The 101,409-nt window shown below is 31.9% G+C and overlaps 3 protein-coding genes across 39 annotated transcripts; all 3 read left to right on the plus strand.

Annotated features, from left to right (window-relative positions):
• Nucleotides 1-6,762: 6,762 nt before the first annotated feature.
• On the plus strand, nt 6,763-26,019 carry LOC148603863 (uncharacterized). 29 transcript variants are annotated; one of them, XM_088551669.1, is made up of 24 exons: nt 6,763-6,927; nt 7,785-8,019; nt 8,665-8,777; nt 11,002-11,181; nt 11,633-11,726; nt 12,427-12,554; nt 13,346-13,492; nt 13,951-14,010; nt 15,878-15,934; nt 16,472-16,528; nt 16,874-16,978; nt 17,331-17,387; nt 17,614-17,670; nt 18,208-18,264; nt 18,515-18,571; nt 18,920-18,976; nt 19,202-19,294; nt 20,858-20,914; nt 21,174-21,230; nt 21,648-21,704; nt 22,704-22,745; nt 23,314-23,367; nt 23,893-23,964; nt 24,536-26,019. In XM_088551669.1, exons 2-24 carry the CDS (start codon nt 7,865-7,867, stop codon nt 24,826-24,828), a joined length of 2,106 nt encoding a protein of 701 aa, XP_088407795.1. In that variant the 5' UTR covers nt 6,763-6,927; nt 7,785-7,864; the 3' UTR covers nt 24,829-26,019. The 29 variants fall into 29 exon arrangements, with proteins under 29 accessions (XP_088407795.1, XP_088407812.1, XP_088407792.1 ...); XM_088551686.1 differs by having other exon boundaries at nt 6,764-6,927; nt 7,785-7,878; XM_088551666.1 differs by lacking the exon at nt 6,763-6,927 and adding an exon at nt 6,964-7,086.
• Nucleotides 26,020-32,997: 6,978 nt separating this feature from the next.
• Nucleotides 32,998-50,686, plus strand: LOC148603864 (embryonic protein UVS.2-like). 2 transcript variants are annotated; one of them, XM_088551979.1, is made up of 8 exons: nt 32,998-33,143; nt 34,277-34,497; nt 40,735-40,847; nt 41,245-41,424; nt 48,196-48,289; nt 48,997-49,124; nt 49,669-49,815; nt 50,048-50,686. In XM_088551979.1, exons 2-8 carry the CDS (start codon nt 34,343-34,345, stop codon nt 50,158-50,160), a joined length of 930 nt encoding a protein of 309 aa, XP_088408105.1. In that variant the 5' UTR covers nt 32,998-33,143; nt 34,277-34,342; the 3' UTR covers nt 50,161-50,686. The 2 variants fall into 2 exon arrangements, with proteins under 2 accessions (XP_088408105.1, XP_088408106.1); XM_088551980.1 differs by lacking the exon at nt 50,048-50,686 and having other exon boundaries at nt 49,646-49,785.
• A 7,010-nt stretch (nt 50,687-57,696) lies between these two features.
• Nucleotides 57,697-94,692, plus strand: LOC148603865 (embryonic protein UVS.2-like). Of its 8 annotated transcripts, XM_088551352.1 has the most exons (10): nt 57,697-57,715; nt 63,658-63,743; nt 82,826-83,068; nt 85,123-85,235; nt 86,452-86,631; nt 87,635-87,725; nt 88,101-88,228; nt 91,973-92,119; nt 92,412-92,473; nt 94,319-94,532. In XM_088551352.1, the coding sequence occupies exons 3-9, from the start codon at nt 82,908-82,910 to the stop codon at nt 92,453-92,455; spliced, it is 864 nt and encodes a 287-aa protein (XP_088407478.1). In that variant the 5' UTR covers nt 57,697-57,715; nt 63,658-63,743; nt 82,826-82,907; the 3' UTR covers nt 92,456-92,473; nt 94,319-94,532. The 8 variants fall into 8 exon arrangements, with proteins under 8 accessions (XP_088407478.1, XP_088407471.1, XP_088407473.1 ...); XM_088551345.1 differs by lacking the exon at nt 92,412-92,473 and having other exon boundaries at nt 94,319-94,692; XM_088551347.1 differs by lacking the exons at nt 57,697-57,715; nt 92,412-92,473 and having other exon boundaries at nt 82,814-83,068; nt 94,319-94,692.
• Nucleotides 94,693-101,409: the final 6,717 nt, after the last annotated feature.

Consider the following 101,409-nt stretch of genomic DNA (forward strand, 5'->3'; position numbering starts at 1 on the left):
TGGACTCCAAAATACGACCATCCAAACAACCTCGTTACTACGTCATATTGGTATTAAGTTGTAACAGAGCTTAACAAACCTGTAAATTCCATCTTTAAGGCATTATATAATCATGTTTAATCTGTGATTGAGGTATAGCTGTCAGGCAATTTTTTCTTTGTGTAATGTATAGAAAACATGTATAAGTCAAATTGATGTTGAGCAATATGAACAAAAACTGTGCTGTGGCATTTGCTTTGGCGTAAAACATACTTGGCTTTGAAATTTATATCATTTAAAAAAAAATACTACAATGATGATGTTTTATTTTGTGATGACACATGCCGCGTTTATTGAATGGATTTTATGTTTAATATCGGACATTAGAGTGTTTCGAACTAACTGTATGGTTTAGAGGATCGATTGAGGTAACGCACAATGATTTGTTAATGTAGATAAAAATAATGTCAATTCTTTATCATGTTTATCACGTGTACAAATTTTGGACCAGAAATACGAGTTTCATTTTTCTTGAATTTGTTCTTTCTTTTAGTTGCTATGTAGGTGGTTTATTGCCCAATCGTTCCATGTTGTCCACCTTGTTTTAACCATACGGGATTTGAATATAGTTCTACGATTTCACTTGACATATTTTTATGATACCTAGTTGTAAGAAAGGTTGTTTATCCAGTAACACTTTTACAGCGTACCGATATAGGCGATATCTATATAACACTAATATATTTTTTCCAAATCTGCCCGCGTTTTTTTTCTTATGTTAATATCCATGTTCTTACAGCTTGGCTCTTGTCATCAATACATGACCAGTTAACAAATATTCCAACAGGGCGATATCACAACATACCGTACAACCTCGGGATGAAGATCGTATTCTATTTACTGGTGAACTTATTTCTACTGTGTTTATCACAAAGTAAAGTAAATAGACAATGCTCTGGTAGCCCTCAAACTATTAGTGTAGGATACAGCGCTGTAACGGTAACTCCGCCTGGTTATCCGTATGGATACGGAGCGTATGTATTTAAACAAAACTAACCCGTAGAACTGTCTTTGAATAAAATTTATATTGATAATAAAGAATGTCTGTTTCTTGATTTTAGTATCCATATTAATAATGGTATATTTCATACCAAAATTTCCGATTAAAGGGATTATTTTCCATTCCTCTTTGTCTATTCATTCTTAGGTGGTGACGGCCCCTTATAATCATCGTATTATGTTTACATATTACAAGTGGTTCGATTTGCTCGCATTTGTAGCAATGTTTCGGATTTTAACGATAGGAATCTTTATGTAACCGAGAAATTACTATATCAAGGTTTTCTACATCAAACTCGTAAAATCACTCACAAAAGTTTTCAACCGATACAAGGAACTCATTCTCAAATACAGAGTTACTTGTTAGGGGTTAATACGTGCGAGTATCTCTCACTCTGTACTTTACCGTAATATCTACACAAAGCGAGGAAAGGTCTATACTCACCCAATAAGTTGAATAGGTTCTTGGTAAGGGATATGGTTATAATAATGTTATCAAATTGTTAAGGATAGCATTTTCGATATTGATATTAAGTTGCTCTTTGGATCTTTATATAGAAATTGTGTCACTATATCTAAAAGCAGCTTTTGGCATGTCATGGGTTGTGTCCTTATTTTTCGACTTATGATGTATCGAGCTTCACAATCTAGCATGAGAGGAATTCGGATTGATGGGGTCATAATGTACTTTGTGTAGGTTTAAACTGGTCTGTATTTGACATGTTAGTTAATTGCTAGTAGTCCTGAGTTTGTACATTTGTGTAATTTATATTCAGTTTCTTTATTTCCGTTGTAACAAGGAACTCAGCCCTTTTTTAACTGATTTTTAGGTATGTTTAATTGTGTAATATTCTATTTATAAAGGAGGAGGGTTGTGATCACGCCAAAGTAATTTATCCCCGCCGCATTTTTTCGTTTGTCCGGTCAGGAACTTCTGACCACTGTATGTTTTGTTTCATTTTCACCTTTCGTTTATTTTTTTTACGTTACTTGAGTATATAGAGCACATCTTTCGCTGCACCTGTATATAATGATGTTTTCGGATTAGCCGCAGCCGGTGATGAGGGTTTCTTCGTTGTTCATTGAAGACCAATGGGTGGCCTTGGGTTGATATTTCCATCACAGTGGGGTTGATGTCTCTTTCACATATTGATCATACCTATTATCGTTAAAGTAAACTAAATGATTCCGTCATAATATTAATCAAGTACATAGCTTAGTAGACAGGACAACTCGCACAAGTGATTATAGAACTGTATAATACGATATATATATTTTTATGACCCGATATATGTGAGAATAGGAAATATTCCATATAAAATAAAAAATGATGACTTTTAATCTATACAAAATGAGAAACAAACTGCTGAACATTTTTATACAGTTTTCATGTCTACCTGATTAATGCCAACAAGTTGTAATAGTGTTCAAAGAAGAAAAAGATATATATATATATATATATATAAAAAGAAACAGGATACGCATGGTGTCTTATCATTGAAAACCAGTTATGGTTACATAAATGATTTGGAAATCTGTTTTTAATTTTAATTCTTAATTAAGTAACATTACCTGTGCCTGGTTAATATCAAACGATCTTTTGCCCTACCGGTGTACTTGGTGCATCGTCCTAGTCTAGTTATTTTATATTTTTTGTTGTGTGATTCTTTTTTTCCCTGTCTAGTCTTTACCCGTGGAATATATTGTATTGATTTCCATCGAATCGTGGTTCCCCTGATTACTCTTTCTATTTGGGGTCATTTATAAATAATGTATAACACTAATTGTTATTGTTGTAGTAACTGAAATTGTGTTTGGTTTGTTACATCTTCAATCAGTGGGAAGAGCATTCTATTCCGAGTTACTGATATAACTTTGAACTGTGCAGAGAATGCGATAAACGTCTACGATGGTATGCCAACAGTTTACTTGTATATCTTTAATGTATGCTAGACTTAATATCCTAAATAATTTAAATGTTTAAAAGTAAGTCATTTTGTACAACATACAAAACAGTTAGTTGTTATAAATTTTGAAATTAACACGAAGAAAAGTATACATATTTTATATATATTTGATAAAACAGACACTGTTAATATTTTGTTCATGTTTCGTTGGGGCCAATCCAAATCTGGAACCCAGATCCATTCCAATGAATGTGCATCCGGGTCATCAGCACTAGTGCTGGGATACCAGGTAACAAATTCTGGGAATGTTTATTCCATATTTACATCAGATGCTTCATCAGCAGCGACTAAGAAAGGCTTTAAAATGTACCTGATTTCTGCTGATGATTTCTGTAAGTATACATTCAAGTGTTGTTATTATACCTTTAGAACAGCTAACGCTTCATGAATAAACTGTTCCCAAGTTGGTTATGCAAGCATAACTTGGTAAAACTAGTTTGTTAGTTTTTGAAATTTGTCAATTCTTCGAATACACGAAATACACTTCGCTTATGTCAACATTGAATTAAACATCACATTGGTATCCGTTGTTCTTGATTAAGGTGACAATCGCCTTCTTTTGTTGGCAATTTATCATGTTTCCTTGGCTTTATGCTTGAAACTTAGTCTACAGTATACTTGTTCCAGTCTCTGACAAAATGTCATGTGGAAACAATCCATAGAGCATCTAGTTTTCAATTTCTTACAACTTCTGAAGAAAAACGCAACAGTAATATAACTTTCTTATGTTCAAGTCCGTAGATATGGAAATTTGTTATACATGGATAACGAAAGCTGACCCTGCGGCGTAGCCGAAGGGTGTACAGGGTAATAAAGTGGCAAAAAATGTTAAGACGGGCTACTAGCCTATTGGAATCTCAGTAATTTACTATTATGAATATGAAAACAGAATAACTGTCGAAATGTGTTCTGTCACAACGGTGAAGACAGGCGTTATTCTATGCATCGACTACGACACAGTAAAATTGATATTGGTATTTGAAATTTGCTTGTATTTCAGCATCACGACAGTTCCCATGTTTAAAGCAATGGAATATATGGCAATTATTTGTAAAACAATGAAAGGAAAACATATCTCTGGAATGATTGTAAGCACAGTTTTAACGACAAGTTTCTAGCTTTTATTTCTTTTAATGGCACTATATAAACAAGTGGCATACAGAAAACTAAAAAAAGTATAGAACAGGCCCATCACGGTAATAGGAAAAATAGACATTATGAATATCTTATGAACATGAAGATCAAATTAACAAATAATGTAAAACAAACTTAAGAACAAAATGAAATGCATTAATAACACTACTAATATTCGAAACAGGAGTCAATTGCTTAGTAAGACAACGATAAAAAGTTTAATAAACTTATATGACGATTACTAGATGACTGACATTGATTGCCATTCAATATAAATATCTGCAAATTCTTTCGTATATCAAAGAATCTAATCTGCAAACGTAGTTGTTTTATCTAAAACCAATTCAAATACATTACTACAAATAAAAATGATACAATGCACAAAGTGCTTGATAAAATCCTGTTTAAGCCTCATTTTCTGCTCTTGAACCTACGTTCTAAATGCAGATAAAAAGATAACTTTCTGTAATTTCTACTATATGTTTTTATATCAGTTATTGTTTGCAATACGTATTGAATGCGTGATTAAAGCATATTTTATAGTTTTATAGTTTAATAGTCATAGTTTTCCTTTCCTCGTTTGTCTACCCCGGACTTGACTTTTTATGAACAACTCGGCGGGTGTTTCTAGAACAGCAGAGGACGCTTACCCTACCGGTGCACCTGGTCCATGCTCCCAGTTTTAAGTGGAGTCCGAGTTACTCATTTGCTTTTGTTACTTTGTATGTATGATTTTAGTTACTTTATGTTCTTTGTTGTGTGTGTCTGTTTTCCATGAACAAATGAACAACTCGAACTTCCCCAACAACTGGGGGCATGAACTAGATGCACCGATAGGGCACTTGGGGTAGTAGTGTGTATAGGCGTCTATGATTAAAGTCACTTTGTTCTTTCCTGAGCTAAATCTTTTACATATTGATTTCTATATAAGATTTTTCAAAAGAAAACTTTTAAAAATCATAGTGTTATTACATAAGATTTTTCTCCATTAAACAGTTACAACTTATTATAGATGGCCACACACAATCTGATTAATTTAGACAGATTATGAACCTTGCTGTGACAGAAATAGACTGTAAATGATGATACAACTAGTTGCCTTGTCTTTTGTGAGTTATTCAATTTATAATTTACATTTGTCTTAATCAATGAAGTGTACAGTTTTAGCTATAATATGCTTAATGCATTCATCCATTCATTCATTCATTTGTTCATTTCGTGGCATCAATACATTATATAAAACAGGAAACAAATTTGGTGAACAGACAGATATTGGACAATAGAGCACGGCGTACACAATATATTGTTATATACATATCTTATGCAAGAGTAACCAATATACTAGCGAAATGCATTCGACACGTATATTCGTTGCAAACGCATTTGTGGTAGCTAGACGTGTAAGTGTGCGCTTTTGCCGTAAGTGATTTTATCATTTGAAAAATCATTGTGTAATTTGTTCAGGTGGAAAATAGCAACAAATAGCATATAAAGACGCTAACTGTCAAATGTTTTAATGTGCTTGTTGATTAACTTCCATTATAAGATGTGTAAATACTACGATATAACGGTGTAGTTTTTGGATGCAGAATTATTCCTATGTTTTACGTATGCTATTGAGTATTTTGAAAGAGCAACCAAATGTACAAGCTTGTAGAACCCAAAAATGGATTTTTTGTACATTAGGTATCTTTCCTTTGGTGATGAGTTTAATTTTGAAAATATTTGACAATTACTTACTGTAGAAGTGCTGAAGTGCAGTGCTATTTCAAGTGTTGATTATCTGGGTCAATGTTATTCAACTATGATTAGTCAAACTGTGGAGAATGATTGCTAAATAGTTAGTTTTTCAATGTATATTCTAAGGTAAAAAATTGTCGGCTTAAGAGGGTGTGTAAGACTGGTTTGCAATTGGTGGCCACAGTTTGCTTATAACAAACATCCATCCATAATTAGACATCACAAACTCATGTTTTCTTTGAATTGGTAGTTAATGAGATGGTAAGAATAAAATTTCATAGAAAGCTGTGAAAACTTGAAAAATAAAGGGAAAATAACTCTTTGATCTGTTCATTATCTACTTGATTGGTTAGGAAACATTAAAAATATATTTTGAGTCATGCAGTCCCGATACAGAAAATCACTGTTCATTCTAACATAAAAATAATCCGAAGGGTAATGAAGAGAACGAAGATTCTAGTGGAAATAAAAAAATGTGATCCAAGGATAAAGACAAGACAGGGTAAAAAGAGAAGAAACTCAACAAAGAACACGAAATATCCAAAATAACACGTACAAAAAAAAAAAAAAAAAATCCGTATGTTAAAAAAAACATTGAATTTTATACATTCTACCAGTATGGCTTGTCTTCTTTCAAACGTCTTCATTTTAGGTTGTATATTCTATCAGTTGTATAGAGGAAACAGATACTTAACAATGGCTTGTAAGTACCCCTTACACTACACTTAAGATTGTACAACATATAGCAATCAACGGACATACACTTTCCTTTTATTGCGACATAAAGTAAACAAATAAATTTAAAGCTTTATGTTTTGAATTCCCACCATATTTTATATCTGTTTACAATTGTCAAGTAAGGATAATTGAAAAAAAGTCTTCAATGTTCCATTTGTTATAACATGGATACTTGTCAATTGAATATAGCAAGTTGACAGTCGCTTTAAGTTGTGATTTGTTATTTTTGATATCAAACTGCTTAAGTCAATTCCACTTGAGTCATAACAATAGGTATACCTCACGATTTTGTAAAATAATTGAGTTGAAGGTGAGTGTAACAAAGATAAACAATTATGCAAGGAAACTGTTAACCAAACAGGAACACACGCGATAGTAAGTTCTTGTGTACGTAATTGATAAAGTTTTGTGGTTTTATGCATTTGTACGCGTAACAAATATTTAATGCTGATAATGGCGTGATTGAAAGGTAAGTCAATATTCAATGCGGATAATGGCATGATTGAAAGGTAAGTCCATTTAAAGTGTTGGAAAACTATATACTGTTTTATAAGTCAACTAATTATTTGTTTATTGAACAATTTAATTAGCGCCGGCCTTATTAAAAAAAAAAGTTTCCCATGACATAATATTTGAAAATACATATCTTTTTTTACATTAAAAGTTGTTATAAATGTGTAAACAAACTATAAATTGATTAACGAGCGAAAAAGAAGTGAAACACACTAAATGCAAAAACTGGATGGCACATGACAAATTTTGTTTTAACAAAACAAAAAATAAAATAAAAAAATCACACATTTCATATCAAAATCGCGTCATTTCTCATAATTGAATGTTGGTTTTTATTAACTACAACCATGCAAGAGAAATAAACTACATAAATACATTGAAATTCATTAATAAGAGGAAACTCTTTAATTTGACTACAACGTGGGTTGCTTTGTTAGAGAATTTTATCCATTGTCTATGTAAAACAAATGTTATACGATTTGAAAAAAAAAAATATGATGTATGAAATGGAAGTAAAAAATCAGTGGAATAACATTTGCCATATGTGACATCCATATCGTAGGATATGTCTGATCTTTGTATGGACAACCTCTTTAATGTATTGGCATCGCTTCCTGCTTTCATCTTGTTTTAAAGAAAATATTGTATTTTCAGATAAAGAAGAACATTGTTTTATTGATAACTGACTTGTTCCAATAATACTGACACAGAAGTATCATGCGCTTCACATTAAAATGGAAACACTGCGGCATGTATTGTTTTTTTTTGCAATAGTGTTTTCATTATTTAGTAAAACTTACTGCCAATGTCTAGGCAGTACTAAGACTCTAAGTGTAGGATACATAGCTATATCGGTATCCCCACCGGGATATCCCAATGGATATGCAACGTAAGTTCAAATATGCTGGAAAACGGAAACTAGACGATATACATTCACAATATAGGGAACTGAATGAAATAGATTGCATATACAAACTGAAGATAAAGAAAACAAAGCGCTGTCGTGATTCAGGGACAAATAATATCTTACACCTTACCAGAAAATGAATTTGTACCGATGTTGTCGACAATATATGTGCAAAATTTTATCCTGCGACCAAGATTTCTACTATACAATACAGGGTGTCGAATAACGAAGAGCGTTATTCCTCCACTACATAATATCGTCTTCTGGTTATCTTTTCAGTTGTGAGCAACCTCACAAACAAGAAACAGGTACCAAGTTTAAAAATGCCCTCGCCTACCCCCGCTCTCAAAAGATTGCAGAACAGAATTACATATTTTTCACAAATTTTTTTATGTTTAATGCAGGATAAATACAATACATGAACATTGCCGAAAATATCAATATATCTATTTTTACCCGCTTCCAAACTGTCAGATAAACTAGTGGAACCCTCCGATCTGACTGTTTTAATGATCGTCAAATAATTTTGATAATTTCCGGTAATATACATAGTGTTGTATATGTCTCAACAGAGAATCTATTGTAATCGTTTGTTCAAATATTTTTTTCATTTTATCTAATTTGTAGAAATCTACAATGCAGCTGGCTAGTATCAACTTCTTTCCCTGGTAAGAGTGTTCTGTTCAGGGTAATAGACATGGCATTAAACTGTGCCGGTGATGCTATTAATGTATACGATGGTAAGATAAGAGATTACTACTTTTAATCATATTGACTTTATTACCTTTATACATTATGTGTACAGCATTCCGACATTTATCATAGTTGTATAAATGATATTTTGTCGTGTAGTAAAACCTTTGTCCATGCTGATGGATCAAAGGTCTCCTAAGGTTTTCAGTTTCACATTAGTCAGATCTGTATGAACTGATTTTAATCACAGATGTTTTATCGACATTTGTAGTATTTTTTTAGAAAAAGACCTAAAAAACTACGATTTCATTCCTTCTTTTGCACTTCGTAGAACTATTCGGTGCGTGGTTTTGCTTCCTATTACGATATTTGCTTTGTATGGGGTTCTTGTATAAAATTTAATATTGGGTTAAGTTTTTCCTATGTATTTGTTTCTAATGCTGCTGATAGGCAAGTACTTCGTGAACAGCATAACAATATTTGCAATAGTGAAATGAGTAGTATAAGAATGTGGAAAACCATAAATCTCTGCTATTCTTTTTTGGTCTCTTTACCCAGGACGATGACTGTAATTTACCGTCTATATACTGGATTCCTAAACTCCACAGGAGTCCATACAAACAACGTTACATAGCTGGATCAGCAAAATGCCCCACCAAACTTCTTTCCAAACTTTTAACTTCTATACTCACAGCTGTCAAAGAGGGTCTGCAGTCCTACCACAACACTTGTTACTCCCGTAGTGGTATTAATTCAATGTGGATCATGAAAATTTCGAAAGATCTTTTGTAGTCAATCAGGTCAAGACTATTATTAGAATATAACAGTATTAAAACCTATAATTTTTCAACACTGTATACGTTTATTCCCCATACTCAGTTAAAATCCCGACTTAAAAATATTATACATCGTTGTTTTTTCCTAAAAAGATGGTACACCTAGATACAAATATAGAATTCTTTTTATAGATTCCTCATACTTTGTAAGAAATAAAGTCAAACCATCTTCCAAATATACAGATGTTAACAAATGCTGGAATTTTTAATCGATAACATATTTGTCCAGTGGACGTGTTTTTGAACAAACAATCGGCATTCCAATGGGAACAAATTGTGCTCCTCTACTTGCTGACCTTTTCCTTCACTCTTATGAGGTTGATGTTATAGCTGATCTGATCCGAAATAAAGAATATCGTTTAGCAAGATCTTTAAATCTCAGTTTCCGCTATATAGATGACATATTATTTTTGAACAATCCTAGTTTCGAGGATTTGATACATCGCATCAACTCAAAAGAACTGGCGATAAAGGATACTACAGACACTGTGAGGTCATCGTCATATCTTGACCTACACTTAGAAAGTGACGATAAAGGAAAACTATTGACCAAACTTTACGACAAACGTGATGACTTTTCATTCAGAATTGTCAACTTTCCTTTCATCTGTGGTAACATCCCTTCAGCCCCTGTGTATGTAGTGTTCATATCACAACTCATACGTTATGCCAGAGTTTGCCGAAACTACGCAGGCTTTTTGTATCACGCTAGAATTCTAACAAATGGGCATCTCGAACAGGGTTATGTATCGTTATGGTGTACCCATCTGCGCTATGAAAACTAATTTTTTCAACGCGTCATAATTTTCCTTTCCTCTTTCGATTACCCCGGACTTGAATTTTTATGAGCAACTCGGCGGATGTTTCTAGAAAAGGATGCTTACCCTACCGGTGCACCTGGTCCATGCTTCCAGTTTTTAGTGGAGTCCGAGTTGCTCATTTGCTTTTGTTACTTTGTATACATGATTTTAGTTACTTGTTCTTTGTTGCGTTTTTGTGTTTTCCAATCTTGTCTTTGTCTCTGGATTACATTCCTTTGACTACCGCTATAACCTGTGTTCCTTTGATTACTCTTCCTATTGATCGGTGAAGTAGTACCTAGTAGAAAGACTGCGTGTACATCATATGTGTTAGTTCTTGAAGGTGCGGTTAAGTCCACACAATGTCAATGAAAAGTAAAGCGTGTTAAATTGATGATCATTTGACCTAAGACAAACTGTTTTTGGCGGGTTCTGGTTAACTGGAGTAATATTAACATACATGAGTTGAGATGATTATTAATTTCATATCAAATGCCTGTAAAGTACTTGTTTCCTTAACTGTATGTATCAATCGAAGTATTGAGCTGTTGTAATAACAAAAGTATATTTCATGCACAATTCTTTGTTAGAATATTCATGACAAAATACATTCTTTAAAGTATATGTATTTTAAGGGACATCGACTAATGGTACGAAGATCCATACAAATGAATGTGCGTCTGGTGTTTCAGCAAGAACTTTGGGATACCAAGTAGCGGTAACCGGGAACATGTACTCTGTTTTCACTTCTGATGCCTCATCATCAGTGTCAGAAAAAGGATTTAAAATGTTCTTGATTTCTGGCGACGATTTCTGTAAGTTCGTTTTGTTTGGATGTTTCGCAACCCAAAATGTTTTCTTTGATGTTTTTCAAGTTCCCATAACAAACCGGCCATATTTTGCGTTGCAAAACACAAAGAGTTGCCTCCTTTTCTATCCGATTTATTTCTCTTAAAGTAAGAATTTTTTGACTTTTGGAGAGTTGTTTGCATCTATATATGACAGAATGGGTTCAATTCTAGTTTATTGAAATGTCACCGATTTTGTAAGCATTATTTTTTTAAAGGGAAATTAGATTTATGCAGGGCGGATTATATTTTATCAGCCCTCCCCTGAGCTCAACTGACCTCACTTTCATCAAACTGTTCAATACTTATAGAGATTGATATCGTCAATCTGGGAATAACAGTTCAGTTTCTTTTTAATCACACTCAATTAAAATTGTTTGAATATTGTACAGAACTAATGATTTTATACTAATTTTAGCTGGAACAGGATGTTCAGGTACTCCACAGAATTTAACGGCAAAAATAACGAAACAGTTTTTATCAAGTCCTGGTTTTCCATCATCCTATCAAATGTATGTACATATGTGGTTGTCATGAGGCTTTGATTAAGTACCTGCGTGTATTTAAATCAACGTAAATACCTTAGTTTTGGGAGTACTCGAATACTTAAATATGGAAAACCTATTTTGTTCGGTAGCAAGGTTATACAATTATTATTCAGTTTAAAACAGCGATTCTTAACACAATGATTAAATGCACTGCATTAGTATGTTTCAGTCAACAAATTGCAGAAACAAAAAAATGCATACTAGGGACAAAGTATACTTCCTGTTGACATAAAAGGCAATAGTAACCACTAAATCCACTCACTGGTATTTTCAAAGACCAGGGCCATTCTGTTTGTATTTATAATGTATTTAAACCGTTTTTCTTAAAATAGAAAGGCAAAAAATAAAACACTTGCACATATATACAGAGACACGTATAATCAAAAGTAATTACAAAAATAATTCAAAATATAATTCATGCCAACCCACTGTAGATTAGTGAAAAAAGATGAAGTCTCTTTGAATACAATGGGAGATCTATCATGAGTTGAAATATAGTAAAGAATAATCAAGGGAACCAAGGTTATATCGGTAATCAAAAGAATGTAATCCAGGGACAAAACTCAGGCATGGAAAGCAGACACACCCAACAAAGAACATGGAGTAACTGAAATCATACATACAAAATGTAAATATATAATGTCTATTTCTAATATTTTAATAGAAATAAGAACTGCGAGTGGATGATTGAAACAACAAACAGTAACACTAATGTATTTATAGAGATTAGGTTCCTGGATGTAGAATACGAAAAAACGTGTTCCTATGATTACCTTAAGATTCTAGAATCTGGTAGGTTGACATATATAATAAAGTTGGGCTTGATTTTTATGCAGCAGTTCAGTGCAAATTATTCACTTTGTGATCTGTAGGCATAAAGTGACCCTAATCCCATACATTTGTGTAGGAATGCATGACTTGTGAATTGGAATAATCACAAATTTTAATTTCAAAGTAAAATAAAACTTCCATTAAAAACTAAAGTACTAAACCCTAATATTCGATATAACAAATATATATATAACGATATAAAGAATGGATACATCGATGAGACGACAATCCCACCGAGATAAAAATGTCAGCTCAATGCCATCCATGGGCCTTCAATTAAAGACGAGGAAACTCTCACACCAAAGGGAAGGCCCCAAAACAACACTATTCATAGGTACAGAATTCAAGAACGTACAGAATTAAAAAAAAAAAACAAAACAAAATTGAATATCGATGGTTACAGGGTTCGTAGACATAAAACCAACAATTTATTCGAGTTAAGTGAATGTTGTATTTGTAGAAAAGAAAAGTTGAAAAAGCATTTTGTAGTGAGACTACATTACAGAAAATATACTACTGACAAAATGTCTCGAGTTTGTTTTAATAATCTAGTGTGGTCTAAGCACATTTTTCATGCTTTTTTTTATAATTCATAGAAATTCCTAAACTCGTATTAATCCACTGAATACTGCTGTTTCTAAAGCATTCTTTACGAATACTCTAGCCTTACTTTAAAACGTGTTTAAAATCATTGGACACGTCCTACACTTTACACCTTATGCTATTAATGTGTTTATCTAAAATGATTAAAGGAGCTGTAGTAGATACATTATGCAGAAACGACGACTTTGAACCGCGAGAAAATTATACAAGTACTGGGCAGTCTTTTTCAGTTAAGTTTTTTGCAGACGAATATACGACCTCAAAACGTGGATTCCTTTTGTCATATGTGCAAACAGGTGAGTTTTACAATACAAAATTATTTAACCAAAGGTTTTCAGGTCTCCCAAAAGGTTTTAAATCAAGGCATTAATGTTCAAACACATATTTATCTAAGAATGTGTTTTTGAAAAACAAATCACTGTGACTTGTAAGGGTGCTGATTGTTGAATAATAAATTAAAACAAATCGCTTTTTGAACTCTTTTATATGATTACTCATTTATGATGGTGAAAGGCTACTCCTTGAATATTTTATGTTTTAGTGATTTGTTTCTACCTGATAACACAATACAAAAGGCAAGTCAGCTAAATTATGAAGACAAAGTCGTGTTTCATAGTAATGTTCTGTTGAATAATTTGTTCACTTTAGTTTGCAATTCCCTGTTTTTAACATATCAATCAAGAAGAGAAATTTTCGTACCTACCATTAACTGGCACATAAAGTTGTCAACGTTTTTAACTAATCTGGTTTTCAGAAGCCCGTCCGAGTTTCATCGATGATGATGCTACGTACAAACATTACACAGGCACTGGAGGTATGGATTTTTAATCTGAATATTGTTGACATGGTTAATGAATTTTTATCAGTTCATAGTTCAGATATTAAGCAGATGCAAATTGAGAAAATTATGCTGTATTGTACAGACAAAGATGTAGATACTGTGAATAACTTTCAATATTGGGAAACGCTCGTTCTATTTTTTATATCATTTATTTAGATAAGAAATATAACTTTTTGTATCTGCATTATTAGTGTATTAACCCTATATCGTCTACCCTATATCTCATACCCAATATCACACCCTAGACCTTAATGGCATACCTTATATCGCATCCCTTCACAGACCATACTTGAAGTGTGGTTAAAAAGAGTAATCAAGGGAACCAATATGTGATATAATGAACATGACATGTTAATTAACAGACTTTTGAAAAATCAGATGAGGGGTAACTCATGCATGTCAAAAAGCCACCAAATTAACTTTTATTTCAGAAAGAGCAATAGACCCCATAATCGGTCTAAGTTTTTCATTTGGATGTTGCGCTATTGAGATAAAATTTATATAGTTTGTACATGCAATAAACACTTTGCAAGAGTTATTGATCTTGATTTGGTTTGATTTGGTTGATTTTAGTGGGAGATTGAAATACAGATCTAAATACAGAAAGGACTTTTGTCCTTATATATAGCAGAAGTAGAGTAAAAAGCATTGTTTTTCCTTGGGTTTTTCGACACCATGAATCACTTTACCAACGGCAGTGTCTGAATTTTTTTATGAACTGGTACTTAAAATCTGTATCACATGCTAAATCAACCGTCGACCTATATCATCTCGCGGGCCGGGGGCCTTTGCGATGATATAAGAGTCACGGGTTGATATAGCATGTGATACATATTTTAACGTAATTTTGATGTAATATTCAGTATGTATTTACATAACTCTGATTTTACATTATTTTCAGTTTCATTCACACACAATATATCAAAAAGTAATTTAAAATTTACTCCGACTGAAAATGTATAAACAATAATACCATTATTAGATCAGGAATATATGCATAACGTTAATAATACAATTTAGTTTTTAATTTGATATGAAATAATTTTGCTGTTTGCAATGCCATTATCTCCATTTAAAGTCTTTGAATTAATTGTAGAAGTCCAAATTACATCAGACATGAAAACTACAAATGACAAAATCATTCAGTTAACTGGTTATCCATTGTTGAGCAAAAAATAAAATATTTATTTAAAAAACATTCAAAAACTTCTTCAAAATGACCTTATAATTTATCCTGTAATTTAAACCCTTTTAAAAATACCGGCGATAAAATATCAAATCATCAACAAACGGACACTTCAGATACATCAAGATCCTCAACGTAAGAACTGGAATCAGACTCCCTCCATACATAATTAAACGGAAAAATAAAATACAATTAAATATAAAAAAAAGACTGAGGTTATCGAAAACATGATATAAAAACAAAAAGCATTGGTTATGTGAACGTATTTGCTTCGGAACTAAACGCTTGTTTTGCTTCTCCAATTGAATACATAATGTCTGAAGCACGTTATACACTACTACGTTTCAATACAAAATGTAAAATAGAAGAGGAATTTTCAAGTCCTCCTTATTTACCCTAACGACATTGGAACTTAAATTAAATATCCATGAAATGTTTTGTTTTCATCGTTTCAATCTACAACAGAAAAAGAAAGTACACATAAACATCCAGTTCCAAATACAAGTATGGCTATGTTTCTTCAAAACTATTTTTTTGTTATTTTTAAGAACTACATTAAGTGTAAACTACCACACTTATGTAATATGAGAGAGAGAGAGAGAGAGAGAGTACCACAAATGTTCAAATGCTTTACTTTAATTGATATATTTGTAGAAGTTGAATATACTACAGACACAGAAACTACCTATGTACAGTCAACTTTTAGCACAAGTATGTTTTCCATTAAATCCTTAACCATATTTTGATATATGCAATAAACAATGCCTTCTTCTGAATTGAATTATGTCAACTATACAATCTTATATAATCTCTTTTATAACTTCACAAATTGCCCGAAAGTTGAAGGTTGAGCAGATATGTTTTTGATAAGCATAGTCAATAAAGTAAGTAAAGTTAACATATGTTTTGTTTTGTTTACCATAAAATGCACGTATCAATACGAAAGGTCTAATAATTGAGATATTTTCAAGACCTTATTTACTTAAGTGGAAATAAACAGAATATCCTTCAAATGTTTCAAACGTGTCAAACTACACCAGACAGAGGAGAACTACAAATGAGCATACAGTTCCAACTACAAGTATGGGTATTTCGTCACGCAAGATTTTTATGTTATATTGACTTCATTACTTACTATCAAAATACATTTTTTATAACCTACCAGATACACACAAATAACACTTTAGCCAACGAAGAGATAGCACTAAACAAATGTCTCAATTTTTACTTTGAATCATATATTTGTAGAAGTTCAACATACTACAGACACAGAAACTACCCATGTACAGTCAACTTATAGCACAAGTATGTTTTCCATTAAATCTTTAACCATATTTTGACATAGGCAATAAACACAATGCATTCTTCTAAAGTGAATTATGTAAACTATACATTCTTATATAATCTCTTATATATAATATGTTTTTGATAACGTAATATATGTTTTCTTTTGTTTACTGTAAAATGTACATATCAATACGAAATTTCCAATAATTGAAATATTTTCAAGACCCTCCGCATTTTTAATTTTCTCAAGCGGAACTGGAGAACAAAATTGAAAAAAAATATTCTTAAAAATCATTTTTTTTATAATAAGTATTTTGTTATTGACAACATAATCTGTGAAAAAAAATAAATCTAATCTACCAGTTTCATATAAAATCACTTATGTAAACACACGCACAGAAGAAAAAGTAGAAGTTAGACATACTACAGAAACAGAAACTACGCATTTACAGTCAATTTTAATTACAAGTATGTTTTCCATTAAACTTTTTATCGTAATTTGACGTATGTTTTACTGCTAATTAGAGCGTTCTCCTAAAGTGAATTATGTAAACTTATACACTATACTGTATAATCTCTTTTATAACTATGCAAAGTACCTGGTAGTTACAGTTAGAACAAATATGTTTCTGATAAGCATGATCAATAAAAAAAATTGAAGTAAGTTTAAAAAATATGTTTGGTTTGGTTTACTGTAAAATGTACGTAACTATACGAAATTTCCAAAAAAAAAAAGAGACATTTCCAAAACCTCATTATTTTTTAATAATTAGCGGAGTTAGAAGGAAAATAAATACACATTTTTTAAATGTATTTTAAGCGCTTCAATCTACACCAGACAAAGAAACTACAACTGAACAGCCAGTTCCAACTATAGGTATGGCTATTTTTCCTCAAAATTCCTTTTGTTATTGACAATGTAATCTGTTATTAAAAATACTTTTGTAAACGTAGAGACAGAGAGCCAATTGGTGAAAAAATATCATTTAAATGCTCTTTTTCAGTGCTTCAATCTACACCAGACAGCCAATTGCATCTACAAGTTCCAAAGTTATTTTTATCTTCTTAACTTGGTTCTAAAATTTTGAAAAATATATTTGTAGAAATTCAGCATACTTCAGACATGGAAACTACACATGCGAAGTCAACTTATAGTACACGTATGTTTTGTATGAAATCTTTCAACACATTTTCACGTATGTTTTCATTAAATTCTGTTGTTTAACAGCTTGCATTATGACACGAGTTTTGCACATCATTGCAGACATTGTGGTGACCTGTAGAAATTTAATTGTTCGCTGATTGGCTTTTGGTAGATGACTATCTCATTAACAATCGTACCATATCTTCTATCTTTATATGTAAACAATTCAACCTCATTTGCCCTCCTTAAGTTCTAAAATCTGTAAGAATCAGGTAGAATATAAAAAAATAATACATCATGCCTAGAAAATAACACATTTAATTTCCGCATTAACGATTCATGAGTTCAGTGTGACAACTATAAAACTTCTGTAGTGACGTCTCTAATCTAGTAGCAATATAAAGTCTGCGTGGTTATGTAAGCTCTTGCATAACGTGTGGTGTGTGTCAATAACATGTATAAGGAGGTGCTAAAGAGATATTTCCACAGATGAAGGGAAAATTGACAATACTGGACAAAATTGAATAAATATCCTTTAAATTTATTTTTTCAGTGCTTCAAACTACACCAGACAAAGTAACTTCAAATGAAGATCCTACTCCAACTACAAGTATGGCTATTATTCTTCATACTAAGTATTGTGTTATTGACAAGATAATCTGTAAAAAAATAAATCTTATCTACCAGTTTCATATAAAATCACTTATGTAAACACACGCACAGAGAGAGAGAGAGAGAGAGAGAGAGAGAGAGAGAGAGAGAGAGAGAGAGAGAGAGAGAGAGAGAGAGAGAGTGTGTGAGAAAGAAAGAGTGCTCCAAAGACATTTCTCACTTTTCGATTTTCAAACATATATTTGTAGAAGTTAGACATACTACAGACACAGAAACTACGCATTTACAGTCAATTTTAATCACAAGTATGTTTTCCATTAAACTTTTTATCGTAATTTGACGTATGTTTTACTGCTAATTAGAGCGTTCTCCTAAAGTGAATTATGTAAACTTATACACTATACTGTATAATCTCTTTTATAACTATGCAAAGTACCTGGTAGTTACAGTTAGAACAAATATGTTTCTGATAAGCATGACCAATAAAAAAAATTGAAGTAAATTTAAAAAATATGTTTGGTTTGGTTTACTGTAAAATGTACGTAACTATACGAAATTTCCAAAAAAAAGAGACATTTCCAAAACCTCATTATTTTTAATAAATAGCGGAGTTAGAAGGAAAATAAATATACATTTTTTAAATGTATTTTAAGCGCCTCAATCTACACCAGACAAAGAAACTACAACTGAACAGCCAGTTCCAACTATAGGTATGGCTATTTTTCCTCAAAATTCCTTTTGTTATTGACAATGTAACCTGTTATTAAAAAATACTTTTGCAAACGTAGACAGAGAGCCAATTGGTGAAATAATATCATTTAAATGCTCTTTTTCAGTGCTTCAATCTACACCAGACAGCCAATTGCATCTACAAGTTCCAAAGTTATTTTTATCTTCTTAACTTGGTTCTAAAATTTTGAAACATATATTTGTAGAAATTCAGCATACTTCAGACATGGAAACTACACATGCGAAGTCAACTTATAGTACACGTATGTTTTGTATGAAATCTTTCAACACATTTTCACGTATGTTTTCATTAAATTCTGTTGTTTAACAGCTTGCATTATGACACGAGTTTTGCACATCATTGCAGACATTGTGGTGACCTGTAGAAATTTAATTGTTCGCTGATTGGCTTTTGGTAGATGACTATCTCATTAACAATTGTACCATATCTTCTATCTTTATATGTAAACAATTCAACCTCATCTGCCCTCCTTAAGTTCTAAAATCTGTAAGAATCAGGTAGAATATATGAAAAAATAATACATCATGCCTAGAAATAACACATGCAATATCTGCATAAACGATACATGTAACATTTTGAGTTAGAGATCAGGAAAAAAATGTTGTTCATAATGATGTACCCACTGCTTGCTACTTACAGGGAAAATCACTTATAAACCATACAAATTATCTGAAAGGTGGAGAAAGAAGAAATATAATAATTAAACCGAAAATATCAAGTGGAAAACCACTGGATGCTTTAGGGTATTGCAATCTGAACGTCAAGTAATCAAGGGAATAAATATTCTAGTGGAAATCATAAGAATGTATTCACGACAGGAAAAACAGACACACACAACAAAGAACATAAAATAACAAAATTATTCGCACAAAGCAAAAAAGTACTCGTGCACCACAAAAACAAAACAACATAACAAAAAACAAAAAAACAAACAAAAAAAAAAAAAAAAACGAGCAGCATTGAAAAATTGCACCGGTAGGGTAAGCGTCCTTTGCTTTTCCAAAAAAAAAAAACACCTGCTGAGTTGCTCATAAAATCTTTAGTCTGGGTAGACGAAAGAGAAAAGGACCATTATGACACCTTGAACAAATAGGTTCCTACAGTGCAATTCATTAATTCAGTGTGACAACCATAAAACTTCTGTAGTGACGAACCTAATCTAGTAGCAACATAAAGTTTGCGTGGTTAGTTAAGCTCTTGAATAACGTGTGATTTGTGTCCATAAGCAGGCACTAAAGAGATGTTTCCACAGATGAAGGGTAAATTGACAATACAAAATGGAAACAAAATACTTTGCGTTCATTGTATAATTTGTTCAGTAGTTTTACCATCGATCTCTAAGTGTAGGTCATGATATGAGGCTGATTTCACAGTGACAGTATAATCTTTTATCTTAATAATGTAGATATGGCGTACAAAATCCCAGAGACTAGATTGTTTAACGATAATACGTCATCCATGTAACGGGCATTGATATCATCTGGCTTAACGATATTTCTTCCTAGGTAGTCAAGGGAACCAATAATCTAGCATATATCAAAAAGATGCAATCCAAGGAAAAAACAAATAGGAAAAAATAATATATATCTAATAGTTTGAAATATGATTTAAATTATGAATCGTTTGTTAACATTGAATGATAGTAATAGTGTGTTTGTAGGAAACATTGGAATGTCTTCGGAATTACATGAAGTTAGATGTGCACCTCGACAGAGCATGAATGTTATTCAATACTTTTTTCTGTCTTTGACCCTTAAGTGTTCTGTTTTATGATTTGAGACTGGAATTTGTTTTACAGAAACGACAGAGTTGCCCTATTCAATTGATATTGCATTTTCAGATATTCAAACTACAACAGAAAAAGGAACTACGTATAGACAGGAAACATCAACCACAAGTAAGAATTAACTTGTTATGGAACTGCCTTACGAAAACAACCATAGTTAATGGGCATGTTTGTCAATACTGTCTCGATTGGTTTCTATATAAAACCGATTAATTAGATTTAGATTTGAACTCTTTTTTTAAAATTGAAAAGAAATGACAGCTTGTAAAGTAAAATGAAAATGACATTTTAGACTTACACAGAGTGTATTATTCACGTTTTCATTACTAATGATTATAAGATAATAAGATCATTAAAAATTGATTTTCAGTTGTACCCACTACCACAGAGAGACAAATAGCACACATAACGATGACATCATCAACAGGTTTGTTGTTTACATTTACTATTCGTATGAAATAATATATACCACTCTATTCTTCAAGATATTATTTTATCTGAAATAACAAAACATTTTGTCATACTCATATTAACCTAGTTATGAAACCAATGCAATGATATATATATATAGGATCGAATTAAATCGGTATTTCACAACATGGAATAAACTCGCTTAAATCACACTTAGAATATCTCCCTTTAAAACAGTTATCAAGTAAATTGCGCTTCCACTTAAATAATTTGTGAGGAATGTGCTGATCCAATTTCAATTTAAGTACCACAATCACAGGAGTATGGAAACATAAATATTACTGCTTTGAAAAAAAATAATGACCTCTTCCCGTTGTTTGAATTACAATTGAAAAATGTCCAACCAAATTTTATTTCGGAACATTTTTTTCAGCTGTTCAAACCACTACAGACACTAAATTTTCCTACGATTTTTCAGCTTCAAATATAAGTATGGTTGTTATGTTAATGATTTGGTATTACGTTCTCAAAAATATCCTAGTATAGAATGATGGTCCCATGTAAATAAGAATTTTCCTTTTAACTGAAGTCACCGATAGCGTAAAGCTAACTCTCGAACTTATTGTACCCTACCGGTGCATCTTGTCCATGCTCCCAGTTTTTAGTGGAGTTCGAGTTGCTCATTTACTTTTGTTACAACCTATGTATTAGTTTAGTTATTTTATGCTCTTTGTTGAGATTGTCTGTTTTCCATGTCTGGTCTTTGTCCCTGGATTACATTCTTTTGATTTCCACTAGACTCTTAATTTCCTGGATTACTCTTTCTTATGAACGTTATTTAAACCCCCACTTTTGTGAAGAAAAACCGCATATCAATAATCCAGGAAAAATACTAGACCGCGAAAACGGATAAAACACCGTTAAGACCACATATTACTTAAGGGCTTAAGGTAAGCACATAAAACACAAAATGAAATGAGCTAGGTTGGAGTATGGACTGGTTGTATAAATATGTTACGACACTATTGCTTTCTTATATACATCCATTGATTTGTTCATATAATGATTCATCCTAGTAAAAACAAAATAAAATTGAATACATCTTTTCAGATTGAGGAAACAGCAACACACTAACCGTACACTAAGTCATGATGTCAACCGTAAAACTTTTGTTGTTTCGGCAAGCACTGATGCATGAGCTGGGATATGAAAATTCCTAATTTAAAACGGATATTACAAATTCAATGAAAATATTTAATTGTGCAAACAGAAACAAAATGATTTGGTCGAACATAAAACACACCTAAATAAAGTTATAATTGTCAAGAGCATTGTTTTACATTTAAACATTAAAAATAAATTGCAAAAAGAAATAAAAAACAAAACAAATCTTAATCAAGACAAGTCATAAACGAGAAACACCAGCTTCAAACACAAACGACAACGGTTAATTCAGTATTTTATTTTTTTTGGAATTTTTATTTTTCAGAGTTTATGAGAGAAACTAGCGTACAATCAACAAATGGAACAGGTAGGTATATTTACTGCATAATCTACGTCGTACATTTTAAAAGTAAATACAGTCATACTATACTGGTTTTAACAATTCCAGCGAGAGATGCATGATATGGGATCTTATAATTGACCAAAACAAAGAAAACATCTTAAGTACTTCTCTGTCTAAGAATCAGGCAAGAATAATAACGCAGAAATTTTACTGCGAGAAAATATTCCGGCACTTTTTTCCATATAATCAGTCAAATAATATCTATGTCCCAAATCCTTCAGGATAAATTGAAAGAATTTTTTAATGTTTTCTTGATGTATTGAAAATATTTCAGTCACAAAAAACGCAATTGATATCAATGATGTGCCATCTAGTGCCTGATTCTTTCACAGAATGATACTTGAATAAATTTGATTGTGATAGTAAGAAAGATAACTCTGACTCAAAACGGAAGCAATTGTGAAATCCGACTGCATCAATATTGTGTTTAAACTTGCGTCGAGAAAATTGATACTATACCTAACAACTTGATGTATAATGTATAAGTAGGGGGTATGTAAAATTTTGAATGTAAACGTTTGATTTTCTATAGATTCCACAGCTCTAACTACCAAAGAAACATCACGTGAACATTCAACAGTATCATGTATGTGCTTAAAATGTATGACAAATATTACATATACACAATTAAAAATCAATTGCATACAACGATGCTAATATTCTAATATCCCGTAAAGTTGTATAATACAAATGTAACATGGGAGCACGCAATCAAAAACAGTATATAAACATTTTGCCGTCAATAACAGCATTACATACTGTCGCCATAAACAGTTTCTATATATATCAATTAGTATGACAGCATTACATACTGTCGCCATAGACATATTCTATATATCAATTAGTATGACAAAATGAAACTACAGTTTAGCTATAAGGGACACTTTGAACTATCAAGATGCTGCACGGATTCTATATGACATATTCCGAATATTGTATACTTGTTTTTGATAAAATAAAGGATAAGGCGACCATAACAGTACGTGTCCCCAGTTACACATCACAATACGCCGGTTAAATATTTATTCAAATGCTGTTATCATTTATACGGTGTTCTTCAGCTTATTTTTCATAGACAACCGTTGTACTTTATTACATAATTCTTTCACAGACGACAAATCAACATATGCAGAATCAGGAATATCACCAGGAGAGACTCGTGAGCAACCTGAGTTAAAGACAAGTATGGTCTTGCTGCTTATGTTTTGTTACTTTAGTGTCCATGATGTCCATGATTTCCCGCTTATTGGGACAAAATACAATAGCCATTCCATATCGGATAATATATGATACAAACATCACCTATATAATGGACACGTCTATATATTTCTTTTGAATCAATTATCTGTTATTTTTAACTTTTATAAAGATCGACTTAAAACTTATGTGGTATTTTCTAAGTTTTGAGTTGCTCCTTTACTTTAATTATGTATTTTTTTTGTTATTTTATGTTCGTTGTTGTGTGGATCTGTTATCCTTTTCTGGTTTTTGTCCCTGGAATATATTCCGTCATATCTGCTTGAATCTTGTTTCCCTTGATTACTCAAACTGGCTGATCAGTGATGATTAAAATACACTATGTAGTCAATAGATCAAAAACCAATTACAAATGAAAACAAAGAGCTAAAACATAAAACGCACAAAAAACAAATAATTGAATGTTTGTTTTCTAACTATATTTTTTTTCAGACGAGAACGAAACTATTAATGGTTTGATTTAGTGTATAACGCAATGGACATTCATATTTTTTCAGGTAGTTCATCTTCCTCCAAACAAACTATGGATACTACTGAGATATCAACATTGACTACAGTCGCTATTGGGATTGGAGTGGGCGTTGGTTTCATTGTTTTAATGATCTTGGTTGTTTATTATTTTCTAAGAAGATCGCGCAAAAACCTTAATTTACCAAAAGAGAAATATGCCGATGTTGTGGCAGAAACAAGTGACGTTCCTAACTCAGATCAACTGGCACCATTAAACCATGGGCCAATTTTTATAAACCTTGGTTTTAATAAATTAGTAGCGGAGTATGACCTTGACTGAAACCTTGCTATACATGTTTACTATTATTTGCATAACGATATATTTATACTACTACATGATTAGAGAACAAAACATTGAAAACACCAAAATTAGATTGTATTAGGTGCTGTTTTATGGAAAATATATATTTGCATATGACAAAGGGAATTTACCTTACTTTCTTGTTAAGTGGTAAATATGTAAAAATGAAAGTGAGACAACGTGAATTTTTTGTTGATAACATTTAAAAATCTCCGAATAGGTCAGAAAGTAAAATAAATATATTTCTTCAGGGAATAACAGACTCCATGTTTGAAATTTTTAAAGTAGTATTCGATTCACTGATACAAATGGTATTATTTATTGATATATTGATATATAAAATTTGATCTAAATACTAATGTCGCTATAAACTAAAATGTCAATGTAAGTACATATATTAATGAAGGTGATAATCTCCATTCTTTCTTTTTCCTGTAATTTATTTATACATTTTATTTTTGTGAACAAAAACTATACGTATTCTGTTTTCTAAGCTCTACATCTTTACCGAGTACATTTCTTTTTTTTTATTTCTATATTTCATATTTATTCCCCTCTTTGTGGGGTATATAATAATATAAGTGTTTGTCCTTCCTTCTTGTCATCCTTCTTACTTTCATTCCCTCCTACATTCGTTCCTTTACGAGGATGGGTACCATTATTATATCAGTTACTTTTCCTTCACCACTGATTGGAATTAGAAATAATTTGTGTTACTATTTTCATTGTGGATTTACATACAAATCAATTTTGAAGTTTCACGAAGCTTTACATAGACTTTCTCATTTATAAAAAATTGGTAATATGTTTGCCATCTATTTTCTGGTTCTCTTACAACCCTTCATGGAAAAAAATGATATTTTCATAGAATGTATTAAACATTCCCATTTTACACATTCTTTTTTACTATGATCAAAATTAGCAGTCGGAAGGTGCATGTATCAAATTGGAGATAGTGTGTTTCAAAATAGTTTGTTTTCTAGTTTTAAATACTATAATTTGTATTTATTCATTTTATTGTTTACATTCTAGCTTGAATTATTTTGTATCATTAAACTATGTCTTCATCAATTCTAATGGCATTACTTCACTGTTGTACTCTCAAATTGCTCTAATGGGTCTTAACTTCAAATGTTATTGCAACATAATAAAGAACATGAATTACTCAAATTTATTTATTCGTTCTCTAAGTCTTCTGTAAATTTCTTAGATTTAATAATTTATAAGGGTGAAAGATTTGAAGTAACCAACCTACTGGATACAAAATCCTAAATAAAGGAAACGGAATTGTTTCAATACCTGCATAGAAAAAGTGCACATCCAAGTGAACGCTTTAAAGGTTTCATTAAGGCTGAAATCTTACGACACTGAAGACTTGATAGTAGTCCCAGGTGCCTAACGCGCATACGAGCAGTTTAATTCAAAGCTGAAAGAGGTTACTCATCTCATAAAATTCAGCTTTACGCACGCGTGTGCTCTCAAACCTAAAACTAATGTAACAAATAAATATTAACATTTGTAACAATATACCATCCAACGTTTCACAATATTTCTTGTCAAACCTTGATAACACGCGTATATCATGAACAATTAAACTATACTTATTACTCCATACATTTTTTATCCGCTTAAGATAAATCATTATATGTATATACTTGTATATACCGCCTTTTTAAATATACATCTTTTACTTTATATATCTAATTACGAAACTATATATTGGCGGGGCGGCTGATGATCGGAAGCTAATACAAATCCGTGAAATATACTTGTTATATCATCTACACGTATTACAGTATACATTCAGTTTTACGAAACTAATATTGAAATACAATCATGAAGTTATTCATTAGTTATAAAAAATGTTACATATTTACACCACAGAACAAGAATAGGTATCCTAGAATTTAAATCAAACATGATATTTGAAATTATTCATAGATTACTTTCTGTCTCAATATCCTTTGGAATGCTCGAGGTACAAACTATACAAGAATATCAAGAGAATGCAGATTCTAGCGAAATTAAAAAGAATGTAATTAGGGGACGGACAAAGACCAGACATGCAAAACAAACAATCCCAACAAAAAAAACATAAAGTGACTAAACTAATACACACGAAGTAACACAAGTAATTGAGCAACTCGGACTCTACTAAAAAATGGGAGCATGGATCAGGTTTACCGGTAGGGTAAGCGTCGTCTTCTTTAATAGAAAAAAACCGAGTTGCTCATAAAAGGTCAAGTCCGGGGTGGACGAAAGAGGAAAGGAAAACTATGACACATTGAAAGAGTAATCAAGGGAACCAAGGTTACGGCAAGCTCTGCCATAGCGTATGAGTTGTAATATGAAAACTCATTACGCAGGTGCTGATGGGATGTTGTCAAAGATGAAAGGAAAGTTGACAATTCTGAATGAAAAGTCATCACGATTGTCATAAAGTTTAGTCTATAGTTTTCTCTACCACCGACCCCTAAGTGTAGGTCAAAATATGAATCTGACTTAACAATGTCTGTAATTTCATTTATGTCAAGTTCTTCGGGGTAGATGCGATGTATCAAATCCTCGAAACTAGGATTGTTTAACGATAATACGTCATATATATAGCGGAAACTGAGATTAAAGGATCTAGCTAAACGATATTCTTTCTTTCGTATCTTATCAGCTAGCTTCAGTTAGCTCCATAAAAGCGAAGGAACAGGTCAACAAGTAGTGGAGCACAATAATCTTGAATTGAGGGTCTCCAAAAGATCTTTCGATTTTTCAGGATCCGCATTGAATTAATACCACTACAGGAGTAATAAGTATTGTGGTAGGACTGCAAACCCGCTTTGACAGCTGTGAGTATAGAAGTTAAAAGTTTTGAAAGAGGTTTGGTAGTACATTTTGCAGATCTAGCTGTGAAACGTTGATTGTATGAATTCTTGTGGAGTTTTACAGTCTAGTACCTAGACGGTAAATCACAATGATCGTCCTTGGTAGAGAGACCAAGAGGATAGCGCAGATTTATGGTTTTCCACAATCTCTTCTAAGTATTGTGGCAGTATAGGTCTTATCACTGCCATTATTTTCTACGTCTACCTCTGATAATAAACATTGGGTGTAATACGTTTTGAAGACAAAAACAATATTGACATGAAGTGAAGAAAATAGCTGCACAAGTTTATATTAAAACATGTTTTTTTTCAATAATAAACTTTAATATATTTTTTCCTAACATCCTTATATTTTACACACTGTAGTATAAAGTAGTATTCATCCTGAATAGTTTGTTTTCAGTATTACAATATCTATATTGTCGATCTACATTATGAAATCTACCAGTTTCTATATTTAAACTATGTGCGGATATTCTGTGTCAGCATATATACAGTATATAGATATAGTTAACCAGACGGTCCAAATAAAGCTGCAAAACATTACATCCAAAAACATATCTTTACAATTGGAATTTTGGTGACTCTGTATCATGAACTTATTGATCGTTATGGTGTATCCATCTGCACCATGAAAACTGATTTATTCAACGGGTCATGGTTTTCCATTCCTCGTTTGCCTACCCCGGACTTGACTTTTTATGAGCAACTCGGCGGGTGTTTCTAGAAAAGCAGAGGACGCTTACCTCTTTATTTCACTTAAAAATATTATTAACTACAGCTCTTTGTTTAAATTCAGATAAAAATACATTTTTATGACTCCTTAATGTAACCACAAATCAATAAAACCATATTTATACAAAATTCCTCTAATATTGCATTACCAATTTAGCTTATCAGTAGGGTTTTTATCAGCCCTTTCATACATGTCTTCATACATGTTTTAAAGAGTCTGTGGTAACCAATATCCAAAATAATGGCAACAAGTCCGTACGAAGTAATAAATATAAATTATCCATGCATAATTGATTGTGGCCGGGAATCTGATATGTTGTAGAATGCTTTGAATTTATGTTTTCCGAGTTTCAACTTATATATAATAAATAATAAATCTACATATATTATGGATAAGACGCGCATTCCAGGCTGTGCATCCGTGCTTAAGAAACTGAAATAAAGCCAAGACGGATCCAGTGGTGTACTTTATTACATAAGCAGTCACCAGGATAGACTTATATTATGATGGGGATTCTATCAGATGTTATGTCGTCCAGTCTAGCTTACTTAAATTTAATGTTTAGTCCCAAGCATCTACAATATAAGTTGTACATTTAATCCATTCTGTAAATAGTTAATGCCTTTACAGACTGATTCATTCCAGTTTAAATGATTGTTGTCCATATGTGATAACATCTAATAACATGCCGAGGATACTAGTGCTTGGTTCTGACGTTTCGGCACTTATTGATTTGTGATAACAGCCGCAGATGTTTAGTTTGGTAATAAATGCTTTTATACGCTCCCAAAGGGAGCGTAAATGGCGGTATCCTCAACTAAAGGCATATTGATTTTATAAAAAAAAAAAATAAAACAAAAATTCATTGATCTATTCATCCGCATTTATGATTATAAATGATATATTTATCATGCACTTTAACATTGCTGGCTAGATATTAAAAAGCATTTCAAATCAATTCCATCTTCCTTAATGAAGTGATCGGTGCATGATGTTTAGTAAACATGAAGTATGCAGAAACTACCTCTTTTGTCAAGAGCGAGTTAATAATTTTCAATCTTTGATCTTTATCCATCAATGTTCAATTCAATTTATTTATTGAATAAAATATGTTTAAAACATCAAATCAGTGCTGATAAAAAATATTAAAGTTGTTTTTTATTAATGTTTCCTCGGGAGCGTTAAAAGGTTTCACCTTCATCATATTATATTCTTACTGTAACTTAGAGACAATATATTACGGCTGCTTATTAGCTTTCTTTGGAACCGTTATTTTTTGTTTATTTCATCTTCATTGTTGTATATGTCTATGGTTATCTGCTCCGTCTTAGCATTATCCCTTAAAAGGACGCATAAGAGTAAATTTAATGTTATGGATAAATTTGGTCGGATAAAGAGTCATTTTCATCGCCACTATATTTATTAACAAAGATACACGATGTATTCATAAATGGTCGCCATCCTTTCAATTAAAAAATCTCTTAGATTTAAACTGGCTTGTTTTAAAGGTTAAGATGACAAAAACACTCACTTTGTCCACTATTTGTCAACAATTTATTAGGTAACATTAATTGCACCACAAAAATATCACGAACAAAATTAAGTTTTTCCCCCGATTATGACGACCCTTCTCTGGAACTTTCATGCAATGCTTTATCATTACATGTGGTGACACGAAATACACAACTTGTGTGAAGTCCAATTTACCATTTAAAACAAATGTACAATGAAAAAGTCAATACTTGAAATTGTTTTGTTTTACAACATCGGCATTAGTGCAAATCTTTTCTATTAGATTCGAAGAACTGTAACATTGCTATAGCATAACATGATTGTAGTAACATTTGGGTTGCTCGTCTGCTTTTGATTCTTTGTATGTACTATGTTGGTTATTTTATTTTTGTTTTGTGTGTCTGTATCTATTATCCCTGTCTAATCGTTGATTTATATTCCCTGATTTGCGCTCGAATCTTTTATCTCTTGATTGTTTTTGGTTTTAGTTTACTTTTGAACTGTAAACTTCAAATGATTCTGAACAATAACGAAAACACCCTCGTAATCACGGTAACATCGCAGTTAAATTAATCCGTTCTTTGTATGATAGAATGAACTCAGTGTTTGCACTAGTAAATCATTCTTAAACTGTATTTTGTTTTTCATTGGGAGTTATTGTTTATGTACCACCATGATACAGATATCAAACAATATATTATAAGACTAGAAGTTATTTTTAGATACAAACTTTATATCACAGCACTTGAACCGATCCATGCAACACAAAAAGCGATCGGTCATATATCAGCAACCAGTTTCCGATCAGTCATCGATCCTCAAACCGATCAATTAAACGGGTGATCGCATTATGTGACAAAAGGGCGGTTAATATATTTTACGAATTTCATTGTTTTCTTTGTAAATTTAACACAAATTTACATTATGCATTAGATTTATACAACATGTTTTACATGTTTAGCATTTGTTTAATTTTCAACAGATCATTCGTCATTTTACATAATAAAACTGCGATCAGATCGGTCACCGGTCTTCGGTTATCGATCCGTCAAACTGTTGCGCGGATCGGTTCAAGGACTGTATATAACACAAATATATTTTATAGAAAAACCTTGTTATAGGTGTACTCTAATTTTTTGATGGTGCATATTAATGTACTTTAAAAGTAAGCACTGGGAAGCGTTGTGAACATTTCTGTTATTACATGTATCTTAATTTCCCTTGTATCTTCCCACTATACTAATGAAAAAATTAGTCATGTCCCGGAACTAACAAGAATTAACTTTCCTTATGGAGAAGATCAGTAAAAATTGTTTTTTTTTTATTTTAAAAAGAAATGGATATAGTTTAAAGATATCGGGAAATGAAATGCACGTATGTATTTATGTCCCCTGTTTAGCTCCGCTGGTGGTCAAGAACATAACCCGCGCTATCCGTATCGAACCATAGCTTTTCTAAGATGGGAAAAGCATTTATAATCTTCTAGAATAGAGACGGTTAGTTGTGTCAAAAGTCTTTGATGTGCATTTGTTTACGTCACAGGCTATATGTAAAATATTCCAGCCTTCCATGGTTGAAATTATATTGTTCCTGAAATGTACAAATAATAAAACTTGAAAAAGCTTGGAATAAAGGGTATTGCTGGAGCTGCTCGTGAGGATAAAATGAAATTTCAAGTATGATAAACTCACGGTGGTCGCTTTTATAGGCAATGCCTATTCCATAGCAAATATTACCAAATATACATATTTGATAAAACATGTAATTTCAAATACCATTCCACGTAAACTACATTTGGCTAAAATGATTAACCCATTACAAAAATGGTGACAAGTATAGACGTGTATGTGTACATGTATACAATTACATAAACTATACTTATTAATTATCTTAAAATTACCTCTTTATTTATATTCATGGCCTTAACTTGATTTAATATACACTACTACGATGTTAACATTGTATTTATACTTCTTGTTGTATCTTTATACACACATAGAAAGTAATGCAGTTTAAGAGTAATCAAAGGAAATAAGATAATAGGGGAAATAAAAATAACACAATCCAAACATTTCTTATTGTATAATACAAGTTACAAAAGGATCTCAAATATTAACATGATTATCATGGTGATAGGTTGGAGTAGGTCTAGAATTCTCTGCAGATGTTAATGTTTATATTCAATCGCCACACTTGTCATTTTTGGACACGAACTAGAATATCAATTGTGGCACTTAATCTAAATTGTAATTGTTGATTATTTAGTGTTTTAATATTCCAGTGTAAAATGTATCAGGTTCAAATCCTTTTAAAGATTGCCCAATAAGTATTTTACTTATATGCAAAGAACAGGAAGTAACAAGTATTTGATAAAGAGAATGAAAAGAAGACTTTGAAGATACGTTTCTATATTGTTATATCGGGAATACCTAATGTTAGAAACGTACATTACTTTGTTGAGAACTATCTGTATATTTTGTAAAAAAAGATATCTTACTACAACCAATACATATTAAGGAGTAATCAAGGGAACCAAGATTATAGCGGTAATCAAAAGAATGTAATCCAGGGACAAAGACCAGACATGGAAAACAGACATACACAACAAAGAACATAAAGTAACTAAAATCATACATACAAAGTAACAAAAGCAAATGAGCAACCCGGACTCCACTAAAACCTGGGAGCTTGGACCAGGTGCATCGGTAGGGTAAGCGTCCTCTGCTTTTCTAGAAACATCCGCTTTTGTTCTTTGTTGTGTATGTCAGTTTTCCATGTCTGGTCACACCGCAATGATCCACGAGTTCATGATTACGACCATGAAACTTCTATATTCATGATTTCAATCTTGTAGTAACATAGCCAAATAGTAATATCACAATATTTGGGTGTAACTTGGTTTACCACAACCCCTCGACCGCTGCAATATATTACAAGATTCAACTGTATTGCCAAATATACCTTTTAAATATTTACATGGCAAAAAAACTTCCTGTTTAAACTAAAAGAATATTTATTATTCGATATTGATCTTTTAAATTGTTATCTTACGTCTACATCTATCCCTACTCAACTTGTTGGTTTTTATATACGGTTTAGGTAACTATTTGTATATGCGATAAAGAATGACCAGGAAGTTACATGTGTGAAATAAAGACAGAGAAATATTGGTAAGTAGTCATTTTAGACGTACTTGTGGTTAGCTCCTTGTATCGCCTATAGTTTGAAAACGCTTTTATTGGTTGACTTATGGCACTATCCAAAATGAATCGAAGCTGCTGTTAAGATTTTAGTTTTCAATGTCCCATTATGTGGATATAATTTTTACATTGAAGAAGATTAAAAAAAAGAGAAAACTTCCATTGTATATATCTGGTATTGTATTAAGTATCATGGATTGAATGAGTCGAATATATCCCCTCTGAGCAATTGTTAAACGAGCCTGTGACAGGTCCTGTATTGTTATAAACCAGCATATAACATCCAGAAATTGTCATAGTTTATACAAAAATAACAAAGATAACAAATATTTCAAATAATTAAATTCAAATGTGAATTCAGAACATGATTGATACAAGTGGTAATTAATTGCTATAACTGGGGGGAGGGTGGGGGCATCACCTTTATATAGTATTATAGAAGTTCATATTCTACATTTAAATGTATTCGTTTTGTAAAATTTTGTTGCAATTTTTATAACATTATGCAACGAATATATCAAATATTCACACGTGGGAAAATCAGAGTATTCCTTCACGTAGGCTGTACTTTGTCGTTGTTATCACTCTTGTTGCTATATATCTCAAGCTAATTGTGAACATATCCATGTAAGGTTCAGCTGTATAAGATTGGTGATAGACTTCTTATCCTATACAATTGCACCGAGTGCTCTTCCTGTCCTTTTTAAAATTCAATAGTGCATTATTTTTAGTTTTATGATTTGTGTACTATTTTACAAATAAAAAATAAATAAATAAATAAAAAAATAACGTTATTGCTTTCTTCGCTACGTCTTTAATGTTTTAATAAATCGAACGACTGATTGTGTGCAATGTTGTTAATGAAGTTATATAATCTCATTACTTATGCAGCATACACATGTATTTGTTACAGTCCTGTTTGGTTTTCAATGTCAATATTAAGTTATCATTGCCCTTATTGTTCAGATGATTAATATCAAAATATGTAAATTGGCTTTTAAAGTTTAACATGACCAGGCATGAGATTGAACAATTCTGTCTGTAATTTGTTACTTTCTTCATTCTTCTAAATCATGTAACTGTGCAGTTTATTTTTCTTACAGATTATCTTCATTAGGATTTAAACAATAATGGGGAAACTGTACAAACATCCTTAAATTCAAGTGTCAATGGAAACTGTACAATGTTCACTACTGTATATACTACTTGTGTGTTCATTGTTTAGTAAGGTTAAGGGGCAATGTTCTGGTAGTGCTCAAAACCTAAATGTTGGGTACTCTGCTGTAACAATTACTCCACCTGGTTACCCAAATGGATACGTAGCGTGAGTATATATGTGACTAAAATAAATACATATTAATCCTGGTGAGTTATGTTAATGTTTTGCAACTGATCGGACCTATGGAATGGTGGATAATACTTCATTAACAAATGCTTAATTATGTTGCTTTTTTATATATTTTTTTCAATTTTCGTAAATTATTTTTTTAATTTGAAAAAAAAATGTTCCAAGAGAACGCGATTGTAAGAGGGGTATTGAAACTTGTATTTGTAAGTGGCAATCATTGTAATGACTCAGCTGACTTGATGTAAGGACTGAGATAAATAATTAGCAATCAAGTTACTAGTTCGTTTTGGCGACACATTGTGTGTAGAAGTTTAGAAACTGCGACACAGAACTTGTCAATTTGTACCAAGGTAATGCGACTTTCGAAAATACAAATCCCTTAATTCTTTAACATTCAATATATAAAGAAAACGGTAACGTTTTAATGCTTAAAATATTATATACCATCAAGTAAACCCAGATAATTTGCGATAACACAAATGTGAAATGTTTAGTTACATGTTCACGCTAAAACAGATGAAGTGTTTTACAGATATAAGACTTAATTGAAAGTTTTTTTAACTTGATAGACCAGCTTTAGTTATGATAATTATAACAGAAGTCCTTTCAAATTCTGTATTCATCTGTTTACAAATATAATAGTGCAGTGTTATCATGAAAACTAAGGTATCAAATTAGCGTTCTAGATCAGTTCTTCATATTATTATTTGAAATAGTTTGCTTCCATCCAAGTACAACAACCTCAGAAAAGGTTTTCATACTTCAAAATACTTGACATTAAACGGTTTAGTATCTTTGATATATCCCAAAATGTTAAAATTTCTAACAATGAACATAAAGCAGAAAATGCGCTACGTACATATATATTATGCTATAATTTTACATATTTCATCTAAAAATTCTAACAATTAAATTATATATCAAATAGTGCGTGATTCCAAGATTTTATCCAACTCCATTTATAAGGTTTTAACATATTTATTTATAGCTATCAACTTAAAACTTTACAATATTGTCCAAAAATGAACAAAAATATATGGATGATATTTTTTTCGGTTTTTATGGGTGTTTATTTATCCGAAAGGCAATTCCGGAGTTTATATATTTTTATAAATTTTCTGAAACTACCATTTCTTCGTTGTTTTACAGATTCCAAAAACATAATTGAGAAACATGCGTATAAACCGTCTTTTTCTAATCAAAAGCAACTGCAAAGCACACTGATCACCTAGGAAACACTTGAAAGGCATATGAATTTGGAAAACTAACGTCAAAATCCCATAATAAGTGAACATTATGTTTCTATCTGATAAAAAAATAGAACATATATTTTTTTCTGTATAAATGATAATGAAGTATCTCAAAATTTACCAGTTTCCGTCTGAAAGGACAACCTTTACCACATAGAGCTTTTTCGTTGGGCAAGAGTATATATCCAATTATATGTAATTTGACATATGATTTCTATGAAATGAATTTGTCATCCAATAAAACTCACAACCCACAACTCACTTGAATTAACATAAAATACAAAACCGAAATGAAATGTATAACAAGGATAGACGTTTATTACACACATATAAATATCTAAAGTATTGATTATCATTTCATTCCTTTCCGAGATCTACACGAAATTAAAAAAAGAACAATTAAAAATTAAAGGTCCATCTTTGTTTTGTAAGTTACTCTTACAATATGAAGAAATTATATATCATACATCTAGAACAATTATTTTAAGTATGTTATAGCAAAAGGTAAAATAAATAACGGCTGTATTAATATGCTGTTTATTAGTATTAGGAAGTCCTTAGCTACCAAATATGCTGATTTTTTTGACAACGTAAAATGTAACGCCAGGAAAGTTCTCTTCGTGCAAACTGGTACTTAAGGTGCATCTGTAGTGGAAGAGTAATCAAGGGAACCAAGGTTATAGCGGTAATCAAAAGAATGCAATCCAGGGACAAAGACCAGACATGGAAAACAGACATACACAACAAAGAACGTAAAATAACTAAAATCTTACATACAAAGTAACAAAAGTAAATGAGCAACTCGGACTCCACTAAAAACTAGGAGCATGGACCAGGTGCACCGGTAGGGTAAGCGTCCTCTGCTTTTCTAGAAAAACCCGCCGAATTATGATCCGTTGAATAAATCAGTTTTCATGGTGCTGATAGATACACCATAACGATCCACGAGTTCATGATGACGACCATAAAACTTCTGTAGTGATGACTTCAATGAAACTTATAAAAAAACACCAGTATTTTTCTACTTTATACCTAAGTTAGTCAGACTTTTTACGCACAATTACATAAACTATACTTATTAGTTATCTTAAATTTACCTCACAATATTCGACTGCCAAGAAATTCAGGATCAGGTCTTATGCTTATAGTTTACCATAATTATAGTATCAAGTGCCATATTTTGAGTATAAAAAATAGTGGTTAAACTACAATTTAAATTTAGTAATACATTTATGTGATCATAGGATGTTACTTCTTGTTTGGAGTGTCTTTTTATTACTTTATTTACTTTTTTATCTAATGACATTAAATGAAATACATTCATACAGCTAAGTGTATGGTCGAAATGACCTAAATATGGTGGAAATAGGCAAGTATAAAATTACCTCTAGAATCTATAGTTGGTCTCCGATTTCAATATAATGTTAAAAAAAATGACAAAATATGCATATTTAAAAATAAATCCTCTCTTTTAAGGTTGCACTATTCAGATTAAATTGAGCTGCACTGTTTCGTACACAAAGTTGACGCGGTTAATTTTAGTAAAAGATAAACATAATGGTGAAACTTGGTGAAAATATTGATTGTGGTAGTAGAGCATGTGTTCATTAATAGATGCGTTAATTGTGAAAATAAAGAGGGATAAAATGCATTATTTTAGTTATCCTGAAATAATCAGGGCCTTGCCGCAGTTCTCTGTACCAGATGGCTGTTTAAAAAAAGAACAAAAGCAAACTGTTGCACACACTTTCATAATTAAAGTCATGAACAAAATTGAGCAGAAAAAAAGTACACATATTTGTTTTTGTTATTTACAACATTACCATGCTCACTTTTCTCAAAGTGTCTGATATTTTAGAATGTGTTTATTAACAGTTAATTTTGAAAAAGCACTCAAAATTTGTCATTAAAAATTATATTTTATTCATCATGTAACCATGTGCATGAACAAAATATGAAAGAATCTCATTCATTTTCATGGATCTTAATAGCAGCGCGCTAAACCTCCCTCTTCTAATGCGACATGAATACACCAGTCGTGATTAAATAGCATTTACATGATATTGCGTCATGCAAATGAAATGATGACAAAAAAAATGTTGCTTTAAACATACATGTGGTATTTGTTTTAGTTGTTAGTATTTGCAAAACTTTTTTTTATGTTTGTTCGGCATGGTCAGTTTCCATTTCCAATGATTAGATGAGATTGGTGCGTTTTGACAAATTAAAATTTAATTTAAAATTAAAAGTTGAAATTTATCCAATGAAAATCACGTGGAATGTCCCATAAATCAAATTAAGTATTAAAGAAAACGTCTCAGAATGTGACGACTCTATTCACTACACTGCTCCATGGGATCAAATTGAAACAGGGAAGATTGCGTAAACTTATAGAAGGGTCTAAAAAATTCCCAACGACGTTAGAACTGTCAAATTTGCGAAGCAAATTTTTGGTCGTTCCCTCCGCGGGACTCGAACTCGTACCGCTGTGACATCTATGGGAACACCGCCTGCACTAAGTCCAGCGCCCTTCCCAAATTTGACAGTTCTAACATCGTTGGGAATTTTTCAGACCCTTATATATATATTTATATATACGTCTCAGAATGTGACGACTATATTCGCTACACTGCTCCATCGGATCAAATTGATACAGGAAAGATATATAAACGTACAGAAAAGTCTGAAAAATTCCCAACGATGTTAGAACTGTCAAATTTTTGATTCAAATGTTTGGTTGTTCCCTCCGCGGGACTCGAACTCGTACTGCTGTGACATCTATGGCAACACCGTACGAAGTCCAGCGCCATAGACCACTCGGCCAGCTGGGCTATATAAAAATATAGCTTTCGCTGACCGTGTCATTCCTCCTCGTAGGATTAATCTAGGGGTGTAACTTAGTACACGATGTATGGTAGTACGGGACAGTTCATTTTAGATGTTATTATGCAGGATAGAGGATCAAATTAATGATGCATGTCACAACAAATCAATATTATACAAACGTCTCAGAATGTGACGTCTTTATTCGCTACACTGCTCCATCGGATCAAATTGATATATCACGTAACAATATGAAATATGTAAGGACTAAGCTGTTAAGTTAGTCTTTTATCTAATATGTTTCATCAAAATTTGTCCTTTCAAAAACATAGGCCTTTTTGAAATCTTATTATTTATATATACCTCTGAAATAAGTTACATAGTCTTTTCGTAATTAACATGAAAACTAATGTTATTCTGGTAAATTCCTGGTGGGTTCTTTTTTTTTTGGAATTTGGATTAATGTGTTGTTGCATGCGCAGTGAGTGCACAGTAATACTTTATGCTGACGCTCATGACAAAACTACACGAAAAATACTATGAACTGTCATTTTGTATTGTCAACTTTCCTTTCATCTGTGGCAACATTCCTTTAGTATCTGCTTGAGAAGTTTTCATATCACAAGCATACCAGTTATGCCAGCGATTGCCCTTTATTTCCATTTTGTTTACTGTGCTCTACTTCTTACAATTAAGCAATGGAACATGATTATTTTGATAAAAGATTGAATTTATTACTACAGAAGTTTTATGGTCATCATGAACTCGTGGATCGTTACGGAATCATAATCAAAATAAGAATTTTATTGGTATAAAATCCTAACAACTGGATCGTCATTATGATATATATATATGTAATTTAGGGAATAGTACAATATTTAAAGTACATGTGAACATAAAAGTATAATAAATATTCTATTTACTGCTTGCCGCTATCCAAACGACACTAATACATAATTAGCTTCCATTGTATAGCAACAAAATAGGAGCACCTCTGTGATTGAATATAAGGGATAATTTCTCTAGAGTGTCAAGTCAACGGAGGAAGTGTGAAACATTTTCATTTATAAGTTAAAATTATTAAAAACAAATGCAAAAATATTTACTTTTGATTAATGACATTGATTGTTGCCAATTTCACATCTGCCAGTCTACATCACCCTGAAACCATTTACAATAATATATGTTATATCAAATTCATCTACAGTGAAAATATATATTGAAACTCACCTTGATTATTCATGTCATTAAAAGAAGGAACAATTGAACATGCATCACTGAAAAGTGAATCTGTTTAATTGGATAATTCTGAACAAACTATGAAAAAGTGAAACTCATCTTAAATATCTAATTTACATAAAGGACAGATTATATTTTCCAATCTTATTTTGTTTAACTGCCACTTTCTGTGACATGTTTACTGTTGGTTATTGTTATTCTTAATTTGGTATAAATGTTGATACTTTTTGGTCCAAATTATGAGATATTTGTTTTATTCTAAAATCAATTTTTTTTTTAAAAAGTTCTTACTTTATTACCGTATTCCGAGTTTATATCATTAGAGGTGGATTCCTGCCAAATATAAATCAGTTTTGATGTAAAAACCTTTAATAAACTGGTTTGGTTATTTCATGTTCTTTGTTGTGTTGGTTTTATTTCCCTGTCTGGTCTTTATCATTGAATTATTTTGTTTACATTTCTGCAGGAATGTTGGTTCCCTCGATTATACTATATTCATATTTTTCTGTAAAAATCTTATTAATTTTAAACAATTCATTGTGTTCCAAATATAGGCTGCTGTTACGACCAAAATCATGACAGTTAATATTTTTCTTTTAGCAGATCGGTACAAAGATAAGCATAACTAATATTCTATGTAAATGTTTGGTACACTTGTTTTTTTAATGTGGTGTTTAGTGTGGAGAGGTTACTCGATTTGTTTTCAAATAACCGTTTTGAAATATATCTCATATACTGTCCGGTTTGTAGGTTACTGAAAACAGTAGCTTATGATTTGCTTTTGCCAAGTATTTATTTTTATTACTTTGTGTGTTTTTTGCCGATCTACATGTACATCACAGTATGTGGCTTATATTCTATATCTCATTCAATGTATAAAAAATAATTGTTATAATTGCAGTAACTTAAATTGTACCTGGCTAGCGTTGACCTCAATAGTTGGAAAGGTTGTCCTATTCAGGGTCACTGACATGACATTAAACTGTGCTGGAGATGCTATCAACGTATACGATGGTAAGACGTGACCGCTTCACTTTCATATCCACTTTCCTATTGATGTTATTTCGAATGAAACTAAAATCGGTTTTCTCTAAATGCAGATAAAGCCCATCAATTGTTCGACATTCTGTACTTTAAGGTTTGTTGAAGACTAATACATTTTCATGTCATACAAATGACATTATCTTGACAAAATGTCTTGAGTTGAAGATAGATTAAAGTCATTAAATGCATCATATATTTGGTAAAAATCTTCTTCTGATATGAATTTGTTTTTCGAAAATACTAATTGTTCATATTTGTATAATAATATAGCGTTTGAGAACGGTTTTCAACTGCAAATAAAAAAAATATGGTAAACTAGTTTTCTGACCCGTGACACATTTATGTTTATATAAATTTGTTTCGAAAGGGACGTCAACTTCTGGCACCCAGATCCATACGAACCAATGTGCATCCGGATCAACAACGACATCGTTGGGATACCAGGAAGCAACTTCCGGTAATGTGTATTCCGTTTTTACATCAGACGCCTCATCATCACCGACTGAGAAAGGCTTTAAAATGTATTTGATTTCCACGGATGATTTCTGTAAGAATAATTTATTTTCTTTGTTTATTTGTGATAATATAAGAATGCTTTTGAGTCGAGATCTTGACCTACTTTTAGAAATCGATGGTAAAGGAAAACTATTGACCAAACTTTACGACAAACCTGATGACTTTTCATTCAGAATTGTCAACTTTCCTTTCATCTTTGGCAACATCCCTTTCGGCTCCTGCGTATGGAGTGTTCATATCACAACTCATATGTTACGCCAGAGCTTGCCGAAAGTACGCAGACTTTTTGTATCGCGCTAGAACTCTAACAAAAAGGCTTCTGGAACAGGGTTATGTTGCTACAAGATTAAAATCAACACTACAGAAGTTTTATGGTCGTTATCATGAACTGGTGGATCGTTATGGTGTATCCATCTGCACCATGAAAACTGATTTATTCAACGGGTCATAGTTTTCCTTCCCTCTTTTGATTACCGCTATAACCTTGGTTCCCTTGATTACTCGTTGAATCGAGTATGGGGAATAGAAGTGTACAGAGTTAAAAAATTACAGGTTTACTGTTATTATATTCTGATAATAATTGAATGGAGGGTCTCCAAGATCTTTCGAATTATTTTAGGATCCGCATTGAATTAATACCTCTACTGGAGTTACACGTGTTGTGATAAGACTGGAGACCCTTTTTGACAGCTATGAGTATAGACGGTAAGAGTTTTGAAAGGAATTTGGTGGTACATTTTGAAAGGAATTCTCCAGTATCACTGTCTATCATATCATCTATATATCGAATACCCTTATTGTATTAATGCTTGAACAAAACAGTGCTATTTTCTATTTTGATATACGGATTGAACCCTATATTCCCTTTTAACTTCAATTGAACTTTCTTGTGATTATCCTATTCTATGCCAATAACGAGTCTAAATAACAGGAGGAAACATTTAGGACAACGTCACCAAAACCACATCTACTGTAAAAAATGTTTTAAATAGAAATAATCTGAAAAAGAGGGCATACGAGACTTTCCATTTCTCTTTGGAATCTCTTTTCACTCAAAAGTTTCAGAGCAATCATCCGGTGTTCAAAATTTGATGCTTTCAGTCCTCCATCATTGACTGCTGAATGACTGTTTTTATTTTTGGAAGACCATTTGACCATAATAATTTCTGAATGATATTTTGAATCTTTGTCATGTAGAAGGATGGTACATATTCAGATTAAACAACATATATCAGATTCGATATAGCGAAAGATTTTAAGATGGTGACTTTACCAATTAGTGAAAGAGGTTACCCTGTTACGTTTTTAATATATTTTCCAATCTATCAATACAATTATCAAGGTTTTTACGGTCCACATTTGTGATGGTGTCAAAATACATACCAAGAGATTTAAAAGCATTTGTCTATCTAATTGGGAAAGAACCATCTTTATTCAATATGTCTCCAAATAGCCTGTGTTTAATAGATTGACTTTTAAACCTGAAATTTTAAGATATATTTTAGCAAACTCTACAACCTTAAAAAGAAATATTTCATGTCATCCACTAATTGTACAGTACCTAAACAGATTCATGCAACAAAAATTGCGATCGGTCATCGATCACCGATCAGTTTCCGGTCAGTCATCGATTCGTCAAACCGATTCATTTAACTGGTGATCGCATCACTTGACCACAGTGCGGTCAATGTATTTTAGGGTTTTTGTTGTTTTCTTTGTCAATTTTACACATATTTACATAATGTAATATATTTAAACACCAATTTATACTTTATTTAATTTTTTATTTTTATTTTCTTTTATTTGAAACAGATCTTACGTCATTTTACATAACAAAACTGCGATCAGATCGGTCACCAGTCATCGGTCATCGATCCGTCAACGTCTTAATCTCCAAACTTTATCCCGGATGTGTCTCATTTTTTTAAATGTTAATCGCCACAACAAATTAAAAAAAAATAGGCGAAAAATGACATAATTGCATTACACAACTGAAACCGTTGTTTACAACAGAGCTAGAAATGTCAGTGTATAGTACCCTTACCCATTTTTTTTCAAAAAGTGTCTCTAAAATTAAAGGCAGACAGGGGCTTTTGTATAAAATGCCATTCGATAGTGTCAAAAGCTCTTTCAAATTGTACTTGTAATATGAGACCTGGATTATATTGAGGATTTGTATACGATATAACGTCCGCAATTAGTCTCACATTCTTACTAATATATCTATTGGTAATATAACCCGTTTGTTCGGTATTGAGAATGCCAGGAATATGGGGTTTTATGCTCTCATCAATTGCTTTTGCAGGTATCTTAAGGCAACATTTGAAAGAAAGAGGGGACGCCAGTTCCTTAAAACTGTGCAATCTTTATCTTTTTTATATCAATGTCAAGATACCATATATTTGATCGATAGAAATTTCTAGGTAGAAAGTCCTGGTCTAAAGGAATATTCTAAGCTATCTATGATAAATTTACTGAATTTATAAAACTACACTGTTAGACCATGTGTGCCTGGATATTTATTATTATTTTTGACAGTTTTCAAAAGTTTCAAACATTTCGTTGTTGTTACGTTTTTCCGACATTTAGGCTTTTGTGACAACCAGAGTATACACATATTACTAAAGAAATCAGTCTGACATAAAGCTTTCTCTACATAGTTAGATTTGTATAATTTATAAAAGAAGTTTTCTTCTGCTAGAATTTCGTTTTTGGGTGGTTACATTATTGTCTCCAGTGATATATTTATTTTTACAATTGCGTTTTTCATGTGTTCGCTCTGTTTTTCGTAGCTATCATAATGTACATGAGATCGCAAAATTGACCCCCTTGTTCGTCTCTTCACTATGTCTTCTATCTCAACTGTGACTCTATCAATTTGTTCTAAGGTCAACTTCACGTCATATATTTATAAAAATCAGTCACAGTATGCTCTAGTTCTTCTATTTTTTTTACAATTTCTATTCATTATCGCGACTATTCTTGTTCTTTTTTAAAGAACTTTATTGTTGCACATTTAATTGTGTACCATTTCAAATTTGTATCATGAATATGTTCAAACTTAGCATTGCAGTCTGTAATAACTTTTTTAATAAATCTGACACAAAAGTTGTCTGTGACAAAGTTTGAATTAAACTCCCAATCGGGATATCAAGAGTTAAAATCAATACCAGTAAGTGTAAGGAGAATGAAGTTTACTGTGATCAGGTTTGATTGAGGGTTGGATCGAAACCTTATCTACATAAACAAGCTTGACTTCAGAGGCCAGCCAAAGGTCAAGACAACATTGAATTGTAAACTTCTTTTCATCTGGATAAGTATATCTCCGAACATCGCTAAGGCCGAATTGGTTAAGGAAATCAGGTAAGATATTAGCATATTTGTCTGGCAGATTGTTCAGAGGACCACCTTTTTTTGTCTAACTGTCAAAACTGTATAAAAGTCTCCCCCATGATCTTTTATCACTTAGTTTATTTAGCAATAGTACTAGATGTTTTTTTTCAAAACATTCTATCTGATCATTTACATAATGTTTAGTCAGTGTGTAAAAAAAAATAAATAAAAACAACGCCATCAACTTCTATTTTCATCACAAGGAATCATCACTTATTTTTTCTTCAAGATTATAGTCTCAATTACTATCAAGCAATACTGCAAAGCCTCTACTTTGCTTGTACCATGTCCAAAATAAAAATTCCTCCCCATTTTGATTTTTAGAAACCAAGCAAATGTTTGTATCTTGCGAACATTGTATATATACTACAATCTGTTCAACCAATTAAATATAGACTTCATAAACATTGTCTACTATACATGAGAAATATGTTGTCGTACCAGACGACAAAGCCCAAAACAACATTGTTTTTGTCTGCAAAAGTTTTACATCCAATGTTTATTATCAGAGGAAGACGTAGAAAATAATAGCAGTGATAAGACCTATACTGCTACCACTCACTCAAAAGAAGACATTGTGGAAAACCATAAATCTGTGCTATCCTCTTTTGGTATCTCTACCAAGGACGATGATTGTGATTTACCGTCTATGTACTGGATTCCTAACTCCACAAGAATCCATACAAACAAGGTTTCATAGCTGGATCTGAAAAACCAAACCTCTTTCAAAACTTTTAACTTCTATACTCACAACTGTCAAAAAGGGTCTGCAGTCCTACCACAACACTTGTTACTCCCGTAGTGGTATTAATTCAATGTGGATCCTGCAAAATTCGAAAGATCTTTTCGAGACAATCAGTTCAAGTCTATTATCTGAATATAATAGCATTAAAACCTATGATTTTTCAACACTGTATACTTCTATTCATCATACTTTGTGAAAAAGTAATTACAAATCATCTTCCAAATATACAGAGGAAGATGTTTTCAAAATGCTGGAATTTTTAATCGACAACATATTTGTCCAGTGTGGTGGACGTGTTTTTCAACAAAAGGTCGGCATTCCAATGGGAACAAATTGTGCTCCTTTACTTACAGACCTATTCCATCACTTTTATGAGGCTGACTTTATAGCTGATCTGATCCGAAAGAAAGAATATCGTTTAGCTAGATCCTTCAATCTCAGTTTCCGCTACATAGATGTCGTATTATCGTAAAACAATCCTAGTTTCGGGGTTTTGATACATTGCGTCAACTTCAAAGAACTTCAGGTACAGGATACTACACTTATCGTGAAGTCAACCTGATACCTTGACATACACTAAGAGATCCATAGTAAAGGAAAACTATTGATCAAACGTGATGACTTTTTCAGAATTCAGAATCGTCAACTTTCCTTTCATCTGTGGCAAAATCCCTTCAGCACCTGCCTAAGGAATTTACCATACAATTGTTATGTCAGAGCTTGCCGTAACTACGCATACATCTTAAATCGCCCTATACCTTTTACAATTAGGCTTCGGGAAAAGGGTAATATTGCCACAATATAAAAGTCATCACTACTGAAGTTTAAGGTCGTCATCATGAACTCGTGAATCGTTACGGTGTATCCATCTGCACACGAAAACTGATTTGTTTAACGTGTCATAGGTTTCCTTTCCTCTTTCGTCTACCGAGGACTTGACTTTTTCTGAGCAAATCGGCGGATGTTTCTCGAAAAGCAGAGGTTGCTTACCCTGCCGTTGCACCTAGTCCATGCTCCTAGTTTTTAGTGGATTTCGAGTTGTTCATTTACTATTCTTACTTTATATGTATTAGTTTAGTTACTTTGTAGTGTGTTTGTCTGTTTTCCATGTCTGGTCTTTGTCCCTGTATTATTTGCTTTTGATTTCCACAAGAATATTGGTTCCCTTAGTTACTCTTTCATATACATCTGTAAATGATAAATATCAAGTAAACATTACCTGTTTAGATGTTTGCATGATTGAAAGCAGTTATTTCAAAGTTGTGTGTATTCATGCAAAAAGATTTTGCCGTGAGAAAAAGGAAGATATTTTCAATGTTTTAATTGATGGACAAATAAGGGAGAAAATTTATAAATTGCCTTTCGAGTGCACGATCGGAAGTCGTCTTCAATTTATTTAGTACAAGGTATTGCATAATAACCGCGCAAGTATTTAATACAAAAGTTCGGAGAAATAGCCAAAAATAAGTGTAAAAATGTAATAAAATAGAAATTATTGAGCACAAATACTTTGAATGCGTAAAATTAAAAACTTGTTGGACACTTTTGAATAATTGAAAAATTGGTGGAGAAAACCTTAATTTATGTCTTTTCGTAACAAAATACTTCATCAATTGTATGCCTTTGAATTTTGCCTCTCAGAATATTTGTTTTCTTTCTTTTTTTTAAAATTTTCTTTACTTATAATCGAATATGTGTACCTTTCAAAAGATAAATTGAACCTTTTCAGAGAGAAATTTAATGTATTAATGAATAATCTATCTCAAGAGTGATTACTAGCATCTTAAACTGGTAACGAAATATAATAATAATGTTTGCACAGTTCTAAGACATGTTTTGCGCATCTATATTAATAAAATGTTATGACTTCCTATTATTGCTAAACATTGTATTAAAGCATGATTATATTTATTTATTATGAATAGTATTTCGTTATGATAATGCATTGTATAATACCGGCAAAAAATATAGTAAAACAAATATTTTGAAAAAACTTACTGTAAAAACTGGGGATTAAAACAGTAGTGTTTTTATCTTAGCAAAAAAAAAAAAAAAAAAAGAAAACAAAGGAAAAGAAAACAAACAAACAAAACAAAAATACCAAAACAAAAAAAAACCAAACAAACAAAACAAAAACAAAAAACCAAACAAAACAAATAATAAGGAAAAAAAACCACCAAAATCAGACACAAAATCAAACAGACAAAAAACAAAATAACAACATAAAACCAAAAAATATGACATTAACAAGATTGTTCTGTTTCACCACTATTTTTAACAATGTCGATAAAATTTGTTGGTAAACCTACACTTAGTAATCGACGGTAAAAAAACTATTGACCAAACTTTACGACACAAGTGAAACTTTCCTCTTTCGACTACCCGTGACTTGACTTTTTATGAGCAACTCGGCGGTTGTTTCACGCTTACCCTACCGGTGCACCTGGTTGCTCATTTGCTTTTGTTACCTTGTCTGTATGATTTTAGTTTCTTTATATTCTTTGTTGTGTATATCTATTTTCCATGTCTGGTCTTTGTCCCTGGATTACATTCTGTTGATTACCGCTATAATCTTGGTTCCCGTGATTACTATTTTAATAATCTGTTACTCTCTTAAAAGCGATTATATTGAAGAGGTGGATCAATTTATTGGTTTACTTTCAGCCGGAACCGGATGTTCAGGATCTGCTCAGTATTTGACAGCAACAGCGACGGAACAGTATTTATCTAGTCCAAATTTTCCATCGGCTTATACAATGTATGTGAATTAACAGATTCCTGATTTTGTCAGAATAAAGATGTTGCTTTCCGTGAACATTCACCCGTTATCAAAGTTGAACCCAACTTTTTCACTTTATTACATAGCCTTCAACACTTAAGAATCAAAAGTAGAAAAATAATACGCATACAATAAATAGAAACAAATGAGACAATTTTATGTTTTGACTTAGGCAGGTGACGATAAAACAACAAATGTCAGTTGATCATACATATACATTCATAATAATACACATTACTATTGTTTCGAATGATAGTGCTTAGAAATAACTTTTATTCGAAGCTCCTAGTTTTTAGGAGAGTCCGAGTGGCTTATTTATTTTATATGTATTATTGTGATTATTTTAAGTTGTGTGTGTCACTGTATAGTCTTTGTCCCTTTATTACATTTGTTTTGATTTCTATCCTCGATCTGAACTATACAATGTAAAGTAGTTTCTGATGTGTGTTCATAGTATTTAATCAACACACATTTTCTTTCATTTATGTAACGGTAGGTCTTTTCCTGTTCTTTTAATATAAAACATTAGGACGATTAAGATTTAAAATCAATTTTAAACATTTTTTGTGTAGCAAAATTTACGGTCACATTGGCAATCTGTTAAAATCAATGAATTATTTCACAAAAGTTGTCTTCTTGTCGTTTCTGTTTCAAGTGATTTATACTGAAAGTTTTAATTTTTTAAGAAACAAAAATTGCACATGGACAATAACAACCTCGAACAATACGGCTAATGTTTTCCTGCGGTTAAGATTCATGGATATAGAACATGCTTCAAATTGTACTTATGATTATTTAGAGATAGTGGAATCTGGTAGGTAGATGTATTTCAAAATTGCTATTTAGTACTTATACTTAAAACAATCACTTATATTTTCAGCAGGTTTCACTATGCATGTTATCATTGTGTTCCGTCTATTTCAAAAACATTTGTTGTAAGTTGGGTTTCTATCTGATAATTGTTCATTTGGAGAAATTGAAAAAAGGACAAATCGCTTGAAATATGAAATTGCCTTACAGAAAGTTAAGATACATTTGTATATTCTATGATAGAATGTCCTATTTAAATTTTTAAACTGACATGTATATCAGATAGTGCTGCTTTTCAATAAAGTAGCGTTTAATGTAGGCATATGGTATAAAATACAAATACACTGTTTCGTGTTGTTAACTGCCATAATATTTCGTGGAACATTAAACGTAACGAATAATTTATTACCCCTTGTGACAAACACAGCTCTTTTAATTCGGCAAATTAAAACAAAGAAACAATATAAGGAAGGAAGATTTTGCAAAGTGAAATTTATTTTGTTAATGTCCTTAATTTGCTTTCAGAATAAGTCGACGTTGTTTTGTAGGAACGACGTTTACCAAACTGTGCAGGGAAGACGACTGGGAACCGACGGAAACATTTAGAAGTACCGGTCAAACGCTCACATTGAGTTTTTTCGCAGACAACTTTACGCCGTCTAAACGAGGTTTCATGTTGTCCTATATTGGAGTTGGTAAGCTTCATGAATTATTTTCTGTAACTTCAAACTCGATAATTCCTTAAAACACATATTTTGATGTTTTCATAGCATGTTTTTTACAAGTTATCAATATCAAATCAAAATGTTTACATATAAGTCCCATTTAAGTCCCTGCCATTTATCATTACCATCCCAAACCATACAAAGGATGAATGTTCAACACCGAGTTTTACACATATATAATGTAAAATTACATCTTTTTCAGATCATCCATTACATCATCCAGCATATGACTCAGACGGAACATTGGAGAGATTTTCTCTTGTCTTACATGTAATCAGTTTAACTATTAGTATAACCGTATTAGTACAAAAGTAAGAAAAACTATGTTTTTGAAGAAGAAAAATGAAGTCAAAATGGAATTATGCGAAGAAAAATAATAAACGAAGTGCTTGTAATCTTTTCACATAAAAACCCTGAAATTTCAATTGACGAAATAAATTGCGTTTAAATTAATAGATAAAATATGCAATTACTAAATTGTACATGTAACATTGCTCTTCACAAATATTCACGTTTGTTGATACAGTAAAATGAGTCGAACCCGGAGTAAACTGATGACCTGTCCAAACCAGATTTTTTTAGAAGGACCGTCTTTCAAAATTCAATATATTTTGCACCTTTATAAACTGAACACCACCGTACTCAGTCCATTTTGGTTTAGCCACGCTTGCTGAATAATAAATAAAATTATAATTTCGAATTTAGCAGATGACGTTATATTGTCAAATTATTTTTAATTTCAACTGCTTCTGTGACAGAATCCATACGCTATTTGTAATCTAATATCTGGTATATAAACTTTTTATATTATTCTAATGTTTGAATAAAAATGGTCGGAGAATTTGCATTACTATTTCTATTATCTGAATATTCTTTCATATCATGTCAGCTCTCAGGATTATGTTCTTCGAACGGTACACATGACAACTTCCCGTTTATTTGAGTTTTCACAGCTAGCCAAAAAATTTGAAGAAAACCAATGTATGTGTTTTGGAAAACGATTGTCGACATTTCTTTCTAATTATTCAAAGTGCAATATCACAGTGTTGTATAGAGAGATATAAAGTAAAATATAATATAAAATTTATGCCAAGCAAACTTGTATAGAGAGCTATAAAGTATGATATTATATGAATATCCGAACGAACAGAGAGAAATAGTAATCAAGGGGAAAAAGAAATAAAAAGTTGCGTGATATTTATTACCCATTTTCTTTTCACGTCATATCTATAAAAAGAAATGGAAAGAATAATCAAGAGAACCAAGGTTATAGCGGTAATCAAAAGAATGCAATCCAGGGACAAAGAAAAAACATGGAAAAAAGATTTACACAGCAAAGAACATTAAATAACTAAAATCATACATGCAAAGTAACAAAAGTACATGAGCAACTTGGACTCCACTAAAAACTGGGAACATGGACCAGGTGCACCGGTAGGGTAAGCGTCCTCTGCTTTTCTAGAAACACCCGTCGAGTTGCTCATAAAAAATCAAGTCCGGGGTAGACAAACGAAGAAAGGAAAACTATGAACCGTTGAATAAATCAATTTTCATGGTGCAGATGGATACATCATAACAATCAACGAGTTCATGATGACGACCATAAAACTTCTTTAGTGATGACTTCAATTTTGTAGCTACATAACCCTGTCCCAGAAGCCTATTTGTTAGAGTTCTAGCGCGATACAAAAAGTCTACGTAGTTTTGGCAAGCCCTGGCATAAGGTGTGAGTTGTGATATGAACACTCCATACGCAGGTGCTGAAGGGATGTTGCCACGGATGAAAGGACAGTTGACAATTTTGTATGAAAAGTCATCACGTTTGTCGTAAAGTTTGCTCAATAATTTTCCCTTTTCCATCGCTTTCTAAGTGTAGGTCAAGATATTAGGCTGACTACAGTGCCTGTAGTATCCTTTATCTCAAGTTCTTTTGGGCAGATGTGATGTATCAAATCCCCGAAATTAGGATTAAGATGAGGAATATCTAACCAAGAACTATATATCTGTATCTAGGTCTACCATCGTTTTTGGAAAAAACAACGATCTACAGGTCGGGATTTTAACTGAGTATGGGGAATAGAAGTATACAGTGTTGAAAAATCATAGGTTTTAATGCTATTATATTCAGATAATAGACTTGAACTGATTGTCTCGAAAAGATCTTTCGAATTTTTCAGGATCCTTATTAAATTAATACCACTATGGGAGTAACACGTGTTGTGGTCGGACTGCAGACCATTTTTGACAGTTGTGAGTATAGAGGTTAAAAGTTTTAAAAGAGGTTTGGTGGAACATTTTGCAGATCCAGCTATGAAACCTTGTTTGCATGGATTCTTGTGGAGTTTAGGAATCCAGTACATAGACGGTAAATCACAATTATCGTCCTTGGTAGAGAGACCAAACGAGGATAGCAACATATTTTTGGTTTTCCACAATCTCTTCTTTGGAGAGAGTGGTAGCAGTATAGGTCTCATCACTGCTATAATTTTCTACGTCTACCTCTGATAATTGGCACTCATTGACCTACTTAAAACTGTCATTTGTTTCAAAATTAAGGACTTACGGTCTTTAACCACTCTGGCAGAGAATCATTTTTTTTCTCGTTTTATCCATTTTCTTGCGTAGTCCTCCAAGGCATCCATATGAAGTTATATAAATTAATGATAGCAAAAAATATAAAAATAACAGTTCAATCAAGGAAATAATCAAAGTACAAAAACAGACGAACGCTCGATTGTGCGTTTAGATGAACGCTACTACCATGCGTTTAAACGAACGCTTCTATCGTGCGTTTAAACGAACGCAAAACAATATGTTAACGCACGATAAACGATGCACGAACGCTAAAATGGGAAACGTGAACGTCTCAAGGAGTGTATACAAGTATAAAAAACATTTATAAAAATTAAATCTTTTCAAAATTGAACATTCATTATAATGGTACAGTATTTTTTTTATAACAAAGGTTTGTGACGGGACACGAGTCAAATCCATGTGATACGTGTGTTAATTGGAGACTTTGTTATACCTTGGTTTTCCAGAGTGACAATACACAGCATGATTACGCATAATGAAATACTTATATACATGTTTACTAGAATAAATTAAGCGGTTGTACATATTATTGCTCTATACTCTTAAAAGTCTTTCATTTAAACTAAGAATAAAAAAAAAAACTTCCGATTTTGATAAAGTATACAACTTGGGTTCAGAGTAGGTGTTTTTATTCTTTCATTATATAATTTTCGGATTTGCTGTTATACATGTAATTTTATACCACTTTATAGACAAAAGTATGGGGAACAAAACCATTGTCAGTTTAAATTAGTAGGTTATAGGAAGATGGGATTATTATGAGAATAATTACACTTCATTTAACAGAACACCAGCATATATGCTTTGCACGGAAAATAGTTTGAACTCAGTATGTACTACATAAACATGCAACGGTGTACTTTGTAACAGCATGTTAGTATAAACCTAACTGGTTTTGCAATTAATTGCTAATAGAAATAACATGCAGTTTGACCTCTAATATAGACCGACAACGGGAAGCGATTTTAAAATCAATTTTAAAAAAAAAGTAAAATTTTAAACGGTAACATACCCTACATTTTGAGTATAGCTTTATAAGTGTGCACGAATGAAAACCACATTTGAAGTCAGGAAATGTGCCTTCTTATATCAATGATCTTTACTTGGTGTTATACATGTACATGTATAAAAAATATCAAATCTTTTAAATATTTTCAAAATTAAACATCAAATAATTGCACAGTCTTTTTTTATAACAAAGGTGTGCGACTGGACATAAGTGTAAGCCAAACAAAAGTCGTGTTAATCGGGGAATTTATTAGGCCTTAGTTTTCGAAAGTGACATTACACAGCATAATCAGTTTAGGAAAATATATATACATGTATACTAGAATAAATGAAGCATTTGGACATGTTATTGCTTTTTATAATTGCAAGTCTTTCATTAAAACAGAGACAGACAATTATCTGATCATTTTAGTTTACAAGTAGGTGTTTTATGGTGGTTTTAGATTATTTCCTTATTTAACAGACCATTACAATATTCTATTCAAAACAAAAGAAAGTATGCATTAATATTTGTGGTTTTAGGTAGGAGTTTGATGTATGCCATATTGTCCAAAATTTACTGATTCGTGCACAAGTCACGTATTTTAATCAGCCTGACTGGGGTCGGCGCGTATTTTCACAGGGGTGCATACATCAGAAAATCCAGATTTGTAGCTCGCTTTTTATTTTGTTTAATATTAAAATATGACGCAATCCAGATAGATCAGCACTGAAATATAGAGAAGTCGAAATATTCCAGTCGAACAAAGAACATGTAAGATGTGATCAGTTGAGGACGAGATTCACTTCTTTTTTCATTGTCCAAAATAAACAGACAGATGAAACAAACCTTTTGATGATATTCGAGTGACTTTCCGTGATATATCTGGTCTAACTTGCACTGACAAATTTTTTGTGATCTTCTATCCAACAATAAGCTGTGCAAATTTGTGGCAAATGTTATCACAGACAGTTATCGCATAAGAACTGTAATCTCTTGATAATTTAAATATTTTTTTGTATTTAATTTTAAGTTCAAAACGTAACGCTCTTATTCAAGTTTGAATTTAAAGTCTCAGTTTTATAAAATGTATTTATAATTTCGATTTAATAGTGCATCATAAACGTATTTGGTTGGCTGACGTTTCATATCAAATAATGTGCTAGTAATATTTTTATATTCAGGTTGCATTTTAAAATTAACAGTCTTCTATATAGTTATAGACTTCTATATAAATCCGTTCATTAGTAATCATGTACATGAAAGTGTCATTAATTACAGGTTTGGCTAAACACTGCAAAGACCGGTCTTTAAAATGTTTTTGCAAGATAAAATAAAAACAATTAAAATTGAAATGTGAAAATGTATTTAATACACTAAATTCTTGTTTTTAAAAAAGTCATTCAAGTCTTCCCGGCACGTGTCGGCAATTACATTAGTACATGTAACAGACCGTAACCACGACTTTGGAGACTTTCCTTGATTAGCGATTTGTTGTTGTCCGACTTTGAAGTTCGGTTAAATGTTTAATTTTTGTTAAATGAAATTAAAACATAAAGAGGAGGGAAATATTAAAAAAAAATGATTTCAAAGGAAAATCATTCATCTTGACTTAAATTTTCGTCAATTTGGAAAGACATGAATTATAGCAATTGACGAAATGATTTTTATAGTTGTCTACTATCAAAACGCTTCATTTAACGAGCATGGATAGTGTGCAGATGGATAGAGAACAACTCTACCAGATTGAAAATCTTAACTCAAGGCCATCCATGGGTCTTCAATCCGCCGTACTGTTGGATCACAGGACAAGCCGCAACTACCTCATAAACAATGTCATTCATAGGTACATCGAAAAGTTGCCCCTATATATTTCAGTGACATAAAAGAGAAAACGAAACAACTCACACAGAGGCCAGACATTCCTAACTTTGGACAGGCGCCAAAACAAATTGCTTCTATACTTTTTGCGTCTTCAAACGTTCACAGCCCTTCCCCACTTTTATGACTTACGCCTATCAGTTTCGTTTATTCTAATTTTTTATATCGTTCATGTAGACACATTGGTTTTAACGTAAATTCTTAAAGATGTGTAATTGTATATTTAATAACATGCGCACTCAAGACTTGATATTGAAATACAACCACGGAATGGAAATTTTAGTTGACGAAGAAGTGTTAATTAGAGTAATTGAAAATATTGGAAAGATACCGTATAGTCTTAAGATGCACATGTGTATTTATGTCTCTGTCTGTATATAATGTGACCTTATTCTTGCAAGGAAGAAACCTGTAGCTATTTTCTGTCTATAAAAAAAGTTATTTTAAATGTATATGTAATATTTGAAAATATGTCTTTGACCAATAGACGATTATTGCGGGACAGTGCAATTCGCACGCCAAGGATTTAATCATTTTGCATAGCTACATTTAGCGTTGGGTTAAATGTATTACTCTTATTCTAATTAGTTAAGGTCTATCTAGATCTACATGTTTAAATATTTGAACACAATTTGATAATCACAATTAGTATCTTAAATAGATACTTGATAGAATCAGTTCTGGTAACTTAAAACTAAAACGCACTTATTTGTTTGGCAGGGTTCCTCGGAGAACACAAAAAGAAACTCAAATAAATAAAAAGTTACTTAAATCATTTAAATTTAAGTGAACAATGGGCTCAACACAAGATTATAATATTTAATTTCAATGATATTGTGACCTTTCTATTGCTGATCTGGTGATATGTTAAAACAGACCTGTAAGGCTTTATTATTGATAGAATGGACGGCTTCTTTTATCTTCGCACGGTGCGACAAAAACAAAACTGATGTGACTCCATAAATTTAGTTCGAAAAATAAAATGACTTTAAATAATTATGTGTTAAATAACTGCACGCGGAATATTTTAAAGATTATTCGGTATTACAATTAAATTACAATTAAGCAAAAACAAGCATAGACAAAATTAAAAACACAAACAAAAATAACTTTCCTTTCATCTGTGGTAATATCCCTTCAGCACCTGCGTATGGAGTGTTCATATCACAACTCATACTTTATGCCAGAGCTTGTCAAAACTACACAGACTTTTTGTATCGCGCTAGAACTCTAACAAATAGGCTTCTGGAACAGGGTTATGTTGCTACAAAATTGAACTCACCAGTACAGAAGTTTTATGGTCGTCATCATGAACTCGTGGATCGTTATGGTGTATCCATCTGCACCATAAAAACTGATTTATTCAACGGGTCATATTTTTCTTTCCTCGTTTGTCTACCTGGACTTGACTTTTTATGAGCAACTCGGTGGGTGTTTCTAGAAAAGGAGAGGACACTTACCCTACTGATGTATCAAATCCTCAAAATTAGGATTGTTGAAAGACAATACGTCATCTTTATAGCGGAAACTGAGGTTGAAGGATCTAGCAAACCGATATTCTTTCTTTCGAACCAGGTCAGCTATAAAAGCATCCTCAGAGGAGTGAAGGAATATCTAATATTTGAGTAAGAGTAGTTTAATTTGGAAGATTTGAAGCATAGAGTTATTCTTATAGGAATTAGACCGGTATTTTGCGTGTACTATTGTGATTTTAAAGGTATTATTAAACAGGTGCAACCGTGAGGAAGCGTTCCATTGTGATAATGACGAAATTCGTTTAAGCAATTTGTAAAAAAACAATAAAATTGTTAAAAATTCAATAAGAATAGAAATAAGACAAACAGAAAAAGGTGATTTCGCTCATCTCGTAAACAAGAATGCTTATCAAAAGAATTAATCATATTCTGGAGAAGAGAGATAAAACTGAGAAGTTAAAAGGCATTTATATACAATCGTATAATAACTTTTCCATTTGTGTGAAATAAAGTCTATTCAATACTTAAAACGAACATAAACAGAATTCTGAAATTTGTTTATGTTTTCACCAATTAGATATGAAATTGAAAACACCCATCAACACTATTATACTATTATATAACTTAAAACACAATAACCGTATAATTAGATAACGACTTCATTGTACAAAGATAAAAAGAAAGTTCTCAAATTATCATAATTAAGTAAGAAAATGAGTTTTTTAAACACTGTTAACACAATCAGGAACCCGTTCATACAAAATGTAATTCAAACCTTCTATTCACTCAGGTCATGGTGAATAACTGCGATTATTTCTTATACATTTTAAGTTTGAAATCGATATTATATATCTATAATTACCCTGTCATGATCTGTATTATTGAACTGAAATTTTGACATTTTAATTTGTTGTATGTTTTAGCTGAAATCGTAAGTCTTTCGTTCTTCTGTATTTCAAATTTGCTTTCCTTCGTTAGAATTCGGGTACATTGTCTTCTCAATTTTTACTACACTCTCTAAAGACCTATTTTGCATTTTAAGCATTTACATATAATTAATATTTGAGGACAAACAATATCAAGCAATAAGATTTATATCTTTCTATAATTATATAAATTTGGAGCCCCGTGCAGGTCCGGGTGTTAAAAGAATAGGCTTGCAGCCGCGCTAAGCTTGTCGTAAAAGGCGACTAAATAATGCCCAGAACACTAGCCGGGGGCTAGGGCGCTCTGCCCACAGAGCAACTGGGATGTGTGCCCCAGGTGGTGGAATGGGGTACCCCTGGCGTGTTACATGCTGGGGTTGTCAGGCTATAATACGGAAAACCTGACCGCAAACCATAGTGGTGCACCGTGTTGGGAAAAATGCCACGTTCCTCGCACGTTAAAGAATCCTACTGTGGTATTCTCTCGGAGTAGGAACCATAGGGCTCCGTCACAGGAGGCTAAATTGCACGACGCTACCCAACTCTCCCTATTTCTAGTGGCAATCAAAATTTGTCGACCCAATTGTCCTTGTGTCCCTTCCCTTTTTCATTTCATCATCATTTCATGTTCATTTTATCATCAATTCCATGTTCTTCGTCTGAATATAGCTGAAATATTGCTGCTCGGACGTTAAACCCCAACAAACAAACAAACAAAATACAGTTGGAAGTTATCAACGCCTTAATCTTGTTTGAAGTACACCAACTTCTGGTATCGAAATGTGTTAGTCTTATTTATTCCTAAACACGAAAATTATGAAAAATGTCTCTTCGTAAATTTGTCGTAGATGAATCAACGAGCAGTTTTCTTATTTGACAAATGTGGATTGTTTTGAACAAGTGTTTAAGTGTTTATTTTGAAAGATTGCAGTCAATATTCAAAATGGAAAAGTTTCATCTAATACATAAGGTGAATAAGGACAATTTAAAACTTTTAATTTTTAAAATGTTTTGTTATACTTATATTTAATAATAAATATATAATTAGATATCTTAAAATTGTAAATTATAAGAATCATAAAGTCCACAGAACGAATTCAACAAAGGTACTAAACTAAGAAAAACTAAATAATACAGTGCTATATAAATCACATTAATCATACATGCATTACATAAGGAATACATTTATGCTTAACTGCACGTGTTTTTTTTTTAAATTCATTCCGGATTACAATTCTACCGAAATAAATCTTTTCAGTATATATATTGTGATATTCATGGCAGAGTTTAACATTCCACAGACAAACTCATGGAATATTATACCTGCTGAAGACAATATTAATCAACAGAACTCTTTAGTATGTTTATGGGGTTCTATGCTTTTACTATGTTCATTGTCTATTTTTTCCATTATCTGGTCGTAATCCTTGGATTATGTTTTGGATTATTACCTTCGGAACCTGGTTTATGTAATTGCCTTCATTTCACATACACTCCAAATTTAAGAAGTGCTTGGTATGATGAATATCGTCATTCTATTTTAATAAATTATTTACAAATGTGGATGTCCACACATGTGAATGTCCTTATATGTTAATGTCCACACTTGTAAATATCTACACATGTAAATATCAATACATGTAAATGTCCACATCTCTGAATGTCCAAACATGCAAAGTCCGTACATGTAGATGCACATATGCATTTATTTTTTTCATATATATGATGTCCATACATGTGAATGTCCACACATGTAAATGCACATGCATTTAATTTTTCATATATATGAATGTCCATACATATGGTAGTTCCTACATGTAAATATCTATACATGTTAGTATAGATACATGTTAATATTGATTCATGTAAATATCGATACATGTACACAAATAAATGAATGAAGTGGTCGACAAGAAGACCAACCAACCTGACCTTAAAAGATATTCAGTTTTTGTTTTTAGTACAGATTAATTTTGTAGTAATTAAGGGAAACAAGATTCAAAAGAATTTAATCAAGAGACAAAGGCCAGACATGGGGAAAAGAAAAACACAACAAAAAGCAACCAGATAATACATAAAAAGTAACAAAAATAGATGAGCAACTCGGACTTCATTATGAAAACAAAAAGTTTAACGCGCTTTAAAACATGGTGTAGCCCTAAATTTTCACTAGATATGTAGCTGTTCCAAATATCTCGATTTTGTTATATGACATTATTCAAAGTGATAATTAAGTAATGTAATAAGGAAAATACAATGAGGATTTTTTTTTATCGGTAAAGGGTTTTGTCTTCAGGGAATCAGTAATTTTATAATGGAAATGGGCAATTGTAAATGTTGAATGGGAAGTGTTTACTATTCTGTTTCTCTTTAAAAGGCTGAGTTGCTCATAAAATATTACGAGGTTGTAAAAAGGGGAAACAAGACCATGACAAGGGGAAGAAATCACTTCTCATGGAGCAGATGAGTACACAATTTACAATCCAGGGACAAAGGCCCGATAGGGAAACAGACAAAACACAACAGAGAACATAAAATAACCAATATAATATGTACAAGAAACAAAAGTAAACTCCGACTCCACTAAAAACTGGGAGTATGGACCCAATGCAGTGGTAGAGTAAGAGACCTCTGCTTTTCCAGAAAAAAATCCATCGAGTCAAGTGCGCTGTAGTCGAAAGTAGAACGGAAAACTATGCCACGTTGACCAAATCGGTTCGCATGGGGTAGATTGAAAAAGTCTGTTTACACTATGTAAATAGTGAAACGTTTTTTTTAAATAAAGAATGCACGTACATAATGTATAAATGTTGCGCTGAAATTATTTTCGATTCCATTTAAAATTCATATAAATATGGTTGCATAAAAAGAAAGTAGCATTCTTTGCATTAGTTTGAAAGGACTATTTACAAGAATACATTTTCATTATTGTATATACATCGTCACTGATTGAATTTAGGGGAATAGCCTATTTTACATATATGACCAATTCTGATACTAACCATGATTAGTGTATCAAACTATAAAGTATTCAACTAGAAGTCAAGTGCGTACACTTTAAATATTTAAATTATTTGAACAGATATACCGAAATACAACTTATCTTTTTGTCTCTTTAACACATTCACCATATATAGAATGAAAATCTTCTTTTTGATATACATCAGTCGTATACCTTTATATCGTTTGGCTAGATCCTTCAATCTCAATTTACGCTATATAGATGACGTATTATCTTTAAACAATCCTAATTTCGGGGGTTTGATACATCGCATCTACCCAAAAGAACTTGAAATAAAGGATACTACAGACATTGTGAAGTCAGCCTCATATCTTGACCTACACTTAAAAATCGATGATAAAGGAAAACTATTGACCACACTTTACGACAAATGTGATTACTTTTCATTCAGAATTGTCAACTTTCCTTTCATCTGTGGCATCATTCCTTCGGCTCCTGCGTATGGAGTGTTCATATCACAACTCATAGTTTGTGCCAGAGCTTGCCGAAAGTACGCACACTTTTTGTATCGCGCTAGAACTCAAATAGGCTTCTGGAACAGGGTTATGTTGCTACAAAATTGAGGTCATCACTACAAAAGTTTTATGGTCGTCATCATGAACTCGTGGATCGTTATGATGTATCCATCAGCACCATGAAATTTGATTTATTCAACGGGTCACGGTTTACCTTTCCTCGTTTGTCTACCTGGACTTGACTTTTTATGAGCAACTCGGCGGGTGTTTCTATAAAAGCAGAGGACGCTTACCCTACCGGTGCACCTGGTCCATGCTCCAAGTTTTTAGTGGAGTCCGAGTTGCTCATTTACTTTTGTTACTTTGTATGTATGATTTTAGTTACTTTATGTTCTTTGTTGTGTATGTCTGTTTTCAATGTCTGGTCTTTATCCCTGAATTACATTCTTTTGATTACCGCTATAACCTTGGTTCCCTTCATTACTCTTTCTTATTTCCAAAATACATACAATAGAAAGTGACACATTCAATATGACCATGAAGATCTCGAAACACAAACATAAAAATCATTTCTTTCACAAGTAAAATGCAGAAAGGTTTATGAGTTCGCCATAAAAATTCAGACCTATCATATAGAATGAATTTTGTTTTTGTGAGTTCGAGGTTATTGTCTTGTAGTTCATTCATTCAAGACACAACAGCGAAATGGTTCCTTCAAAAGAAATAATCAACCACAGCAAGTGTTTTTATTCGTTATTAATTCAAGTTAGTATTTCCCTTTTTAGTTATTAAAAGCCTTTCCTCATACTATTTCCATTTTTTGCCATTTGTTCATTAGGATATTTTATTGTAATATGTTCATTTGGGCATTTTAATTGAAAGGTCAATGTCTGCCTTACCATAATAGAACATTTGATTTAAAGGGTCCACATTATGAACATAAAATGGCATTTATTGATAAATATTAAGTACCAGTCCGTATAAAATCCAGACACTGCCTATAGTAGAGGCGATTTTATGGCGTAAAAACAAAACGAACAAAAATGCTTGTTTGGTCTACGCATGCTATACTTTAAACTTATTGAGAAAACAATTATTCAAAATCATGCTGATTCTTTTTTGTAAGATTTATGTAAAAACCTAAGACCCTGCAGCTTTCGGTAACTACTTCTCTCCAAACTTTTGACTTCTGAACCATTTACACTACGTCGCCCCAGGATAAATCGAAATCTCGTTTGCAAGGGCTCAATCGTAAATCTTTTGCTTATTAAAAAAAAATGTTTTTCTTGGTTTCAATTGGCAAGAACTGTGTTCCTCTCCCGGCCTTGTTGTTTTCATTTTCGTACGAGACTGAATTTCGTAAGAATTGCGAAAAGAATAAAAACAAAATGAAGTTGCTAAATCCTTTTTCTTGACATACAAATGTGTTGATGGTGTATTGTTTATCAACAACTGTTTGTTTTGGTAAATGATTACCTTCAATCTCCTGCATAGAGGAGCAAGAACTGATTACTTTGATTTCATTGAACGCCATAAATATCTACGTAACAGAAATAGGTGTATGAAAAAATACGTCTCAAAAGGTCTGTTATCAAATTATAATTAAGATATCAGTCCTTGATTGAAAAATACTCAGGTTCATCTAAAATAATGAGTAAAGATTGTTTTTGTTTGTTTGTTTTTTTTTTTGTAAAATGTTTTTTTTTTGTGCTGAGGTAACCGTTGATTTACGCACTAAAATGCAAATTCTATTTAATCACCTATGGTATTTTCACGCCGCAATGGACAAACAGGTGGATAGCGCGCTATAAAAGCTAGCCTCAACACAATAAATTAAATAAACGTCTAAATATGTTTAACATCACCAGAAGATGGTTAAATTTAAATTGAAATATTTCGGATAACTGATATCCTTCCTCAGCATAAAACTCATAAAACTATATGAGCATAAAACTCACAAAACTTAACGAGCATAAAACTCACAAAGTTAAAGATCAAAACAGAAGCAGATTCGCGTACGCTGTGGGTGATTGTACCTTTATCAAAGGCTCACATAAGCAACTGATGAGGAGCCTGAATAAAAATAACAAAGATGGTATTTTTATCAAAGTTAAAATTAACTGTGGAAAACAATTTAATAAAATAAAAAGTCCAAATATAGTAGTACAGCGTATTGATGTATAGCATGTAGTGCTGTACCAGCCTTAGACCAAGACCTAAAAATGAATTATTTTTTCTCGTTACTTCCATCTGGAGAAGTTGTTTGCAATATATTATATTTAAGCTCTAAACACAGGAAAAAATGACCTTTTGCATTGCGTATTTAATTGCAATCTGTTTCTAAAATTCTAAAAAAAGACACATTGATTATATCAATTCTTCCTTGTTAACTGAAAAGTATTTCTATTTTTGATGCCATTATCTCCCTTTTAAATATATACTAACAAAATTTATCGATTTTAAATATTAGGCTCTCCGATAAGTACCTGAATTATTTGTGTGAAAGAAGGACATTACAGTTTCTTGTCTCAGTTAAAGACAAAGACAAAACTATTGGTACGTATTATTTTTATATTTATATAATTGTCATTCTTAAAGTTAGAAACAAAAAAAGGAGTTTGTTGTGAAAAGTCCATTCATTTTATTTACACGTATGGTACTATAATTTGACATAGAAAAAGGATTCATTTAAAGGATTGTCTTTTTGTCAATTATTGCTTATTACACATTTTTGTACCGTTTTGTGTCCTGAATGGATTATATTGGTTTGTTCTGTTAAGCTATGTCAAAACTGCACTAAGATTTTAAGTAGCACTCCGCCTAAGAATCATGCAAAATATGATTCATGGTTGGAAATCCTACATATTTTTATTTTTGATATATAGTTTAAATTCTTATAGTAAACAGAAATTGACATATGGTTTTTCATATAACCCATGCTTTAAGCAGATAAAAATTATGTAGAATGTACTGTGGAATACATAATTAAAGGAGATAACTATGTAAATACACTTAAATACAATAGAAACTGTTGAATTATTTATGTGGATAATCTCCTGAGAGCAGACAGATTGGAATGAATAATTATACATTTCATAATATTGACCCATACAACAACTTAATTACCAAAATACAAATATGTAGCCTTTTTTAGGTGTATCACATTTTGCAGAATTTGCATGATTTTGACAAAGACTGCTACTTAAAAATGTTAACTTAACTTTAAATTGTCGACGTTATCATTAAAACATACATAGAACGTTGCATGTCTTTGTTCCTATATAATTCATTTTATATAGATATTTGTTATCATTCATCAATTGATTGTAACCACTGTTAGCTAAATAAGGGTACCACAGGAAGGTTTATTATTATCTATCAATTATCTTTAACACTTAGTAGCGGTCATAACTGTCATTATTACATGATTATCTTTTAACGAAAACATAAATATTTTATTGATAAAAAAAACCTTCTTTTTTCTAACATCTTGATAAGAGTAAACATTTCTGTAACTCAAGTAAACAAAATTCTCCATATCGCAACATTTTTTTTGTATAATTGCCACTAATTATTTTGTACTCTGAAATATGAGTATATCTCATTAAAAATTGCAAATAGGAAAACTAGATGCATGTGTATGAAATCTTAATTTCTTTCATAAACTCTATTTCAGCATTGTTTTTCTGCTTTTTATTTCTTGCTAATTTCAACACCAACTATATCGTAAATAGAATACTGGAATTTTACATTATTACATTAAAACGTTCACTATCATGCAAGTCTTTTACAAGTAACATGAGACGTATCCCTATCGCTTATAGTACAGACCGAGGCAGAAAGAATAATACTTTCAAAAATTACTTTTTGAACCAGTAAAATTATCATCAACAGCATGTTATCCCAGCAGTTTTACTTGTACCCAGAATAGTTGTAATATTCATCAAATGAATGAATTTCAATAGTAAAATATCAGCAGAAAGATAAGGTACATCAAAGCCATATTGATTCTTATAGAATACATACTGTTTTCTTTTATCACATTGTTTAAAACCCCAAGATAACATGTGTATACCCTGTTTATGTATGTTTGAATATATATTATTTCGCATATATCTAAAAGAAATAACCCGATTGTATATAAAAGCCTTTTATTTCAATTTCTCAGTTGTATCTCTATTCTCCAGAATTGGATTTATTCTTTGAAAAGCTTTGTTGTTAAAATCGCCTATTTTGTTTGTGTCATTTCTATTTTTATTGACTTTTTGAAAAATTTGATTGCTTTTTTACAAATTACAAAAAAAAAAAAAAAAATCAAAAAAAAATCGTCATAGTAATAATGTTCACCTTGATACAAGCAATACCAATTTAGTTCCTATAATCGCACCTATACGTTCCAAACTCTTCTCAATTAAACTACTCTTACTCAAAGATTACATTATAATTGTCCATTTCAATGTATTGAGCTGTATCGTTTGTTGAAGTATGATGTGTCCACCTAGTGTCATGTTAAATATGAAATTAATACCTTCTATTTAATCAAAACTACTTCACCTTGTATAAACAACTCTTACAACACCGGTGTCAATCATTATAATACTTCATTTCGGTATATATTATCCATTGACGTCGGTTTAAGTAGTTTGTATAAGTCTGTGTTACCTCTTCATATAAAGAAAAAGAATATGGTGAAAGTGTCAATATATGTGTACTACATGTGAATATGTCAGTCGTTGGACAACGTTTTATGTTCATATTTAGCTAATGTAGATATTTTACCGTCTAGTTTTAAAATGTTCATATTAAATAAGGCATATCAATTTAAAAAAAAAAACCAAAACAAAACAAAAAACAAAAAACAAAAAAACAAAAACAAAACAAAACAAAACAAAACAAAACGAAACCCGGATCTTTATTGTAATTGTGTCTGTGTTTTTCTTGGTCTAGTTTTCGTCACCGAATCATGAATATCTTGTTCTAAGTCTTTTTACTTTTTTAATAACATAAATTTATTTAGACAGATTTGTAAGACAGTTTTAGTGTCCAGAAAAAAGTGCATGTTCTATTTCACAAACACGTTATCAAAAATAAGATGAAACTAATCTAACAAGTCGATGAATGACAGTTATAAAACAGTGTCATCTACATATGTATCTTTTTTGTCATGTCCTTTTATTTCATATCATAACATTAAATACACAATAATTGTCGAACATATTTGAATGAAATATATTTACTTGATGAGGTAAATAGTTTGACTATGCGTTGGTCTTATATCAGTAACTATTTTGATACACGATACTTTTTTGGTGTGTGGCTTAATATTTAGTTTGCATATCGATTGTTTCGTTAACTAAATATGTTTCAAAGAAATATCTGATTTCTATTAACCAACATTACAAGAATACAAGGTTACTCGGATTGGTTGTGAAAGGTAATCTTCTATCTAGTCTTTTTATTCAGTAACTATTATCCGGATATAAACATTTTACCCGCACGAAGTTAGAAGGAGGACACTCTTATTTGCAAATTATATTATTGTTTAATGTTATAATTAAATCCAAGTTTTATAGTGTAACACAGTCGAATAAGTAAGTTGTGGGTGGCATTAAACAACAATACAAGAAAACAAAGTATTTAAGTTTAGTTCTTAAAGGTTATCTTTTTCCTACAATTTCATTGTAGTACCTATTATCTGGGTATCATCATGCATGGAATTTACAGATATAAGTGATGCTGTTGAAGCTGTATCTAATCCATTATATTTTAATATCTCCTTTTTTATTTTAATTTTCCATATTCTTCTGAAGCAAAATTAGGGATATTACGAAATAGCAAAAGTAATGGACAGGGTAAACGTATCGCAAGAACTATAATTATTTTGCCATTATTTTCTCAGGCCAAATTTTCATTCTTTGCTAAACTTTAATAACTATCACAATAGAGAGCAGTACACAACTTGAGTATAGTTTATTTAAATTTCGAAAATCTTCTACGAGCACAACTATCTCTGAGGCACTGCATTTTTATACTGTGAAGTAACTATGTTTCCACCAATTCGACATAAAATTGAAAAACGCCCATCAACAATATTACAACATCATAATAACTTTTAAACGTGAAACATATTTAGCGTATAATTAGATAACGATTTCATAGATTAATAGAAAGTTCTCAATGTTATCATAATTAAGTAAGGAAATGAGTACTATAAACAGTATTGACACAATCAAGCACCCGTTAATTCAACATAATTCATGCCTTCGATTTCGCCCGCCCATATAATTATTTATTGTATTGGATTATATGCACTCAAAGTCATGGTAAATAAATATGACACGGGATTACTTCTCATAAATTTTGAGTTGGAAATCGATATCATATATCTATGTCTGTATTATTGAAATGAAATTTTGATATTTTAATTTGTTGTATATGTTTCAACTAAACTAGTAAGTCTTTCATACTTAAAAGTACTTTTAAATTTGTTTTCCTTCACATTTGTGTATGTATAGATTTATTAGTATTTGAGTACATCGTCCCAATTTTTTCTGCATCCTTCCAAAGACCTATTTTGCATTTTAAACATTTACATTTTATTAAATTGTTCAGGACCAAAACTCAAACAATAAGATTTATATCTTTCTATAATTATATAAAGTTAAAAATTATCAACGCCTTAATCTTGTTTGAAGTACACCAATTCTGTTATCAAATTAGTAATTAGTGTACTAATTATCTATTCCTAAACACGAAAACTATGATAAATGTGTCTTTGTAAATTTGTCGTAGATAATTTATGATTCTACGAGCAGTTTTCTTATATGATAAATGTGGATTGTTTTGAACAAGTATTCCATTGCATTGTTTATGTTAAAAGATTGCAGTCAATGTTCAAAACGGTAAGGTTTTATCTTATACATAAGGTGATATTTTAAACTTTTAATTTGTTTTTTTGTTTTGTTTTTGTTTTTGATATACTTATATTTAATAATAAATATATAGTTAGATTTCTTAAAATAGTACAAGATACGAATTATAGACATGTATAGAGTCCATAGAACGAATTCAACAAACCTAACAAAAACTAAACAATACAGTGCTATATAAGTCACATTAATCATACATGCATTTCATAAGGAATACATTTATGCTTAACTGCACGTGCTTTTAATTTTAAATTTATTCTGGGTTACAATTCTACCGAAATAAGTGTTTTCAGTATATATATTGTGATATTCATGGCAGAGTATAACATTTCACAGACAAACTCATGGAATATTATATTTGCTCAGGACAATATTAATCAACATAACATTATGGGGTTCTACAGTTACCCAAGTCATGTAGAGGTTTTACTATGTTCATTGTGAATTTTTTCCATTATCTAGTCGTTATCTTTGGATTATGGTTTTTTTTTCCATTATCTAGTCGTTATCTTTGGATTATGGTTTTTTTTCCATTATCTAGTCGTTATCTTTGGATTATGGTTTTTTTTTCCATTATCTAGTCGTTATCTTTGGATTATGTTTTTTTTTCATTATCTAGTCGTTATCTTTGGATTATGTTTTTTTTCCCATTATCTAGTCGTTATCTTTGGATTATGGTTTTTTTCCATTATCTAGTCGTCATCTTTGGATTATGTTTTTTTCCATTATCTAGTCGTTATCTTTGGATTATGTTTTTTTCCCATTATCTAGTCGTTATCTTTGGATTATGTTTTTTTTCCATTATCTAGTCGTTATCTTTGGATTATGTTTTTTTATCTTCAAAACCTAGTTCATTCAATTGCCTTTACTTCACATGCACACAAATTTAAAATAAAAGTTTTTGGTGAATATCGTCGTTGAAACATGTATTTTTTAAATTGTTTACAAATGCAATTGTTCACACATCTGAATGTTCATATATGTAAATATCCATGCATGTAAATATCCAGACATATGCATATCAATACATATAAATATCTGCATCTCTGAATGTCCAAACATGTAATGTTCGTACATGTAAATGCACGAATGCATTTATTATTTCATATATATGATGTCCATACATGTAAATTCACATGCATTTAGTTTTTCATATATATGAATGTCCATACATATAATAGTTCTACATATAAATATCTATACATGTAAGTATAGATACATGTTAATATCGATACATACAAATGTCGATACATGTACATATAGAAGTGAATGAAGTATTCTACAATACCACCCAATCTGCCCTTATAAGGTATTCAGGTTTTGTTTTTAGTACCGGTTTGTTTTGTAGTTTTAAAAAGTAATCAAAGAAAACAATATTAAAAAGAATATAATCAAAAGACAAAGACAAGACATGAAAAAAAATAAACACAACAGAGAACCACCAAATAATGCAAACAAAATAACAAATATGAATGAGGAACTCGGTCTCAACTAAAACTGGAATGTTTGGTGCATGTTTGCATTGTCGGAAACGACGAACCATTATGAAAACAAAAAAGTTTTAAGCGCTTTAAAACATGGTTTAGTCCTTAACTTTCCCTAGATATGTGTCTATTCTAAATGTCTTGATATGGTTATACGACGTTATACAAATTGATAATTAGATAATGTAAAAAGGAGAATACAATGAGGATTTTATATCGGTATAGGGTTTTGTCTTCAGGGAATCAGTAATTTTATAATGGAAATGAGCAACTGTAGAATGTGAATGGGAAGTGTTTACTATTCTGCTATGCCAAGGGGAACAAATCATTCTCACGGAGCAGATGAATACACCATTTACAATCCAGGGATAAAGACCAGACAGGGAAACAGACAAAACAGAACAGAGAACATAAAATATCCAAAATAATATGTACAAAGAAACAAAAGTAAATGAACAACTCGGACTCCACTAAAAAACTGGGAGTATGGACCAAGTGCACCAGTAGGGTAAGCGTCCTCTGCTTTTCCAGAAACACCCACCGAGTCAAATGCGCGGTTGTCGATAGTAGAACGGAAAAACGATGCTACGTTGACCAAATAGGTTCTCAAGGTGTAGATTGAAAAAGTATGTTTACACTACGTAAATAGTGAAACACCTAAAAAAAAAAAAAGAATGCGTAATGTATAAATAGCAAAGAAAGTAGCATTCTTTGCATTAGTAGTCAGACTTGTCTGACCCCGAATAATATCACATTTTATCTACTCTATTTATGAATATATGAAATCTTGCAGTATTCCAAATTCAAAAATGTGTAAAACACTTCATTCCTTACATTGCATATGATAGAACCTCTCGGTGATGGATTTGGCTTCCTCTTTCGATAGATTTAGTTATGAGTACTTCTTGTATACAACTAATATTTTGTTTATGATCTTCCTACATATTTGACTTTAATGCTGCTGATGAGAGGTTACTCCTTGAAACATGTGTACAGCATATCACAATTTACAATATATAAAACTGATATTTTTGTCTTTGAAAGGACTATTGACAAGAATTCATTACCATTATTGTATATACATTGTCACTGATTGAATTTAGATGAATAACCTATTTTACATATATGACCAATTCTGATACTAACCATGATTAGTATATCAACCTATAAAGTATTTAACTAAAAGTCAAGTGCATTAATTTTAAATATTGAATTATTTGAACAGACATATAGACCGGTTCACAACTATAATTTTGTCTCTTTAACATATTCACCATATCCATTTTCGTTATATAGAATGAGAAACTTCTTTTGGATATACGTCAATCGTATACCTTTCGTACCACATCTTATTTTCAAAATACATTCAATAGAAAGTTACACATCCAACATAACCATGATGATCTCGAAACAAAGACACAAAAATCATTTCTTTCACAAATAAAATGCCGAAAAGGTTTATGAGTTCGCAATAAAAATTCAGACCTATTATATAGAACGAAATAAGAACAATTTCCTATTGTGAGTTCGATGATATTGTATGTTAATTCATTTATTCAAGACACAACAGTAAAATGATTCCTTTAAAAGAAATAATCAACCACAACCATTGTTTTTATTTATTATTAATTCAAATTAGTATTTTGAACTTTCCCTTTTTAGTTATTAAAAGCCTTTGTTGCATACTATCCCCCCTTTTTAGTCATTTATTCTTTAGCCTATTTTATTGTAATGTGTTCAGTTGTGCATTAAAATTGAAAGGTCAATGTCTGCCTTATCAAAATAAACATTTGATTCAAAGGGACAATATGAAATTGCATTTGGTGATAAGTATTAAGTACCAGTCCATATAAAATCCAGACACTGCTCAAGGATAGAGGCGATTCATGGTGTAAAAAAACACAACGAACAGAAATGCTTGTTCAGTGTACATATGCTATACTTTTACCTATCGATAGTCCATTCTGTAGAAATTTCTTTGTTTTCGAGAAAGCATTTATTCAAAATATAGCTTAGATTTGCGATTTATGTCAAAACCTTAGATCCTGCAGCTTTCGGTAAGTAGTTTTCTCCAAACGTTTGACTTTGTTCCTGGTTATAAGGGTAAAGTGTGCTATCCAGAAACGCAGATTTAAAATATGTGTGATTTCCTTGTTGATAATATATTTGAAACATTTGGATGATAAAGTTTATAACAACAAATTGGCATTTCAACAGGCAAGATGTTCTTTGTTGTGTATATGTCTGTTTTCCAGGTCTGGTCTTTGTTCTTGGATTTCAATCTTTTGATCACCGCTATAACCTTGGTTCCCTGGATTTTTCTTACAATCTCCAGCATAGGTTATTTATTTTTCACACTTGATTTGCTACGCTAGAGCAAGAACTGACTACTTTGATTTCCTTGAATGCCATAAATATCTCCCTAACAGAAATAGGGGTATGTAAAAATACGTCTCAAAAGGTATCTTACCAAATTGTTTTAGATATCAGTCTTTGGTTAAAAAATACTCAGGTTCTTCTTGAGAATAATGAGTAAAGATTGTATTTTGAAAAGTTTATTTTTTTGTGCTGAGATAACCGTTGATTTACCGTTTATAACGCACTAGAATACAAATGCTATTTAACCACCACAGGTATATCCATGCCACAATGAAAAAAAGGGGTTGGAAAACGCACTATAAAAGCTAGACTTAACAATTGTGTTGGAAATGCCTGTTCTTTGTCAGGTTCATTGCGTTACCAGCTGTTCCGGTGGTGTGCTATCTAATTTGCCTGCTTTTTGGACTTGACTTGATTATGGATTGGATTATCATTCGGTAATTTTGTTGTAACCCTTATCATCTGCTCCTAAAATCAACCAAGTTAATTCAATTCTAAAATGATAACTCTTCCAAAGAGCCATTTTAATAAACAATCTGTATTTTTGTTATCTCTATAGTGCAACACTCGAATGATAATAAACAACAGAAATAATGGTGGGAGTTTGACATGCAAGAATCACTTCCGTTGTGATCATTCTATAGACTGCTGTGTTCAATTTAAACAAGAAAATGACCTTCTGCATTATGTATTTAATTGCAATCTGTTTTTTTTTTAAAACTCACATTGATTATATCAATTCTTCCTTGTAAACTGAAAAAGGATTTCTATTTTTGATACCATTATCTCACTTTTAAATATACACTAATAAAATTTATTGATTTTAAATCTTAGGCTATTTGATAAGTATCTGAAATATTTGTGTTAAAGAAGGATATGACAGTTTCTTGTCTTAGTTAAATACAAAGATAAAACTATTGGTACGTATTATTTTTATATTCATATAACTGTCATTCTTAGAAACAAAAAAGGAGTTTGTTGTGAACTGTCTATTCATTTGTTTAAACGTATGTTTCTATAACTCCTAATATTAAAAACGAAAAGACTGAATAACGATACAAAAGCATGAAAGATGAAGCGACAATAGAAACGGGCTCCATTTAAATGGTTGCGTCTTTTCTTTTATATAATTATTACATGCACTGCATATTTCTTGTACAATTTCCGTGTTTCCAGCAAGCGTAAAACTAAAAATTTTTCTTTAATAGTTCTTCTGTGTTGATTTTCTTTGTATTGGCTTGTTCTTTTAAGTTATATCAAAACTGCACTAAGATTTTCAAGTTATAAACTTAACTTTAAATTTTGGAAGTTATCATAAAACGATACATGGAACATTATAATCTTTTGCCTCAATATAATTCATTCTATCTTTGATTTTATTATCATTCATCAATTGATTGTAACCACTATTAGCTAACTAAGGGTAAAACAGGATTCATTGTTATCTATCATTTATATTTTACTAAGCAGTGGTCAAAAGTGTCATAATGGCATGATTATCTTTTAAAGAAAACATGATGTGTCAGTAATAATAGGAATTTTTTAAACCTAACATCTTGATAAGAGAAAATATTTCTGTTACTAAATAAACAAAATTCTTTGTATCAGTACAATTTTTGGTATTATTGCAACTAGTTGTATTTTTTTTTACAAATTATTCAAAAAACATTCGTCATTATTCCAATGGCACGCTTCCTCACGTTCAATGATATAATTAAATTCACATGAATATAAGCAATACCTGTCTTATTGCGATATTCGTGACTACATGTTCCAAAACCTTCTCAATTAAAGTACTCTTACTCAAATATTAGATTTTAATTGCCCACTTCCACGTATTGAGCTGTATCTTTTGTTGAAGACTGATATATCCATCTAGTGTCATGTTAAATATGAAATTAATACCTTCTATTTATTCACAACTACTTCACCTTGTATAAACAACTCTTACGACACAGGTGTCATTACTAATGGTACTTCACTCCGGTATATATTATCCGTTGTCGTCGGTTTAATTAGTTTGTATAATACTGTATTACTTCTTCACATAAATAGAATGGATATGGCGAGAATGTCAATGTTTGTGTACTTCTGTACATGTGCCTTCAACTCAGTTTTGTTAAATTTGTGATACCCATGCTTTTGATATTAAGTTGTAGATATTTTACCGTCTAGAAATAAAATGTTCATTTTTAATAAGGTATTAATTAAAAAAAACCGTACCTTTATCGAAATTGTGTCTGGTCTTTCTCTTGATCTAGTCTTTATCGCTGAATCATGAATATTTTGTTCGTAGTTCTAACCGTGGTCTTTTTACTTTTACTTTGATAAATACATCTAGACAAAATTTTAGGAATGAATTTCTGTTCGGGAAATTGTGCCTGTTCTAATTTACAAATAAGTTCTTTTTTCAGACATAAAACAAAGCCAATTTAACCAGCTTTATATTTGACAATTAAACAGTGTATCTTGCGTATGTATCTTTTATTTCATAAGTAATTTATTGCATCTCATATCATAAAAATAATGAGTTTTAATTATCAAAAAGACTTAAATGAAATATAGAAGTAAGTAGAAGAAGGAAAACACAGTAATATGCAAATTGTATTGTTGTTAAATGTCCAATGATATCCAAGTGTTATAGTCTAACTCAGAAGTTAAGGAAGTAAGTTTTGGAGCTTCCTCTCTGCTACCAATTTAGTTTTATCACCTAAAATATTTTAGGTCAAGTATAAGATTTTGAACAAAAAAACATATGCGAGGTAAAACTGGTAAAAAATGGTCATAAAGATTTTGTTTTAGAATTACTTAACAAAATACTCTTTATTAATCTGTTATAAACTTATGATATTGTAACAGTTTTCCCCTTCCCACTAAGCTGCATACATGTACAGAAGTACAAAGGACTCAACTGAAACGTTTAAAAGTTGCGTGGGTCTTTGTATCGGTATTTGGTTGAAATAATTATACCACAGTCAGGATTCTCATTAAATAATATCATAAATTTATAAATAACATATTCAATGTTTCAAAGCAATGACAAAAAACAAATTCTCAACATGGGTCTTATAATCGTCAAAATATTAACAGAACAGAACATATGGTTGGGTCCGGTCGAAAGTTGATATTAAATAAGGTTGATGTTGAAGGTTGACATCGCCGGTGGACATTATTATTACTATTATTATTATTGCTTAAATCAAGGTTGATCTTGAAACTGTTTTAAAGATGTAAATTCAGCAAAACTACGCCTCATCATTCCTAAAAGGACATCAACTCATATTCCATCTATCTAGAGGAATGGCGTCTTAGTGACACGTAAACGAATCTATCAGGACTTAGGGTTGAGGATTGACTTAACAAGCTAAATTACATATACATTGACCGTACCAGGTTCTACACTGAGCATTATCTTGGCTCTTACATGGTAGCATGTTGATTTTTGTATATCTAGAAACAAATAGATCCCAATATATTTTGTGCTCTTGCAAACCTTAGATAAACAGTCTGATAGAATTGGAAATTGACCAAAATCTTCTAGAAGCATACCTTTCTCCAAGGCACTGCTTTTAAATCTCTTATTCTGACATTTGTGTATGTTTTCATTAATTTTACATGAAATTGAATACACCCACAAACACTTTTATAACCTTAAAACGTAATACCTAGCTATTCTAGAAATAGATAACAACTTAATTTTACATAAAATCAGACATAGCTTTCAAAAATACCATAATTAAGTAAGAGAATGAGTACCATTAACAGTATTGACGCAATCAAATACCTGTAAATACAATATAATAATACTTATATTCTCCCGCCCAAACAATTATATTTGATTGTATAGAGTTACATACACTCGAGGTCATAGTAAATAACTGTGACACGAGATTATGTCTTTTATATTCAAAGTCTAAAATCGATAGTATATATCAACAATTAATAATTCATGAACTTTCTTTTTCAACTGAAATTTTGAGCTCATATTATAAGCCTTTCGTACTTTTGCATTTTAAATTTGCTTTACTAAATATTTGTGTAATATTGGTGTAATGTATATTTTTTTGGTATTTGAGTACATTGTCTTCGTGATTTTTTCTCCACCCTTTCATAGACCTTTCACACTTGTACATATATGCAGAAATATTTTTAGGAAAGGACTAAATCATAATATTTATTACTTTCTATAATTCTATTAGCATGAAAGGTATTAGCGCCTTAAACTCGTTTAAAGATCTCACTTTTCTATTATCAAATATGTAATAATGTTATATTCCTAAGCACGTATTTTGAGATAAATATTTAGTCGTAAATTGCCGGGCAATAACTTATAGTTCACCCTGCAGTTTTGTCATTTGATATTTGGGGTTTGTTTGAAACAAGCATTTAATTACAGTGTTTATCTTGAAAGATTGAGGTCAATATTCAAAACGGTCAGGTGTAATCGAATACATAAGGTGAATAAAGACATTTTTGTTATGTTTTGGTTACGTTAAAATTTAATGATAAGTTCATGATTAGATATCTTTAAATAGTACGTTATAAGTATAAATAATAAAGTAACAATTACCAAACAATTCAGTGCTATATAAGTCACATGTATCATAGATGCAATACACAAGGAATACGCATACGATTATTTTAACAAGAATGTACTTGTTGTTAATCTTAAAATGCATTGAGGGTTACAATTGTACCGAATTAAGCGTTTTCATCAATATTTATGGATTTTTGTATCATAGGTTTTACCTTTGTATGTTGTTTTTTCTTTGTAATAATCCTTGGATTGTGAATTTTTACTCCCTTCGAATTCTTTCTCTACATGTACACACACACACAAAAAACAAATGAAAACAGTTGTAAATATATATCCACAACTATATATATGCGTATATATGTGAATGATCATACACGAAATTGTCCACACATTTTAAATGTCAATACATGTAAATATCAACGCATCTATAATGTGTATATACGTGACTGTCCAAATACGTAAATGCTCATACATATACATGTCTATATATGTAAATATCATCCATGCATGTAAACGTCCTTTCCATGCTGTGAATGTCCATATATGAAAATATCTTACATGTGATTGTTCATATATATGATGTCCATACATGTGTTCGTCCATACATGTAAATGTTCATACATTTGAACGTCCATATATTTATATGAATAAGTGAATGTAGTGTACCACAACAACACCTATTTGCCTTTAGATATATTTTTTTTAAATTGCAGGTTTCAATGTATTTATTAATTAAGTAACGACTCTATAAAACTCTGTTGGTGTATTCTAAAAATTTCAATTTTGCATGATTTTAAAATAATAAATGGAAAGACACATGAACCATGTTGATTTTCTGATTAAATATAAAAAAAAATCAATTAATTGTTGAAAAAGAACAAAGCACGTCATTAAATAGAAAAGCATTAGCATAAATGTGTTGATATACGCATTATCAATGGTTAAAACGTTTAAGTTGTATTTGGTAAACACACGATTCATTAAGTCTATGGAACATGATACGAAAGAGTTGACACCTATAAAAGTTTATAGGGCTTCAATGATTTACTCTAATATTTTTGTACAGTTCTACCATTTTATCATTCTTCCAAATCTACGTTTTTACTGAAATGTTTTATTGCTTAATTTACAAATAAATATTAAAGGTTAAAAAGAATCATATTTTACAAATTACTATAACTTCAATATGATGGATAATTTCCATCTGTTTATTCGTTTGAAACGTACAGAACTTTAAACACAATTTACTTGTCGTACGTCATTTGTAATTTGGAAAGTTTTCAAGTGCACATTTTAAACAGTTGTCAGTTTAAAACTTTGCGTTTAAGTTAAAAATTGAAATTTCGTAGTACACTCTGCATGGATTAGAAAATGGAAAATCTTGATTAGGTTTGGACATTAATCAAATATTGCCTGTAAAAGAAAGGTTTGTTTTTATATATGTAGTCATTAGATATTTCATCATTTGTTACCTCTGGTGTGTATACTTAGTATAACAAGACAGATAACAATGTTAACTAACCGAATCCATAAAATCCAAAGCAGAGGCAACTGGACTAGAATGTGTGGGCGCTCAAGTGATTGCAATTTTCTTCCCTAAATAATTAACCAAAAATCTAGATCATCTATTTGGGGAACCCCTTGTAACCACCCATGTCATATATACGGAAAACTTTACGTCCGTCAATTATATATATATGTTCCAATTGAATCAAATGAAAAGAAAAAAATTGCAAGATATTAAAAGTCACTTTCCTAAATCCACAATATTTGAAATTTGGACGTTTAATAATGCCACGACATAATACAAGAATGTTTGGTTTACTTTTGCCCGGGCGCCATGCCAAATGTACCCAGAAAATTAGAAAAAAAACGAAACAATCTGAATAGATTTTTGTTTAACAGATTTCACCCGAGGTTAATACATGGATGATGTCTTTTCTAAAATGCATTAACGCATGTGGGTGCAATTTTGCAATCAAAACAAAAACCAAATTTTACTTACCATCACTATTAAGTTTATTTTTTTCTGAAGTGTTTGTCATGTTTGTTATATTTATTTCAACAATTTCATAGATATTAAAGTCCATCAAATTATATCCAGAGGACAACAACTTTACATACGGGCAAAGTTGGCAATTAAATGAAATATACAAGATGATCACAAGATTAAATGAAAAAACCTAAAATCGACTATGGGACAGGAAATAATATGTCATAATAAAAACAGTACATTCGTTTCATGTTATTTTTTTTTCCAGATAAGAACCGAATGTAATGAATGTATGCACACCTCATCAAAGACCAAAACATGTTTTAGTATTTTTTACATACTGAGTAGTGATAATCTTGTCTGAAATTGACTAAATTTGACGATGGATCCATATACATTTTAAATATTTTTTTTTTACAAAATGCATAATATTTAATAGGCTCGCTTTGCTCGCATATAAACATTTGTAATACAAATTTAAATATTACAATAGATTACTATGTTTTCATGCCTTTGTTCCATTGTAGATACGGTGAATGGTCATACTTGAAATAGTCAATAGTATCATTCGTTTACATATATTTATACACAAGATTAAAAGTAACATTAAATCAGAGACTGCTCATGTAGTATACAACGTCTTGTATATTCATCTTCTTGTCATTTAAAATTTCAAGTTATAATTTTATTCAGCTTTATTACCCATCCTTTATATATATACGATAAAATCATATAAAATTGAAAGTCTGTTCAGTCGAACGACACCATGACATCAGATTTGAAAACATCTTTTCATGTTTAACATGCGGATAAACTTACTGTGATAATGATATCAATCATAGTTGATAACGTACGGTATAGTGCATCGATATTGTATCACATGAATGCTAACTACCTACGGGGGAAGTATAGAGTCGACATGCTCATTCATTATACCACATAACATAGCAGGGAGGAATATCTTCATTCGATCAAATAATATACATTTTGATTAAAGCTATTCAAAATGACATTTATATTGTGGCAGAATTGAATTATTGATTTTGATTACTACATTTTAGCGTTATATTGAGAAATATTGAACCTTTAATTTCAATCGTTGCCTTTAAAACACTTGTGTTTGTATATTTACTGTCTATCAAAACAATATATACGATTTATGTTTGCACATCGTTGAAAGATGATGAGCTTAAGTGCAATTTATGGAGTATTTTCTGCTGTGTATAATATATTCAATTAAATGTATTTTAAATGATCACTTTGATTTTGTGTGATTAGCTGTAACTCAAAAATACTATGTTTTGACGAACTGCAAATGCAAGAATATCACATAAAGATGACGCATTCGTAGCGTAGATATATTCTAAGCAACCTCAAAAGTTTCTTCCGCTACAATTTCTCGTATGTTGGCCATAATGACAAGGCAAAGCATTTACGTCCGGACTGTTTTAACTGATTATGTCACAAAATGAAGCACTGCAGATATAATGATGCTACATATAAAGATATATTTTGATTTTACATTTACAATTTAAATGAAATTGTGTATTTTTTTAAATTTGTTTACAACTGTTGCACATATTAACACATGAAACTTAGTACCTACACCAATTCGTTCTATTGACTGTCAATTTTGTTAAATTATACATTTTTCTTTAAACCATGACCAAATTTAGTAATGAAACAATGCAGATGGTTTTTTTTTAGACTTTTTGCGACTTAGAAGAGGAAACATTGTTCAAATCACTATGTACATCAATGGTGAACAATAATTTGATTAAATGACTTATAACAATTATGCGTGTCCGTTTCTCGTTTAAAACATGTATCTTATATGCTATTTCCCTTGTTAAAAGTATAAATCGGTGTAAATCGCTTTCAACAGAAATTTGGTTTTGATATCAATCTTTATATAACAAATGTGTAATAAAACTTACTTTGAAGTCAGATTTAATCAGTTACATGCATTTCATATTACTAAGTAATTATTGAATTTAGTCATGATTAGGAAGTACGAAGAAGTCAATGTAATTTGTAGCGCAGTAGAATATGTCACCTGATTATAAGCAATTCGACTTTAATATGTATATCTTTTAAATTCCTTACAAATATAACGCGAACAAACATCAACACAAACAGACAAACAATCCTTTGGGAAACGTTATAACTCTATTTATTTAGAATGGATGTATGATATTAATCCGATCTGAATGTGTTTTTGTTAGTGGTTACTTGTATCAACATATATTGATAAAATTGGTGTTAAATAGTTCATTTTGCTCATGTATTTTTTTCACATTTGTGTTTTTTTGTCGTGGTTGCTACACATCTGTGCGGAATAAGTGTTAATAAAACATATAAAAAAACTTTAAGATTAAGTTCAATATTTTTAATTGGGCGATTTTTGAATACAAATACCTGGGGATAGTTTAATACTTGTTTTCAGTACGTATGTTGTCATTTTATGATTTTTAAAATTCAAATCAAACACAAATAAATATGTATTGGCATATCTTAAAAACACAATGAGTTTTGTTTGTTCATTCTTTCTTTATAATATAGACTTTCTCGTCAAAATAATCATATTGTCCACCTTTCAAAATATAGAACATAAATTAGTCTCTCTTTAAATCGGTAAATGAGAATCGGATGTTAATTACTGGTGAACAATTGTTAGAACTATTTATGTGGAAAAACTACTTATTGAACATATGTGATTATAAATACAAACACAAAGAAAAAAATAAATTCATAATGTGATTATGTTTGTTTCCCTATAACTGGATGCCATGTCTACATAAGTGTTGGAAATAATATGAAATGTGCTTACATTTTACCAAAATGAAATCTTTCTAATAACAAAATTAAAAAAAAATCAAAATAGAATATTCAGTGTCATTGCTTCGTAAACAGCCGTAAGTAAAAAATGAAAAAAAAGGTATGTAAATGAAACCCAACTGTAATTCTTTTTATATCAAAGAACTATGATGCAACATAAAACTATTGAAAAAAACGCATACTCCTCATGTCAGTGGTATAGTGTTACATGTAGTGCGTGAATTTGTGTGAACATTGGCCAAAGCAGACATCATTTTGTTCGAGCGTGTTATTAATCATTATTCATGGAATAACTTTTCTTTATATAGTGATAAATATCTAATATTTCTGAAGTATTACTGTATAGATACATGTATGTATAAATCTTTTTTAATCAATTCTTTGTGTTCTTTTAAGCAAACAATGATCAATGAATTACAATTTTCACTCAGTCCCGTAAATTGTCAGATGAGTCGATTGGCAAAATGATGATGTATTGTTTTGTTTTTGTCAAGAGAATCAAATGAAATAATCACAAAAGTTATACATATGTATTGAATATAAACACTGCTACGGTCATATTTCACACTTCAGCTAAGTACATTACCGGTCAGTTACCATTACTACACAGCTGGGACTTTGATAGAACATTAAAATTTAATTGAGATAAAGTTATTCAATACAGATCCTTGACCTTAAATCGTTTCAAGTGCGACAAAGTTTGGTACTAGTCACTTGTATACCATGTATACAGTCCCTTTCTGTTTCTGATAAACCTTTACTATTGGCAACTATTGATATGCATAGGTTCGTTCTTTATGTGGGTATTTGACTAATTCTGTTCTGCTCAAAAGATAAGCAATGTCCTGTTCCGACATTTTATTTTGTTCACTAAACGATAAGCAAGCAATATGAAAAGCGACATTTGGAACGTCTCCGAATTTTTCCCAGGACGTACTACTAATTACTGTTTTCCCACTATTTTGTTTTTGATATGATATGCAGTGATTCGGACTTTTACTTTTGCCTAGAGTTTATCAGTTCGGTATTTAATCGTTTTGCCCTTTATCCTTTCAAACAGGCAAATGTGTAACACATTTAAATGAATTAGAATTTAAAGTATTCTGATTATATAACGCATCGGCTGTATGAAACCAAACGAATATATATACCTATGAACTTATAAATATATATAATGTTGTACATATATTTGAATGAAATACTTGATTTCGTCAGTGTTTCATTATTATGATTCTTAAATTTCTTTTTAAATTTCAACAGTTCGTATGACGCCAAATGACTGCAGTTTAATCTGTTAATTTATTTTGCATTATATTGATGACCCAATCTTTATTATAAATAATTATTATTTAGATAAGCAAATGCGTATTAAAAGATCAACATATCCTGGCATTTGATGGTGTAATCTATTTTAAATCTTTTTTTGTAATTTTGCTATTTTTCCATTTGTCTGACTATACAAACAGTTCTGTTGGTAGAGTACCTTTATGTGTATGGTATTAAAGCCTGAATTGTAACAATGCCGCAACACCAGCACGACACAGGTGCCCTGCAGCTTACATGACTATGGAAATCTTGCAATATATTCTGTTATGTGTACCACTAGTGTGTTCATTGATGAGTGATGTGACCGGACAATGTTCGGGTAGTGCTCAAACCCTAAGTGTTGGGTACTCTGCTATAACCATTACCCCACCGGGATATCCAAATGGATACGCACCGTGAGTATACATGTAATTAAAACAAACGGCTTGCAACGGACAATGTTCGTGACAAACATTGTAAGTGTAATTGTATTATATCAGGCGTTCTATTGGATAGGCAGATAACATCTTATCAACACATATTTTACTTAAATTTATTTTGTCTGTCATGTTTTGTTCAATTCTTCGTTCATCATTAGAAATATCAAGAGTAAAAAAGTAATGACCAGGAATGTAATATGGCTATTTAATAATTGAATCGTCGATACTTGTAAAAACAATCAATTAAAGATAACAAAAGTCTCCTTAATCACATACATGTGCTTAATTAACTAAGTTAAAACTGACAATTAAAATAAAACCTATAGTACAATTGCGGCAGGCAATTAACGTTTAACCAAGATTCAATTTGGCTTTATTTTCAGCAGCAGACAAAGGCCATGACATGGTTTTTTTCGTAAAACACATTACATCTAATGTTAAAAACAAAACAATTCTTAATATCGTATATGTACGGGATTTTTGTTCTCCACAAAAATCTATACAAACAACGCTTCATAGCTGGATCTGCATAACGTGCCACCAAAACGTTTTCAAATATTTTTGCTTCTATACTCACAGCTGTAAAAGATGGTCTCCAATCCTACCACGACGCATATCACTCCTGTGGAGGTATTAATTCAATGTGGATCATGAAAAATTGGAAAGATTTTCTGGAAACCCTCAATTCCAGATCATTATCAGAATACAATAGCATGAAATCCTATGATTGTTCAACTCTTTAAGCTTCTATTCCCCATACCCAGTTACAAACATTATATAACGTTGTTTCTCCAACAAAAACATCTTCCAAATATACTGACAACATGCTTGTCCACTGTGGAGGACGCATTTTTCAACAAACGGTCGACATTCTGTCCTTCTACTACTGTCCCATTCCTTCACTTTGATTAGGCTACCTAATCCAAAAGAAGGAGCATCGTTTAGCCTGACCCTTTGATTTCAGTATTTCAGTATCCGCTACATCTAGATCACGTATTATCATTAAACAATCCTGCAATGTAGATTCTGGGATTTTATACAACGCCCCTACCCCAAAGAACAGTGATGACGGATACTACATACACTGTGAGGTCTTATATCTTGAACTACACTTAGAGATCGATGAAAAATTATTGACTAAATTATACGACAAACGCGATTACTTTTCATTTGGTGTTGTCAACTTTTCTGTCATCTGTGGCATCACACCTGCGAATGGAAATTTCATATCAATACTTGCCAAAGCTTTCCATGACCATGTATACTTTTAGTACCGCACTTGACTTCTATCAATTAGGATTTTATATCAGGGTTATGTTGCTTCCAGATTGAATTCATCACTACAGAAGTTTTACAGTCGTTAACATGGTGGATCGTTACGGTATATCCATCTGCACCATAAGAACCAATTTGTTTAAGTGTCATAGTTTTCCTTTCCTCGTTTGTCTACCCGGACTTGACTTTTTATAAGCAGTTCGATGGATGTTTCTAGCTAAAGCAGAAGGCGCTTAACCTATCGGTGCACCTGGTCAATGTTCCCAGTTTAGAATTTTGGTTCCTGTCATAATTCTATAATATTCTGTAACACTGAGTTCGAATTTATCTATGACGTCTACAGCATTATACTTATTTTAAATGTATCTTGCTTAAGTGAGTGTAGTGTTTGACACGAGTCGAGAAGCTGATTGTTGTTGTTAGATTATAACCGCCAACATGACGGATGCTGCTGGCGGAGCAGGACATGCTTTCCCTTCATTAGCACAGAATATCACTCCCGTTTTATGTGGGAGTTCATATTACTGGTGCTTTAGTTTTTAGTGTGACCTGTTGTTTCCCTTATCTTTAGTTTTATGTGTTATCATTTTTATCGATTTAATACTCTGTATACGTAGATCGTCTACATTTCATGCGTTCAGGATTAGGCAATTTTTTGGATTTGATGCATTTGAACCATTCCTATGCTGTGTTTCGGTCTTTTTTGCCTGTAAATGATTTTTTTAGGACACTAATACTTTTTCGTTCGGTTTCAGAAATCAAAATTGTATTTGGGTAGTAACTACTTCAATCAATGGAAAGAGCACTCTATTCCGAGTAACCGATATAACTTTGAACTGTGCAGGTGATGCAATTAATGTATATGATGGTAAGATGTCAACTCTCTTCTTGAATATTCATATTTGTTTCCATTGTACTCTCAAAAATCGCTTCATATTACTCTTAATATCACAAAATATTTTCTTCTATTCATGACATCAACTGATAAAAGCCAGCATTTGTCAAGGAGTCTTAATAATCTCACGATCTTCTCTCTTACTTTGCAACCGATATCATAGTAAAGTACCATTTGGCCGATGGTTATCCTATTTTTATAGAAATAAGATGAAGATAAACCATAGAAATTGATAACATTGTTGCAATGGTTGTAATACATAAAAGAAACATTAAGCCATCGGGATTTATTCAGAATTCACATAATAAGAACAAAAGAAAAACTTTTTGGACTTTCAGGACGAGCGTGAGTAAAGCTAACATTTCTGACATTATGAAATCTGTTCAATCAGAAAAGAAGTCATATATGTATTGTTCGTGGTGATTTTGGCAATTTATAAGTTGTGACGTTACTCTGGAAGTAGCATAACTTTGATTTTAGTCGATATCCCCTAGACTTTTGGCAAGAAAGCATCTTTAATATATAAACTATTGAACATACTTGTTCTTTATATGCAGAAATTGACACGATAAAAAAAATAATTTGCTTTTAAAGGATCATTCTTATAGTTTTCTGATGTGTTTCGTATATAATTTTTGCAAAACTATTGTTGAAGGCATGCGCAGTCTTTTATCATAGAACCTTATAGTGGAACATAATAAAAACATAAAAGAAGCAAATATTTTTTTCTTTTGTATTTTATTCAGATAATGTACTGTTTCCTGGCCTTAAAGTTAAAATTCTTATCTGAAAAATGGCATTATAACCAAGTTGGCTTTACAAGACTGAAAGATTAATCAAGATAAAATAATACATGTAAAGTTAACAATATTATATGAGTAACTCGGATTCTACTAAAACAGGAAGCATGGACCAGGTCCACCTGTAGAGTAAGCGTTCTCTGCTTTTCTAGAAGCAGCCGCCGAGTTGCTCATAAAGTCCAGGGTAGACGGAAAAGGAAATACGAGGTACTCGCATATAGAAAAGAAATTTTGTTTATTAAATGAATTAATTATTTTTTTAAACATTAATTCGGTTTTGGTAGATAAAGTTATTTATATTTCCATAAAAATTTGGAATCGTGCGTTCTTTAATCGCAAATGTATTTTAGTCATAACACATTATTGTTACATATTTCTGTGATTTAAAGGAACGTCAACTGCTGGGACCCAGGTCCATACTAATGAATGTGCATCCGGGTCATCAGCACGAACGTTACCATACGAAGTAGCAGCTTCCGGTAATATATATTTGGTATTTACATCGGACGCTTCTTCCTCAGCGTCAGAAAAAGGCTTTAAGACGTACATAATATCTGCTGATGATTTTTGTAAGTATTTATTTGGAATTTAAAGTTAATAAATGTTTCGATGATACCTTCACTTAACATGCAAGCTACTGGTACTTAATCGTGCATCAATGTTAAATGTGTAAGGAACTGATATTTTCATCTTCTTTTTTTCAAATGATGTTCACTTTCATTTTTTGTTACCAATGTCAATAAGTACTTTTCAGTTAGCTTCATTATAATGAAAATAAACCACTTATCGACAATATATGTTGATCAAATATAGATGATCTTAAGCTTGGAGAAAAAAATATTGTTTTCTATGCTTGAAACCGGAGATAGCAAAATCATGTTTTTCACTCTTCGTTTATGGATGAAGTAGCAGTCCAGCTAAGATTCACCCAATAAGTGATACATAGTTGGAAAGCCTACATATTTTCATATTGATAGTTTGTTTTAAAATGCACAAGTAAGAAGAAAACACTTATTGCTTTTCATAGAAATCCTGGTCATAAGAGATAAAACCACAATATATATATATAATGCACTGTAAAAATCAGAATTAAGGGAGATAATTCAGTAAATGACACTGAAATACAATAGGAAATTTTTGGTTTTCAATATGGATTGTCTTCTAAGAGGAATCAGATGTGAATGAATGTTGATACATTTTATTATATAGACCAACATAACAACTTAATAACAAAAATGTGTAGCCTTTTAAAGTTTCACATAATACAGAATTTGCATGATTCTTACAAAGACTGCTATTTAATATCTTTTAAGCAAAATATATCAAAAGTGTAGATTTATGTACGTGCGTATTAAGTACGAATATTAATGATTAGTCACTGAATAAAGAATTACACACAGAAAGGATAAACTATGGTTGTTTAGAATCAGCCACCGTATTGTTAAGCTATATAATACGAATTGTCAGGAATGTTACTTATTGTCCAGTTTTTGTGTGTCTTGATATATTGAACTTGGAAATGTGATTTCAATATATTTATCTACAAAAAGTATTGTATTTGTAATACTTTAGCTGGATCAGGATGTTCTGCAGCACAGTCCTTAACAGCAACATCGACGGAACAGTATTTATCTAGTCCTAGTTTCCCGTCAGCTTATGCGTTGTATGTAAATATTGAATATAGTTTGGCTAGTTAAATTTTTTGCTTCTTCAATGGTGTAATTTCTAATATTCCCCCGTTTGCCATACATTATTGACAATGTTTTGCAGTCTGTTTGCATATACATCAATTGTTTGATTTTAGTGTATTGTTTTCGGTCTATAACTAAACAAACTTCGAGATTTCGATAATATGACATCAGGATGAAATATTACGATTTGGAAAAATGAGCACCATGAAACATTATATATTTTTCAGTCACATCGCATTGTCCGAGGATAAATTTCATACAGTTCTTCGAGCAATCCAATATGCATGAATTTTTCATCGTTTCTGTCTTAGACAAATGATAATTGAGAGGCTTGTTTTCATTGTCAGAAACCAGAATTGCGAATGGACAATAACAACATCCAGTAGTAACGCTAATGTTTACATACAGATAAAATTTCTGGATGTAGAATACGTCGCTGATTGTACCTATGATTACCTAGACATTACAGAATCAGGTAAGATAATGAATGAAAATCACATCATTAATAAAAATGATAGAAGTTAGTAGCTTACGTTTTCAAAAACAAATGAGAATTTGTTTTGTCTAAAAAAAGTTCAAAGAGCGCGCCATAAATACCAAGTCATGACCATTTGCTACCAATGAACAGCGATGAAAATCAGTAGTGAAAACAGAACAGTAGATATGAATAATATTTTTAAAGTAAAATTACAAAGTACTAAATACAAAAATGTTTATCAAAGCCATGGCGTTCTAGATAAGTCCTGAAGGGGAAGGGGCGTCAAGTTTCAGATAAAATAATAATTTATAAGTAAAACTGGAAAAAAAATAATTTATAGAAATTATGAAAATCAATTACATAGAATATGTTTGTCAGAAACAAAGTTTGTTTAAATAAGAAATGAATACCGAAAGTAAAACTTTTAAATGCAGCGTATCAGACAAATGTTCGAATAAACCTTGTAAAAATAATGGAAAACTATGCCCTTATGCAACGATGGCGTCTTAAGAATCTTTGACATGCCTTAACTGAAAAATATAATCACTAAGTGTAAGGGAATCTGGTATATCACTGCACAAGAAAAGGAATATTATAATCGTCTCGTTGTCATATATTTTTGTACTCTCTTCAAATTCGTAGCAAAGGTCTGAAAATAACGGAGAAAAAGCTATGTTAATAGTCGGTTGCAAAAATGTAAAATCGTAGCCTTAAATAAAACGTGAGAATCTTGTTGTTAATTGGTTTGTGGATTCATTTGTGAATTTCATTTTAATGGCATGAGACAGGTTTTTAATAAGCTGTACATAATGTTGTAGAGTCAAAAATTGAAATATAGTAAACCTCAGCGAAAGAACGATATTAATGATCATATAAAAGATCTTCGGAGTTTTTTTTAAATCTATTTATAATCAATATTCCTACACGAGTAAACCATTTTTCAGATTTTTTGTTTTCCTTCCTTCACTACGGACAAAATCTTGGTGAGCCCCCAATACGCAACTCGTTAAATGAAAAAGCAGATTATCTCGCTATGGACCATTCCTTTTATCTGTTTTACTGATGTCATTACTATTTTTAAGGAGTTCAAATTGCCAGTGATTCCGTTTTTTTGGTTTAATGCTTTGTTTTCGTTATCTTTAGTTATTATTTGTAATATAATTCATTCTGTTCGCTTTATTGTGTGTAGATCGATTTTGTTTCACGTTCAGGCAATGTTTTTAATGTTTTACCCATTTTATGTATCCCACGGCTTGTATCTCGGTATTTTGCTGACATTCACTGTGTTTTGCTTTGTATTTCACGTTTGTTTTACCGCACAGAATGATATGCCTGTTTGTCAATTTAAATATAGTTTTCATGCACGCGCTTATAATTCTCCTTTCATAGGCCGTGAGGTCTTCAATTTTGAAACGAATGAAGATTTTAAGTAGGTCAATGAGTGCCAAGGCTACATCAGTTTTTAAAGAACCCGATGTAGCAAAAACATTGTCTACTATACATGACAAATATGTTGTCGTACCAGCAGACGAAGCCCAAAACAACATTGTTTTTGCCTGCAAAACGTTTTACATCCATTGTTTATCATCAGAGGTAGACGTAGAAAATAGTAGCAGTGATAAGACCTATACTGCAACCACACTCTCCAAAGAAGAGATTCTGGAAAAACATAAATCTGTGCTATCCTCTTTTGATATCTCTACCAAGGACGATGATTGGTATTTACCGTCTGTGTACTGGATTTATAAACTCTACAAGAATCCATAAAAACAACGTTTCATAGCTGGATCTGCAAAATGTACCACCAAACCTCTTTCAAAACTTTTAACCTCTATACTCACAACTGTCAAAGAGGGTCTGCAGTCCTACCACAACAACTGTTACTCGGTAGTGGTATTAATTCAATGTGGATCCTGAAAAATTCAGAAGATCTTTTGAAGACAGTCAGTTCAAGACTACTATCAGAATATAATATCATTAAAACGTATGCTTTTTCAACACTGTATACTTCTATTTTCCCAGATACAAATATATGGTTCTTTGTCGAGATTCCTCATACTTTGTACGAAACAATTCCATATCATCTTCACAATATAAAGAGGAAGATGTTAACAAAATGCTGGAATTTTTAATTGACAACTTATCCAGTGTGGAGGACGCGTTTTTCACATTTGTTACTTTGTATGTATGATTTTAGTTACTTTATGTTCTTTGTTGTGTATATCTGTTTTCCATGTCTGGTCTTTGTCCCTGGATTGCATTATTTTGATTACCGCTATAACCTTGGTTCCCTTAATTACTCTTTAAACAAACGGTGGGCATTCCAATGGTGTTTCTTTACTTGCTGACCTATTCATTCACTCTTATGAGGCTGACTATATAGTTGATCTGATCAGATAGAAAGACTATCGTTTGGCTAGATCCTTCAATCTCAGTTTCCGCAATTTAGATGACGTATTATCTTTACACAATCCTATCTTCGGGGATTTGATACGTCGCGTCTACCCTAAATAACTTGAGATAAAGGATACTACAGGCTCTGTGAAGTCGGCCTCATATCTTGACTTAGAAATCGATGGCAAAGGAAAACTATTGACCAAACGTTACGACAAACGTGATGACTTTTCATTCAGAATTGTCAACTTTCCTGTCATCTGTGGCAACATTCCTTCAGCACTTACGTATGGAGGGTTCATGTCACAACTCATGTTATGCCAGAGCTTGCCGAAACTACGCAGACTTTTTGTATCGCCCTTGAATTCTAACAAATAGGCTGCTGGAACAGGGCTGTTTTGCTAAGTTTTATGGACTTGTGGATCGTTACGGTGTATCCATATGCGCCATGAAAACTGATTTGTTCAACGTGTCTTAGTTTTTCATTCCTCTTTCGTCTACCTAGGACTTTTTTTCTATAAGCAACTCGGTGTTTTTTTTTGGAAAAGCAGAGGACGCTTATCACACCAGGGCATCTGGTCAATGCTCCCAGTTTTTAGTGGAGCCCGAGTTGCCCATTTGCTTTTGTTACTGTGTATGTATGATTTTAGTTACTTCATTTTCGATGTTGTGTATGTTTGTTTTCCATGACTGGTCTTTGTCCCTGGATTACATTCTCTTGATTACCACTATAACCTTGGTTCCCTTGATTATTCTTTTACATTGTTACTCTGCACTACATGATAATAATATAGAAATAAATACTATTACATTGTAAACAGATGCCTTCCTCGCAAAGCTTACTTTAATATTGGTAAGAAATAACCCTTTAAGTTTTTTTTATAATGTTAACAGCTTCAATTACATAGCTTTTTCTTAAACAAATCAGTCAAGTGTTTCTAATTCAGAAACACTAAAGACCACATAACCAGTCTTCGTGTTTTTTTGGCTGTTTCACTCATGAAATCAAATTTACAAAAAACATGTATGAAATGGGCACTTGTCAAGCATTGTTGTTCTTGATTTTGTTGATTTATATGGTAAATGAATGTATGTTATTCTCCAGAATACAGATTTGTATGCAGAAATTATTAAAGTTCCGTACAATTATAGCGTGTGTAGTTCAAAATTGACTTCTACCTCTGTTGACATCGTATGAATGTTTTGTACTGTGGATCAGTACTAAAATAGTATGTTAGAAATTATGATTACTATTAGTACTGCTTATGAATCACCTGATTTAAAAAATAAAAGGGTGTCAAGTAATATTTCAGTTCGTCTACAGAATACAAACATTTTATTTTGTAGGGAGTTCAATAGTGAAACTATGTAGGGACGACGACTGGGAACCAACAGAAACATATACAAGTACTGGGTCTTCATTCACATTAAGTTTTAGATCAGACGGATACACAGCATCAAAACGTGGGTTTCTTTTGTCTTACAAAGAAATTGGTAAGAGTAATAATAAGCAAAGGTAAAATAAAACAAAACTGTTCAAATTACAATACCATCCAGAATTGACATACATTAGTGTTAAATGATAACATTTGATCTTCAGGTCATTTTTCAAAAAATAAATGTAATATTTTTCATTTTGGCTATGCTACAAAGTATCGATTGAATCTTACAAAGTTTTTGGCTAGTATCATGGATGGTTTAAAAAACACAAGTCTATCTTTTTTCAGGCCCTACGTCATTAAAATTCCCATCATTACATGCATTGTTCCTAAAATTATTTTTGTAGATAATTTGACAAGTAACGACACATTATCATCGAACGCAACATGAAATCAAATGCTTCACAAAGTACGATCCATAATGTCGCTTTTTTTCTCGCTTTCTATGTGTACTGCTGGCAGAAAAGGTGCATATTTAACATTCTTTATTAGTAAGGCTTCATGTATCAGAAACTAAGGCATGTGCTAGCTTCAAAGTATGATATTCGAATAAGCTAATTGCGTTTCAATTACATAAATTCTTCATAAATAACACTAGGTATTTTCTAAAATTACGAGGCCACTTATTTTTAATACTTCCACGTTCCAGTTCAATGTGTGCCAAGAAAGTGAACAACATATTATCTAGTTTGTTTGTTTGTTTGTTTTTTGTTTGTTTTTTTTTGTTTTCGTCGTCCATATTTAGTTTAGTCTCAAATGCTAGTTATACCCTTATTAAAACATCATGATTATTTTAAAAGAATTCTCCACTAAACAATGACTCCCAAGTAATTGTTTGATTAAGTTTTCTATATTATTTTCCATTTGTTTTTGCAAAAGAAGTATGAGAGCTTTTACTTTTCGCTACCCCCGTGCAGGTCCGGGTGTTAAAAGAATAGGCCTGCAGCAGCCCTAAGCTTGTCGTAAAAGGCGACTAAATAGTGCTCAGAAACATAGCCGGGGGCTAGGCGCTCTGCCCACAGAGCAACTGGGATGTGTGCCCCAGGTGGTGGAATGGGGTACCCCTGGCGTGTTACATGCTGGGGTTGTCAGGCAATAATACGGAAAACCTGACCGCAAACCATAGTGGTGCACCGTGTTCCTCGCACGTTAAAGAACCCTGCTGTGGTATTCGATAGGAGTAGGAACCTTTGCGCTCCGCCACAGGAGGCTAAATTGCCCGACCTTACCCATCCCCCTTATTCCAGTGGCAATCAAAATATGTCGACCCTATTATCCTTGTGACCCATCCTTTTTTTTCATCCATTTCATGTTCATTGTCTGAATATAGCTGAAATATTGCTGCTCGGACGTTAAACTCCAACAAGCAAACAAACAAAAACTTTTCGCTACGACATTCCGATACTTAATTTTGTAAAGATTTTCCATGATCTTTTGAATTTGTCTGTTCTACCATTTTAAAATTATTTATTTTCTTTAGATTCTGATATTTTGCTGAAATGTTCGATAGCACCGAAGTGTGAACTGTATTTGACGGTTCCCATCCGTGACTCTTTTCGAGGAGCTGCATTTCTGTTGCTAGACTCTTACCGGAATTTTCGCACTTGCATAATAACGTGTGTCGCTAGTTAAGCAGGACAGCAGATGTCACTAATGTTTTTTCGTCTTAGTTCATAATGCAAAAGTTTTTTGTATGATCTTCAATTTTTATGTTATCTGTTTTGTTTAGGTCAGAAAACTGGATAACGAGAATGGGTTTGGTGAATATGTAAAAAAAAAAACAACCATGTAGATTGTATTTGTTTCTTGTTTTTACGTTTAAAGTCATGTTTTGGGATTTTGACATATTCAAATCGTTCCATTGCTGACGCTTTGGTATTTTTTTGCTTATCTGTACCAGAAAACTTGTGGATTACAACGTACGCCGATGACGGGGGTTTCAAAGTGCAGGCGAACTTACATAGAGTGGTTTTAAGTGAAAACATTTAATTTATCTTAACCAACCGGCCATTATATCATACCAAAGCAAAATAAAAAAAAAGTAAAGCAGTAACACAATTGCAAAAAAATGGTAAAATAATGCTGTGTAATTTCAATTTCAAATTACTGCTTGCACTCCCGTTTTTCTATTAACGGTATTTTTATATATTGTTCAGTTTGTTAGATCATTTGGAAATTGTATTCTCACACCAAAATGACGATCTGCATGTTCAGCAAATGTGATACAAACACAAATTGTTTTCTTTTTTTCTAGATGGAACATCAGCTGCATCAAAATCAGATGAATCAACTAGACTTTCTTCCGGGGAAATAACTGCTATATCACTTGGAGTATCAGCAGCTGTATTCTTGGGTGTTGGACTTGTATATCATTTTGGTGTTAAGCCAAAATCAAATGCGATTATAGATAAACCACAACAGAAGGTGGCGGATCAAACGAACAACAATAATAAAACCAATGAAGTGTATGATACACGTTTTATATATGCCTACCCTGAAAAAGAACAAATTGTTCACAAATTATTTTTCAAAGACAGTTTTCATGATATCATCAGGGAAAGAGATTACTACAACTGATTCTATGAACATTGCTTAATGAAATCAATTACTCATCATTTTAAATATTATTTGTTAAAATTGAAATAAAGGGAAACGAAATATCAAACATCTTTGTCAAGATATGAGAAAAAAACATGATAGTCTAATTTCTTACTTCTATAACGTCCCAATTTATTTAATCATAACATTAGATAACTTTACTATATCAGTAGTTGATCTTATATTTTTATAATAGAACATACTCTCCTATTTCTTGGTAGTCTGTTCCTCTATATTATGTTTGTATTAATCTCTTTCTTCTGATTGATATTTAGAATATCCCTTTTTCCTTCTGTACATTTAGTAAGGTTGGACTTAACAACCTCCTATTTTTGTTAATACTCTAAAACCTGTATGGCTCAAAATCGTAAAAATGACGTAACTGAAGTATTACATTAGTGATTGATCAAAAACCCATATTTACAGATAATTGTCCATGGCATGACATTGATAAACACATATTAAAATACTGCAAACGTGACCTGAATGAAGAGTAATCAAAAGAATAAGTAAGAAGAAAAAAACTTAATTCTTTTAAAAACCGAATTATATGCATATAATATCCGGCCAGCCCTGCCTTTTTCTTATCCTAACGTTGAAAATATTAAAAGTCTCATAAATTAGCAAAATATAAATATTATTTGTACGTTACTGTAATGCATATCTTGAGAGATTGTTCTGAAAGAGATGTCATTAGTTTGTGGCTGGACGGCCGACCTGCGCTGTAGTAGGTAGTGAGATTTAAATAGCCAGTTAATTGTCTTGGCTCAAGGATTAATTCTTTAGCCAAATTGATTTTTCGCTGGCGGGTTAGGGTTCGATTCTCGGTGGCAGAGTCTAATTTTTTGGATCAAATAATGCCCTCCCGTTACAAGTTAAGCCGTCCATTAAAATACACTTTATATTTCAAACAAAGGTTTTTTTGCTATAAAACATAATTTTATTAAGAAGAAAAAGTGACAAAACAAAAAATAAATCAATAAAACAAAAAACAAAAAAAACTAAAAACATAAAATTAAAAAAAAAAACAACCAAAAAAAAAAAAAAAACAAAAACAAAAACAAAAACAACAAAAACGAAATTGCTTTTTTGTTTTAATTCTTTACGTCCATTGGTTCTAAATCTGGATTTTATTATCGAACTACTTCTTCGAGAAATACAGTCCCAAAATTTCAAAAAAAAAAATAACTACTAATATGTTTTATAAAAAATGTCAAAAAGTATCACTTGCGTTATTGCTTTTTTTTTTTAAATAAAGTGCTTATGATTGGCAACATAAATGCAAACAAAATAAGAAGGTTCGCTTGAATGACGCAGCTTTAGCTGACATCGCCACGTGCAGGTCCGGGTGTTAAAAGAATAGGCCTGCAGAAGCGCTAAGCTTGTCGTAAAAGGCGACTAAATAGTGCTCAGAACCCTAGCCGGGGGCTAGGGCGCTCTGCCCACAGAGCAACTGGGATGTGTGCCCCAGGTGGTGGAATGGGGTACCCCTGGCGTGTTACATGATGGGGTTGTCAGGTTATAATACGAAAAAACCTGACTGCAAACCATAGTGGTGCTCCGTGTTGGGAAAAATGCCACGGTCCTCGCACGTTAAAGATCCCTACTGTGGTATTCTCCCGGAGTAGAAACCATAGGGCTCCGCCACAGGTAGGCTAAATTGCCCTACCCTACCCATCTCTCCCTATCTCTGGCAATCAAAATTTGTCGACCCCTTTTTCCTTGTGTTCCATCCCTTTTTCGTTCCATCATCATTTCATGTTCATTTTGTCATCAATTTCATGTTCATCGTCTTAGTGCTGAAATATTGCTGCTCGGACGTCAAACCTCAACAAACAAACAAACAATTTAAATGACATCATATCTTTAATAAATGTATGAATATGTATGAATACAGGATATGTTTGTTTAAGCACGAGGTTATTAGACTATTTCATTTTTGACATATAATGACGCACTGACTTGAGAAGAGTGTTAGCATTACTCGATAATAAATAATTCTTATGAAAATAACACACACACACACACACATACCGGTAATCAAAAGAATATAATTCAAGGACAAAGACCCGACATGGAAAACAGACATACTGTAAATAAAATCATACATACAAAGTAACAAAAGCAAATGAGCAACTCGGACTCCACTAAAAACTGGAAGCATGGACCAGGTGCACCGATAGAGTAATCGTCCTCTGTTTTTCTAGAAACACCCGCCGAGTTGCTCATAAAAAAGGTCAAGTCCGGGGTAGACTAACGAGGAAAGGAAAACTATGACCCGTTGAATAAATCAGTTTTCATCGTGCAGATGGATACACCATAACGATCAACGAGTTCATGATGACGACCATAAAACTTCTGTAGTGATGACTTCAATCTTGTAGTAACATAACCCTGTTCCAGAAGCCTATTTGTTAGAGTTCTAGTGCGATACAAAAAGTCTGCGAAGTTTCGGCAAGCTCTGGCATAACTTTTGAGTTGTAATATGAACACTCCATACGCTGGTGCTGAAGGGATGTTGCCACAGATGAAAGGAAAGTTGACAATTCTGAATGAAAAGTCATCACGTTTGTCGTAAAGTTTGGTCAATAGTTTTCCTTTGCCATCGATTTCTAAGTGTAGGTCAAGACATGAGGCTGACTTCACAGTGTCTGTTTTATCCTTTATCTCAAATTCTTTTGGGTAGATGCGATGTATCAAATCCCCGAAATTAGGCTTGTTTAAATATAATACGTCATTTATATAGCGGAAACTGAGATTAAAGGATCTAGCCAAAATATATTCTTTCTTTCTGATCAAATCAGCCATAAAGTCAGCCTCATAAGAGTGATGCAATAGGTCTGTAAGTAAAGTAGCACAATTTGTTCCCATTGGAATGGCGACCGTTTGTTGAAAAACACGTCCACCACACCGGAAAAAAATATGTTGTCGATTAAAATTTCCAGCATTTTGTAAACATCTTCCTCTATATATTTGAAAGATGATTTTGAATTATTTCTATCAAAGTATGAGGAATCTCTATCAAGAACTATATATTTGTATCTAGGTGTACCATCTGTTTTGGAAAAACAACGATGTATAATGTTAATAGGTGAGCAAGTAGTTGAGCACAATTTGTTCCAATTGGAATGCCGACCGTTTCTTAAAAAAACGCGTTCACTTCACTGAACAAATATGTTGTCGATAAATAAAATCAGCATTTCAAAAAAAAGTTACTTGAAAGATGATTTTGAATTATTCTTTTACAAATTATAAGAAATTTCTATCAAGAACTATATATTTGTATCTATGTGCACTACTTTTTTGCAGAAACAACGATGTATAATGCTTTGAGTCGGGTTTTTGACTGAGTATGGGGAACAGAAGTATACAGTGTTGAACAGTCATATGTTTTAATGCTGTTATATTCAGAAAATAGTCTTGAACTATTTGTTTCCAAAAAGATCTTTCGAATTTTTCAGGATCCACATTGAATTAATACCACTGCGGGAGTAAAACGTTTTGTGGTAGGACTGCAGACTCTCTTTGACAGTTGTGAGTAGAGAATTTAAAAGTTTTGAAAGAGGTTTGGTGGTACAATTTGCAGATCCAGCTATGAAACGTTGTTTGTATGGATTATTGTGGAGTTTAGGAATCCAGTACATAGATGGTAAATACCAATCATCGTCCTTGGTATAGAGACCAAAAGAGGATAGCACATATTTATGGTTTTCCACAATCTCTTCTTTGGAGGGTGTGGTTACAGTATAGGTCTTATCACTGCTACTATATTCTACGTCTACCTCTGATATTAAACATTGGATGTAAAACGTTTTGCAGACAAAAACAATGTTGTTTTGTCTGCTGATACGACAATATATTTGTCATGTATAGCAGACAATGTTTTTGCTACATCGGGGTCGTTAAAAACTGATGTAAGCTTGGCACACATTGACCTACTTGAAACTTTCATTCGTTTCAAAATTGCCTTTTACCACTCTGACAGAGATTCAATGTCTTTTTTTTCTCGTTTTATCCATTTTCTTGCATATTCCTCGACGACATCCATAAGAAATTTAAAGTTATAATTCCAATTTATGGAGCGTGGTTCACGGTACTTGGGACCTTTAGACCTTTAAGGATATTACGCAAAGATTCGGTTGCGATGATGGTTAAATCTCCCGTAACGACGTGACCACAAGGACCATATTTGAATGGAGAGCTTTTGCAAGAACAGTCAGGTGGTTTAACCTTGAAGTCCTTAATCTCGAGGTTCTGCAATAGCCTTTCATAATTGAAAATTTTGAATGCAATGGGTGAAGTATAGGAATATGAAATAATTGGTATGGATTTGTCTTTGAAATATGGGGGAATTTGTTGGTAACGGTTTTGTGATGGAGGATGTTAGCCAAATTAATTGCGTCTATACCTTTGTTGACAAACGGTAGTGGAAGAAATGATCGTTTTTCTTCATCTTGACGTTTTACACAAATTGGTTTAAACAGTCTGTGAAAACCAATATCCAAAATGATGGCAACAAGTCCGTATAATGATGAGGTGGTGTCAGAAACAGGCGTGTCAAGACCTGTTTTGTAAAGGGAGTGTAGTAGAGTGAGAGGTATAGAATAAAGTGTGGTTCTAATGTGATGAAGTGCAAGAGGTTTTTGTATGAAAGGAAGGAGACCATCTATGGAGACATCATGTAACTTATGTGACGTATAGTGGCGATGGCCATGACTCCTTTCCCGTCTTGGAGTTTTGTCAAATAAATTCATCACATTTATGCTATTGTTATATTGGCTTGAAAGGTTTCCTACACTTTTGATGTTGTCATTGCATCCGTTAGGTATTGCAGTACCTAGTCTGCGTATCTAGTACTCCTCTCTTTCCCTACGATAGTTTATCTTAAGGAATCTGCCAACCAGCAAAATTAATGGGTATCGGATCGTCGAGTCATGACGATACAGGACAAAAAAAAATGATTTAAGTCTAAAGGATTGTACAACGATACCGATAAAGATGTTAATACATATAAAGTGCAAATTCAGTCAATATATGACCTTCTTCAGTGCCTTAAATAAACTGAGTGTGTACGGAAGTAAATTGTCTGTGAAGACAACTCACTACCTAAACAGGTGAATACCTGTGACGTATAAAATTTTATTGACAATTAACAGAGATATTAACATTGTGTTATAGAGACATGTTGTATGTTGATCTTGAACACTGAACTAACTAAAAATATACTGTAGTTTAAGGAACTTCAAATTAGCAAGAACTTAATGTTTTTTGTAAAACACGGAGTTTTTTTATCCAAAATCCCTCCCGCTTCACTCACTGTAGATCGCTCCAGGCCGTGTTTTGTTCCACGATGAAGATTTTCACTTTGTTGAAATCATCGAGGCAGTGGTTTGGTAATCTGAAGTGTTGACACTAGGAGTAAAGTCTTTTTTTAGGTCGCTCCTGCGACCGTTCAAGCGCTTGTGAAAAGGCTGTTTAGATTCACCAACATATTGAAAGCCACAGATGGGACAGTGGAGCAAATATATTACATTAGCACTATTGGAGTGCACGTTACTAAATATTTTGTAGTGTTTCCCCGTGACTCTGCTGGTGAATGATGACGAGTGGTGCATTTGGTTGCAACATTTGCATCTTTTGTTACCACAGGAGCGACTCTCGCCAGGAGTAAAGTTGGGCTTAGATATTTAAGCCTTCACAAGCAGACTACGCAAACTGTCTGGTAGTCTGAAAGCAATCATAGGTGGTTCGGGAAAGACTGGATAAAGTTGAGTTTCTCTCGACAGGGGCCCAGTGCTCACGAATGGTATTGTGTTTTTTTGTAAGGCAGGGGTGGTATGTTAGAACACAAGGGGTTCTTTACATTTTTTCTTTGCCTTGTACTGTAACAGACTACTTCTTGGCATATTGTGATTTTTTGGAACCCTTCTTTGATGGTCTTGTATCTATATTCCCTTTTCTTATATTGTTCTTCAGTTGACCTAGACTATTTTTTAAGGATTCGTCATTTAAACAAATGCGCCGCATTAGCCTAAGAGCTTGATTAAATGGTATACTCTTAGGATGGATGATAGCTTTTAGGCATAAGATATTGATATGTGTCAGTTGGTTGGCGTATAGATCCGTGGAGAGCTCTCCCCCGATAAGGTGCTGGAGGTATCGAGGAATGAGATGTAAGTAGCAGATGCTTCGTGAGTGAACTGAATTGAAATATGTTGATTGTTGGCACGTGCGATGCAATTGTTTAGTTCTTCTTTGTCATGTGTCCACGTCATATCCACGTCGTCAATAAACCTATACCAGGACAGAGGTTTTTCTACAAAGGATTCAAGTAGTTCTTTTTCAAATTTTCCCATGAAAATGTTGGCATAAGATTGAGTCATTTTGGTACCTATAACTGTGCCATTTATTTGTAAATAATGGTCTACATTAAAAGTAAAATTGCTCTTTTTTTTAAACCATTGTGAGTAAAGTGAATAAGCAGTCAGTAGGTGGAATTTTGACCTCCCGAGAGTCCCATACTTTTCTACAAGCCTCGGTACCATCAGAGTGAGGATATATATATATATATATAATCAAGTCTTAACTACACTCGATCTCTAGAATCGATGCGAGGTTGAAAATTTGCGATGCAAATTTGATTGCTTCCTCAGCGGGATTATAACCTTTTTCTTCCATGGCAACATCGCCTGCACTAAGTCCAACGCTCTAGACCACGAGACCAACCATGCTATATAAATGTTGCTT

Source organism: Perna viridis, chromosome 11 (assembly GCF_037379345.1).
Source record: "Perna viridis isolate PV_CMFRI_1.1 ecotype Kerala chromosome 11, ASM3737934v1, whole genome shotgun sequence".
Lineage (NCBI taxonomy): Eukaryota > Metazoa > Mollusca > Bivalvia > Mytilida > Mytilidae > Perna > Perna viridis.

Bases quoted from the DNA above. Each gene is read 5' to 3' on its own strand.
- LOC148603863 (XM_088551669.1), top strand. From the start codon at position 7,865: ATGGAAACACTGCGGCATGTATTGTTTTTTTTTGCAATAGTGTTTTCA. The intron at 16,979-17,330 runs GTATGTTTTCCA...ATGTATTTTAAG, and splicing joins ACAGTCAATTTTAATTACAA to CGCTTCAATCTACACCAGAC. The intron at 17,671-18,207 runs GTATGTTTTGTA...TTATTTTTTCAG, and splicing joins GAAGTCAACTTATAGTACAC to TGCTTCAAACTACACCAGAC.
- LOC148603864 (XM_088551979.1), top strand. From the start codon at position 34,343: ATGGAAACTGTACAATGTTCACTACTGTATATACTACTTGTGTGTTCA. The intron at 41,425-48,195 runs GTAAGAATAATT...GTTTACTTTCAG, and splicing joins GATTTCCACGGATGATTTCT to CCGGAACCGGATGTTCAGGA. The intron at 49,125-49,668 runs GTAGGTAGATGT...GTTGTTTTGTAG, and splicing joins TTTAGAGATAGTGGAATCTG to GAACGACGTTTACCAAACTG.
- LOC148603865 (XM_088551345.1), top strand. From the start codon at position 82,908: ATGACTATGGAAATCTTGCAATATATTCTGTTATGTGTACCACTAGTG. The intron at 83,069-85,122 runs GTGAGTATACAT...GTTCGGTTTCAG, and splicing joins TATCCAAATGGATACGCACC to AAATCAAAATTGTATTTGGG. The intron at 85,236-86,451 runs GTAAGATGTCAA...TGTGATTTAAAG, and splicing joins TGCAATTAATGTATATGATG to GAACGTCAACTGCTGGGACC.